Consider the following 144,179-nt stretch of genomic DNA (forward strand, 5'->3'; position numbering starts at 1 on the left):
AGTATGAATACAATTTTGGTTTCTGAAAAACTTAATGCCGTTAGACAAAATACTGTAGCACAATTTGATAAGATTTAGTCCCCATGGCTGCGTTCTATGGCAGTCCCAAACCTTTCTTATTATTTAGCAATATAATGTTCTCTATGTGTGGTGGAGGAGTGCTCGGGTCCCTATCCTTATTCTTTGCTCTGCTGGATACTGTTTATTTGACTTCCATGCGTGAATCTGCATATGTAAAATGCATATTGTATATCCAAATGATGTTGTAATTCAATAAATTACTTTGAAACATAACTACAGACCCCTTAAACTAATACAGACCCCAGACCTCCTAAATACAGACCCCAGATGACCCCTTTAATACAGACCCCAGACCAAACCCGCTAAGCTACTTCAGACCCCATAAATACAGAACCCCTCAATACAGACCCCAGACCAGACCCCTAAACTAATACAGACCCCCTAAATACAGACCTCTTAAATGTATAAAGACCTCAGACCAGAGCCCTAAATACAGACCCCAGACCAGAGCCCCTAAATACAGACCCCAGACCACCTAAATGTAGACCCCTAAACACAGACCGCTTAAACAAATCCATGATCCCCTTATACTTACATAGCAGCTCATCCCACCTCGCGGTCTTCTCTCTTGCTGCTGTTGTAGGACCTGCGGTCATGTGACAAGCAGGTCTCTAATCAGTAACAAGAACTGCAGACATAAGGTCTGTGTCAAGGGCACAGGGTATGTGGACCCACTAGGCCGCTCCTCCGTAGCGGGGAGGCAGCTGACCAGGTCACAGTCTAAGCAGAAGTAAATGGTAGACAGTATGCTTGGGTACCTGAAATAGTCCGGGCGGTGGCTGTGGCTTCAGCACGGATGGAGGCAGGTGTGGCAAGTGGCGCCAGACGTGGCGGGCAGTATCCGATGACACTTGACGTGGCAGATGGCACTTGACGTGGCAGATGGCACTTGACGTGGCAGAAGACACTTGACGTGGCAGATGGCACTTGACGTGGCAGATGGCACTTGACGTGGCAGAAGACACTTGAACGCGGGTAGGCACAGGAACAATACGGAATACAGGAACGGTAACAGGGCACGGGTAACAGCTGGAACGGGAGACACTAAGGAACCATTTGCGAGACAGATTGGGAAAGACTAACAACGCTCAGACAAGGATTAGAAGGCCAGGGGCCTTCTTATAGACCAGGAAATCGTGGCAGTTGATGGTGATGACGATTTCCTAATTGCGCGCGCTGGCCCTTTAAGGCCGGGCGCGAGCGTGCGCGCGCACCCTATGGGATCCAGCCAAACGGAGCGGAAGTGAGCGCTGGCATCTCCTAGGAGGGAGACGGAGGCCAGCGCTCACAGATCCATGGCTGCGGGCGTCGGGAGGTGAGTAAACCCGACGGCCCGCGGCCATGGGCGCTACGGTCTGCCTCGGGAGCATCGGGCGGCCACCCAAAACGCCATTGAGGATAGGTCATCAGTACATGATCTGTGGGGGTTCGACACCCGGATCCCGCACTGCTCAGCTGGTCCGGTGCCTCCATGCAGTTGACTCTGGCGACAGAATAGCGGCCAAGCTGCAGTACTGCAGCAATGCTCCTATTCAAGTGAATAAGAGCAGACCTGCAGTTCTGAAGCACAGCCACTATGCTATGTGCGGAGCCAACGGCTTGTGTCTGTTTTTAACCCTTTCATGACCAATGGTCATTGATGCCCCTGTGTCCAGGTCAAAGTTTCCATTTCTGATGTGCACTTCTTTAAACGATAATATCTATGCAACCGCTTTGAATATCACAACTATTGTTACATTTTCAATATTAGTTTAATTAATTCCATGTTTTAAATGTTTATTATGAGCAGACAAATCACGAAAGTTTTTTAAAAAACTCACTTTAATTTTTATATATATATTTATCTGTTATTTATCTATGTGTGCATAGATAGATAGATATACACTATTTAAGATTAAAATAATTAAACCTGTTTAGCCTTGAAAAAAGACGACTAAGGGACTGAGGGGGGACACGATTAACTTATATAATTATATTAATGGCACATACAAAAAATATGGTCAAATCCTTTTCCATGTAAAAGCTCCTCAAAAAATAAGGGGGCACTCCCTCTGTCTGGAGAAAAAAAGGTTCAATCTGCAGAGGCGACAAGCCTTCTTTACTGTGAGAACTGTGACTCTATGGAATAGCCTACCGCAGGAGCCGTCACAGCAGGGACAGTAGATGGCTTTAAAAAGGCTTAGATAATTTCCTAGAACAAAAAAATATTAGCGCCTATGTGTAGAAATTTCTACCTTCCCTTTTCCCATCCCTTGGTTGAACTTGATGGACGTGTCTGTTTTCAACCGTACTAAGTATGTAATTGTTGCAGCTCTGTAACAATTAAGGTATGTTCACACAACCTATTTTCAGCTGTTTTTCGGGCCATAAACGCCCCGAAAAACGCCTGGAAATACGGGGGTTGAATGCCTCCAAACATCTGGCCATTGATTTTAAAAACGGCACATAAAAGAACTGCCCCGTAAAAAAGAAGTGTAATTCACTTTTCATTGGGTCAATAGAAAAACAGCTCCAAAAATGGCCATAACCAACGCATCAAAAAACGCTTGATGCTTTAAAAACGTCTGAAAATCAGAGGCTGTTTTCCCTTGAAAACAGCTCCGTATTTTACAGTTGTTTTTTGTTAAGCGTGTGAACATACTCTTTAGGCTACATTCACACGATAGTGAAAAACGGCCATGCAACAGACGATTTTGTAACGGCCGTCACACGGCCGTTTTCAGATCAATAGTGTTCTATGGGTGTATTCACACGGCCGTTTTTTTAACATATTGTTGGCCCCACGGCTCCCATGTTAGTCAATGGATCAGTTTATACCGGCCGTTTTTTAGGAATCAATCCTTGTAACGGCTGGTAAAAACTGATCCTGGCCGAGGATTCCCAGCACACAGTGCTACTTTGAGCACGGAGCCCAGGGAAGCCCTTGACATTACTGTGGACATATATGGACAGTGATGTCGGGCTTTCAACTGTGAAGACTCCTGTCTCCCTCTGACCCCCCTGTAGATAGTACCCCCTGTAGATAGCACCCCCCCCCTGTAGGTGGCACTCCCCCCAGATAGCGGAGCTGTAGCTCCTTTAAGGAGCGGAATCCCCGGCCGATTCTCTGACCAGGTGATTCCGCTACTGCAGAAGCCCCTAGCATATATGGACAGTGACGTCAGTGGCTACCTTTGGAATCTCCTGCCAGAGCGGCCAGGGGATATTGCTACTGGAGAAGCCCCTGGCGTCACTGTCCATATATGGACAGTGACGTCAGTGGCTACCTCTGGAATCCCCTGCCAGAGCAGAATCCCTGGCCGACGCTCTGGCCAGGGGATTCCGCTACTGGAGAAGCCGCTGGTGTCACTGTCCATATGTGGACAGAGATATCAGGGGCTCCCTCTAAGAGTGAAACCCCCGGCCAGAGGGATTCCGTTTCTACAGGGAGCTACAGTGGCGCTATCTACAGGGGGAGGTGCCATTTATGGGGGGTACTATCTACAGGGGCGCCACTATCTACAGGGGTTGCTATCTACATGTGGGGGTGCTATCTCCACGGGGGTGATATCTACAGGGGGAGGTGTCATTTACGGGGGGTGGCGCTAGCTACAGTGTGGGGTGGCGCTATCTACAGTGGGGGTGGTGCTATCTACAGGGGGGTTGGTGCTATCTACAGGGGTGTGGCGCTATCTACATGGGCACTATAGCACTATATTGGGGTGTGACACGATCTACAGGGGACACTGTTGTGCTATCTACATGGGCACTGTGGCACTATGGGGGCACTCGCACTTTATATGTGGGCACTATGGCACTGTCACTTTATATGTGGGCACTGTGGCACTATCTGCAGTGGGCACTCTGGCACTATCTACAGTGGGCACTGTGGCACTATCTACAGGGTCATTGCAGCACTATCTACATGGGCACTGTGGTGTTTTCAGGGGGGTTGGACAATAAAAACAACAAATTAAATCCATCAGTTTTTCACGGCCATGAAAAACTGATGAATTTAATTTGTCAGGCTTTTTTTGTCCCAACCCCCTGAAAACACCCATAGGAAGGTCTTTGTCATGATTGTTTCACAGACCCCCTGTATATGATGCCACACAGATGCCTTGTATATGCTGCCACACAGACACCCTGTATATGATGGCACACAGACACCCTGTAGTTGATGACACAGAGCCCCCCTGTAGATGATGGCACACAGCCCCCCGGTAGATGATGCCACACACACCGCTCCGGAGAAAGCACCACACCAAAATTCGCTACAGTTGACAACAATGCCCCCTGTACTAGCGCCACACTACCCTTGTAGTGAGTGCAACAATACCCGACATTTAATTCAGCCTGAATGCACTACACACTTACCGATGCAGCACCGTCTACTTCACGTGTGGTCTCTAGTTCCCTTGCCTCTTGAAACCCCATGTCCCAGATCCGTTTTTAACGGTTGTTACATGTATTGACAGCCATTAGAAAGGGATCCAATGACTTCTATGGGGGCCGTCTGGCCGTGAAAAGGGCCAAAAATAGGACGTCCTATTTTTTGACGGACAATATTCAGGGGCCGTCGTGTTCACGGTTGTGTCAATGTAGCCTAAGTATTTTCTCTCCTGGATCCCCTGTGAGGGGAGAGTGAAGAAGGTTAAAGGAGTTTTCCCATGGGGACATTTATGACATATCCATAGGATATTAAGCCAAAGTAGATAATTTGAAGCAGCACAAGAGCAAGAGCAAGAGCAAATCCACTCTGGCATAATGCGAATTCCAAGAAAAGTAGTAGGACAACAGCACACGTCTCCAAGTCTTCAAAAAAGTTTTATTGTCAAAACATCTTACGGCAAACAGGCAACGTTTCGACCCATAGTGAGTGAAGGGTCTTTTTCAAGGCTTGTAGGAGGAGAAGAGAGCGAGCGGCAGAAAGCACGGCCGTCACTCGGATCACATCCAAGTGGCAGCCGTGCTTTACTCCACCCCATAGACGTCTATGGATGCTGTGCGGCCGGCAGATCGTCCCAAAATAGGGAATGCTCTATTTTTTGACGGCCCAGTTTACCGGGGCGTCAAAAAAATCGGCCCTGTGAATAGCCCTATTTGGGGTCTATTGTTCCTACTGCGGCCGTGCGACGGTCGTTCAAAGAACTGCCGAGAATCCCTGTCATGTGAATAGGGCCTATGAGTTCAGAGCGGCTTGAAAAGTTTGTTAAGCAAACAAACTTTTCTATGATCATTATGACTAGTCATGGTGATCATCAGCTCCTTATCTGCCCAGATAACGAGCACACTGGCTCCGTTATCTATGGGCAGAAGCCGTGGATGGAGGGAGAAGGTGGGGGGATGTGCCGACACATGGGGAGAGATAGAAAATTGCAGACTGCTTCATTTTGAGCAGCGCTGCACTTGTAAGCATAGTTTCATTAAAAAAACACGTTTGTTTTATGAAACTAAGTCAAAGAGGTGTCGGCACTTGTAGAGAGAGACAATACATAGATTAGTGCAAAACTGCGCACTCTGAAGCAGCTCTGCACTCATTAAACCCCGATGCACGCTGCAAACGTCTATGTACGTGACAACTGCACGGGGCTTCGGCAGTTGGAACATATATAGCCGTATGACAGTCGTGAAGGGGTTAAGGGCGCAGATAATTTTTTCAAATCTGACATGTGTCACTTTATGTGGTATTAACTTTGGAATACTTTTATGTAACCAAGCGATTCTGAGATTGTTTTCTCGTGACACATTGTACTTTATGCTAGTGGTAAAATTTGGTCGATACATTCAGTGTTTATTAGTGAAAAACACTAAAATTCATAGAAGATTTGCAAAAATTAGCATTTTTCTAAACGTATTTGCTTGTAAGACAGATAGTAATACCACACAAAATAGTTACTAGTTAACATTTCCCAAATGTCTACTTAATGTTGGCATCGTTTTTTAAAAGTCCTTTTATTTTTCTAAGACGTTTTAATGAAAATTTCAAGAGGGTATTTTTTTCAGGGACCAGTTCAGTTCTGAAGTGGCTTTGAGGCCCTTATATATTAGAACATCCCCATAAAACACACCATTTTAAAAACTGCACCCTCAAAGTATTCAAAACAGCATTCAGAAAGTTTCTTAACCCCATAGGCGTTTCACAGGAATTGAAGAAAATTAGAGGTGAAATTAAAAATTTACATTTTTTTTGCCAAAATTCATTTGTAATAAAAACATTTCTGTAACACAGAAGGTTTTACCAGAGAAACGCATCTCAATGTTTATTGTCCAGATTCTGCAGTTTTTAGAAATATCCCACATGTGGCCCCAGTGTTCTAATGGACTGAAACACAGGCCTTAGAATCAAAGAAGCACCCAGTGGATTTTGGGGCCTTCTTTTTTTCTTTTAGACTATATTTTAGGCACCATGTCAGGTTTGAAGAGGTCTTGTGGTGCCAAAACAGTGGAAACCCCCCCAAAAGTGCCCCCATTTTGGAAATTACACCCCTCAAGAAATTTATCTAGGGGTATAGTTAGCATTTTGACCCCACAGGTTTTTTGCTAAACTTATTGAAATGATGATGTAAAAATGAAAATGTACCCTTTTTCTGAAAAAAAATAGACATATTTCATATTTACAAGGAATAAAGGAGAAAAAGCACCCCAAAATTTGTAAAGCAATTTCTTCTGATTACGGCAATACCCCATATGTGGTAATAAACTGCTATTTGGACCCACGGCAGGGCTCAGAAGGGAAGGAGCGCCACAAAGATCTGATTCATTGTAAAATGCAATGGGAATGATATCTGCCCATCAAAAGCCCCTGTTTTTGCCGATATGGCAATCACAAACTGGCAACGGTGTAATCAAGCAGATTGATCATTTTCCTTTTTATGAAATGGTGGTTGTTGCTATGAAGCAATGATTATGCAAGAGGTTTTCATGTATGAAAATATTTTTTTGCCGCAGAGTGCTAGTTATCAGCTACATCATCGGTGTCAGCAGATGAGATTACTACCCCATCATATTATGAGATTAATAGTTGTGTACAAGTGCTGAATCTGTTCTTAATAATGTAAGCTATGGACTATGACCCATTTTTTTTTTTAAAACAAATGTATAAATTCACAATAGAACATTACGGAATTGCATAAAAATCAATTCCCCAATCTACATCCATTATTGGAGTCTTTCCCTTCTGCCCAAATAGACAGGACCTAGACTTTATTGTCCCCTCAATTCTCCTATTTGTGAAAGAAGAAATTCCAGTACGCAAATTATACTGGAGGAAATGCAATTAGAGATAAGCAAATTTCTAAAAATTCCTTTCGAGTAAGATTTGGTCAAATCATCTGTCCGAGAAAACTAAATCAAATAAATATTTGGTGTGACCACCCTTTGCCTTTAAAACAGCATCAATTCTTTTATGCACACTTGCACAAAGAATTGATGCAGTTTTAACCCTTTCCGGACCGAGCTCATTTTGGCCTTCAGGTCCAGCCCCATTTTTTTCAAATTTGATATGTGTCATTTTATGTGGTAATAACTCTGGAATACTTTTGCCTATCCAAGCGATTCTGAGACTGTTTTCTCGTGACATATTGTACTTTATGTTAATGGAAAATTTTGGTCAATAAATTCATTGATTATTTGTGAAAAACACCAAAATTGAAAGAACATTTGCAAAAATTTTTCTAATTTTAAATGTATCTGCTTGTAAAACCGATAGTAAAACCACACAAAATAGTTCACGCATTTCATATGTCTACTTTATATTTGAATGTTTTTTTTTTATATTTTATTTTTCTAGGATGTTACAAGGCAGAACTTTCACAGCACTTTCTCACTGTCATGCCCATGGCCGCGGGCTGTCAGGCTCACTCACCTCCTGACGCCCGCAGCCATGGAACTGTGAGCGCTGGTACCCATCTCCTCCTCATTAGACACCAGCGCTCACTTCCGCTTTCCCCAGCCGGGTCCCGTAGTACAGAATTAGCCCATGAGCCCTGGACTATAAGAGGGGTCCAGCCCCTTCCTCCTTTGCCTGTGCCTTGTATGTCTCCTTAGTGTTTTCCAGTTCCCAGTGTTTCCCGTTCCTGCTACCTGTAAACTGTATCCCGTGCTATCCTGGTCAAGTACCGTGTTGAGCTGAAGTCGTGTTGTGCTGTATACCATGCCTGTCCTGCTACACCACGCCTGTCTGAGCTACCACAGGTACACTATACGAACTATAGACTGTGACCTGTTGGCCAGCTACAATACCGTCAAGGCGGTACGGTCCAATGGGTCCACGTACCCAACGTGACAGTAGGCTCAGGCCATGGACTCCGCTGGTCAATCCAAGACCATGATGGCGTCACAAGAGATGCGGGCAGATATGCTAGACCTCCGGTCTCAACAGGACCAACTCCTCCGGACCTTGAACATTATTGCACGTCGGCTGGAGGTGCAAGCTGCTGAACCTCCTACTACACCTCCTGGCAGTACTGATCCTCCGAATACGCCTCCTGGCAGTGCTGATCCCCGATTTTCTTTGCCACTTCCTGACGGCTATGATGGAGACTAATTGACCTACCATGGATTTTTAAACCAGTGCCAGATCCACTTTAGCCTGTATGCAAGGGCATTTTCGTCTGATGGCGCAAGGGTCGCTTTCATCGTCTGACTCCTCACTGGCAAGGCCCCATGGACGAACCCTATCTGGGAGAGACAAGGACCAGAGACCCGTGTCTTCCAGGGGTTCCTACGGACATTTCGCATGGTGTTTGAGGAGATTGGACGAGTCTTGTCTGCAGCCGCCTCCTTGCTGAACCTACGCCAGGGAGACACCTCCGTGGGCGAGTACGCCATCCACTTCCGCAACCTGGCGGGAGAACTGTTGTGGAATAATGAGGCCCTGGTGGCTACATTCTGGCAGGGACTGTCTCCTAAGATTAAGGATGAGCTTGCCGCTCTGGATCTACCGTCTACGCTGGATGACCTCATCCTTCTGGCAGCCCGGATTGATATAAGGATCCGAGAACGGTTCCAAGACGCTCGTCGGGAGGGAGGACTAGCTAGTCTGGTTCCTATTTTGCAGTAACCCCTGCTGTCCTCTCATGCTAATCCTCCTAAGGAGTCTGTGAGGACAGACCAGTTTAATTTGTCTACCCAGGAGAGACAACGCAGATGCACCTCGGGACCATCTTGTGCGCCTGTGTCCACAAAAGCCCCAGAGCTTAGGGTTGGTGGGAGAGACAACCTTAGGTAAAGAACGACTTTCGTCTAAATTATCCATTCCCGTGACCATAGTGTCTCTGCATATCTGGACTCTGGATCCGCTGCTAATTTCATTCGTAGAGACCTGGTGGATCTTCTCCAATTGCCCACTACCCCTCTGGAGAGGCCGTTGATGGTTGCATCTGTGAATGGACTACCTCTGCCAGACCCATATGTAGCTGTGACCAATCCGCTGAGGCTCAAAGTGGGAGCACTCCAATCCAAGCTCCTCTCGTTCTTTGTCCTGGCTAAAGCCGTCAATCCTGTGCTGCTGGGGCTGCCCTGGCTCCAACTACATGCTCCGGTCCTGGACTGGAATTCTGGAGAGGTTCTGAGGTGAGGCCCCGAGTGTCACAACCGTTGCCTGGTACAGATTCGTTTGGCTCAGTCTCCTCTGCCTCGGTCCTTGGCCGGATTACTGGGTCATTATTCTGCATTTTCGGATGTCTTCAGCAAAAAAGAGGAGACGCTGCCTCCACACCGGGCGTATGACTGTCCTATAGACCTAGTTCCTGGTGCATCCCTTCCCCGTGGTAGGGTATATCCTCTCTCCTTGCCAGAGACTCTGTCTATGTCCGCCTATGTTAAGGAGAACTTGGAGAGGGGCTTCATACGGAAGTCTTCCTTCCCGGCAGGAGCCGGGTCCTTCTTCGTCAAGAAAAAGGATGGTTCTCTGCGTCCTTGCATCGACTACTGGGGTCTCAACCAGATCACGGTAAAAAATATGTATCCGTTGCCATTGACCTCTGAACTGTTTGATCGGATACGTGGTGCCAAGATTTTTTCAAAGCTAGACCTGCATGGGGCTTACAACCTAATCCAAATTCGCCGGGGTGACGAATGGAAGACGGTATTTAACACCCGTGATGGACACTATGAATATCTAGTAATGCCCTTCAGCCTGTGTAATGCTCCCGCGGTCTTCCAAGAGTTTGTTAATGACATCTTCCGTGACCGCCTCTATGTTTGTGTTGCGGTCTATCTTGATGACAACTTGATTTTTTCTCCAGATTCAATGACTCATCGGAGACATGTCCGTCAAGTTTTGCTGCGGTTAAGGGAGAATCACCTGTACGCCAAGTTGGAGAAGTGCGTGTTTGAGAAAGATGCTCTACCCTTTCTGGGCTACATCATCTCGAATCAAGGCCTCAAGATGGATCCTGAAAAGGTAAAGTCCATCCTGGAATGGCCAGAACGCAACTACTCGATTGGGGATCGGGAGTTACTATTCATCAAATTGTCTCTGGAGGAGTAGAGATATCTATTAGAGGGCGCAGTTCAGCCCATCTTGATATTTACAGACGACAAGAACCTCACTTATTTCCAGACGGCCCAATGACTGAATCCCAGTTAGGCCAGGTTGTCGCTGTTCTTTGCCCATTTCCAGTTTGAGCTCCACTACCGTCCGGCAAGAATGTGAGGGCCGTTGCCTTGTCCAGGTCATTCGAGACAGAGGACACTATGGAGTCTCCACAGAGTATCATTAACCCATCCTGGATCATCCCTGTCAACCCTCTGCAAGTTAGAGACATTCCCCTGGGGAGGAATTTTGTGTGTCTGGCTGACAGAAGAAGAATCCTCACAGTTCCATATTGGCTTATCACGTGGGTGTCCGTAAGTCCCGAGATCTGATTGCTCATCAGTTCTGGTGGCCCACGCTGCCAAAAGACATCTTGGACTTGGTCTCCTCCTGTACTCTGTACGCAGCAAATAAAGTTGCCCACTCCAAACCGGCGGACCTGCTCCAGCCGCTGCCTGAGCCCGATGCCCACTGGCAACATATTGCTATGGACTTTGTCACGGACCTGCCTCTCTCTGCTGGCTGCAGTGCGGTCTGGGTGGTGGTGGACCGATTCTCCAAGATGGCTCATTTCGTTTCACTAACCGGCCTACCGTCCGCTTCCCGACTGGCCAATCTATTCGTCCAAACACATCTCTGCACGGCTTGCCTCTACATATTGTGTCGGATCGGAGGGTTCAATTCACATCAAAGTTCTGGAGAGCCCTCTTCGTACTCCTCGGTGTGAAGTTGGACTTTTCCCCTGCCTACCATCCCTAGTCCAATGGTCAAGTCGAGAGAATAAACCAGATTATGGAGAACTATCTACGACACTTTATCTCCAGGCAGCATGATGACTGGGTGCAGCTGCTTCCTTGGACTGAGTTCTCCTACAACAACCACACTAATGAGTCCACCGCTAAGAGTCCATTCTTCATTGTCTGTGGCCAACACCCTTGAATACCTCTTCCACTACGTCCCAGGTGCCTGCAGCTGACTCTGCATTCAGAGACTTTCTACAGATCTGGCAGCAGACTCGATCTTCTATTCTGCTGGCGGTCGACCACATGAAGAGAAAGGCAGACACAAGAAGACGAGAGCCTCCCCAGTTCCTTCCAGGCACTAAGGTCTGGCTGTCCTCTAGGAATATCCGGCTGAGGGTGCCATCGTACAAGTTTGCTCCCAGGTTCCTTGGACCCTTCGAGATTTTGCAAAAAGTCAACCGTTTCCTACAAGCTTCAGCTGCCTCCTACCCTCAAGATCCCCAACTCCTTCCATCTCTCCCTGCTGAAGACGGTGATCTTGAACTGCTACTCCAAGACTTCCACTCCTGCAGTGGCTCCCAGCAGTTCATCAGATACTTTTGAGGGTAAGGAGATCCTGGACACCAAGAGAGTGGGTGGAAGAACCTTTTATTTGGTGGATTGGAAGGGGTTTGGTCCTGAAGAGAGGTCCTGGGAGCCAGAAGAGAACCTCAATGCCCCTACCCTCCTGAAGAAGTTTCTCGCTGGTTCTGGCCTCAAGAGGAGGGGGCGTAAGAGGGGGGGATACAGTCATGCCCATGGCCGCAGGCCGTCAGGCTCACTCACCTCCTGACGCTCGCAGCCATGGAACTGTAAGCGCTCACTTCCGCTTCTCCCGGCCGGAATTAGCGCATGAAAATTAAAATCCTCTTTTTTACTGAAAAACATAGAAATATTACATTGTTACAATGAATAAAGGAGAAAGAGAACCCCAAAATTTGTAACGCAATTTCTCCTGATTACGGCAATATGCCATTTGTGGTAATAAACTGCTGTTTGGACCCACGGCAGGGAAGGAGCAATATTTGGCATTTGGAGCTCAAATTTAGCTGGAATAGTTTTTGAGTGTCATGTCGCATTTGCAAACCCCCTTAGAGACCAAAACAGTGGAAACCCCTCAAGAGTGACCCCATTTGGGAAACTACACCACTTAAGGAATCTAACTAGGGGTATAGTGAGCATTAAGACCCCACAGGTCTTTTGCAGAATGTATTGGAATTAGGCCATGAAAATTAATATCACATTTTTTTTCCACAAAAATGTAGAATTTTTTTCATTTTCACAGAGGATAAAGGAGAAAAAGCACCCCAAAGCAATTTCTCCCAAGTATGGCAATACCCCACGGCGTCATAAATGTTTTTTCCTTCGAAATTAACCCTGCTTTTTAATTAGAGTTTTTCCCTTCCCACTTTCCAAGAGCCATAACCTTTTTATTTTTCCGTCAGTAGAGTGGTGTGGGGGCTTATTTATTGCGGGGGGAGTTGTAGTTTCTAGTGACACCACTTAAAGTACCATTTAATGTACTGGGACTCTGAAAATAAAGTTCTTTGTAGGCTGAAATTGGAAAAAGCTGCGATTCCTCCATTGTTTTTTTGGATTTCGTTTCTATGGCTTTCACCGTGTGGTAAAAACAACAACTTTTTTCTGAGACTTAATACGATTAAGAATTTAAGTACAAGGACTTACCAGGTTCAATAGAAAGTTAGGCGCCATTAACAAGTGTCCAAGCGCCCCATTGTATATGAGTAACATAGCAAACTTCATTACTTTTGGCGTAATTACTTCTTTTTCTCTAAGTCTTCTATTAATACGATTAAGGTGATACCCAATTTATACAGTTTTTTTAAAATACTTTACTACTTTTACAAAGTAAAAACTATTTGTTATAAAAAAAAACAACCATTTTGTTTCACCACATTCCGAGAGCCATAACTTTATTTATTTGTTTGGTCGATGGGGTGATGGGAGGGCTAATTTTTTGCAGGACGAGCTGTAGTTTTTATTGGTACCATTTACCATGTTCTGTGCAGACGAGCTGTCATTTTACGCGTCGCTGTCAAAAGATGGCGCGTAAAATTACGGCCGCGTCAAAGAAGTGCAGGACACTTGTTGGGACGTAATTGGAGCTGTTTTTCATTGACTCCAATGAAAACCAGCATCAATTACATCCGTAAAAGACGCCGCGAAAAACGCGTGCACTTGTAAAAACGTCTGAAATTCTCCTGAAAACAGCTCTGTAATTTCAGACGCATTTGCCGTTATCGTGTGCACATACCCTAATAGTTCACACTTTTATGGATGCAGCGATACCAATTTTGTTTATTTTTTAAAATACTTTAGAGGAAAAATGGGAAAGGGTTTTTTTTTTTTGGACTTTAAATATATTATATATTTTTTTCACTAATAATAACTTTATTTTTTTTACACATTTTAATAGTCCCCCTAGAAGACTTTAACCAGCGACCCTTAGATCGCTGGTACAATACACTATGTCATTTTCACAGGCTCCTGTAACAGCGCACTCGCTGTTCCTGTCCGTTAGGACAAATTCACACAAGGGCTGCACATTTCGGATGTGAAAAACTGTAGTTTTTCACGTCCGATGTGCATCCGTGCTCAGCGCAGCGGGACGTGATGTCACACATCCCCCGGATGGTGCAAAGTGAAAATTAAATTTTTTCACTGATATGCCATTTTAATTTACAATATGTTCTGCCCAGCTTGTGCCACTGAAGACAAATAACTCATACAATGTTGAGCAGATTTCTCCAGGGTATAAAATGTCATATATGTGGATGTAAGCTGGTGTTTGCTCTAGGGCTCAGAAGAAAGGGAGTGCCATTTGGCTTTTGGAGCGCAGATTTTGCTTGGTAGTAGTTCTGTGTGAGGTTTTACTGGTATTTCAGTTTATAATGTGGGGGCATACGTAAGCTGGGCAGAGTACATCAGGGCATAATAAGAGGGTATAACAATGCGGTAAATAAATAATAATTCATAGATATGTGGCCAGTGTCGCACTGATAAATGGTGCGCAATCTTATCTGCTATTGGAACGCTCTGCACAATTTGTGTCACTATATTCTGAGAACCAGAACCTTTTTATTTTTTCTCCACCGGAGCGGTGTGAGGGCTTATTTGTTGCGTTCTAATCTGTAGTTTTCATTGGTACCATTTTGGGGTATATGCGATTTCTTGATCGCTTTTTATTCTATTTTTTTTTTTGCAAGCAAGGTGACAAAAAGACAAAATTCTGAGTTTTTTTTTTTTTTTTTTTTTTTTTAACAGTGTTCACCGTGCGCTAGAAATGACATTTTATTTTATTCTGCGTGTCGATCCAATTATGGCAATACCATATGTATATCGTTTGTTTTATGTTTTTCTATGAAATCATTTATTTTTTGTGTCACCATTTTCTGAGAGCCATAACTTTTTTATTTTTCAGTCAAAAAAGCTGTGTAAGGGCTTATTTTTTGCGAAACGGGTTGTAGTTTTTATTGGTACTATTTTGGGGTACATGCGACTTTTTGAGCACCTTTTTATTCTATATTTTGGGGTGGTGACCAAAAAATAGTGATTCTGGTGAAAAATAATATTATATTTTTATAGTTTGGGTTGTTACGAACACTGTGATACCAAATATGTGTACTTTTTTTTTTAACATTTTCATTTTTTTCCTATAATAAGAATACTTACAGGAAAAAAAAGCATTTTTTTTTTGGAACTTATGACTTATTTTTACACTTTTCTAAAACATTTTTATTACCTTTTTTTTTTTTAACTTGAAGACCTGCAGCACTAATATCTGCTATAATACATTACACTACCTAGGTAGTGTAAGGCATTATAAACGGTCAGTGTGACGCTGAGAAGTCATCATAGGCTTCCGTGCATAGCAGACCCGGAGGCCATCGTATGCCCTTCGGTTTTGCCGTGACAACCAATGGCAGCTGTTAGGAAAGTTTTATTTTAAATTTATGTATCGGAAACTAAGGTATAGAAGCTATACAAGTTTCTCTGCAAAGGTTTTTGGCTGACAAAGTGTTAAATATGCTACCAAGTGTGAGGGGGGGGGGAGTGGGCATCTGATTCATGTAAGTTTCAAGGTCAAATAAAGAGATAACAAAGCGGTTTAAGAACTGGTTTGATCTAGGTCCATCCCATGTATAAAAGCCATTTTACTCAAGGTAGCCGCAGACAAAAGCTGAAAGATGACTTAATCTGCTGTTGTTTTGTGTCCTCGTTAACGAGAATAAAAGGCCGTAATATTTCAATTTATTCGGGTGACTCCTTGAATCTCTTTGATAAATACATAAATTCTTCTATCACAGCACCCGCAATCGGTCCCCAGGAAAGTTTGTTGTAGCAACTAACTTTCCAGTTTGTTATAGCAACAAACTTTCCAGTTTCCAGTTTGTTGCTACAACAAACTTTCCCTGCAATCACATGATCGGGACCTGAACTAATCAGGTCTTGAACATGTCTCCTGGACCAGAGGCAGGGGTTAACAGCGCGATCCGAGTGTCAGCCCTACTCTGAGACACCCGATCTCGCTTTTAAACACCCACCGTGAATTCACATTGGCGCTGCACAGAGCCCAGCAAGCGCCGATGTGAATTTACTGTGGGCGGTCGGGAAGCGGTTAAATTCAAAGGGTGGTCACACCAAATATTGATTTTGGATTTCTCTTCTGTTCATTCATTTTGCTTTTTTTAATTGATAAAAAAACTATTTGCAATACTATTTTTGAAAGCATTCTTAGGGCCTGTTCACATCAGCATCGGGGGTTCCGTTGTCGGGTTCCGCTAGACCTTTCCGTCGGTGGAGCCCATCAAAGGAAAGGCAATGGTAATGCTTCCATTGCAAATGGTTTCCGTTTGTTTCAGTTCCATAAGGTTACCATTTTTTTTGCGGAAACAATAGCGCAGTCGACAAGTGTGGGTGAGATTTCAACAAATCTCGTCCCCACACTGCGGAAAAATGCAGTAAAAAAAAAAACGTACAGAAATTGACTTGCGGTGCGGTTTCTTAAACCGCAGCATTCAATTAATGCTGCGTATTCGCAGCTCTTCCATTTCGGGTTCTCCCATTGAATTTAATGGGGTGCTTAAGCCCGCAACAAAGCAGTGTGTGTTACGTTATTTGGGGCAGAATCACAGCGCCGCAAAAATCGCAAGTAAGAATTTATTTTTTTTATTATACTTACCCAGAGTTCCCTGCTTCTTCTCCAATCCCGTCTCCCTGGATGAGGTTGCAGGCCATGTGACCGCTGCAGCCAATCACAGGAGGCCGTCATCCAAGGAGGCTGGACTATGCTCCGAGAAGAGGAAGGGGGTAAGTATGAAAGTGGGGTGCGATTTTCCAGACGGCAATCTCTGCGGTGTTCAGGGCAGATACGCTGCGCAGCATGATGCAGTGTATCCGCCCTGAATAAGCTGTGTGTGTTCCTACCCTAAAGGCAAGATATTGTGAGAAATATGCATTAACAGGATTTTTTTAAAAATTTGATATAACTAGGTTATTTTGTACAGGCACTGCATAAGCATTAGCAGCAATAAACCAGTATATTTTCTTATTGTTAATGCTATAAACTTGCATACAAGCATGGAATTTCAATCATTTATTAAAAATGTATTTTACAATATAACAGTAATAAACATTGCTTAAAGAAAACACCACAGCAAGCACCAAACAGTTGCAAGAATAACAAATTATTCATCATAAAAACATAGTTTGCGCTAGCAAATCATAAAAAATTGGTAAACTCAACTTTGGGCACGTAAAAAAAATTCTGAATCTGAAAATTACATCCTAACACTTACCAGAAGCGCAAGTAAAATATTTTATTTATATTTATAAAAATTCACATTATAATATGCTTTTCTAAAGTCCAAATAGGTTATTGCAGATAAAATTAAGATCTTAAGACCACGGTTCTTAAAAAGATTTTACAATCTTATACTTCTGTACAATTATTTTAACAGAAGTTTTTTTTTGTTTTTTGGTTTTTTCAAAATCATTCACATCCCTGATAGCAGCAGACAGCATTTAACAAATATTTATGCTCGTACATACATTCAAAAGTGTAAAAGCAGAAAAATAAGCCACTTAATACAAATCTATAAGCACATTATATTTAGCTGGCTACAATAAAAAACAAGAAGTTTTAAGATAGTATCTAAATGGTCTGTGACCTGAACATAAACCTACCAATCATAGAAAGGCATTTCATAAAAAAATGTTTTAAAGCCAAATAAGTACTTCAGTAAATTTCAGTTATTTATTGAAGATCTCCTGCAGTATAGGGCTGGTATTGGATGGACCTCATGAAATTATCACAGGTTCCTTCAGTCTTGTAAACAATCAACTGAGAAAATTGTTATTAACATGCCTATCTTGCAATAGATAGATTCAAAATCAACGTATCCTAATGGCCGGCATTTATTCATTGATTAAAATTGATTGTACATAAAAATGATCGCTATTTTTAGTGGTATTGGTAAATGTCCAACACTTACAATACATATGTTATGATCAAACATGTGTTAAAAAATGTCGGCATAAGTACATAATGATACGTGTAAATGGGCCTTCACATTTAAAGGGGTTTGCCCATCAGGGACATTTATGGCATATCCACAGGCCATGCCATAAATGTCAGATTGATGCAGGTCCCACACCTATCTCTAGAACGCTGCCCTCTAAACCGTGTTCTACCTTTCTCAGTTCCCGCTGCCTCCCAGGACACTTCCAGATTACATGGTCAGAAATTACGAAGACAGCGTAGCTCTCTGTTTCCGTAACTCCCAATGAAGTTCATGGCAGTTACGGAAGCAGCGTAGCTGTTTGTAATTTCCGACCATGTAATCTGGAAGTGGCCCGGGAGACAGCGGGAACCGAGAAATGTAGAATGGGATTTAGGGTACCCCGTTTTTATAGAGATAGGTGCGGGTCCCAGAGGTGGGACCCGCATCTAACATTTATGACATATCCTGTGGATATGGCCTAAATGTCTCCGATTTAGTCATTTAAACTTTTTTATCTGCAGATTGATTAAATTCAATAGTACATGCAGTCCAAGACTAAAGTATTATAGGCTAATTCTTTCTGTTTTGCCCAGCTGCCAAAAGTAAACGGTTACCCAACCCTCTCTGATGCTGTACCTTGAGCATCATCGATAAAATCAATAAGACAACTTGTTTTAGTAAACATAAAGATACTAGTAATGGGTTTATAGTAGTATCAAAGTTTTTACCAACTAAAAATATTTATTACAGGTGATAAAATGATTTCCAAGATCTGGAAGACAGGAGGCAGGAAAAAACCTTCTACTCTTTGTAAAAGAATATGCAAATACATACATCTGGACTCGACATCAGTTTACGTTGTACAAACCGCAAATTTTAATGGATATAAGAAACATTTACCATATTACTGATATGATATTCTTCTCATTAAAACATTTCTAGATTTTTTAATGTGGTTTCCGCCTAAGTAAGGCCCTGTTCACATCTGCGTCGGGGCATTCCGTTGTTCTGCTCCATCAGAAGAGAAGAACAAGGGAGTGACGGACACAGCGTTTCCGTTGCAACATGGACACCACTGGCGGCTGACAGAACCTATTGACTTTAATGGGCTCCTTTAGTCTTTAATGGCTTCCTTTCCGTTGGGGTGTCTGTGGTTTTACCGGAAACAATAATGCAGCATGCTGTGCTATTGCTTACGGCAATCTCTGCCGGATCTGCGACAGAGGCCCCAATGTAGATGTGAACAGGCCCTATGTCCAATAATTAGCATATATTACATTAAATACATCCAAACTAGAAACAATATCTAATGCTCACCATCCTCCCACTATAAAAGTTGTGATCTAAAAAGAACGAACTATGCTCTGAATGCAGAGCATAATAGATAGACTAGGCAAATGCATGTATAGGTAATGGAGACTATCCTGGTTGATTTTGAACACATTAGGCCAATATGGCCTATGCTATGACTATTATAATATAATCTATTTAAAGGTGGATGGAAAAATCTATTTGGCCAGTGACACACAAACAAAACCAGTCCCTAAGCATTTGGCTTAATTGCTGAATAACCAGACATGGGGCAGATTCGACCAACTTGAGTAAATCTAACTAGCAATAACGCTGAATAACAATTGGATTAGAAGATCCATATATCCATTGTAGGCCACCTAACATTTATGCAATTACTGTATGTTGCATTGACCTTACTTCTAGTACTACCAACAGTACAAATTCCTATGTATCTGCTGAATCTAGGAGAGTGACTGCATCACTTAAACTCACTATTTGAAACAAGACACACAATTAATAACTGAACGTTTCCATTCAATACCTCATTTACTTCTATATACAGATGTCAATTGCTAATCATCAGGAGTTAGAAAAGCCCGGCCTCCGTCAATCAGTTGAAGGCCGGCTGGTTTCTGTTTAAAATGGGGCCGTCACCATGAGACTATTTCTTTAAGTTTATGCTAGGGTTCTATTTTCTATGCAACTTATCAGGACAACGAAGCAGTAATAATGTGAGTTAATGCATTTTTTTTTCTGTATTTACATATTCATGGATTTAAGTGCAATTCCACTTTTTGAACTTTATGGCTGCAGTACCCATAGGGGTGGCCACTCCTCTCTCCCCACACAGTCGTATATAAGCAAGGGCAGATTCACCCAGGCTAGAAGTCAAATTCAAGAATAACAAAAGCCTTTTTTTTTTTCTAGTACTATATTTATACAGGGATCATGAGTGTATTACACTTACAAATTGTTACTAAAGCTGTCCCCTTGAGATGCAGAGGGAACGGTCAATGGGTCTAGATGGTATTTCAAGCCAATTAATATTTGATCACTATTTATACATTAAATACAAATCTATTGTACATTAGCCTAATAAAGTTACTGCTTACCAATGAAGGCATAAATAGGCTGAAAGACCAAACCAGGGTTGATCAGTTCATATACTACCAATGCTAGAGGGACATATTGTTATTAACTCAAATTATTTAAATGAGGTACAATCAATTGTTCCCTTGTTCATTTTGAGTGGCAAGTTTTTCACTTAAATGGTCACTAACTTTTCAACAAACTTTGCATAAATCAATAGTACAAGCAAATATTTTAAAAAAACTTTATAATATATCTTATTCGAGAAAAATGCATTTCTCCACTTATCAAGCTCCTTCCCCTCAACTGTTCACTCACTCTGAAATAACTTTTTCTTTAGTGTCCTCAAGACTAGACAGACTGACTATCAGCTTACTGATGGATCAGGTTACAGCTTCCCATAGAAGCCTATGGAGAGGGTAGGGGAGGAGGGAGCTGGGGCAGAGTGAGAGGCAGAGGGAGACCCAGTGATTTTATCTCACCCCAGTGCTGGATTCTCAGCTATACTGCTGCAGCTTTTATATAATATATATATATATATATATATATATATATATATATATATATATATATATACATACATACACGCACACACACACACACACACACACACACACAGTATATGTGATAGAGATAGGAGAACAGGATTTTCCTCTTCTCTGTGTGTGCAGCGTATAGAAGATATGATAGCTGTTAGGCTCTGCCCATTACCTCAAGGACAACTAAGAATTAGAGATAGAGCCTGCAGTCATATAATGGCCAGAAATAGTCTTATTCCTGGCGTACACACATATGGCTGATTTTTACTAAAAAGTGAACTGAAAGTTTAGGTACGCTTTAAATTAATATGCATTATCATTTCACTTTTGATGTGTTTATTGCATATCAATTATGTCTCATATGAAAAGTAGTGCAGACAAATAGTGTAGAAGTTTCATTTCTAGGTCCTACATTCTGAACGCTTAAATTTTTTAATATATTTTTAGATACAGAGCATGAAATCACGAGCATAAACAAAAGTCGAATGGTTAATGGTGGCTGCCACCAACTAGAATATTAAGGGAGCTTAGTGCATACTGTTTTACTGAATTCAATGTATAAATCGTATGCAGTTATCTTCTAAGTTCCCCCAGCCCCCTGCACACGGGGTGGAAAAGATGCGGAATTACAGTAGCAGCAAAGTAGAAGAGATTTGATTAAATCTCATCCACACGTTGGGGAAAAAAATCCTCAAAGTTTACCTGCAGTGCGGTTTCTCATTCTGCAGCATGCCGATTTATTTTGCGTTGACAGAAATTCCAGATGGAAATTACACAACCTTTCTGTCCTGTGTGCAGGAGATCTAAGACTGGATTTCCGTAATGTTTCTGCAGCAATATCCACACTGGTTAATTGTGGATTTTGCTGTGGATTTCACCACTTCTTCATTGAAAAGGGTAAAATCCATAATAAAAAACCAGAAGAGAATAAGCACGTTGCAGTTTTGAAAAGCTGCAGCATGCTCCGATTTCGGTGCGGAAGATGTTCAGCAGCCTGTGCATGAAATTTGGTCAAATTTCATCCACATGACTAGTACTGTAATCTGCAGCAGATTTTCTGCACAGAAAATCTTCAGCATGTCCGCCCTGTGTGAATCCAGCCTTAGAGGTGACTGCAGGCAGCCAGAATTTATCATCATCATTTAACTCTATGTCTATGCGAGGAATCTTGATCAGAAGAAGGGAGCTTTATATAGATCTATTAAGAAGTGAATCAGCACAGAATTTTGAAATTATTTGGATTAAAAAAAAATAAAAAAAAATAAAGTTTCAAGCGTGGACATTCACGTTAATCATTTTACACTGTGCAGTAAAAGGAAAAAAAATTTTTTTTCCGTGGAAAATTATAGGATGATCCTCCTTTCCTTGGATGGGACCTTATATTTATCCATCCCCTTATCTTATTATTTTATAACACGACAAAATAAAGGCAATGTATAGATATCTACTAGGTACTACAATAGGTAACATGATGAATTTTTATAGTGCCAGCACTATCATACTTGATTTCTGAACATGGAATATGCAAGTGACATTGAACTGAATTCTACAATTTATATTCATCAGTTACCTAGTCAAAATGTAGATGGAATCTCATTCACACTCCAACAAAAAAGATACAAAATATAGAAATCACCGGGTTCCAGTGATGGGGAATTGCCTTCATGTAGGTCTTGCTTAATATAAATTTCATTCTGTGTGTAAAAAAGTTTTCAGCCTGGTATAATAATGTACATAAAGTGTCATTTTGAGCTGGTGTGTTTAAAAAAACTTGCACTTGTGTGTTTGTCTGGGTCAGAATACAGCAGTTAAACTGGATTCACATCGGACAGAAATGCTGCGGAAAAATCAGCAGCAGATTTCAGTCCCAACCACGTGGATGGGATTTTAATAAAACAAACCCCACAGAATGCTTATTCTATTCTGGATGTTCACTGTACATTTCATCATTTTCAATGTAGAATGGGTGAAACCCACAGCAAAATCCGTACAGAACACATTTAGTCTCGTGTGAATCCAGCCCTAGGGCTCTATATGATTAAATATTTTCTGTTTTAAGATGTAAAAAAAAAACCAAAAAAACATTTATTTTTTTTAAAACATAAAGCAATTGTACATCCATAAATGTTTGTGAACTGGAACATAATACGAAATATGATGCAGTGGTCAGCTTCACCAATGACCAGTGCACAAGTCTAGAAGTCCTGCTACAGTATACACAAAACACCTCTCGCATAAAAAAATCCTTTATTAATCCAGCAGTAAATCTAATATGACAAAAAGTCAAAGTCCACTGTGCCTGCCAACAGGAACACAATCTCAAAAACCTTTGGCAAACTCAAATATAACAAAATATCTAATCAGAGAAAAGCAAAGCAGCATATTCCCCAAAAATAGAAGCAAACAATGATGCAATGATGCCATGTTTAAGATAGAGCCAATACAATGCTCCTTGTACACGACCCTATAGTTATGCCCCTGGTGGTTACAACTATACGCAGGTTTACTAGAAAAGGTTCCATTACAGACGCATTAATATATCCAGTCCAAGGATACAGACATTTTACCACATGGGCAATTTTGTTGAAGTAATGAGGCACAGAACAGCATAGAATAAAGCATAAATACTCACTGTAATTTCTTACACAATGGCACAAAATCAGTAGTAGATTTGTTGAAAGTGGCAAGAGCACCGTCATTATTAGGCACTTAGTCCATCTGCAGTACATGAAATTTTGGGTAATTCCCTATGTTCACTCCTGTTAATTCCACATAATGATTTGATGACCGGGCTATGGTGACTGTATTGTATGGTAATATAATATTGTCACATTCAGAAAACAAACACACAAGTGATGCACAAGTTCATAAACTTGTAGATAAGTATATAATTCCCTATTTGTCCCAGTTACCTTTATGTGAATATTTTAGGAACAGTAACATCTGTTACAGAACACCAGAAACAACTAGTTTCATACGACACATTTTAGCATTGATATTATGGCTGCGACACTCGGACCCCCTGCAGTTCTACTTCCCCAAACTTTGATCGGCATAGGGTTCCATGCTGATGTACGTCTGGCTAAGTAGAACCATGGGGAGGTCCATACTTTAAAGTCCTGACACGAACACTAAAATGTGCCCATATTATGTTTGTGTGAAACATGCCTAAGGTTTCATAGAGCGACATGTCAGATGCAGAAACAGTGTCAGATTACATTCACTACAACTTTGTCCTAGCTGCATTATCTGTTGTGTGAAGTATATATGGCCCTAAGATACTTTATCCTGTACCCAATATTTCTAAAGAAAACAGCTCAAGAGAAAACTACAAGTAAAGCACCATGCAGATCAGGGTCCTATTGCAGTATAAGGAAAAGGAGAACCAAGCCACGTAGAATCCACGTGAAGACTATACATGTGTTCTATATGAATGAAATGTGTCTAGTTATATCCTCAACCAAAGTAAATGTCACCGCTAAGATGACCTCCCTCCCCATTCATAAACCAGTTCAGAAAGACCTGCAAAGGTAGGAAAAGCAATTTCTGTAGCATGGAGGCATAACGTACAGAATTTATGAAACTGGGTGGGGATGTAAGCCATGCAATCTAGAACTCTCACTACAGAAGAACTCAAGATTTGGAAAAGGGTCAATACAGAACAAAGAAAGTAAAAAATAAAAGGGTTAAGGAAAGTACAACCACCCCCCAAAAAATACAGCCCTATTATAGATTGATTTTTTTTTTGATGGTCTATATATTTTGACTGGCCCTAAAGAGGACCTGCAGATCTCCTGGATTCTGAACTTCATAGTACTTTATTTGCCCAGAAAGCGTTTTTTCCCCCACCAAACACATGGACAGGATAGGGCTCCACTGGTGAGTCCCTCACGGTCACTAGAACATTCTTTCTCACAAGCACAACTGTGATGCGGAGGAGTTTGAATAGAGCAGTGGTCAAACATGTGCACTACCGCTCCATACAGTCTTGGTGGGAGTAAAAGTAGAGGTATACTATAATGTATCACAATTAAAGTAAAACATGTCAATAGAAATATTTTTTTAAAATCATGCTAACAGCATTTAAAGTGGATCACCCGCCTCCTGCCCCCATTTGGCACGTATATCCACTAGTCCTCAATGATGTTACATCCATAGTAGCATTACGTCACTGAGGCTTAGTGTATACGTAGGCGCAACAGACTGTGGGAGAATTTTTAACATTACTTTTTTTTTTAATCTTATAGGTTATAAATTAAGGGTGACAATTATAATGAGTAGCAGACTTTGCAGCTTCCCTCCCATCATTATTACCCCTTTTATAGTTGGCAGTGTTAATAGTAGTCTATTAACAAACTCTAGTACGCCAAGCGATGTTCTTCTCCTGAGTCCTAGAGGGTGTCACATAATCCTCACTTTTTTCTGGATACAGAGCAGCTGTATCGTGCGCCGAGACCTGAATCCGTCAGTTCCGCGGGACTGACTCGTTCCGTGTGAGCGGGTCCTGCGTGTCTCTGACACACAGAACTCTCCCTGTAATCGATCACATATAAGTTATGAACTTAGATATGATCGATAGCAGCTCGATCCTGCGTGTCTAACCCGCTGTCACTGAAACCGTCAGTCCCGCTGACCTGGCGGATACAGGATTCAGCACAACATACAGCTGCTCTGTATACAGGATACAAAGCAGCTGTATCTCAAAAAGTAAATCTAGTTTTTAATAAAAAGTAAATCGGAAAGTGGCACCAAACACACTGATACACTTTTTTTTTTAAATAAAAAAATAAATAAAAATAGCTTTCAACGGTTTACATAGCCTTGAAGTAGTATCGTTGACGGGAGGTGTAAGATATGCTCATTCACGCTTAAATTCAGTCCCATGTTTGGTACTTTGTAGTTGGATTAAGTGAGTACATTTACACCTCTAATGGATGGGACTGTGGATCCTTGAGCACACTAGCGACCCCAACTTCCATCTATACATGGATCCACTGGTTGGCCAGTCCAGCTCGTCACTGGTAAGTTTCGATGTACCGTAATGCCATAATTTAGAGATGTGCTAGTAACATGACAGACTACAGTGGTTAAGGTTTTTTTCCCCTAAATGTGTGTCAGATCCAAACTTTTACACAGTTAATGCTATGATCTGAAATTATTAGTCGTACATTAGTAAATATCCTGCCGTAAAAGCACTGGAATAGAAAGCATAATAAATCGTTGTATATGTGTGCTAAGTCAAAATAATGATTTGGTGGGTACTTTTATGCATTACTGTGACAGTGCCTACTTGTTTGATCCATTGATAAAACAGCAATGCCAATATTAAAGTCTCATGTATCTCAGTAATGGTAGGAGTGAATATAGTAAGGCAGTAAACGGCATTTAGTGATGCGACGACCCCAAATTATTGAATGCTAAGACAGAATGTGGGGATGTAAGAATCTTGAGAAAACAAAATAATAATACCAATAACGGAGTTTGTTTTTTAAGGAAAAGCATAAGGGAGTAACAAGAGGGATATCAATACATGGAGACAGAATGATCAAATTTGGGATTGAAGGCTTTACCATTCACTTAAATAATATGCTACGCTAAGAGAAGATCTAAAGGTAAGATACAGATGTACATTCATATATATATTTGGAATTCATATGCAAGAAAATGTTTTAGTTATGTAAATTCTCACCTAAATGTAAAAACAAAAAAAAGATCAGTTTCATTTTCACCTACAAAAATGCAGCAATTTTGTGTTCTTAACCAATACAGATTATAACCAATATTTATAAAGCACCTGTTGCTAGAGAAATGATCAACTATATCTCTAGGAAATATCTATGGAAGTAGCTTCTTGAATGATCAGTAGGTACAAGAAAAATCTAAGATGAGATCCGGCACAAACAATTAACCCGATGCACTACAATTACCAAAATCAATGAATATTGACAAAGGGGAATCAAAAGTCGTGTTTCTATATTAAACCAAAATATTCCTTTTTAATAATCTATTGGTAAAAAAAAACCATCAATGCAAATAAGTGAAGAAAAAAAATAATTAAATAACATTACAAATCTGATCTACACTGTTTGGTAGTCCAATGCTATAAGCTTTTAAACATGTATTTTCTCGAGTGAAATACTAAACATACAGCACCTAATCTGAGCTGTAGAAAAAAGTACAAAATTGCTAAAAAATACCTTACAAAAATAAATTGCGTCCTTGAATGTAGTGAAGCATCTTACAAATAAATGTTTCGATTGTTCTCTTAAGTGCTCCTAAAAGGTAAATGAACTATGGTACATATTGATAGCAGCATTGTTTCCTATCCTTACTATTTTGAGTACTCGCAGGATTACCTACATTGAGGCACCTGCAAGAGCTATTCTAAAAGACTTCCCTTACACGGCACAAGTAGCACAAACATATTACAACAGCCCCCCATGACGTTTCAATGTACTGGTCAACTGAGAAACTAACATTGCGGTTAGTTCGAACACATTTTTGCCGCTAGTGCGGTGTTGTAATAGGCTCTTGTACTGTTGTCTTTCCTACTGGAAATTTGCTATTCTAATAAATCAACTCTTCAAAACTTTACATTTATTTACAAAACTCAAATTTGCGTCGATGCAAGAAATGATTGTACTAATCCATTTTAAAGATATAGTAAAACGGGGCAAAAAAGTTTCAAACAAAAAAGGATCAGAAATGTAAATTTGACAATCATGTAGCTGAACGCACATAAGTCCACTTGCAGCAGTCCCTACACATACCACTCCCTTCTGGAAATGACAGAACCATCCACATGGGAAACCAAGTCATCTTCGTTGTCGAAGTTCTGATTGTACCGTGAAACTACCGGCGTGTTTTTGTCAGTAAAGTTGTTTACTGGTATATCAAAGTGCTCTTGATATCGGTTATAGCTAACAATATTGTTCCAATCTGAATTATCATTATGGAGATATTCGTTATAAATATGATCGTTACTTTTAATGTCAACCTCCTTTTTCAGGTTGTCGGGAAATGGATCAAGATCTTCAGGCTGCAGAACATCAATTTGGGACTCTTTCTGCATATCCGAAGGAGGAATGTAGCTCTTGGTAAAATAATCACCGCGGAACGTCTGTTTTCTTCTGTGATATATAACGCCAATGAGCACAATTAAAAGAATCAAAAACAGACAACCTCCAACTACGCTGCCAATAATGGTGCCAAAATTTCCATCCTGTAAAGTTGCCATGGTTGAAGCGGGAATATGAAATTTTCTGGAGGTCGTTGTTACGTCTGCATCAAAAGCTGAATGGGTCTGTGGAACTGTAGGAGGTGCAGTAGTTACAGGAGGATCTAATGGAAGTAGACATGGAGAAAAGGGAAAACAATGTCAATACATGCTAGTAACTAAGGTCGATAATGACAAAGAACATGGCTTTTGCTGTCAAAAGAACTATTCAACTGCAAATAGAGGAGGTCATATACAAAACCTAGTGCAAATAAGAACACTAGTATTGTCCATTGCCACTAGTCTGAATTAATTTATAGACATGCAGCTGGTTGCTTGCAATGGACAACACCACTGTTTATATTGAGCAATAGCTTGCAGATATAAAACCTTCAATGTGTTTTAAGCACAGATATTTTATACATGTACACACACGCATACATGTACAGCAGCCGTTTCCCTAACTAGAGTGCAGTGTGGTATTTCGGGGAACAGGAAAATGAAGGGGAAAAAACGAGAGCTGTGATATCTTGACTCTTTGACAAGGAAGTTCATTATTAAAGCTCGGGATAAGACGCTTACAAATCACATGTTTCCATAAAGGACCCTCCGAAACGGTGCACGTCGGGACTTTTTGTTGTGGTAACTTGGTGCTCGTGACCTTGTGTCACACAGGGGAATTGCGAGTAGCCCTAACCTTACAAAGAGGAAATTGTGTGCATAGTCGTGACAAAGAAGTAGATCTTGTTCCCCAATTGTTGCTGCTGATTTGCTGGGATTTAAAATCACCTTTAGGCTATGTTCACACGGAGTATTTTGGGGGAGGAATATCTGCCTCAAAATTCCGTTTGGAACTTTGAGGCAGATATTCCTCTCCCTGCACGCCGATTTTCGCGGCAATTATCGCGCCGTTTTTCGCCCGCGGCCATTGAGCGCCGTGGGCATAAAACAGCGAGAAATACGCTTTCTCCTGCCTCCCATTGAAGTCAATGGGAGGTCAGAGGCGGAAGCGCCCGAAGATAGGGCATGTCGCTTCTTTTTCCCGCGAGGCAGTTTTACTGCTCGCGGGAAAAAGACGCCGACGCCTCCCATTGAAATCAATGGGAGGCGTTCTCGGGCTGTTTTTGCTGAGTTTTGCGACGCGGTTTCCGCGTCAAAAAACTCGGCAAAATACCCCGTGTGAACATAGCCTTAATGGGGTTTTCCCATCAGGGACATTTATGACCTAGCCATAGGATAGGTCATAAATGTCAGATAGATGCGGGTCCCACCTCTGGAACCCGCACCTATCTCTAGAACGGGCCCCCTAAACCCCATTCTACCGCTGTGTTCCCGCTGACACTTGTGTTTTTCGACCATGTAAGTAGAAAACAGCAAAGCTCGCTGAGCTATGCTGTTTCTGTAACTCCCATAGAAGTGAATAGCAGTTACGGAAGCAGTATAGCTCGCATGTTTTTTACTTTCATGGTCGGAAATCACAAGTGGCAGCGGGAACACAGAGAGGTAGAACGGGGTTTAGGGAGCCCCGTTCTAGAGATAGGTGCGGGTCCCAGAGGTCCTTTGGATATGCCATAAATGTCACTGATGGGAAAACCCCTTTAAGGGATTGTATGTGATTACAAAAAGTGTCTGCTGAAACAGTGCCTCTCATGTCCATAAATGTCTAATATTGCAATTTCATCCCATTTACTTAAATAAAGCCTCAAGCGTGCATTTGCATCCACAATTTGTCCACATTTTTGTGAATAAATTGTGGACCAATTCATCTCTAGGACGCCATGCACACAACTGTGGTTTTCCCAGATCCTTGCTGGGGCCGAGAAACCAGACTGCAAAAACTCATGACAAGTCTTTTTACAGTCCGGATTTGCAGCTTCACTAAACTGGTGAAAACATTTTTTTGGGTGGATCCGTGAATCCTGATAACACACAGACGCACAACACAGGTTTTTTGCGGTCAAATGGACTACGGTCATGTGCTGACCCCAAAGGCTAGCCTACTCAAAGCTTTTTAACAAGTGTATTTACCTTTGCCATGTAGTGATATAACTGAGGGCTTTTTGGCACGGTTTTTGACACGGAAACTGAATAAAAAAACTACCGAAATCGCCTCCCATTGATTTTCTCGCGGGAAAAAAAAGCGACATGCTCTTTCTTCAGGCACTTCCGTCTCTGACCTCCCATTGACATCAATGGGAGGCAGAGAAAGCGGTTTTCGGTGCGTTTTCTGCCCGTGACAATCAACGGCCGCAGCCAAAAAACGCCACTAAAAAGTGCAGGCAGGTCAAAATCTGCCTGAATATTCCTGAAGGTTATGTTCACACGTAGCGGAATTGGTGTGGAATTCCGCTGCGGACCGTCCGCAGTGGAATTCTCCAGCGGCCGTTTTTTACAGTTGTTTCAATACATTTTTAGGCAAGTTAGTTCAGAAATTGCGGAAAACTCTGCTGCGGACCATAAGCTGCGGTGCAGAATTTTCCCTCCGCAGAATGCACTGTCTGTTGCGGAGAAGAAGCGGAAACCTGTGGCAAGTCCGCTGTGTTTTCTGCAACGTCTGAATTACCTGTCAAATATGCAAATGTTGGTGCAGATTCGTTGCGTAATTGCCCCAAATCTGCACCAACATTTGCAGCGGAAAAACTCTGCTACGTGTGTACATGCCCTAACAATACCTGTGTAAAAATTGCAGGATATGCCTATACACACACACATACAAGTACAGGCAGAGCAGTATCACGGAACTGGAAGCCACCGTATATTTTAAGGACATCCAACACTGAAGTATGTATTTTGTCACCTGAACATTCTGCTCGCTCATGTTGCTATATTTAGCAGGCTCCTCTGCAGGTGCTGAACTGACCCTCCCTACATCGTCTTGCAAATTATGTCTGGAGCCTACAGATCATTTTCATAATCTATTTCTACAAGCAGGCGTAATTCAATATAACAGGAGTGGAATGGTGTGAATCATACAAATCAAATTGTCTTTTTCTATGAAGGAGTAAAAGCATGCTAAAAGTGAAATAAAGTGTGATGAAATAATCACCTTTTCTGAACGGATATGCATTTCAGAGTTGGCTTCTATCAGGGTTTTCATACATTTTCTGCAGTTATTACAGAATCTGTTTTCTCCTATCCGATATAGCATAAAAACATTAAAAATAAGCACGCAAATATAAGTGGGCAAAAGTTCCATATTTACAGCTCACTAACCTGTAACAATATCGTAAATGCGGCCATTAGACAACCAGACAACCACTAAAGGGTATCACACTGCTGCCATTTTGTTTCCATTCTTAAGAATATAATTATAGCAAAAAACATACAGAACCCCATCTATCTTTTATTTTCTCTTATATTTGATTTCTAAATCCAATTAATAAAAACATCTAATGGGAATCTTCTACTTTTGCTTCCTTCTAAAGTTTTTTTTTTTGAATGGAAAGAATTTTTTTTCATCTTTTTTTACGGTGTGGATTTGAGGGGGGGGAGGAATCACTGGCATTTCTCAGCCCATTAATCTTTTTAATGTAAATGTATCTATTATACCTTTATAAAAGTGCTGTTGGCTCTGTGCGTTAAAACCATTTAGAAGGCATCTTTTTGGTTAATATTTTTCAGCCATCATCATTATCAAACATTTTAGTCAGAAGCCGATTAGTATGGTTAAAAAGTACAAAATGTATAAAAGATTATGAAAAGTAAGTAACATTAGTAACAGATGTGACTGTTAACCCAAGTCATTGAAATAGCCAAACTGATAAGGTTTTATTGAATTCATTCGTACAGCAGAAAATCTGCAAGATACAGATATGGTTCTTTTACACCGGTCAATTTTAAATCGTAACAACGAACGTCTTTCACAAGGAGCTATGATCAGTAACGTAATGTTGCTCGTTCATCGGCTGATCGTTGCCCTGTTTACACAGGTCAATGTTCAGGATGAGCGTTCATATGCCGCTTGTTTTCCCAATCATTGGCCTGTGTAAAAGGGCCTTAGGAGTCACTTTTGTACATTTTATCAGACAAGCTGCCCTGGTATCTTTGTTGCCACTGAAAAAAAATGGTATGACCAAGTTAACTATAGGTTTAGTCATTCTATTACTTACACAAGGTACATTTTGATTATTTTCTGCACTGTTCCATTTGACCGCATTCCTTTTAGAGCATAGTCCAATACATCCTCTTTCATGGCAGTAAACAGAAAACGGAATGACTCTCAGCAATAAATATATGGCTGAAATAGTGCATAAAAATATGCTAAGGGATACACACCATCGTTTCAAAGTTAATATACCTATAATTTTAGTTATGTATGTCTTTGTATAGAGCATTCGGGCACGCTCTATGCATTTACGAATATGCAAATAAATACATATATCCATGTATATGAGAATATGAGTGCATACAGGCTTCTTTACAGTACTAGAGGATAATGTAAGACCATCACACCTGGAGCCTAAATATACCAGTAAATCCACCAAGCAATGGCTAAAATAAATAGATAAAATAATAAAAATTATTGTGGGGTTCCTGAAGGGACAAGTTAAAGCCTTCATCTAAATACCATCGATTGATACAAAGGTTGTGTATATGCAAGAAACCTCTAAACATCGCAAAGCAGCAAAAATTCTCCAAGGAGGAGAGGGAAGAATGTATCAACGTCGATGTCATAGACTGGTAGACAATTATAAGAAACATCTGCTGGAAAGCGGTATATACCAGGTATAAGAGCCACGAAGGTATTTGCGTATCTGAATTTTTTTTTCATTTAAATTATTACAAACTTAATTTGTTAAGTGTTTCTAGGTAAATTTAATTCCCGTTCTCTTAATATACGGTTTGCCTGAAATATTGATATGTCCATATATCTTAAAAATATAAAAACTTTACATGGTGTCCTTCATTTTTCAGGTGACCGTATATGGATGTGTGTGGGTCTATATTCATCTGTGTCTGCATATGCGAGCATATATATATATATATATATATATATATATATATATGTGTGTCTATATCCACACACACACCAATAAGCCATAACATTAACTCCCTAACCCATCATGACAACATTTACATGATGATGGGAGAGGGGGGGGGGGCAGAAGAATGGCTCAAGGGTTGTATTACAGCTGACACCTTGATGTAATGAGTGGCCTTTTAACCACTTAGATTCCACAGTAAATAGTAACCGTGCCATTCATGCAGTCATCAGTGACCCTCAGTCACCCCATCGCCTTTCGCTGCCAGGGGTTTTTGGACCATTTGTACCTCTGGTAGCCAGGATTATTTTCACATTCCCTTATGCTAATACATTATACGGCGTCACTATGACACATACTGCTGATATGGCAGGTATACATTGTGTGCCCTTACAGCAGGTATACTGAACAGACAGCCCTGGGATTCTTTCATGGTCCGCAGGGCTGACTGCAGAGGGTTTCCAGTGACGCAAATCAAAGAGGAGTCCCGTTTGATCATGACCCGGCAATCAAAGGTTTAAAAAACAGGATTAGCAGTTTACTCCGATCCCAGCTGTATTCAGCAGGCTTCTCTAAAAAAAAAAAGGAGATGTTAGTAAGGAAGAGTGAGTGTAATTTGGACCCAAAAGCCTTTTTTACAGCAACACCAAAAAACATTGACGTAGACTTTGGACCTGCACCACTCGCCGTGAAATGACTGAGCGGTCGGGAAAGTGTTAAGGGGGTTCTCTGGGGATTTTATATTTATATTGATGGCTGATCTTTAGGTGTCAGTTCTTGTAACTGATGTATGGGAAGCAGGGAGAATGGTCAAGCGTAATGATCTGAGCGACTACGACAAGGGCCAAAATTATGATGGCTAGATAACTGGGTCACAGCTTCTCCAAAATGGAAGGTCTTGTAGGGTGTTCCCGGTATGCATTCATGTGGGTGTTACTTTGACATGTACTACCTATCTATACATTATTGCAGACCAAGTACATAACATTATGACGATATTCCCTAATGGCAGTGGCATCTTTCAGCAGGATAATGCGCCCTGCCACACTGCAAAAATTGTTTGAGAAACATGACAAAGAGTTCAAGGGGTGGACATGACCTCCAAATTCCCCAAATCTTAATTTGGTCAAGTGGGATGTGCTAGGAAAAATTAGTACAATTTATGGAGGCCCCATCTCACATCATCCAGGACTTAAAGGCTATGTACACTTTTTTTTTAAAATTATTATTAAAATGTCTGTGTTTTGTGCAACTTTCTAAATACATTTTATTAAAAATAGTTTTTAATTTTTGAGATTCAGCTTCTTTTATCCTGTATACAGAGCAGCTGCATCTAGCGCTGAGACCTGAATCTGTCATGTCAGCGGCACTGACGGGTTCAGTGATAGTGGGTCCTGCGTAATCAAGCTGTTATCGATCACATAATTCATAATTTCACTTTTTTTATTAGTCCCCCTAGGGGATTTGATTCAGGCTTAATAGGAGCACAAAGATGGCAGACCTGTGGGTCTTCAGTAAGTCCCAGGCTGCCATGAAAACCCTCTTTTTAACGGCTAAGATGCCGCAATCAAAATTGCCCGCAGAATCCAAAAGGTTAAACGTGCGGAATCAAAGTGGTCTTTGATTCTGCCCGTTGCAATAAGGTGTCGGCAATAATATACAGCCGACACCCGCTTAGTATGAAGCGCCCTGTCACGTATATGTAAGTGACATGTTGCTAAGGGGTTAAAGGATCTGCTTTTAACATCTTGGTGCCAGATACCTCAGGACACTTTCAGGCTGGGTTCACACGAGCACATTAACGTCCGTAATGGACGGACGTATTTCGGCTGGAAGTCCCAGACCGAACTCAATGCAGGGAGCCGGGCTCCTAGCATCATAGTTATGTACGACGCTAGGAGTCCCGTACTGTAATCATGTTTTCAGTACGGGACAGTAGTTCCACGGAGAGGCAGGGACTCCTAGCATCGTACATAACTATGATGCTAGGAGCCCGGCTCCCTGCACGGAGTTCGGTCCGGGACTTCCGGCCGAAATACGTCCGTCCATTACGGACGTTAATGTGCTCGTGTGAACCCAGCCTCAGAGGTCTTCTGGAGTCCATGCTTCGACAGGTCAGGACTGTTTAGGTGGCAAAAGTGGGACTTACACAATATTAGGCACAGGTTATATCTGAATGGTGTATATATATATATATATATATATATATATAGGCAATTAAAGAGGCCCTGTCACCAGATTTTGCAACCCCCAACTCCTATTGCAGCAGATCGGCGCTGCAATGTAGATAAGAGTAACGTTTTGTTTTTTAAAACAAGCATTTTTGACCAAGTTATGACCATTTTTATATTTATGCAAATGAGGCTTTCTAAAGTACAACTGGGCGTGTTTAAAGTTAAAGTACAACTGGGCGTGTATTGTGTGTTACATCGGGGCGTTTTTACTTCTTTTACTAGCTGGGCATTGTGAATAGAAGTGTATGATGCTGACGAATCGGCATCATCCACTTCTCTTCACAACGCCCAGCTTCTGGCAGTGCACAAACACACAGTGTGTTCTCGAGAGATCACGCTGTGACGTCACTTCCTGCCCCAGGTCCTGCATTGTGTCGGACGAGCGAGGACACATCGGCACCAGAGGCTACAGTTGATTCAGCAGCAGCATCAGCGTTTGCAGGTAAGTAGCTACATCGACTTACCTGCAAACGCCGACGCTGCTGCAGAATCAAATGTAGCCTCTGGTGCCGATGTGTCCTTGCTCGTCCGACACGATGCAGGACCTGGGGGAGTGACGTCACAGTGTGATCTCTCGAGAACATGCTGTGTGTCTGTGCACTGCCAGAAGCTGGGCGTTGTGAAGAGAAGTGGATGATGCTGATTCGTCAGCATCATACACTTCTAGTCACAACGCCCAGCTAGTAAAAGAAGTAAAAACGCCCAGATGTACATACACAATACACGCCCACTTGGACATAACTTTAAACACGCCCAGTTGTACTTTAGAAAGCCTCATTTGCATAAATATAAAAATGGTCATAACTTGGCCAAAAATGCTTGTTTAAAAAAAACAAAACACGTTACTCTTATCTACATTGCAGCGCCTATCTGCTGCAATAGGAGATAGGGGTTGCAAAATCTGGTGACAGAACCTCTTTAAGGCATTATATTAAATGTAGGGCAGCCAGAAATTGTGTGTCTAACCTGAGTTTTTAGAGTATATTTTTCATCCCTCAGTATGGCCACTTTCACACAGCAGTATTGTGATCCGCATACTGACCAAAATACTGCGGTGTGAAAGTAGCCTATGGTGTATGCCTGTATGGCATAATTTATGCACTGTATGGCAGCATTATTTACGTACTGTATGGGGGTTTTATTCACGGTATAGGGTATTATAAATGCACTGTATGGCAAAATTATGTACTATGTGGCAATATTATGTACTGACTGGCGGTAATATTTAAGCAGTTCATGGTGGCATTTAGTCTTTGAATGGTATCATTATTTTATTTTTATTTCAGTTGTTTGCAAAGAAAAGAAAGACGATCAAGAGTATTAGGTATGCATAAAGGTGATAAAGAGTATTGATGTACACAATTATACTAAGATATGATACCCCTTGCTCCATCCTAGTTACTAAAAAGATGTAAAACAATAATATAAGGACAAAAAAAACAAAAACTAATCAACTTATTTGTATTTTCCTTTGCATATATTTTGTTCTTCAGAATGCAAAACTGAATCAGAACAACAAGCCATAGGGAAAATATTTAGACTTCTTTCATTAATAGAATAATAAATGAACAACAATTCAATTTAGGCCTTATTCCCACGAACGTGTCCGTCTTGCGTGCGTAAAAAAACGTGTGACATCAGTGTATGGTGCTTGTCAGCGTTTTTTACGCGCGTATGTCATCCGTATCTCATGCGTTTTTTACGTCAGCAAAATAAACTGAAAGAGGTGGTTTTCTTTTTCTCATCATTTCTTTAGCAACTGTTGCGTGAATCACGCACACGGATGTGCGTCCGTGTGCTGTCCGTGATTTTCACGCACCCATTGACTTCGATGGGTGCGTGATGTGCAAAAAACGCACAAGTATAGGACATGCAGAGTTTCACGCAGCGGACACACGGGAATGTCCGAATGGCCCCATTGACTTGCATAGGAACGTGTAACGTGCGTTATTTTCACTCGCGTAACCGACGTGAAATACGCTTGTGTGAATTAGGCCTTCGCCTGTACATACTGAAACCTGTTATTCCAGTATGGTGCAAAAGTGTACTGATAGATGACATATAAATATAATTTTTCCATACATCCATCTAAGACCTCTGAATTTCACATATGTACGAGATATTTCTAAATAACCATTATACATGAAAATATAAGAAGCAGAAATTGTTTGTAATGATTTACAGCATCAAAAGGACTGCTAGATGTTCATATTACACTAGTTCACGGCTAATGCTATTAAAGATGCACACTAAGGACATGAGGGATTACCTTACAAGACTGCTATGAATATCTTGTTAAATAATGTAGACTTTTAGGAGACAGTGACACATTCACTAATATCCATGTGTCAGTGAGCCGCTAATTTAATCTAAAAATGAAACACTTTTAACTAGATCTTGCAAGGAATTACAATAGATTAAAGTTATTTTCATCTAGTACAATTTTCCTATTAGGAACACTTCCAAACACTTCTGCTGCATCTCTTTTACAGATGCTGGGGAGTGATAGGGAGGTGATAGTTTTCTTATAATAATGTCCATTTAGAACGATATCGGTGGTTTATACACTATAGAAAATGATGTAATCTGTTTACTTAACATAAATGGACAAGGTTTTATGTAAATAAAGCTTAAAGAGGCTCTGTCACCACATTATAAGTGGCCTATCTTGTACATGTGATCGGCGCTGTAATATAGATTACAGCAGTGTTTTTTATTTAGAAAAACAATCATTTTGGACTGAGTTATGAACGATTTTAGCTTTATGCTAATGAGTTTCTTAATGGACAACTGGGCGTGTTTTACTTTTTGACCAAGTGGGCGTTGTACTGAGTGTATGACGCTGACCAATCAGCGTCATACACTTCTCCCCATTCATTTATACAGCAGAGTGATCTTATTACATCATTATGTGCAGCCACATAAACACACTATAACATTACTCAAGTGTCCTGACCGTGAATATACATTACCTCCAGGCAGGACGTGATGTCTATTCAGAATCCTGACACTTCTGTAGCGGTTCTGTGAGATTTACAGCAAGGCAAGCGTAATCTCACGAGTTTACGATGTAACCTGTAATTTAAAACGAGATTACGCTTGCCTTGCTGTAAATATCACACAGACACTACAGAAGTGTCAGGATTCTGAATAGACATCACGTCCTGCCTGGAGGTAATGTATATTCACGGTCAGGACACTTGAGTAATGTTATAGTGTGTTTATGTGGCTGCACATAGTGATGTAATAAGAACGCTATCTGCTGTGTAAACGAACGGAGAGAAGTGTATGACGCTGATTGGTCACTGATTGGTCAGCGTCATACACTTCTCTCCACAACGCCCACTTGGTCAAAATGTAAAACACGCCCAGTTATCCATTAAGAAACTCATTAGCATAAAGCTAAAATAAATCCGAACTCCGTCCAAAATGATTGTTTTTCTAAAAAAAAAACCACACTGCTGTAATCTACATTACAGCGCCGATCATATTATGTACCAGATAGGCCACTTATAATGTGGTGACAGAGCCTCTTTAAATCCTGGAGGGAATTTGTAATAACCCCATAAAAGAGGGGAGGCAGATGAAGAACAGAATCAAGCTTAACACCATGCAATGTTGGTGAAGGAAGGACTAGCTCTGCTTAACTCTACATTATATTTAATTATACTTTTATGCGAAACTCTTGCAATATTTCTATGCATTCTCATTCAATAAATAATCTGTTAAATACAGATAGATTACATTTAACAATGTATTTGAATAATTATATTTTGGAATACTGAGAAATTCAGATTTAGAAATTGGGGCATTTTTCACAAGGTGTGGTTCAGATCAAGAATAATGCAAGGGATTGAGAGGTAAAACTTAAATAACTCCAATTTGGTGAAATACACTTGTGAATAATGTAAAAAAAACTACCTAAAAATATATTGGGAGAAAACAGGGATCAATAGAATAGTATATGTGGTTAACCAAAGTCACTTATGATTTTGAATCAATTTCCAAATTAAAAGAAGAGCAATGACTTTTCTATTGTCAGCTCTTACATAAATATACATGGAAAGAACAGACACATTTTGAGATACAGAATAGATATTATCGGATACATTCAGATTATCTTTAAACGTAAATATCACATTGGACCCAATTTTTTTGTTTTCTGTGTGACCGTTCTAAACTATCAGTGAGCTAGGAAACAAAAAATAGAGCCTTAAGAGCTTTATTTATAGAATAAAAAATGTAATTGGATTTCCTTCAGTGACTAGAAAAGAGCCATAAACATAAACATAATATATAAAAAAAATATGGAGACCACGGTCCGCTTTGGTCAAACGTATTTTTTAACCCCTAAATGACCAGCCTATTTTAAACCTTAAAGGAACAGTGTCATCACAAATAATTTTATTATATGTTAAAGATGTTAGTGCCTTAATATAAACGTTTATTTTCATTTGTGTGTTTGTGTTTTACTGTTTCTTATTTTCAGACTTTTTCTTCCCTATGGGGGCTGCCATTTTTTGTTCCATTTCTGTGTGTGTCGATTAACGACACACACAGACATGGAATACGGCAGCCACAGTCCCATAGGGACTGCGAACGGCTCCCGTCCCATTGACTGCCGTGTACGGCGTCTGTGTGGGAACTGCGCATGCGCCGCTCCCACACAGTCCTATTCGAAATTGGCGCCGTCCGGCGCCATTTTCCTGTGGACCGGAAGTCGCGGCTGGACAGTAATATTACTACTTCCGGTCGCGGCTTCCGGACAAGTGCACATGGAACAGCGGCAGCAAAGGGAGCGGACGGGCCGGAGGGAGCCGCGGCGGCAGGAGCAGGTAAGCGATTTCAATGTATGTTAGTGTTTGTGTGTGTTTACTACTGCATGTAAACCTACTACACTGTGGGTTACCTCAAAAAATGGCGACACACAGTGTAGGAGGTTAAACCTTTCAAACCCCTCGTTTATCCCGGCACTAGCCAGGATAAAGGAGGGGGGGATGCTGAGAGCTCACTAGAGCGAGAGCTTTTAACCCAATGTTGCAATGCTGCAATTTTGGGAACTAGCTCCAAACAGCTCCATCTAGTGACCAAAAATGGGTAGTATTATAAATTTGAAAAAATTTATAATATTTCCTGACTCGCGAAAAAAATAAAAAAAATTTGAACAATGTTTAATCACCCACACACTAAATGTTTAAATTTTAAAAAAAAAACATGTTTTTGGGGCGACACCATGCCTTTAATGACCAAGCTATTTTTTCTGTTTTTCCATCGTCGCATTCAAAGAGCTATAACTTTTTTATTTTTGCGTCAACATAGATGTATAAGGACTTGTTTTTTGCGGGACAAGTTGTGTTTTTTAATAGCACCATTTTGGGGTACATATAATTTATTGATTAACTTTTATTAACTTTATTTTGGGGGGGTAATAGAAAAAAAACAGCGATTTCGCCACACTTTTTTGGGTCCTAAATTCACGCCGTTTACTTTGTGGTATAAATGACACAATAACTTTATTTAGCGGGTTGTTACGATTGCAACGATACCAAATTTATATACATTTTGTTAGGGATCTGCCAGGTACTACGTCTAGGTATACTCCTGGGATTAATCAATCCACACCTGAGGCCAGACCTGTTAGACTGACACCGTCTCCCACCAACCAGGGTGGCAGGCTCAGGAGTGGGAGAGCCTATCGCGGCCTGGTCAGTCGGAGTTAGCTCCGCCCCCTGTCCTTTATTACCTGCCGTGTTCTCTTCCTCAGTGCTTGTAATTCTTCTGGATTCCTGGCCCCACTGCTGCTTGCTCCAGCCTGCTTCTGCCGTGCTTCTGCCTTGCTGCAGTTCCGCTTAACCTGCTTCGCTTTGCCCCTGGCTTGCTTCCTTCTCCATGCTCACGTTGGTATACTCCACTTCATCCTGGTACTGACTATTCATTCACCGCTCCGTTTCCTCGCGGCGTTCCGTGGGCTACTGCCCCTTCCCTTGCGTGTTCCCTGTTTGTTCTCCCGTGCACTTAGACAGCGTAGGGACCGCCGCCCAGTTGTACCCCGTCGCCTAGGGCGGGTCGTTGCAAGTAGGCAGGGACAGGGCGGTGGGTAGATTAGGGCTCACTTTCCCTTCACCTCCTTCATGCCATTACATAATTACAAGCCCATACCTAGTCTACCATTCTCCTACGCTGACGCTATCATGGACCCCCTTGAGACCCTGACCCAGCAGATGCAGGGCCTCTCCCTACAGGTCCAGGCCCTGGCCCAGAGGGTCAACCAGGGTGACGCTGCCTTAGTAGTACCCCTCACCTCACCTCTAGAACCCGACCTCAAGTTACCTGACCGGTTCTCAGGGGACCGTAAGACGTTTCTCTCCTTCCGGGAGACTTGCAGACTGTATTTCCGCCTAAAACCCCACTCCTCAGGTTCCGAGAACCAGCGGGTGGGTATCATCATATCCCGACTCAGGAAGGGCCCCAAGAGTGGGCCTTCTCCTTGGCTCCTGACGCCCCTGAACTTTCCTCTGTTGATCGTTTTTTCTCTGCCCTCGGACTCATTTACGACGAGACTGACAGGACTGCTTTAGCCGAGAGTCAGCTGGTGACCTTACGTCAGGGTAGGAGACCGGTTGAGGAATACTGTTCTGATTTTAGAAAGTGGTGCGTAGCTTCTCGGTGGAACGATCCGGCCCTAAGGTGCCAGTTTAGGTTAGGATTATCTGACGCCCTGAAGGATCTGCTGGTTAGCTACCCCTCTTCTGACTCCCTTGACCAGGTTATGGCCCTAGCAGTACGACTTGACCGACGTCTCAGGGAACGTCAGCTTGAACGTTTCAATGTGCTCCCCTCTGACTTTTCTGCGATCTCCCCCGAGGTCCCGTCCACTCGGCCCTCCACGGAGGACTCGGAGGTACCTATGCAACTCGGGGTATCCATGTCCCCTCGACAACGTAGGGAGTTTCGCAGAATGAATGGTCTCTGCTTCTACTGTGGGGACGACAAGCATCTACTGAACACCTGTCCCAGGCGCAAGAATAAAAAGCCGGAAAACTTCCGCGCCTAAGTGATCATCGGGGAGGTCACTTGGGCGCACAGGTATTTCCCGTTAATGTGAAACGCAATAAAATTTTGCTTCCCTTTCAGGTCTCGTTTGCTGGCCGGTCTGCCACGGGCAGTGCTTTCGTGGATTCTGGCTCATCTGCTAATATCATGTCTGTGGAATTTGCTATGTTTCTAAAGATGCCTTTTATTGATTTACCTTATCCTATCCCTGTAGTAGGTATCGACTCAACCCCCCTTGCTAATGGTTATTTTACTCAGCATACTCCTGTTTTTGAACTCCTGGTTGGCTCCATGCATTTGGAGCAGTGCTCTGTACTGGTGATGCAGGGATTATCGTCTGATCTGGTATTAGGTCTTCCCTGGTTGCAGTTGCATAATCCCACGTTTGATGGGAATACTGGGGAGCTTACCAAATGGGGTAATGAATGTCTTATGTCATGTCTTTCTGTTAACTCTATTTCTTCCCGGGAGGAGGTAAACACGCTTCCTGAGTTTGTTCAGGACTTCGCCGATGTGTTTTCTAAGGAGGCCTCCGAGGTTTTGCCCCCCCATAGAGATTACGATTGCGCCATCGATTTGGTGCCTGGTGCCAAGCTTCCTAAGAGTAGGATATTTAATCTTTCATGTCCTGAACGTGAAGCTATGAGGGTGTATATCCAAGAATGCCTGGCCAAGGGTTTCATTCGCCCCTCGACTTCTCCTGTAGGTGCTGGCTTCTTCTTCGTGGGGAAGAAGGATGGTGGTCTTAGGCCGTGCATTGATTATCGTAACCTGAATAAGGTCACCGTAAGCAACCAGTACCCACTTCCTTTGATTCCGGATCTTTTTAATCAGGTTCAGGGAGCCCAATGGTTTTCTAAGTTCGATCTACGGGGGGCATATAACCTTATCCGCATCAAAGAGGGGGATGAGTGGAAAACTGCGTTCAACACACCCGAGGGTCATTTCGAATACCTGGTCATGCCCTTTGGGTTGTGTAATGCCCCTGCTGTCTTCCAGAATTTTATTAATGAAATCCTGAGAGATTACCTGGGTAATTTTCTTGTTGTGTACCTTGATGACATACTGGTGTTTTCCAAGGACTGGTCCTCCCACGTGGAGCATGTCAGGAAGGTGCTCCAGGTCCTTCGGGAGAATAATCTGTTTGCGAAGACTGAAAAATGTGTCTTTGGGGTACAGGAGATACCATTTTTAGGGCAAATCCTCACTCCTCATGAATTCCGCATGGACCCTGCCAAGGTTCAGGCTGTGGCGGAATGGGTCCAACCTGCCTCCCTTAAGGCGTTACAGTGTTTTTTAGGGTTCCCCAACTATTACAGGAGATTTATTGCCAACTTCTCGGTCGTCGCTAAGCCTCTTACGGACCTTACTCGCAAGGGTGCTGATGTCCTCCATTGGCCCCCTGAGGCCGTCCAGGCCTTTGAGACCCTCAAGAAGTGCTTTATCTCGGCCCCCGTGCTGATTCAGCCCAACCAAGAGGAGCCATTTATTGTGGAGGTTGACGCATCCGAGGTGGGAGTGGGGGCCGTCTTGTCCCAGGGTACCAGCTCCCTCACCCATCTCCGCCCCTGTGCTTACTTCTCTAGGAAGTTTTCGCCCACGGAGAGTAACTATGATATTGGCAACCGCGAACTTCTAGCCATTAAATGGGCTTTTGAAGAGTGGCGGCACTTCCTGGAGGGGGCCAGACACCAGGTAACGGTCCTTACGGATCACAAGAATCTGGTTTTCCTAGAATCGGCCCGGAGGCTTAATCCTAGACAAGCTCGGTGGGCACTATTCTTTACCAGATTTAATTTCTTGGTTACCTATAGGGCTGGGTCCAAGAATATTAAGGCTGATGCTCTGTCACGTAGTTTCATGGCCAATCCTCTTTCCGAGAAGGATCCTGCTTGTATTTTACCCCCTGGTATAATCGTTTCTGCCACGGATTCTGATTTAGCTTCTGATATTGCGGCTGATCAGGGTTCAGCTCCCGGGAACGTCCCTGGGGACAAACGCTTTGTTCCCCTGCAATACCGGCTAAGGGTACTCAGGGAAAACCATGACTCCGCTCTATCTGGTCATCCTGGCATCTTGGGCACCAAACACCTCATTACCAGAAACTATTGGTGGCCTGGGTTGCCTAAAGACGTTAGGGCTTACGTCGCCGCTTGTGAGGTTTGCGCTAGGTCCAAAACCCCTAGGTCCCGACCTGCGGGCCTACTATGTTCCTTGCCCATTCCCCAGAGACCTTGGACCCATATCTCCATGGATTTTATCACCGATTTGCCCCCATCTCAGGGCAAGTCGGTGGTGTGGGTGGTAGTAGACCGCTTCAGCAAGATGTGCCACTTTGTGCCCCTTAAGAAGCTACCTAACGCCAAGACGTTAGCTTCTTTGTTTGTGAAACACATCCTGCATCTCCATGGGGCCCCAGTCAATATCGTTTCTGACAGAGGGGTACAATTTGTTTCCTTATTTTGGAGAGCTTTTTGTAAAAAGTTGGAGATTGATCTGTCCTTCTCCTCCGCCTTCCATCCCGAAACTAATGGCCAAACGGAAAGGACTAACCAATCCCTGGAACAATATTTAAGGTGTTTCATCTCTGACTGTCAATTCGATTGGGTCTCATTCCTTCCCCTTGCTGAATTTTCCCTGAATAACCGGGTCAGTAACTAGTCAGGGGTCTCCCCGTTTTTCTGTAATTTCGGGTTTAACCCAAGGTTCTCCTCCGTTTCCCCTGGTTGTTCCAATAATCCTGAGGTAGAGGATGTTCATCGGGAACTGTGCACAGTCTGGGCCCAGGTTCAGAAGAACCTAGAGGCGTCCCAGAGCGCACAAAAGATTCAGGCTGATAGTAGACGTTCTGCTAACCCCCGGTTTGTCGTCGGGGATTTGGTCTGGTTGTCGTCCAGGAACTTGCGCCTTAAGGTCCCGTCCAGGAAGTTTGCTCCCCGATTTATTGGACCTTATAAGATCATTGAAGTCCTCAACCCTGTATCCTTCCGTCTGGAGCTGCCCTCATCCTTTCGCATACATGACGTCTTCCATGCCTCCCTCCTCAAACGCTGCTCCCAGTCCTGGTCCCCCTCGAGGAAACCTCCTGTTCCCGTTCTCACCCCTGAGGGGGTGGAATTCGAGGTGGCCAAGATTATGGACAGTAGGATGGTCCAGGGCTCCCTCCAGTACCTGGTCCATTGGAGAGGATACGGGCCGGAGGAGAGGACTTGGGTACCTGCCCGTGATGTTCACGCTGGGGTATTGATCAGGAGGTTCCACCTTCTCTTCCCTACTAAACCTGGTCCTCTTAGTAAGGGTCCGGTGGCCCCTCATAAATGGGGAGTACTGTTAGGGATCTGCCAGGTACTACGTCTAGGTATACTCCTGGGATTAATCAATCCACACCTGAGGCCAGACCTGTTAGACTGACACCGTCTCCCACCAACCAGGGTGGCAGGCTCAGGAGTGGGAGAGCCTATCGTGGCCTGGTCAGTCGGAGTTAGCTCCGCCCCCTGTCCTTTATTACCTGCCGTGTTCTCTTCCTCAGTGCTTGTAACTCTTCTGGATTCCTGGCCCCACTGCTGCTTGCTCCAGCCTGCTTCTGCCGTGCTTCTGCCTTGCTGCAGTTCCGCTTAACCTGCTTCGCTTTGCCCCTGGCTTGCTTCCTTCTCCATGCTCACGTTGGTATACTCCACTTCATCCTGGTCCTGACTATTCATTCACCGCTCCGTTTCCTCGCGGCGTTCCGTGGGCTACTGCCCCTTCCCTTGCGTGTTCCCTGTTTCTTCTCCCGTGCACTTAGACAGCATAGGGACCGCCGCCCAGTTGTACCCCGTCGCCTAGTGCGGGTCGTTGCAAGTAGGCAGGGACAGGGCGGTGGGTAGATTAGGGCTCACTTTCCCTTCACCTCCTTCCTGCCATTACACATTTTGTATGTTTTACTAATTTTAGACCATAAAATCAATTTTTTTTTAAATGATTTGTTTTTGTCTCCATATTTGGAGAGAGATAATTTATTTTTCTCGCTGATGCGGTTGTATGAGTTGTATGCTTTTTTTTGTGGGACGACATGTTTTTATTGGTACCATTTTGGAGTACATGCGACTTTTTCATCACTTTTTATAGAAATTTTTTTAAGGCAGGATTAAATAATGTAATAACTTTATAGTTGGGGTCGTTACGGACGCGGCGATACCAAAATATGTATAACTTTTTTAGTTTTTTAATAATAAAGCAGTTTGTAACGGGAAAAAGTGGGTTTTTCATTTTCTTTTCACTTGTTTATTTATTAACTTTATTTTTCACCAGCCCCACTAGGGGACTTCACTATGCGATTGTCCGATCGCTATTATATAATACACTGCAATACTTCCGTATTGCAGTGTATTACTGCCTGTCCATGTAAAACGGGATGTTTTGTCGACACTGACACAAACTGTATGGGGACGAACCATCTCCTTCGTCCCCATACAGAACAATGATTGTTCCACGTAAATGGAGATAAACGAGCACTGTTAGATCGATGTTCTATTTAGTCACTCGTTTACCGGTAGAATTCTGCCGGTGTAAAACCACATTAAAAATGACTCTTTGTTTAACCCCTTAATGACCAGGCCATTTTGCTCGGACCAAGGATTATTTTTTGTTTTTTCACGGTCGAATTACAAGAGTCGTAACTTTTTTTTAGTTCGTCGACATAGCTGTATAAGGGCTTGTTTTTTGCGGGACGAGTTGTATTTTGCAACTGCACCATTTTTAGATGCTTATAATATATTGATTAACTTTTATTAACTTTATTTTAGGAGAGAATTGAAAATAAGCAACTATTCTAGCATTGATTTTCACGTTATAAATTTACGCCGTTTACTATGCAGCGTAAATAACATGTTAACTTTATTCTATGGGTCGGCACGATTAAGGGGATACCAAATATGTAAAGGTTTTATATGTTTTCCTACGTTTGCACAATAAAAACCCTTTTAGAAAATAATTACTTGTTTCCAAGAGCCGTAACTTTTTTATTTTTCCGTTAATGTGGCCGTATGTGGGATTGATTTTTGCGGGCCAAAGTGTAGTTTTCATTAGTACTATTTTCGGGTACATAGGACTTATAGATTTACTTTTATTTAATTTTTTATGGGGGGAATGGGAGAAAAGAGAATTTAGCTTTTTTTTAGGACGCCGTTCATCCGGCGGTTTAATTAATGTGTTCATTTTATTGTTCAAGTCGTTACGATCGCGGGGATACCATATATGTGTATGTGTTATTTGTTTTGACACTTTTACGAAATAAAACCACTTTTTGGGCAAAAAAGTTTTATTTGTTTTTGACTGTAATTACTATATTTTTTTTTCCACAAACTTTATTTAACTGCTTTACATTTTTTTTTTTTTTAGTCCCACCAGCGGACTTCACTATGCGATCTGCTGATCGCATATATAAGGCTTTGGTATACTTAGTATACCAAAGCATTATTGCCTGCCAGTGTAATGCCTGGCCTAACAGGCATTTGATGAAGGCAGACCTGGGGGCCTTTGTTAGGCCACCGTCTGCCATGGAAACCCGACGGTGACCCGCGATTTCTTTGCGGGGGCGCCTATGGGGTGACAGAGGGAGCTCCCTCTGTCAAACACATTAGATGTCGCTGTCGCTATTGACAGTGGCATTTAATAGGTTAAACTGCCGGAATCGGAGCGTGCTTCGATTCCGGCAGTTGCGGCAGGAGCCACCCTGTGTATAACAGCCATGCTCCTGCAGCTGATCGCGTGGGTACTGCCAGTGTACCCACGTGATATATCCGTCCTTTTGCGGAAATTAACTCCTGCACAGGACGGATATATCCATCCTTCGTCTTAAAGGGGTTAAAGCTCTTCCAATTCTTGACACTGTAGGAATCCTTTACAGTTCACATAATGAGAAAGAGATCACTTTCTAAAGATAGGTACTAGACCGATGCTATGGGCGTCAGTATTTTGTATATAACAGTATTCTAGACCCCAGCTTGCGTATTTTTTCATGATTTGATTAGATTTGGACCACAAAAATTTGAATAACTTCAGATGTGTAATTTTAAAAAATATTGAAGCATATAGACATGCATTAACGTATCCGTTAAGCAATGAATCATCCAAAAAGTGTCATGGCTTTAGTTGACTCGTGTGTATAGAAGTATCCTTACACAAACAATACTCTTTCAGTCCAGTAACTACCAATGACTCAAATAGTTGAATTATGTGGTTGTATATTCAACATGGTGAGCAGCACACTTAAAGCGTAGAGATAGCAGAGTACCCAGAACGGTCCACAAGATGGTGATCCAATACTAAAAATTAACTAGATCAAGGCAGATAGAATGGCCCTGATTCCCCACGGCCAGTACTTGATGGCTTTTGAGTACACGGATTTCTTCTTTATTTTGCACTGTACATGAGCAGTCAACTGAGCAAATTAATTAGTATGTATTAATTCCACAACACAAATGGGTTTCAGCTTTGTTCACTTCTCCATCAGGGTTTTCCGTTCTGTTCATTCACAGGAGCAGAAAAGCGAAAAAAAGAGAGCCTCTGGATCCCTTGTATGCCGAGTGTTTAGTTTCTCTGCAGCACCACCACAGGGGAAAATAAGAATTACAACAGAGGACCCCCCCCCCCCCATTAACTTAGAAATTCCTAATATGGTATATAAAAATGTTTTAACTAATTAAAATCAGATGGTGAAACCTATTCTATTTTCTAATCCGTTTTCATTTTCAGATTGTAGATATTTTTTAATTCTATTTTTTGCACATGATTATGAGGGTGGCCACCTTTCCTGTGCTGATGGCCTGTTAACAGCATTCAGACATATGCTTTACAGCAGCCACATGGACCATAGGAACCTATAGACAGGACAAGATTGATTGACTTCTATGAGAGAGTCTCCTAGGCATTTTCTGTGACCTGTGCAGAGGTCACTGTGCAGGGAGGGGGGAGGAGGGTAGCTGTGTCCATCAACTATTGTCGAATTGTGTGATCCTGTGTTATGTCCCACCAGCTTTATAATAGAGGTGTTACCACTTTCAATGTAATCCTGCAAGTGATAATAATAAATTGACTGCTGAGTAGTGATCTCTACAGAACAGGAAGTGTCAGTCTATTAAAAGGCTCAGTGGCAAGAGAGAGATATGCAGGATTTTAGTTTTTTCTTTATTCATATAGTTATTGACATGGAAAAAAAAATCAAATAAAAAAACAAAAAAACCCCAGAAAATTCTTAAAAAATATGTTTGAAGGGGTTTTCCACTTTCTGAAAACTGATTACCTATCCACCGGATAGGTCATCAGTATATGATCGGTACGTGTCCAACACCCGAACCGATCCGGCACTCCGGGAAGCAGATGGCTCCGATCAAAGAATAGCGGCCGAGCTGCAGTATTGCAGCTCTGCTCCTATTCAAGTGAATCGGAGCAGAGTTGCAGTTCCGCCGAATGGCCGCCATGCAGTGGACGGAGCCATCTGCTTCCGGCTCCAACTACTGCATTCCGTTCCAAACATCCGGTGCACGGAGGCAGCCAGAGTTGCGGATCAGTGCTGGGTCTAGATGTTGGACACGCACCGATCATATATGGATGACCTATCCGGTTGATAGGTCATCAGTTTTCATAAAGTGGACAACTCCTTTAACATAAATACTTGATTTAAACAATAATAATAGTAATTTTCTGATGACACATTCCCTTAAAAGGAACCAGTCACTAGGTTTGGAGCCACTAAACCACCAGCTTTGTTATGGCTGTTGTTTTGCAGCTGGGGTTAAATGTTTCAAACTTGCCCAGGTTGAAGCTGGCCGTTTAGGCAATAGTTAGCAAAATAAGTTACTGAAAGGAGTCTGGCTTCCCTCAATAACTTATTTTACTAACTATTGTCTGAACCGCATGTTTCGAACTTGGCCGGTTTGGAACACTAAACAGGTTCTGTTTAAGGGTAAGGTCACAAATTGCAAATACGCTGCCGAATTGAAGACCATATTTTCCTGCAGATTGTAATTCTATACAGAATGTCAATTTCAGCATGTCTTTTCTGTGGGGTTTTTTTCCGCAGAAAGTGGATAATATTTGTTAAAATCTTTTCCACCTTATTGCTAATGTAAATGCTCCGAATGTTCTGCACATAAATTCCGCAGCATATATGCATCCTATGGCCTCACCCTTAAAGGCTATGAACTCCTTTGTATTCATTTTATTTATTTTTAAATAAAAATGTCTATCAGGTGTGTTTTGTGCAACTTTCTAAATACATTTTATGAAAAAGTATTTTAATTTTTTGAGATACAGCTGCTTTGTATTCTGTATACAGAGCAGCTGTATCGTGCAGAGACCTGAATCCGTCAGGTCAGCGGCACTGACTGATTTCAGTGACAGCGGGTCCTGCGTGTCTCTGGCACGCAGGATCCACCTGTTATCAATCAGATCTAAGTTATGAACATAGATGTGATCGGTAACAACTCGATCTGACACGCAGGACACACCGACATTGTACAAGTCAGTGCCGCTGACCTGACTGACTCAGATTTCAGCGCTAGATAAAGCTGCTCTGTATACAGTATACAGAGCAGATGTATCTCAAAAAGTAAAAATAATTTTACAAAGTATTTAGAAAGTTGAACAAAACACACTGATAGACAGTTTTATTTTTAAAAAAAGTTTTCAAAAGTGTACATAGCCTTTAAGCTGGCCATACAGATGAGATGGCTGTTGGCCGATCAAGCCTCTGGCACAGACTTATCTTCAACACAAACAAAGGATAAAGATGGGGTATGCGGAGTTCAGAAATGCATGAATCGTTCGTTCCTCCGAAATATGCCCTTGGGGAACAGACAGTAGCTGCATATATAATTGGATAGAAAAGTATCAGAGGACTGCAATATGGACCGACTTGTGCAGAAACTGAAGCTACCATACTTGCTTTTTAAAACTTGTTTTACCAAAGAAAATTGTATGAAGGTCACATGAGCAAACTAAAATTGGGTTAATAAAGTGCATTTGTGCCCCTTTAAAATAACATGCATCATAACCAAGAAGTAAAGATACCACATATATATGCAATCCAAAACAACTCACCTAAAATAGTGATGATCTTTTGGTCACTTTTGTAACCAAGAGCATTGGCCACTCTGCACATATATATCCCAGAAACATTGTGCGTTAGAGGGTAGTTGAAAAGTAGTGTATTATTGACAGATAGTAAACCGTCAGGCCAAATTCCATCTAACCTGTATTAATAGAATTTACAAATAGGTTGAATTAAGGTGCTAGGCAGAAAATGTCTACTTTTAGTATACGTTAAAAAGGTTATTTGTTTACTTATTGTTCCTGTTAATGCATTAAAAATGAATGGTAATGTGAAGATCATTGAAAGCTAAAAGAAAAAGGATTGTAAAATGGACCTCATTATGATATAAACAAAATGGAGTAAAAGCTAAACCTAAACAGGATAACTACCATCCAAAGGCTGCTTTAGCCGGTGGTTATGACCCCAATTCCTCTGAAAATGATCATCCGAATGTAAATCCTATGGAGGGAAAGTGACTGTTAGACACATCTGGTGCCACTCATCTTAGTGGATACAATCAAGCAGGTTTGGCTCCTAGGAGTGGACATCACATGGTCTCTAGTGGTCTTTTATATACTGTATGTTAGAGCATTGGATTGTAATCAAATTTATATGGGTGACATATTAGCATAAGATAACATGATGGTCCGGATTACTAGTATTTGGTTCCATGACATCAATGGCTTTGCTTGAAGGGCCAAAAAGCAGACATTTTACATTTACAGTCTCTTAAAGGCTATGGACACATTTGACAAAAAAAATAAATATATATATATTCTTACAAATGTTAGTGGTTACCTAGAGTTAAAAAAAAGCTGCACTACGTTTCAGACTGCAATGTTCATTTATCATTCATTCTCAAACTGCCTGATATGCAGCCTACAACCTGCTCCTAGTTTAAAACTCCATGTTTCTCCCAGTAATACATGCTGGATGTTAGGCCTGTGCATCCAGGATGCTGCTGCCCTCACTAGCTCTCATGTACTAGCACAGCTTCATCTCTGGACTGCTCCCCCCCCCCGTGCTTTAATACCCGTCTACACTGATTCCGTAAAGCTTATATGATCTGCACCACCTTGAAGACTTCAATGCTTACTTATCTTTCCACACTCATCTGCCTCCACCATCTCCCTGCTTCTATCTCTAACATTTAGAGAAAGGAAGAGCAGAAAGAGCCTACACAGACAGGAGCAGTGTTCTTATAGGTCAATGTTAGAAACAGCAGCGAAGACTATTTAGAAAGTTGTTTAATTCTCTATTTAGTTAGAAAATAAAAAAAATGTAAGTGCAAAAGTGTCTACAGCCTTTATTAACTATTGTATCTTAGATGCCTGGGTATTCGTTACTGTGATATTAGGGTTAGAGCTCCTTTCAATATAAGAATATATATGGGAAAGAAAATTCAGTTTTGATTAGATCAAAGGATTAATTGTCAAACATATAACAAAAATTGTGTCCCAGCTCCTTATAATCAATAAAAAGGAAACCGGTCACCTTCCATTTTTTTTTCTCTCAACTGCTCTATGACCTATCAGAAGATAATTTTGACTGGATTCCCTGTGTGTCTTCCAATAAGTACAAAAATCTGCTCAGGCCAACATCTCAGTATAGATACAGATCAAAATGTAATTTGAAAAACAGGGTAGAAAAAAAAATGTATGGAAATATATAAAATGATGACACTGTCAAAAATGAGAATATTGTTATGGTAAATGCAGCTTTTCTTTAATGAATAGTAATTTTCAAGAAAGTGATATCAACTATTACTACAACTGAAATCCCCCCTTATTGCAGCATAGAGAGACACAGCCAGACTTCACAGAAGCATGGAGATTCAGTGGTATTACCAGCGCACTGTTATGTCACATTCATGCCAGCTTTGGATACACCATGGATGAAATAACTTCTTCAGGATGAGTCTGAAGTGCTCCCTAATAAATTATTAAATATACGCATTTCTCTATGTTAAGTAGAAGACTTATTTTATTGCCACTATTAGCTTTTTTGCACAGGCTATAGAGAGTAAACTGGTGATAAATTTGGGACACAAATCACATTGCTAAGGCCCTATTTTTTACGGATGCTTTCTACGGCCCGGACACCTTCCCGTAAATACACGGGAAGGTGTCCATAGGCCATATAAATTAATGGATCAGTATTTTGATCCGCAATTACGGTTCGTAATAGCGGATCAAAATTACGGTCATGTGCATGGGGCCTAATACTGGCTTGATCATGTTAAAGATACTATTTTAAACGGTGTCTACAGAATTGTCATTATTAAATTGCTCTGTATACAAGTAGCAGTGTATCATGACATGTAACAAACAAATCATTGTAACTGAACAGAAATGAGTTTACCTGCTCCATTTTATGTCAAAGGGAGGTGGATTCGCATCAGCATGACACTTCAGTTGGACGTTTTTCCTGCCAACAAACCAATTGCCATCATAGCCAGTTATTGAAACTTCAGGCGCATCTAAAATAGAGAAAGAAAAGCTTTACTTCAAGCTAATGCCCAGAACTCTGTATGTTATTTCAATAAGTGGAAAATAAGCCACTAACAGACACCTCTAGCGGTGATTTATCTCCTGCAGGAACAAAGAATCGGGCATGTTGATATTGGAGGGTTTGACGACTTTTCTTTCATGTGTATGGCCAGCTTTTGTTATTACACAGGTTTTCAATGTAACAAACCGAACAATACCCCAATTGGTACTAGTGGTCCTAGTGACTAATTTTAACAAAACCAGAAAAAAGAACAAGTCACGACCAGGTAATTGAAAAGATACAAACAATCTTTATTAAAGTCAATTAGACACACAGAAAAAAAAATATAACAGTTATACATAATAAAATACCATAGACCCTCAAACAGAAACGGAATCCGAACATAAAAGCAGAGTGGCCCCCCAGATGTGCAAATGGTCCAATACCTCCTATACATGGCTAAAGTGCATACATATAGATTACTGAGCAGGTGCTAGGCGTGGTACGCCCTGCACAGATGGACACATAAGTGCAATATAAAAAAGTATATATAAAGTGCAGTCCTAAGTATACATAACATGCAAGGCAATATAGTATACCTACACCTACGTAGCAGGAGATGAAAATAGGAGACCAGGACCGGGAGAGGGGACCTCTGCTTAACCCGACGCGCGTTTCGCTGGTGCTTCGTCAGGGGAACTGCACTTTATATATACTTTCGGATTCCGTTTCTGTTTGAGGGTCTATGGTATTTTATTATGTATAACTGTTATATGTTTTTTTCTGTGTGTCTAATTGACTTTAATAAAGATTGTTTGTATTTTTTCAATTACCTGGTCGTGACTTGTTCTTTTTTCTGGACAGGTTTTCAATGTGTTTTATATTTAAGCCAAATCTAGGATTGATTGCAAAAACTGCATCAAATCTAAGTAGTGTGTACACAGTCTAGTAATGAACGATCTGCACCTATTTTTTTTTTTGGGTGAAAGTAATAATTTTTGTAATAGATTATGCATGTAGGGATTTCCTAATCAAAGTCAATAAATCATTACCTACTTTATGGAGTGTAGAAAATGCAGCATCTACAGAACACAGGAGCCTATTTCCAACCACGGGCTGGTTCAAACATCTGCTGCTATAAGAGCACAGCTAGAATTAGGGCAATACACATGGAAAGATGAGCAGTGCAGCAACGCACTTAGGAATGTATAAATATAGCATCTGTGTACAAGCTTTTTCCATTTATATACTTTGTCTGACTCCAGAAAAGCCTGAAGGAATGCTCACGTCTTTAATCTCCTTTAAAGTTTCCCCTAATAAGGAAGTCGGGTACCAGCTTTCTTCTATAGGTAGTCATTTATCAGACAACACCTGATTACAAAAAGTCTACGGCAAATGTTTACATGTCACTATCAGGATATTTCAGTATCACAGCCTCAATCTGCAGCCCATCTTAATACAGCGACAGAAAATAAACAGTGACGCAAGGCCAGTGCCTTTCCGCTTATTTCTCTATTATGCTCCACATTCTAATGGTAACATGTAAAATAGATGCAAGAGCTATTTCCACCATGTGAAGAATTTTTCCAGAATACAGAGGTTTGCTGCAAATTGTAATTTCTGGTAAATTATTCCGCTGTGAAGATCCTAAAGTACCGTAAGTCTGCCCAGAAGTCAGACAAAAGAGGATGTATTTATTCAGCCAACTAAAAAGGTGACAAACTGAATGTGTAGCTTTTCAGATAATAAGAAGTTACCAATTTCAAGACTGTCCCAATGCTGAACAGTGAACATCTCTGGAGCAGTTGAAGAGCAGACCTATGCTTTATATAAGTTTTTCTGGCTTCTGTAATGACAGGATATACTGCCAGTTTGCAATATAGTTCCAATATCAACCCCTTCTCGACATCCGCCGTATATATACAGTGTACATCCGGTGGGTGAGTATGGACCGGGCTCACGGGCTAAGCCCTCTCCATAGAACGAGCGTGTCGGCTGTATCTTACAACTGACCCTTGAGTGTAGTGAGCGGGAGCTCGCTCGTTTAACTCTATTGACTGCGGCATCGAAGCCGTTAAAATAAGGGGGCTGCCCCCTCCGACGTGCCGTCGCGATCGCCAATGGTCATTATGGCCTAATGAAGTCCCCCAGGTCCGCCATCTTTGTACTCCTATGATGCTCTGCCTTCAGCAGGGCTTCATAGGAGACTGTCAGTATCACGATATATTGCAATACATTAGTATTGCAGTAGATCATGCAAGCAATTCAACGATCGCTCGTTCAAGTTCCCTAGGGAGACTAGTAAAAAAAAAGTTAAATACACATCTGCGCCAGGGCTTCATTCAGGCATGAACAGAACCCTGACAAACAAACGGAAACTATAGTGTCCATTGATTTCAATGATGAAGTACCCGATGCAAACGGTTTCTGTTTGTCAACGTTGTTTAAGGGTATGTTCACACGAGGGCGTCCGTTACGGCTGAAATTACGGGGATGTTTCAGCCTGAAAACATCCCCGTAATTTCAGCCGTACCGGCATGTGCAGGCGCTTGAACGCCGCGTCAATTACGGGCGTAATTAGCGCTGCTATTCATTGGAGTCAATGAATAACGGCTCTAATTACGGCCAAAGAAGTGACAGGTCACTTCTTTGACGCGGGCGTCTATTTACGCGCCGTCTTTTGACAGCGGCGCGTAAATATACGCCTCGTGTGAACAGACAAACGTCTGCCCATTGCTTTCAATGGGCAGATGTTTGTCAGCGCTATTGAGGCGCTATTTTCAGACGTAATTCGGGGCAAAAACGCCCGAATTACGTCCGTAAATAGGCCGTGTGAACATACCCTAAGGGTTCTGTCGTTTTGATGGAATCAATACTGTACTCGACTGCGCTATTTATTCCTTCAAAACGACGGAACCCTTCAACAACGGTGACAAACGGAAACCATTTGCATCTTTGGTTTCCGTTTGTTTCAGTCAGGGTTCCGTTCGTGGGTTCCCCTGAAGGAAAGCTCTGACAGAACCCATTATTGGAGCCCTTACGCAGATGTGAACTAAAGCCTAACAATTCTGGAGCACCTTTTTCTTCGATTTCTACGTCCTGCCGTTCCTCTGTTATTCCTCCTAGAAATTTATGAATAAATTGACAACTGGGTGTTACCAGTTGGGGGTGTGTCCCTACACAGTCTGGCATTGTCCAATCAGTGCTCACAGAGTGAGACTAAGTAGGAAGACACCCTATTGACACGGGGGTGTTTACCCCCAGCTTTCAATTCATTCATACATTTGTAGCAGAAATATGCAATTCTAAGAAAATACGTTCCAGAATTGTTGCTTCATGGGGAATACAAGTATTTAAAGGGGTTTTCCAGTCCATAAAAATGTATGGCCTATCCACAGGATCCCCGCCGATCAGCTGTCTAGAAGGGGTGCAGCTCTTGTACGAGCGCTGCTTCCCCTTCATTTCTACTTGCTCACTGTGAATCATCAGCACACTTGTAGCGGCAATTCACAGGTATTGCAGCTTTGTTCTCCCATTCACGTCAATGGGAAAAGAAGGCTGCAATACTTGTAAATCTCCGCTACATCCGTGTCGACTATTCACAGTGAGCAAGTAGAAATGAAGGGAGAAGCAGTGCTCGTACTAGCACTGCACCCCCTCCAAAAAAGCTGATCGTGAGGGGCCCGGGTGTCAGACTCCGACCCATTAGCTACTGATGGCCTATCTTGAGGATAGGCCATCAATTTTTAGGGACTGGAAAACCTCTTCAAATTACTCTAGTAAAGTGTCCACGAAAGAAATGTAAAAACAATTGGAATGAACCTTTGCAATATCACATTTCCCATTTAATTAGGCAGCTAAACAAATGCATAAAAGAAGTGATGTGACTATACTCACATTGTATATCCAATGTAAATGGATACCTAATATCACTTTCCAATGCAGGATGCTTTACGATGCAGGTTATATTTCTCCTCCTTGCAAATCTAGTTGGGACCAGCTTGTATTGGCTTAGGACTGTCACAGTTTTATTTGCAAATGTTGTGGAAGTGGTTTCTGCTTTCCCAAGTGCCTCTTCCCAATATATTTCTGCAGCAGGTTTTCCTGTAGCAGCTGTGCAGGTGGCTGCTACAGTTTCATTTGCACCATCCGTTAACGGGTAAGGTCCTTTTGTTATACTCACTGTAGGTTCAACTAAAAGAAAAAAAATGTAAACAATTCTGTAATAAAAACACAAGACCTCTAATATCATTGTTTCTGCAGTAAGCACATGGATTTCCAAGTTCTACAAAGATGAATGGAACTGATTTTCAGTCACAGAAATTTCTGCAACAAAATCTGCTGCGTGTAAATCTGGCCATTAAAGTGGTTTTCCAACAATTAACATTTATCACCTATCCATATAATAGGTAATAAAAGTATGATCGGTGGGGGCTCCACCACTGGCACCCCAACAAATCTCTAGCATGGGGGTCCTGACCGCCGTTTCTCGTCACTGCAAGATTGCGGTAAGAAGGGTTTTGAATTGGGCGGCAAACGCACATGTTGTCTGCAGCTCCATTCAAAGTCTATGGGATTGACAAACCAAACAGCCGAGCGCCTTACTGGGCTGTCTTTGTTGGCCCCATGGACATTGTATGGTACGGCAGCGCACATGCACAACTGCAGCTCCGTTCAAAATTCTACTCACTGCGATTGGGCAGTGAGGAGGCACCCCCATTATAAAGATTGGTGGATGTCCCACTCTCTAGGGATCATACATTCGTCACCTATCCTGTGAATAGATGATAAATGTTGATTCTGGGAGCACCCCTTTAATTTCATTGCCCCAGCCATAAAGCATACACAACCTGCTGCACTGTCTATACAGGCAATACAAGAAGGATGTGTGTGTCTCCAATATGGTAGACCACAAAGAAGTTTTTAAAAATAAATAGGTACAAGAGTAAAAAAATAAAAAACACTAATAATACTAATAGAGTGTTTCTTCTACATACTTACATTTAATAAATGAACCTTAAATTGAATATATTTCCTTTAAAATACAAGAGTAGAAGGCTGTTCATCTGGAGACGTTCTTATGTCTGTGATGCAGACACCAAAGTGAGGACTTATTCTTTAGATAGGTCTACAGAATGCGACTTGTAATGATCTTACAGTGGAAGCCTTGTACGGTTGTTGATACATCTTAAGCTGATATGAATATTGAGGAACTAGGCCTTTGCGAACCATTAAATGGTACCTCCAGTTATACAAGAAAAAAAAAATATATGTGAAGGACTTTACCAAATAATTGCTGTCTCCTACTGCAAAAAAAAAATGTGCAGGCTCTCTCTTGTAAAATCTTTGTGCTTTGCTTAATCGGCTTTCAGTTTTTGACATATGAAGCAGAAGTCCACCATATTCTTACGCATAAAGATAATATATTGGTCTCCCGGTCACAGGAAGCCTACAAGTAATGTGTTTGTACATGAGGCTCCTACTCCCTTTTTCTGCTTGACAGCAGTGCCAGGAAACAGAAATAGGAAAACAGGTGTCTTTATACATCTATATCTGTGGTCTGCAAACTGTTGTGACTCTTTAGCTGTTGTGAAACATTTATGGCATGCTGAGAGTTGTGTTTTTAGGCCAGTGATATACAAGGTTAACTTATAAACAATTAAACATTTACAAAGCAAATAAATTCTTCAGTACACTGACAGCACACATTGAACAATGCATAGACAAAAAGTGATAGCTCAATAGATAATAAAAGATTATTTTTAACTTTATTGTAGATCCTATGACACACACAGATCACTAGAAATGAGATTTAATTAATAAGCATTTTCTTGAAGAGAATCAATGGGGGAATTTTTTTTAAAGACTAGCGATTCATAGGTCAGTCTTAATAGAAAGAAAGATTGGCGTAAACTTCTACACAATTATGAAGAGGCGAAAGCCTCTTCATAATGTGTTGCATGTTTCGGCCGGGCCATGCACCACGTTTGTGGCACAACGACCATGGCCACGTGCCATCCATTTCCCCCCCTTCACCTATAAAAAAAATCCCCAAAAAACACATACTCACCTCACCACTCCTTTTCTCTCCGCAGGCTCCCTCTTTATTCTAGCGCCGCTCATGCAAGGTCCTAACGCCAGGCATCACGAGGGACTTATATGCTACGCAGCACTTCAACATAATCGGTACTGCGTTGCATACAATATGTTGACGCTATCCGCGTCATTACATTGTATGAGTAGCGCTGGAGTGATGAGGGAGCTGGAGGAGAGAAGAGGAGCAGATAAGTGAGTATAATTTTTATATTATTACAACTGTTCAATGTGGGCATGGGTAGTCAGATCAGGGGAAGCCCCATAGAATGAAATCTATGCCAGCTAGGAACTTGCATAGATTGCCACTATAATTTACGCCGGTTTTCTGCTGTATATTATAATAAATTTGTTGGGCCTCGATGGCCTTTTCTCCCCCTGAAAGTTGGTGTAGAAATGTCAATAAATTAGCGCCAATGTATTTATTGTAACGTGTATAGGAAAATACTAGATTTTCATAGTGTAGAATAACAGGTTTTATTTACAAAAAGGAAAAAAAGGAAGTCATCAGCTAAATTTCTACCCGACTATACTGCAATCGGATTTCCCTCTAGACCAGTGTTCTCCACGAGTCGCTCCCTAGCTGCTGAGCACAAGTGGCACCCAGGAGGTAATAGCGTTACCAGAATTTGGTTCTAGGGTCAAAACCATATCACTTTCAATATTCAGTGGGGCTCAACAACACATGTATTCTTTGAAAGTGGCTCGCAACCTACAAAACACAGGGGCCTCTGCTGTAGATCGACAATGTGTATTTAAAATAAATGACCTTCAGCTTTTAGTCAATGCTCTTGCCAAAAATTGGCCAAAAACTGTAAAGGATTTTTTCCATTATTTAAAAGAGGCTGTCTCACTATAGACATTGATGGCACATTGGTAGAATATGTTAATATCTAATCAAGGGCATCTGGCTGATGTTATCCCCACCGAACAAAGTGTTGGCTCCGTACAGCTTATTTTGATGGACTAACTATGCAGCCTTCATAAAAAGCTGAGAAGAGCCAACAGAAGCCTGCAGACAGGGAAAGGACAACTACAGTCTGCTGGGAAATGGAAAAAAAATAATTTATTGTACAACTGGATGCTCGCTTTAAGTCAGTGTTTAGTAAAGGTTCTTTTTGTAATAACAACCTAGAGTCTGCGTGGATATTTTGCACAGCTTTGTACATTTTTCCATCCTTCTTTGCAAAACTGTTCAAGCTTCGTCAAGTTTTATGGGGACAATCTTGAGTGAAGATTTATTTTTAAATTCAGTCACAAATTCCGAATTGGATTGGAGATCTGGATAAGTTTTATGTTTGTAAACACGGTAAAAACTTCTGGCAAGTTGCAGGTCTCTTGCAGACTGCAGGAGGGTTTTGCTGCATTTGACCCTCAACTTTCATAAGCCTTCAGGGCCTGAGGCAAAGAAGCATCCTCACAGCAAGCTGTTACCGCCATCAAGCTTTTTGGTGGGGATGGTATATTTTTGTTGGTGTGTGGTGATTTCTATTGCCAACTGTAGCTGAGATGATGACTTTCTGTTTGCCATGTGACTGGTCAAGAAACTAGGTAATAGCCCTTTTTGGCGCAATCTTTTGCAACTCACTCAGAATTGTCAAAGGTTTTACGGTGGCCTCCTTTGCCATCAATTTTCCCTGACTTTACTTATATCCCAACGGATATCGAGTGACTTATAAACTTCTTGCATCATACAATGGACTGGTGCGTTACATTAACTCCTTAACGCCGAAGGACGGATATATCCGTCCTCAGCAGCTGCTAGTTCGCGCAGGAGGACGGATATATCCGTCCTGTGATGGCGCGGGTACTGACACTGTACCCACGCGATCAGCGGCAGGAGCACGGCTGTTATACACAGCCTGGCTCCTGCTGCAACTGCCGGAATCGAAGCGCGCTCCGATTCCGGCAGTTTAACCCATTAAATGCCGCTGTCAATAGTGACAGCGGCATTTAATGTGTTTGACAGAGGGAGGGAGCTCCCTCTGTCACCCGATCGGCGCCCCCGCAAACAAATCGCGGGTCGCCGTCGGGTTTCTAACAAAGACCCCCAGGTCTGCCTTCAGCATCTGCCGGTTAGGCATGACCTATTAGATTGCCTGTCAGTTTTACACTGACAGGCAATAATGCTTTGTATACGAATATGCGATCGACACATTATTGCTACCATTAAACAAACAACATATACCCCAAAAGATACTAATCAGTGATATCTAGATTTTTACTAGGGAAAACAAACTTGACAATTTATTCGGTGAACTAGGCACATCGCATAGTGAAGTCCCCTGGTGGGACTTTAAAAAAAAATGTCAATCAGTTAAATAAAGTTTGTGAAAAAAAATAAAAATAAATTACAGTCAAAATCAAATAAAACTTGCCCAAAAAGTGGTTTTATTTAGTAAAAGTGTCAAAACAAATCTCACATACACATATATGGTATCCCCGTGATCGTTACAACTTGACCAATAAAATGAACACATTAATTAAACCGCCGGATGAACTGCGTCCAAAGAAAACGCAAAAAACAGCAGCAAAATTCTCTCTTTTCTCCCATTCCCCCCATAAAAAATAAAATAAAAGTTAGGCCTCATGCACACGACCGTAGCCGTGTGCACGGCCGTGATTTTCGGGTCGGCCGGCTGCGGACTGTCAGCCGCGGGCCGCCCGCAAATCGTAGGACATGCACATGGCCGCCGTCATTGTTTTCAATGAGCCCGGACCGCAGAAGACGGCCGTAATAGGACATGCCCGTTCTTTCTGCGGTGCGGGTTCCCGGGCCGTGCAAAGACCGCAAAAACTACGGTCGTGTGCATGGCCCCATAGAAATGAATGGGGCCGCAATTCTCCCGTGGATTTTCGGGGGAATTGCGGCCGCAAAAACACGTTGGTGTGAATGTGGCCTTAATCTATAAATCCTATGTACCCCAAAATAGTACTAATGAAAACTACACATTGTCCCGCAAAAATCAAGCCCCCATACAGCCACATCGACGGAAAAATAAAAAAATTACGTCTCTTGGAATGCGGCTATGCAAAACAAGTAATTTTTTTCTAAAAGGCTTTTTATTGTGCAAACGTAGAAAAAACATATAAAACCTTTACATATTTGGTATCCCCGTAATCATGCCGACCCATAGAATAAAGTTAACATGTTATTTACGCTGCATAGTAAACGGCGTAAATTTATAACGTGAAAATCAATGCTGGAATAGCTGCTTATTTTCAATTCTCTCCTAAAATAAAGTTAATAAAAGTTAATCAATATGTTATAAGCATCTAAAAATGGTACAATTACAAAATACAACTCGTCCCGCAAAAAACAAGCCCTTATACGGCTATGTCGACGGAATAAAAAAAAAAGTTACGACTCTTGGAATGCGACAGTGAAAAAACAAAAAATAATCCTTGGTCATTAACGTGCAAAATGGCCCGGTCATTAAGGGGTTAATGACCTTGTGACAGTTTTTTTTTGTGTTGTTGTCGTAAAGGCCTCATTCATCCCCCCCCCCCCCAATTCAGTAGAACAAAGGTCCGTGACTATTTTTCCAGACACAACGGCCTATCTGAACACGCGGCTGTGCTCGATACTCTAGCTCAGCCCTATTCATTTTGTAAAGGACGCAGCACTTAATAGCACCTTCTATCAATAATTGGTGTAGTTTTGCCATGCTTTTATTGGTGTTCAACATGAGTTACCTGAAAAAAACAGTGCATCAAAAAGCACACAATGCAAAACTGCACTAACTCGCGGTAAAACTAAATAAAGTCAGTTTTTGACTGCAGCGATGCCGTACCTTGGCTGTTACATGTGGCCTCAACCTGACAATGTGTGTTAGAATAGTCATGCATTCAATTATATTTTGTTTCATAATATTAGTAAATGTAGATTTGTTTTCGGTTTGACATTAATGTGACTTTCAGTCTTTCATCCGGAGTTGTTTTTTTTGATTCAGACACTTGTTTATTTTTTTCATATAATAAAAGATACAGGAGAATAGAAGATAGGTGTGATCGTTACATGTGGTAACACAAGTAATCCTGTACATCATACATACTTACCAAGTACTGTCACAGTAGTTGATGATTGCACATTTCCAAGTGGGAAAGTAACTGCTTTGCATATGTATTCCCCAGCATCAGCAAAGTCTACATTATTTAAAACAATTGTTGCGTCATGGAGTGATGTATTTTTGAAAGACGTTCTATTCTGATATGCTTCTTGAAAAGATGTTCCATAAATTGGATGCTGAACAGCTATGGTCTGAGCACTTTTGCCTATGACTTTCTCCCACGAGATTTGGGTTATTGTTTCATTGACCTCAACTAAACACTTCAAAGTAATGTTCTTTCCCCACACTGCAGTCCCATGTGGATCCACGTGTATCGGACCAGCAAATGAACCTGAAACAATAATAGAAAGAATGCGGTTAAAACATACCTAACCTTTCAGATGACTTTTCAGAATAAGGTGTCACATGTGGAATAGCACTATTTCTGACCATTATATGACTTTTACATGTGGCATTTTTAGCAGTTTTCCCCTCTGCAGACGCTCTCCAATTCCCAATTATTCTTGTACTAGAAGGCTAACTGCTATAATTTCTACACACAAAGAAGAGAACATCCTGCTACCCTATCTATTTATAGCATGAACTTAGAAGCAGTAGAAGCATGGAGGACATCATACAGAAGTAATAAGAAGTGTTGCTGTGAATCCAGCAGGGGAGCTAAATAGAACACTTACTAGGAAGCTGCAACAGCGTCTCTGTAGGCCCCCCTACCTCTTTCTCACTCTGCTCCTGCTCCCTCTTCCCCCTCCCCTCTCTGTAGACTTCTATGGGGAGCTGAACCCTGATCCTTCAGTGAGGTATCGTCCATCTCGCCTTGAGATGGATTTAGCAGTAAATTTAGAGTGGAGGGAGTTAGAGTGGAGAAGGAAAGGAGTCTGATAAGTGGAGAAAGAGGCACCTTCTCTAATCAGATATATTACAAAGTTTCTTATAGTTGCTTGTACTATTGATTCATGCAAAAATTGTTAAAAAGTTAGTGACCATTTAAAGGTTTGTTTGTGTGTTGTTTGTTTTTTTATAACATACCCTAAGGCCGGGTTCCCACGTAGTGTAAACGCTGCGGAATTTCCGCAACAGAATTGTGTGCAGAAATTCGGCAGAATTTACAGTAGCAGCAAAGTGGATGAGATTTAGAAAATCTTGTGCACATGCTGCGGAAAAAAACCGCAGCGCATGTTAATAAATTGACATGCGGTGCGGAATTTAAATCCGCAGCATGTCAATTTATGCTGCGTTTTTCTTGATTTTCCATTGCGGGTTTTCCCCATTGAATTCAATGGGGATGCAAAACCTGCAACAGAAAGCCATGTTGTAATGATGGGGGTAAGGAAACAGACAAGTGAGCCCTAATCTACCCACCACTCAGTCCCTGCCTACTTGCAACGACCCGCCCTAGGCGACGGGGTACAACTGGGCGACAGTCCCTACGCTCAATAAGTGCACGACAGACAAACAGACAAGGGTACACGGAAGCAAGGGAAAAGGGGCAGTTGCCCACGGCAACACCGTGAGCAACAAGAGTGGTGAACGAGCCGAGTCAAACCAGGAGTGTACGAAGTACCAAACGCAGAGCAGGAGAGTAGTGAACAAGCCGAGTCAAACCAGGAGTGTATGAGGTACCAAACGCAGAGCAGGAGAGTAGTCAGTAAGCCAGGGTCAGTATGAAGTAGGGTCAAATAGATTAAGAAGCTGCAGCAGGGCCAGGAAACCAAACGAGAAGAATCACAAGCAAGGAGGAAAAGGAAAGGCAGGTATAAATAGACAGAGGGCGGGAGCTAGCTCCGTCTGGCCAGGCTGTGATAGGCTCTCCCACTCCTAAGCCTGCCATCCTGAGTGGTGAAAGATGGAGTCAGTCTCACAGACATAGAAGCAGGTGCAGACTGATTACCTATGGGCGTAGATACAGAAGCTGTGCCTGGCAGATCCTTAACACATGTGTTGCACTTTTGCGGCTTAATCGCAGCGATTACACTGCAAAAATCACAACTACGTAAAATAAAATAAAAACATACTTATCCAGAACGCCCTCCTCCTTCCTGCAGTCCGGCCACCTGGGATGACGTTACATCCCATGTGACCACCGCTGCAGCCAATCACAGGGGCCGCAGCGTCATCCAGGGAGGCCGGACACGTCGCCATAACAACGGCCTACGTAAGTATGAGCGGTTTTTACCACTGCTTCCCGCAGTGGACATTCCAGCCGAAAAAACACACCACAACATGGTGCGGTCTTCGGACAGAATGTACTGCGGTTTCCAGGTCGGATACGCTGCGTGGTGTTTAAAGAGGCTCTGTCACCACATTATAAGTGCCCTGTTTCCTACATACGGAGATCGGCGCTATAATGTAGGTGACAGCATTTTTATTTTAAAAAACGATCTATTTTCACCACTTTATTAGCAATTTTAGATTTACGCTAATGAGTTTCTTAAAGCCCAAGTGGGCGTGTTTTACTTTAGACCAAGTGGGCGTTGTACAGGGGAGTGTATAACGCTGACCAATCAGCGTCATGCACTTCTCTCCATTCATTTCTTCAGCTCATAGGGATCCTTTTAGATCAGTATGTGCTGTCTTATACGAACACATTAACAATACTGAAGTGTTTAGACAGTGAATAGACATTCCACGGAATGTCTATTCACAATCTGTGCACTTCGTTACTCGTACCTCACTATTTTTAATTCTAGCTGTTTTCATTTTGTTGTCCTTTCATTGAAATTACCTGCAGGACTTTGTTGGCCTTTATTAGGATACCAAAGTGGAACCAATATTATTATGTTTGTCTGCAATACAAGGGAGGGGGAATTTCTTTCATTTGGCGCAATAATGTATTTGGTATAAATAATGGAATTTACCACGGAAAATATCTCTCTCAGTCATGTGTCTAATGAATCCAAATATGCACACGTTAGGCTCTATTCTTCCTGTGCTTGGATACATACATTGGGAGTATTTCTCTTGGATACATACATTGGGAGTATTTCTCTTGGATACATACATTGGGAGTATTTCTCTTGGATACATACATTGGGAGTATTTCTCTTGGATACATATATTGGGAGTATTTACCCAACATACTCCTTTAGTCGCCCATTGGATCCATTTTTAAAGACATCCAGTTTTTGGATGCCTATATATGGAATAGGGTAGTTGACTACGCTATTCCATACAGTTAAAAAAAAAATAAAGAAAAAAATAGTATGCCGACATATACCTCTTTGATGTGTGCCAAAACTACATCGAGCGAACAGGGCCCTATGGATATGCTTGGCGTATGTGCAGGGAGCTGCAGTGTGAATAGATTCTTATTTGGTCCCTATAAAGGTTTTAAGCATGTATCCCTCACTTGACACATATGTGGCATCTGTACATGTTACATAGTAAGTGTATGAGCAGATAGGGATAGTATATATATATTGAAAACGATTGTTTTCTGTGGGTTTGGGAAACCTCGATTCCGCATGATGTGGGCAGACTATGGTAAGGGAATTATAGACAGGGCATACATTTTTATCAAGGATGCATGATAAATGTGGAAAATGTGTTGATTTTTTTACGTTAGAATTTTTCTTTATAAAGCAAGGAGAATTATTTAGGAACATGACACTTACATTCCGGTCCATTTTTGCCATTTTAGTGACAAAGACACAATTAGCTCAGTTCTATTTCACATCAGTAGAATCAAGTTGTTACATGCCAGCCTGATCCAGGGAATAGCAGTGTGTTATTAAAAGAAATCTGCATATGCAGATTGTGGACTAGAAAGGGTTCGTCGCTCCAATAGTGCATTGGGCTGTCATGTAGACGTTTTCAGGGCCAATGTTAACTTTTTAGTGCTGTTCATAGCCAGACCAAAACTACAAAGTTAAAGAGGACCTGTCAACTCTCCTGACGTGACTATTTTAAAAAGTACAGATGTGTCCCATCCTATGTTTCTATTGAATTGTTATCGTGACAAATTGTGTAACTTAAAGGGAATGTGTTGCCAGCAAAACATGTTGTTTTTTTTTAGTTAAACAGTTAGTGTGTAGGTGATTAAACATTGTTCTAAATTTTTATTTTTTTTACGAGTCAGGAAATATTATAAATTGGATTCAATTTATAATATTTCCCAGCACTGGTCACTAGATGGAGCCATTCCCAAAATTGCAGCATTGCATGTGGTAAAGCAACCACATTGCTTTATGCTGCAAAATTGGGTAAAAATCCCTCGCTCTAGTGAGCTCTCAAAATCCCCCCCTCCTTTATCCTGGCTAGTGCCGGGAGAAACGAGGGGTTTGAACGGTCTAACCTCCTACACTGTGTGTCGCCATTTTTTGAGCTAACACACAGTGTAGTAGGTTTACATACAGTAGTAAACACACACTGAAACACGAACATACATAGAAATAACTTACCTGCTCCAGTCGCCGCCGCTCCCTCCGGTCCATCCGCTCCGTCTGCTGCCGCTGCTCCATGTGCACAAGTCCGGAAGCCGCGACCGGAAGTAGTAATCTTACTGTCCGGCCGCGACTTCCGGTCCACAGGAAAATGGCGCCGGACGGCGCGCATTTCAAATTAAACTGTGTGGGAGCGGCGCATGCGCCGTTCCCACACAGCGGCGTACACGATAGTGGATGGAACGGGCCCCGTTCGCAGTCCCTATGGGACTGGAGCTGCCGTATTCCATGTCTGTATGTGTCGTTAATCGACACATACAGAAATGGAAAAAAAAATGGCAGCCCCCATAGGGAAGAAAAAGTGTAAAAATAAAAAAAAGTAACACACAAACTAATCCAAACGTTTTTAATAAAGCACTAACATCTTTAACATATTCCAAAAAAAATTTGGGTGACACTGTTCCTTTAAAGAGGCTCTGTCACCAGATTATAAGTGCCCTATCTCCTTCATAATCTGATCGGCGCTATAATGTAGATAACAGCAGTGGTTTTTATTTTGAAAAACGATCATTTTTGAGCAAGTTATGAGCAATTTTAGATTTATGCTAATTAGTTTCTTAAACACCAACTGGGCGTGTTTTTACTTTTGACCAAGTGGGTGTTGTAAAGAAGTGTATGAGGCTGACCAATCAGTGACCAATCAGCCTCATACACTTCTCATTGTTCCAGCCCAGCATGATCCACAACCTTCGGCTGGTCCTGATAGGCTTCCGGTCAGAGTGACAGGAAGTCACTGTGTCGTTCCCGATGCACACGGTCGGCGACAAGGTGTGCATCGGTAACTTGGATATCAGCTGTCCCCGATAGCCGACACTTCAGTGTTGCTGATCAGCGGCTCATCGCAGCTGATTTCGGCAATTGACCCATTACATGCGGGTCTCGATTGCGATCTCCGCATGTAGGGGGTTTGTAGCACATCAGCAGCCCCCATGCAATTGTGGGGGCTGCTAATGCTTGTGATGGCATCCGGAGGCGAGGCAACGGCCTCCTGGTCTGCCATGTATGGAAGCCTATGAGGATCAGCCGCTGATCCTCGTAGACTAACTGTCAGAGTGACTGTGACGTCACACTGACAGTTGGAATACGTTACACTACCTAGGTAGTGTAATGTATTCTAGCAGCGATCAAAGCTGCAGGTCAGAAAAAGAAAGTGTAAAAAGTAAAAGAAAAGTTAATAAACAAAAAAATAAAGTGTAAAAAGAAAAAAATAAGTTAATAAAAATGTTTTATAAAAGTGTAAAAAGAAAAGTTTTTTTTTCCTATAAGAAGTCATTTATTATAGGGAAAAAATGAAAACGTTAAAAAAAAGTACACATCTTTGGTATCACCGTGTTCGTAGCGACCCAAACTATGAAACTATAATATTAATTTTTCTGCACGGTGAACGCCGCAAACAAAATAAACGGAAAACTATGTCAGCATCGCTATTTTTTGGTCACCACACCTCCCAAGATATAGAATAAAAAGTGATCAAAAAGTCGCATTTACCCCAAAATAGTACCAATAAAAACTACAACCCGTCCCGCAAAAAACAAGACCTCCCACAGCTTTTTTGAAGAAAAAAATAAAAAAGTTACGGCTCAGAATAGCGTGTCTCAGAAAATAAATTATTTTATAGAAACGTCATTTTATTGTGCAAACGCTGCAAAACTTAAAAAAAAAAAATATACACATATGGTATCGGCATAATCGTACCGACCCGCAAAATAAAGTAAAACATAATTTATTGCGCACGGTGAATGCTGTAAGAAATAAAGAATTTAAAGCGGCAAAATGTTTTTTGGCCACCTTCGCTCTAGAAAAGATCCTGTGGGGTCAAAATGCTCACTATACCCCTGGAAAAATTCCTTGAGGGGTGTAGTTTCCAAAATAGGGTCACATTTGGGGGGTTTCCACTGTTTTGGTCCCTCCGGGGCGTTGCAAACCCGACATGGCACTGAAAACTAATCCAGCAAAATCTGCGCTCCAAAATCAAAAAGGCGCTCCCTCCCTTCTGAGCCCTGCTGTGGGTCCAAACATCAGTTTACGACCACATATGGGGTATTGCCGTAATCGGGAGAAATTGCTTTACAAATGTTGGGGTGCTTTTTCTCCTTTATTCCTTGTAAAAATGAAAAAATACTGTTTCCACAGAAAAATAGGTGATTTTCATCTTCACAGACTAATCCCTCTAAATTCTGCAAAAAAAACCTGTAGGGTCAAAATGCTAACTATACCCCTAGAAAAATGCCTTGAGGCGTGTAGTTTCCAAAATGGGGTCAATTTTGGGGGGTTTCGACTGTTTAGGTACCACAAGACCTCCTCAAACCTGACATGGTGCCTAAAATATATTCCTAAAAAAAGGACTGGGTGCTCCTTTGCTTCTGAGGCCTGTGCTTCAGTCCATTAGGACACTAGGGCCACATGTGGGATATTTCTAAAATCCGCAGAGTCTGGGCAATAAATATTGAGTTGCATTTCTCTGGTAAAACCTTCTGTATTACAGATTTTTTTTTATTACAAATGAATTTCGGCAAAAAAATAATTAATTTGTAAATTTCACCTCTACTTTGCCTTAATTCCTGTGAAACGCCTAAAAGGTTAAAATACTTTCTGAATGTGGTTTTGAATACCTTGAGCGGTGCAGTTTTCAAAATGGGGTGATTTATGGGGACTTTCTAATATATAAGGCCCTCAAAGCCACTTCAGAACTGAACTGGTCCCTGAAAAAATGGCCTATTGAAATTTTCTTGAAAATATGTGAAATTGCTGCTAAAGTTCTAAGCCTTGTAACGTCCTAGAAAAATAAAAGTACGTGAAAAAAAATGATTCAAACATAAAGTAGACATATGGGGGATGTGAACTAGTAACTATTTTGTGTGGTATTACTATCTGTTTTACAAGCAAATACATTGAAATTTAGAAAAATGGTAATTCGTGCAAATTTTTGCTAAAATTTGAAGTTTTTCACAAATAAATATTGAATTTATCGACCAAATTTTTTCACTAACATAAAGTACAATATGTCACGAGAAAACAATCTCAGAATCGCTTGGATAGGTAAAAGCGTTCCGGAGTTATTACCACATAAATTGACACGTCAGATTTGAAAAATCATCTGTGTCCATAAGGCCAAAACAGGCTGTGTCCTAAAGGGGTTAAAACCGCATTGAAAACCATGTTCGTAGTAATCGATAGTGATTTAACCCTTCAGTGACCAGCCTATTTTAAACCTTAATGACCAAGCTACATTACACATTTTTCCATCGTCGCATTCAAAGAGCTATAACTTTTGTATTTTTGCGTCGACATAGCTGTATAAGGACTTGTTTTTTGCGGGACAAGTTGTGTTTTTTTAATAGCGCCATTTTGGCGTACATAGAATTTATTGATTAACTTTTATTAACTTTTTTGGGGGTAATAGAAAAAAAAAAAAGCAATTTCGCCAAACTTTTTTGCGTCCTAAATTTACTGTGTGGTATAAATAAATTTACTGTGTGGTATACTGTGTGGTATAAATAACGCAATCGTAGCAACCCACTAAATAAAGTTATTGTAACGATACCAAATGTATATAGATTTTGTATGTTTTACTACTTTTACACTGTAAAAAACTCTTTTTTTTTTCAAAATTATTTGCTTTTTTATTTCCATTTTTACAGTGTTCGCCGAGTGGTTTAAATAATGCAATAACTTTATAGTTGTGGTTGTTACGGACACGGCGCTACTGAATGTGTAACTTTTTTTATTTTTTAAATAGTAAAGCAGTTTGTAGGGGGAAAAAAGTGGGTTATTCTTTTTCTTTTCATTTTTTTTTTAACTTTTTTTACCAGTCCCACTAGGGGACTTCACTATGCGATCGTCGGTATTGCAGTGTATTACTGCCTGTCTGTGCAAAACGGACAGGCATCTGCTAGGCCATGCCTCTGGCATGCCCTAGCAGGCATTAACTGGGGCAGACCTGGGGGCCTTTAAGCCCCTGGCTGCCTTAGAAGAGGCAGGGTGCGGGTGGGGTGAGAGAGGGAGCTCCCTCCCTCTCTCCAGAACCACTCAGATGCAGCACGCGCTATTGAGTGCTGCATCTGAAGGGTAGCGGAGAGCAGGAAGATTTAACGGCTCCTTGCTCTATTCATTTATTTCCGATGCAGCGCCGTAAAAAGGCTACTGCATCAGAATAAAGCCCAGTAGTGGCCGCCGTAAAAACACTGTGGGGCTTTTATACTCTAACAGGTTAAAGAGTTTTTCCCATCAGGGTATTTTATGACATATCCACAGGATATGTCCTAAATGTCAGATAGATGTGGGTCCCACCTATGGGACTGAGTGGCAGTTACGCAAACAGCGTAGCATGCGAGCTATGCTGTTTTCATCTAACTTGGTCGGAAATCATACGCTTCAACGGGAACACAGAGCGGTAGAACGGGGTTATAGAGGGCCCCATTCTAAAGATTGGTGCGGTCCCAGAGATGGACCCGCATCTATCTGACATTTATGACATAACCTGTGGATATGTCATAAATGTCCCTGATAGTAAAACCGCTTTAAGAAACAGCTCTAGGAAATGTTCCTCGCACTCCTTCAATGGAAATCCGCAGTTGATTTTTTTTTTACATGCGGTTTCCCATAATAAAGAAAAAACATATAAGAACCCCAACAAATACAGATTTTACCAATCTCATTGATATTTAAACACATCTTGAAATCTGCAGCATAATGCAAATTTTGAGGTTGTGGATAAACATGGTTTCGGAGCCTCAAAAAAGAATTCAAGTTACAGCAATCTAAGCAATATGTCATGCTTAAATGCACCAATGGATTTTTTTAACATTTGCCAGGGTGTGCCAATGGGTGCAAAAACATTTGCTTCACATTATCTACAGTATATGGGATGCCAACAACCTGCAAGTCGTACATATATTTATATATATATAAAACCCATTTCTCATGTTCTATTATGACCATTTATCTGTATCACAAAGTAAATGCAAGTGTGCTGGATATGCTTTTATTCAGCTTTATAGCTTATAGTTCCTTTCTTTTATGTTGTAAAAAGTACATTTTGTACCATTATCAAGGTTCCCGGCTGGCCAGGGGTTTATAAAAAAAATTTTTTTTGTTTCATTTTCGTAACAAAAATTAAGGACATGGCAGATAATTTATATAATTAAATTGTCTGAAAGAAATGGCAAAAAGCCTTGGCATTTCATACTGTGACAGACCAATTTAAGTAAATTGAAGTACCTCAATTTTGAGGCAATAATAGGAAAGAAATCTGCCAAGGAACAACTTGCAAAAAAGTGTTCCCGAGCTATTAACTGGCTTTGTCAGGATACCCAACAGGGAGCAGAGCAGCTAGAAGTCTGATCCCATCAATGTGCCAAAAACCTTCTGGCATCCTCACATACACGGTGAAACAACTCAGGTACACAAGCTTTTCAAATTAGGGCAATCTGAGGTAACAGTCTACTGCCAGACTTGCTGGAGGAATTACATCTCCTTTGATCTTCAGAAATAATGAAAAAACGGCAAATAAGTAAATGAGGCTTTCGCTGCAGAAATAGTTTTATAAAACAAAATAGTCCTAGCAAAATATTCCTAGAAGTGTGTCTATGGAAACCCATGTTACAGTACCGCATGTAAAAACCACAGTCACATTGTTTGAAGTCAACGGGTCAAACCACGTCAAAGCCATAACAAATAGTCCTTGCTTCCTCCCAGCAAGGTGCGTCATTGTTGCCTAGCGACAGGTCTTGTGAGCAGTATTTACAGTATTTTTAATATGGCATAATTGATACAGATCAACAATAAATATGTTTTATAGTTTACGGTTAGGGTATGTTCACACAGAGTCTTTTGACGCAAAACTCGACAAAAACTGGCCAAAAATGCCTTCCATTGATTTCAATGGGAGGCGGAGGCGGTTTTCTCCCGCGAGCGGTAAAACTGTCTCGCGGGAGATAGAAGGGACATGCCCTATCTTCGGGCGTTTACGCCTCTGACCTCCCATTGACATCAATAGGAGGCAGAGAAAACGTATTTTGCGGCGCTTTATGCCCGCGGCGCGCAATGGTCGCGGGCGAAAAACGTCGCGAAAATCGGTGTGCAGGCAGAGGAAAATCTGCCTCAAACTTCCGAACGATATTTTGAGGCAGATTTTTCGCCTGCAAAAACTCTGTGTGAACCCAGCCTTAATCTTTCCCTGCATTCACACTAGGCAAATATCATCATGATTGCTTGGTGTCAAATAACCCAAAGACACTAACAAACAAAATATTCAAACATGACAAAGCAAATATTAGCCTAATAGTGGCGTAAGTTTTTATTCATTGTTTTCCTCTCCGAATTAGGAGAGCCTTTTTATTTGTTTCAATAGATTTGATAAATGTCACAGTCACTATTGATCACAATAAACAACAGGTTAAATCCGAGGTTCCTCTGATCCCACCCATTACACAGTTGCGCACCCGCCCCAGGGCTGCACAGGACATCTAATCAGGACTTATTCTACAGCAGGGTAACAAGGTCGCACTGTAGAACAAGGCCCCTAAACGACTACCATAAAAAGGCATATCGTTGGTCATTAAGGGGTTAATCCCGCCTTACTATTCCCATCACAGAGAGTGATAGCATATCGCTAGACTATGCCATCACTTTATCAGTGGGGGAGGGCTACAGGAACCTCCACCAATCCTGAGATTGATACGCCATAGCACTGCGGCCCCTTCAATGCTTTTTCCTATATAGCGCCGCAACCAACCAACTACTGTGCAGCGAACTACAGCACAACACCGTTAACTTGGAGTGGTGCTGCAGTTCGCTGCACAGGGAGTGGCCGATAGTGCCGCTGTCCATTCACTTAAATGGTGGCTGTGTTGCCCAAGTGCAGGGAAAACCGTCAAAGGGGATGCAAGGCTGTGGTCCATTCAAACTCAGGATACGTGGTGGTCCTAAATATAAAAAGAGATATGTTTTTAGACAAAAATTTGATTTAAATAAATATGTCATTTTCTAGATCATTCCCTTTAAATATTCAAGCCCTTTTATTCCTAGTGAATAAATCATTGTAGATTTTATAGAAACGCATCAAGATTTCACACAACACCATAAACCCTGTTTGTACCAGCAGCATTTATTTATCTGCCAGATATATTTTTTTTTTATGCAAGACATCGGACATACAAATGTAAATTGTGTAAGAATACGGGAATATTCAATAAAAGTTTAATCTTTCTATTATGTTAAAATATAAATTGACATCTAATTATTAACTGCAAATACAGGAACAGATTTATCCTAAAAAAACAACAACCTTCTCATTCATGTAAAATAACTTGTAACTCACCAGATTTAAACTGGTGAGGTTGAAAAGGGGCAACAACAGTGCATGGCACACTGAAGACCTTTTCACATGGCTTCTCCTATCGTACTCCAACTATTTCTTCCAGCCCATTCTCTATCACATACATATTCCATGCGGTCTATGGCATAGCGTGACAGACAAAAACACAATACAACTAGTCATAGGCAATATCCCATTATTCCCTATGGGTGAAGAAAGTAAAAACAAGCGCGGTCACCGAGACAGTGTTGCACGCCATTTGTATGCTTCGATTTTGTAGTTGCTATAAATAAAATGTGGATCTGATCTACAATAATAAAGTGGCTCAGTCATAAACCTATTTGATCTTATTGTGCATGATTTTCCAGTTCTCAATGCAGTGAGAGGTTGCCACATGTACAATTTTCCATACACAAGCTTGCCCATCAAATGCTCCCACAATTCATGGTCAAGTTCATTAGACCATATGGTGTCCCAACAGATTTTGCCCTGCCTGCACTTTCTTTGCCACATTTTTCAGCCACGGTCATTAAGCGCCGCGGCCAAAAACGCTTTCTCTGCCTCCCATTGATTTCAATGGAAGGTCAGAGACAGAACCGTGGGAAGAAAGAGATAGTCGCTTTCTTTTCCCGCGAGCGTTTTTTTCCGCACGCGGGAAAAAACGTCTCCGCCTCCCATTGAAATCAATGGGAGGCGGTTTTGGTGCGGTTTCCAACGCGGTTTCCTCGTCAAAAACAGCGCCAAAAAGCTCTGTGTGAACTAGCCCTTAGGGTTTCCATTTACTTTGTTTAAAGCAGAAGTCAGACAGAAAACTTTAAAAAAATATAACAAGACATTTTCATTTATTGCATGGTGGAGAGGATCTGGAAAGCTGCTACAATAGTGCATTCGCTGTAGCTGTGCAACGCACAACGAAGCAACACAGTAAGATTTTTATTTGACGGTTATTACGTTATTTTGAATTATATAAAGGCTCAGCAGATAAACTACTCATACTGTCCACAAGATGGCAACATTCCTCTTTTAGCATATTATACCATTTCTGAGCGCAGCAGTAAGCAAATACATAATAGACATGCAGCGTTTAATGTGCACATAAATAGAAGGAAACGTGGTGACATTTTACTGTGTAAGTATAGGTGGAAACGCCAGGAAAAACCAGCGTAACCTTCCTATGCTTTAAATAATGAAGATCAATGATGTGACTTAACGAGTAGTGTCACCTACAAGAATAAGAAATCCTAACCTGTTTAAACAACTAATAAGATTTACTGAATTCAGACAACTTATTTATATTTAATTTCCACATTGATGATGCCATTACCTTATTACATGTCAATTTTTCCTCCCATGAATTTCCTACAGTATGCGTAAGAATAGGATGAATAGTTATTGATAGATTTCACAATTTAGTTCTTCCAATATATAGAGCATTAAGGCATTATAGCTGTGCACACTTCTGTCCATATGTAATTGGATATTTAATCTTAACAGGTACAGGGTTGGGTTCACACCAGCATTTGCCATTCCGTTGTTCTGCTCCATCAGAGGAGCAGGAGAAAAATCGGAAGCGCCGATTCCATTGCACCAAAAACACCACCGGCCGCCGACGGAACCCATTAACATGCTGTGCTATTGTTTCCTGTATTCTCGGGCAGATCTGGATGGAGGCCCCTAATGGGGCGCACATGTGAATGAGGCAGAAGTCAAACACGGCTATATGCACATTAACAGAAGCCATTACGTTGTGACAAATTTGGCCTCTCCGCTGATGTTGCCATGAATGGCACGTGACCGATGAGGCCAGCAATTGGCTGCAGCGATACACGTGACCGCTGAAGGAGAATGCATGCACAAGAATGTGGTCCACATGATAGATCCAGCCTTCTGGCTTTATCTGTACAGCCATCACTTACCCAAGATGCCCTCGGTCCAGCGCATAAAAATCATAATTCCCTTTAGATACGGAGTAGATGGTTCTAAGGTCTTGAAAGAAATGATAATCAGTGCCATACATACATATAGATTTCCACAAATGCTTTACTGCCACGTTTTCCTTACACATTGGATATTGTAAATGATTGAAATATTTGCTAGGAATACGGACCTGAAAGTCTTTTGCACCGTTCAAGTTCCATAACAATCCGTACAGTAGGGTCAGGCGATATGAGAAATGTAATCAAATGCCATTTACAATTCTCTGTTCCTCGTTTTTCCAAACCCAAATGTTATCTATCTATCTATCTATCTATCTATCAGCTTGAAGTTGCTTACTATTGATATGCATGCATTGTAGTGAAGTTCATGAACAAAATTGTAATAATATTCTGCTAGGTAGATTATTGCCCACCCATTTCTTATTTTTGTGGTACAGTCCACTGCAAGAAGCATGAGGTTTTTAAATTTTGCTAAAAAAAAAATATATAAGTTGATGTTTTTTGCATAATGTTTGACTATGAATATTTTGTTGGATTAAATGACTTTTTTTTTAATATTTAAAGAGACATTTTTCACTTGTTTTGCAGGTGCATGCCCATCCCATCTTTTGGAACAAACATTCATCTGGTCATAGTCAGCGTGACTGTGCATAGACAGAAGTTTGTGAGACACTGTACCCAGACTGGGGGGGTTATGGTTAAGTAATATGATGTGACTTTTTTTTTCTGATGTGTTTTTTCCAACTATAGGAATGAATCAGTGAGGCATGGAAACACCATGACGCTCAGATGACATTGCTGTATTACACGACTGTGAAGAGCAATGCAAACACAGGCCTGTATTGTCTAGGTACTGTTTGAATGAGCCGGTTGTTATTTTGCTAGTACCAGTAACGAATCTCACCGTTACCAATTGCTCCACTGATTATAAAGGAGTACATACTTGACATTTTTTTTTTTTCGATAAGAACATGCGCGGGGCCATTTTCTGAGAGAGGTCTTCACGACTCTAGAAAGGAGTGGGTCCTCTCCCCCCCAGGCAGAGGAGAACAGCACATTGTAAGGAACGGACGTTAATCTTGCCCAACAGGGGACTCTGCCTGTAAGTGTTGAATACATAGGTTTTTATTTTTACAGTTTGGTATACTCTATACTTAATTTCTTTTTTTTCTACAGGCAACTATCAGGAAACTGAAAGCATGGCGGAATCCACTGGTAAACATGATTGGTATCAGCTGAGGGAGAGTGAGCCTACCCCTTCCATCGGCAAAGTCAATCCAGCAAGCGAAGGGGGGCCAAGAACACGCCACACATCCTGCCCCCTCCTACCTGCACACCTTCAACCCTCAGGTGGCGCTAAAGGACCCTCAGGGTAACGGAAAGGCAATTGGAGGTGGAGAATGAGGCCATGTCCCTTATCCAGAGGGTATACAGCAATGATCGTTTTGAGTTACGGATATGCTAGATGCCAACTGATTTCCAAGATAACTTTATGTCATATGGTCAAGCTGCAACGGTAGTCTTTGGCTCCGCCAACCCCCTCCTGGACCTTGGGGTTCTCATCTAGACCCTCTGATGGGCTACTAGCCTGAGGGAGCTGCCTCGTCCTTCCCTTCCTAGCGCCGCAATGGAGTACACCCCTACCAAGACAGACCGTAATAAGTTTTCCGACGCTCCCCCCCCCCCTCCCACTGCTGGCACCTAATTTTAACATGGGTTCCAGGGTAACCGCTTACTGGCTCCACCCTCATTGACTTTTCCAAACCCCATTTCACCAGATTTTAATTTTTACATATGAAATGTAATGCTGAAAGGTGCAGTGTACCTAGGCTGCAGTAATCGTATGGCTGGGTACAGCTTAAAGCGTAATTAACTTTTTCTAAGGCTTCTCAGAATAAGCTGTCATATGTGTGTACATGAGGAATAACACTATTTCTGGCCATTATAGAACTTTTTTTTTGAAGTTTTCCCCTCTGCAGGCTCGCTCTATGTTTTCTCTTGAATGGATACTAACTTTTCAAAACAACTTCTGCCAATCTATTAGTATACCTGCTATATATCATATTTGTAATTTACTTACTACTAAAATTTTATTCCTGCAAATTCTGTGTGAAGTTACTGCCACTAGGTGTCTCTCTTCCTGTAATCTGCATTGAATACCCCCTGTTGTCAAGCAAAATCCATCTCTAGTCACAGAGCAGAGGAGACGGACTGCAGGTAGTGGGGGTGTGTCTTATCACTGCCTGTCAATACAAGTCTATGGAAAAGGGAGGGGAGCAGGAGAAGAGTGAGACACACACACACACACAAACAGGTTCCTGGTAAGTATGATTCTCTAGTCCCAGTGCTGGATTCTCAGCTACACTATTCAATACTGCTGTATAATCTATAATAAGCTTCTATTTATGTGATAGAGATAGGAGAGCTGGATTCTCATACATGGACAGTAACGCCAGAGGCTTCTCTAGTCCCGAAGCTCTCTGCCAGAGCGCTACAGATGCTCTGGCTGGGGACTTCGTAGTTAAAAGCCCTTGATACCACTGTCCATATATGGACAGTAACATCAGGGGCTTCTCCAGTCCCAGAGTTCCCAGCCAGATCGCTACCGATGCTCTGGTTGAGGACTCACTAGTTGAAAGCCCCTGACATCACTGTCCACACATGGACAGTTACGTCAGGGGCTTCCCCAAGGCCGGAATCCCTCGGCCGAGCACTACCTGATGCTCTTCCTGGGGATGATGCCATACAGTGGCATCTGTCAAACATAGGCTCCCATGTAAAAATAAATTGTATACCGCACGATATACGTTCTTTTTGCGGGATACCTCAGGATGGAATAGCATAGTATACTATTTCATATCAGTTAATGTTTCATATCAGTTAAGCCCCATGTACACGAATGTGCTTTTGCGGTCGCAATTCCCCCGAAAATCCATGGGAAAATTGCAGGCCCATTCATCTATATGGGCCCATGCACACGACAGTGGTTTCCATGGTCCGTGCATGGCCCAGGAGCCTGGATCGCAGAAAGAACGGACATGTCTTATTACGGCCATGTTCTGCGGTGCAGGCACATAGGAAATAATGGACGCGGCCATGTGCACGGCCCACGATTTGCGGGCGGCTCGCGGGTGACACTCTGCCTTCGGCTGACCCGAAAATCATGGCCGTGCACATGGCTGCAGTCGTGTGCATGAGGCCTTAGTATTGGAAATGAACACAGACACATAATTTTCATTGAAAAAAAAAAAATACATATAGATTTTTTTTTTTTAATAGAAGACATTCTGCACCAACGTCATGCGTGTGGGTGAGTAACTCAATATCAAAAAAAGCGAAAAGTCATCAAGGCCTAAAAAGTCCATAAGGCCAATACAACAGAAGACCATTTGTCCATAATAGTGAGCGCTCCAGTACCCCTTTTAAGGATGAAAAATCAATCTTCCTGCACAGCTGCATATAAGTATTGTTCATAAGACCAAAAGTCTCTAAGGCAAGGTGTAATCACCGATCAAGTGTATATTCCATTACAGATGAGGAGTAAGGCCGGGAAACAGGAAAGATACGCCAGAAGGACAGAGTGGAACTAGCAGGTGCAGTGTGGAGGTGCGCAGAAACATGAGGAGATCCATCAGTCCCGGTTTGGCTGCTCATCACAGAGGCTGACAAATTGCACAGCACCTTCTCGACTGGGAACAGCACCTTCTCGACTGGGAACAGCACCTTCTCGACTGGGAACAGCACCTTCTCGACTGGGAACAGCACCTTCTCGACTGGGAACAGCACCTTCTCGACTGGGAACAGCACCTTCTCGACTGGGAACAGCACCTTCTCGACTGGGAACAGCACCTTCTCGACTGGGAACAGCACCTTCTCGACTGGGAACAGCACCTTCTCGACTCATGTAGTAGTCCACACAGGCATCACTCTACTGCACAGTTAGATGGCCTGCTAGAGTTGACTAAAAAGAGTCACCAAAAGCTACCTGTGTCTCCACTTCCATGCTGGGGCTATCATAGTCCCGCATATAGCTGTGGAGAACACAGGCAGCTATGATGACAGTGCCAACTATGGCCTCATCTAACTGAATTGCTCTGTTGAAGACTCTCCACTCACTACTTATGATCTCGAAGGTGCACTCTCCACACAGGTGTGCCCGGCTCAGACGGATGTTGAAAACTCTCTTCCCTGCATTGAGTCCCCTTCGCGGGTATGGGTGCAGCAGGAGACTGGATGCGTGGTACCCAGGAGAGGTCTTGTTGGAGCAATAGTTAACTGGTCTTACACTACTTGCTGTCCAAATTGCAATGTCAGTCCCCAGTACTATTAATGGCGCCGACTTCCATAGCAACATACTTGTACACGCCATCAGCAACAGCCATCAGGACCGCTGAAATGTATGTACTTCTTGTAATTGGAACAAAACACAAAGGGAAAAATTCATGAGCAGTCTGTCAGTCGGACTAATGGACATTCTCCTATTTGTGTCATCCCTGCGAAGGTGTTCGCCTTCATGGGCATCCGCACAAAGTTCTGCCATTTTTCCAGATAGCTGTAAAGATATACATGAAATCATTAATTACTCATAATCATCATTGCCCTACACGACATTGAGTTAAAATTAGAAAAAAATTACTGACCTTCGCAGCTCATTGTATATTTGACCCAAATAGCCTACGTGAAGAGAGGGACTGTCAATGGATTGTAACCGGTGCGGTCTCTTTAATCCTCTGCTTTGGAGAGGGCACCAGATCTCCCTTCAGCATAAAAAAACGTGTGCCATAAGAAAGCACGTCAAAACGCGTGTACATAGAATAAGCGCATCAGAAAAACACGTTAACCCATCTCATAGGCCTTATAGTAGAACCTGAAGCAGATGTCAGCCTTGTGATGATCTGACATGCTGGTATATACCTATGCAAAGGAGAAAAAATAGCCAGAAAACTCCCCCCCCCCCCGAGTCAGAGTATGTATGCAGAAACACAGAAAGCACCTCTTAAAGTGGGTGCGTTGCCAGGAGATGTGGGTGACCGTGAACTGGCACTTTTAAGTAATAAAATGAACTGTAAACTCTTTTATAAAACCCACCATTTTTCTTTTGTAGATCAAGGTCAAATAAATCACTGCAAATAAACATTCTGATAAGCTTACAAGTACCAGCCATTGTTTTCTTTATTACAAAGTCCTTTCAAAGCTTCCATTCAAAGTGCTATCTAAATAGCAAGCTAAAACTTAAAGGGACACTAAACCACAAAATCATTAATAAAAAAAACACTAAAATAAACTATATATAAAAATGTCCCCTTGAATTGAAATCTTGCAGACACAGGGGGAGCTCTTTCCTTCCAGCCTTCTCCCTCTTGGGCTGGGGCCTGCCTGGTATCCGCAGTAGGTACCTGCGTAGCGTCACTGCTGGAACCGGAAGTTCTGGGATAGGGCGTGGGCTTAGTCCTCCATTGACTAGAATAGACCCACTTTGTAATGGTGAAGGAGCTGAAGCATGGAGTGCAGCTTCAGGGCTAGAATTACACCTGGAATAGGTGAGGTGTTATAGGTTTCTTCTTTTCATTAGTTTATGTAATAGGGCAACTGTGGTTATTGACTTTTTTTTCAGCGTTTTTGTGGAAAAATATTTTCTTGCCATTTTTACAGCAAAAATCTGCAGAGAAAATGGTCAGTAAATTTTACTTATGAACATACCTGTACATTATGCAAGTTACCCAGCTTTCCAAGGATCCTGAGAGGCAAATCGGCCTAGTTATAGCACGATTTTGGAGGGAGAATTCTTTAGATAGATTTAGTATTTATCAGTCCCTATTACAGCTCCTCATAGTTTGTTGCCCTGCTTTCCTGGGACCCTAAAAGGCAAATCTGCCTAGCTCTGCTACAGTATGGAGGATTTATCACGGCATAGCTAAGCAGATCGGTTTATTACAGTTTTAGGCCTTTTTTTGCAGGCATAAAAAAATCTGCCTCAGAATCCCATCAAGAATCGTGAGGCAGATTTTCACCTGCCTGTCCATTTTGTTCTGCGTTTTGGAAACTAGCACCGCAGTTTTTTTTCTGCTTCCCATTGATATAAATGGGGAGGGGGGGGGGGGTGAGAGACGGAACTTGCAGCAAGTAAAGACATGCTGCTTTTTTCTCCATAAGCAGCTATTAGCCTGCCCGGGAAAAAAATGCCCCTGCCTCCCATTGAAATCAATGGGGGGAGGGAGATTTCAGATGTTTTTTTGGCACGGATTCCAACGCGGTTTGCGCATCAAAAAAACTCTGTGTGGACAGGGCTTAACGGATTCTTACCCAGCTTTTCCAGGCTCCAGAATATCAAATCTGCCTTGCTGTAGCGTGATTTGGGAGTCAGGAGGGGGATTTATTTAGGTAGATTTTGTATTCAGCAGTCCCTATTACAGCTCAATATGGTTTGTTACCCCAACTTTCCCGGGACCCTGAAAAGCAAAGCTGCCTAGCCAGGACACAATATGGGAGCGAAAAGGGGAAATTTATTTAGATAGATTTAGTATTCAGTAGTCTCTGCTCTACTTGTTTTGTTACCCAGCTTTCCTGGGACCCTGAATGACAAAATCTGTCTAGCAAAGGTGGAGGATTTATCACTGCATAACTAGGTAGACCTGTCCATTACAGCTTCACAGGGATTCTTACCCAGCTTTTTCAGGCTCCTGAGTATAAAATCTGATTAGTTCTCCTACGATATGAGAGTTGGGGATTCATCACTGCTTATCCAGGCAGTCTGGGAAAGCTAGGTTGTAACCTCTGTGGGGCTGTGATAGATGACACATCGCTTATATAAAATACACACAATGCTGCTCTGATACACTATTACTTTGTATCTATTATATGGTATCAGGACAACATAGTCTGCAGCTTCACACGATTGTCACCCAGATTACCCAGTATCTGGAACGGCAAGTTGGTCTAACTATATGGGGGGGATTTATCACCAAATAACTAGGGAAATTTGGAATTCAGCAGTCTGTGAAAGCTGTGTAACAATCTATGTGAAAATGTAATACAGACAATGCTTGGTACGTACATTCTGTACATAATATATATGCAAGAACCCCCTACTAAAAAAAAACCAAATACAGCAAAGTACCTCCAAGGCTATGATAATACACAATATTCCCCTGAAATTTTTAGTATATATTCATACATATATATATCAGGACAACTGTGAATATATAATACTTCCACATTGGTTGTTACCCAGCTTTACAAAGTTCCTGAAAGGCAAAACTGCCCAATTATACAATAATATAGGAAAGGGGGAATTATTACTGCATAAAAAGGCAGATTCAGCAGTCTAAGGCCATATTCACACCAACGTGTCAGTTTTGCGCGCGTAAAAAATGCAACGTTTTTCCTGCGTTGCATTTTCGTGACATCCGTGCACGGTGTGCTTCTGCGTTTGTAACGCATGTATGCCACCCATATCGTACGCATTTTTTACATCAGCAAAAAACAACTGAAGGAGGTGTTTTTCTTTTTCTCATCATTTCTTTAGGAACAGTTGCATGAATCACGGACAGCACGACTGTGTGCTGTAAGTGATTTTCACGCACCCATTGACTTCAATGGCTGCGTGATGCGCAAAAAAACGCACAAGAATAGGACATGCAGCGAGTTTCATGCAGCGGAAAAACACTGAATGTCTGAATGGCCCCATTAAATTGCATAGGTCCGTGTGACGTCCGTTAACGTGGACGTGAAATACGCTCGTCTGAATAAGGCATAAGAAAGTTGGGTAACCTGCCCTCTAGAGCTGCAATGGAAGCCCCCGACTGGCTGGAGCAAGAACCATGAGGATATTATGTGAGGTTGTGTTTATTGTCCCTTTTTTTTTTTTTTTTTGGGGATTCTAGGTTTAGTGCTTCTGACCGGCCTATTTTAGGCCCTAATGACCAAGCCATTTTTTACGTTAATGACCAAGCCATTTTTTACGTTTTTCCATCGTCTCATTCAAAGAGCTATAATTTTTAGGTTTTTTTTGCGTCGACATAGCTGTATAAGGTCTGTTTTTTGCGGGACACATTGTACTTTTTAATAGCACCATTATGGAGTATATAGAATTTAATGATTAACTTTTAATAACTTTTTTTTTTTTTTAATAGAGAAAACCCCAGCAATTTTGCCACCCTTTTTTGTACCCTAAATTCATGCCGTTTACCGTGTGGTATAAATAACACAATAACTTTATTCAGCGGGTTGTTACGATTGCAATGATACCAAATGTATATAGATTTTGTATGTTTTACTACTTTTATACAGTAAAAACTTTTTTTTCAAAATGATTTGTTTTTGTGTCTCCATATTTCAAGAGCCATAACTTTTTTATTTTTTCGCTGATGCAGCTGTATGGGGGCTTTTTTTTGCGGGACGACAGTTTTTATTGGTACCATTTTGATGTAGATGCGACGTTTTGATAACTTTTTATAAAAATTTTTTTAAGGCAGGATGCACAGAAAATGGCAATTTTTGCATCGTTTTTTTATTTTTATGGCGTTCACTGTGCGAGTTTATGTAATAATTTTACAGTTGGGGTTCTTATGGACGTGGCGATACCAAATGTGTGTAACTTTTTTTGTAATAATAAAAGCAGTTTGCAAGGGGAAAAAGTGGGTTTTAAAAATGTTTCACTTATTTTTTTTATTAACTTTATTAAACTTTTGTTTTTAAACTTATTTACTAGTCCCACTAGGAGACTTCACTATGTGATCGTCCAATACTTTTGTATTGCAGTGTATTAGTGCCAGTCCATGTAAAATGGACAGGCTTCTGCTAGGCCATGCCTCTTACGCAGGGTGGCAGAGGGGGTGAGAGAGGGAGCTCCCTCTTTCTCTCCAAAGCCACTCAGATGTGGCGCTCGCTATTGAGCACTGCATCTGAGGGGTTCAACGAGCGAGATCAATACCGATAACAATCTCGCCTGTTCGAGCAGGGCTGCTCCCTGTTCTCTGCTACCTCTGGTAGCTGAGAACAGGGAGATTTAACGGCTCTCTGCTCTATTTATTTATTCCGATGCAGCGCCGTAAAAAAGGATATTGCATCAGAATAAAGCCCGTTAATGGCCGCCGTAAAAACACTAATGGGCGGTCACTAACGGGTTAAGCGGACTATGTTCTAGAGATTTAGATAGACCGAAAAGGATGATTAACATTTTTGACTGACCATCGTTGCCTTTTAGTGACATGAACAAGCGTAACAAGATGCCACTCCAAGAGAGATAGTTGTTAGGTGCGGTCCTTGTAACGTCAAACAACAGATCTGCATCAAAATGAATAGAAGCCCAGAGCAAGGCACAGGACGAGGCAGGTATCGATCAGCGATTTATCATTTTTACTTATGGAATTGTTGTCCAGAACGACAACCGACACAGACCAACCATGAACGACAAGTTGTTCAGAAAACAGTGACCTGAAGTCCGTAATGCACGGCCAGCTATAGTCACTGTGGCTAAATCTCAGCACCGCGGCCTTGGATTGTAAAACAAACAACACATTGGCAGGGTGTAAAGGTTCTCAATAAGGAAGTAAAGTGGAGCGGCCACAGAAGTTTGACGGCTGTATTGACCTCAGAGTCCGTGTTGTTTGAGAAGTCACAATACCTGTTAATGGAGCTGACTGGAAGGAATTCTCATGTCTAAGCACTTGAGACTGCAGGGCTGGGTGATGAGATGGAGATACCACTGCAGTCTTTACTGCTGAGGCAGCTGCTCACACACGACCTTCATTATTCCAGGCTCCATATGCTACTCTAATGACACAAAGTTCTTCATCATTTCCTATAGGGAAAGTTCTACTGAATCGCTACAATGGTCATTATATAACAGTCATATTATACTATGTATCACACACAATTTATATTTATACGTCTCTGTTCACATTGGCATGATGGTTTTCATTTTTTATAGTTATGATCAGTGTTTATTTTACTCCCATTCACTTAAAGGGGTTATCCGGGGGGGGAGACGACGACCAAAAATTGCATTGCATTAAAATTTTTATGTAAAAAGAAGTTACTTACTAATATACAAGACTGAGGGCTTGTTTCCTGTGCTGTTCGTGTCATCAATGGCATGACCGCAAGGGGCTTTGCTCGGGACCCCAGCACTGCTCCTGACATTAGGAAACCCCTGAAGTCACTGACCAAATGTCGGCAGCAGTGCTGGAGTCCTGAGCAAAGTGCTAGCTGATGCTCTGCTCGGATCCTCCAGCAATAAGCAATGTGATTGCTGCTTGCGGTCATGCCACCATTGATAACACACCGACACGAACAGCACAGGAAGCAATCCCTCAGTCACGTGGGGCCGCGTCGGTGCGTCATCATTATTAGAAAAGCTCCAGCACTTCCGGGAACAGTTCACAGGGTTTAAACTGCACCATTTAGTACCGAATTTTTAAATTAAAAGTACATTAGTAAGTGACTTCTATTTACATAAAAATATGAATGCAAAGCAATTTTTGGTGCCCGGATAACACCTTTTAAAAGGCTCAGTTCACACGTAGCAGATTTAGAAATAGCAGTGTCTAAAAAAACTAAAAACACTACACTCCCCTATCCTGGCACTCCCGTGGCAACGTTTCCATGGTTCCCCCATCACTCTCTGTAGACCCAACCTCCAGCAATGACGTGTCGTCACGTGACGGCTGCAGCCGGCGATTGAGAGCTAGAGGCTGGGTGTACAGAGACTGATGGGGGGCCAGGGAAGTGCCGCCACAAGAGGTGAGTATAGTGGGGTTTTTAATTTATTATTATTATTTTAAACTGGACTCGCAGATTTTGCGGATCCGAAGCAAAATTGACAACAGGATTTGCTTGTGAATTTCTTCTTCCCCATTGAATTCAATGGGTAAAATTTGCAACAAATCCATGCATTGTCTGTAGCAGAAATTGACATGCTGCGGATTTCAAAATCTGTTAATACATCAATTTCTAAGCCTTTTTTTACGGAATAGAATAGCGCAGAATGCCACGCTATTCTGAATAATGTAATTGTTATGTTTGAGTTATGAACCAGTGAGAATTACTATTAATGTTTAACAGTCTGAGAGAAACTGCCTGCCAAAAGAAAGATAATGACTGGATGTTTCCCAAAAATAAGCATGTGAGACAGAGAGATATGTGTGTGGTATATTATGTATATCTATCTACACACAGTATTCTTCACATTAGACCCTGAAGAGGACACACAACGTATCACTTGGGGACGATGCAATGCCAGCTGTACATCAGAGGCGCTGTAATTAAATTACGGTAATGATTTGCTGCGTGCATCAAAATGTCACCGTGAGAGCAATGCACCAACTGATCCGGTCATCTAAAGCGGTGAGCTTAACCTTGAAAACCGGTACCATTCTGCAAATAAGGGAGTTCTCTGCAGGCTACTCGGAGTTACAGTTTTCCCAGATTTCTAAAAAGTGCCCAAGACTACAATAGATTTGTCATGACTTTTTTTTTAATTATCTATGCTGGAAAAAAACAACAAAAAAAGAATCAAAATCTACAGAAACAAGTTGTAAACTATTTTTTACCTTCCCACATGCCACGATGGTTGTTCAAGCAATAAAGGAGAATCCTTCAGTTTGCCATCTGCATATGAGAACATAAATGATGTAGGAGTCTGCAGAAGACACTCCATTTTCAGTTCTAGGGAGCTGCATTTATTCCTAGCACACTAGAACTCATAATTGCTGAATTAAATCTTCATTTAGTACATCATTAGTACTTCCAACTTGTTACACAAGAAAAGCGGGTCTTCACTTTTGCACTAACTAGGAAACCGTCTCTTTAATTAAGAGTACAAGATTGGAGCATCTAAACTGGAGTCCATTATTCCAGAATTAGTTCATGCTGATCAAGCAGCATTCATTAAAAGGAGTTCACATAACATTGGCAAATTCTGCAATGTAATGCACGGCTCTAAAAATATTACAACCCCAAACTTATGAAGCAGGAAAGAAAAGGTCATTATATCGCCTAAAGATTTTATTTTTAATCTGGGTGTGTCATTGTAATGATGGGGGTAAGGAAACAGACAAGTGAGCCCTAATCTACCCGCCACTCAGTCCCTGCCTACTTGCAACGACCCGCCCTAGGCGACGGGGTACAACTGGGCGACGGTCCCTACGCTCCATAAGTGCACGACAGACAAACAGACAAGGGTACACAGAAGCAAGGGAAAAGGGGCAGTTGCCCACGGCAACACCGTGAGCAACAAGAGTGGTGAACGAGCCGAGTCAAACCAGGAGTGTACGAAGTACCAAACGCAGAGCAGGAGAGTAGTGAACAAGCCGAGTCAAACCAGGAGTGTACGAGGTACCAAACGCAGAGCAGAAGAGTAGTCAGTAAGCCAGGGTCATATGAAGTAGGGTCAAATAGTACAGAAGCTGCAGCAGGGCCAGGAAACCAAACGAGAAGAATCACAAGCAAGGAGGAACAGGAAAGGCAGGTATAAATAGACAGAGGGCGGGAGCTAGCTCCGTCTGGCTAGGCTGTGATAGGCTCTCCCACTCCTAAGCCTGCCAGCCTGAGTGGTGGAAGATGGAGTCAGTCTCACAGACATAGAAGCAGGTGCAGACTGATTACCTATGGGCGTAGATACAGAAGCTGTGCCTGGCAGATCCTTAACAGTCATAGTGATAAATAAAAAAAAGAGGCCTAGGAAAAGTCCACCCTGTAAAATTAGAGGACAGACTAATAACAAATAGTATAAAATGTACTTTGTAAAGACCAGTAAATATGTCATCTATACACAATATTGTGAGGTATATACATGGGAATATTATTATTTTCTTCCTAATGGTTCCCCAACTAAATGGATTTTTACAACAATAGGGTTAATACAACAAAGATAGAGAAAGGTGATAGATATCGCCCATGTTTAACCACCTTTAATGAGCGTCAATCGGCAATACAGATTGTCAATCGGCGTTCATTTTCTCAATTCACAAGGAGCAACGATGGTAAAATATGGGAATGAACGAGCATTACTACGATTGTTCGTCCCCATGCATTTGCATCTGGTCTGCAGTACAGGAAAACGTGCTGCTGACTAGTGACCATTTTTTGGCCGTACAACAGAAGAAATCAGCTGATGGGCCTTCAAGGGGTTATCCGGGAAGTGAATCTTTTTGTTAGGGGCTGCAAATTAAATAAATTAAACAAAAAAAGCAATCCTTAGTTATCCTTGCCCCCCGGCGATGCAGCACTGTGGCTCCAGGCGCAGTCCCGGTGCTTGTTTACATGCACGTAGCACGTGACCGCTGCAGCCAATCAGAGGGCTCAGCGGCCATACATTGTATTTCTGGCATTATGCCATAAATATGATTCGTGGCCCGAGAGCCCCGCTGAGTCCTCTGATTGGCTGCAGTGGTTACATGCTACAAGCATGTAAACAAACACCAGGACTGCCGCCTGAGTGACAGCGCTGGATTTCCGGGGGGCAAGGATAGCGAAGTATTGCTTTTTTGTTTTATTTGCAGCCTCTAAAAAAAAATTTCCCAGATAACCCCTTGAAGTCTCAGGCTGCAATCTTCATTCCTTCAGTCATTTTGAGACCCACTGATATACAGGATAATCTTCATTAACCCCTTAATGACTGGGCCTGTTTATCACTTAATGACTAAGCCAGACTTTGACCTGGTATGAATGACTTTTTCAGAGGATATAGGTATGTTCGCACGGCCCACTTTTAAACGCCCTGAAAAACTGCTAAAAATGCAGGGGCTGACTGCCTCCAAACATCTGACCATTGATTTCAATGGTAAAAAGGACTTCCTGTTCCCACGGGCCGTTTTTTTACGTGGCCATTTTTAAAAAAACAGGCACATAAAAAAAAAACACCTCGTAAAAAGAAGTGCATGTCACTTCTTGAGCCGATTTTGGAGTCGTTTTTTATTGACTCAATAGAACAACAGCTCCAAAAACATTTTTCATATATTAAGTATACTATTTCCCAAATATATGTCTATACTGTACTAATGTGTTTTGAAATTTAGAAAGGCTCCGCACTAGATAGGACATGTCCTATTTTTTGCTTTTTAGGGAACATGCTTCCATACTTTATATGGGAGCAGGGTCCGCAAATGTGGGCGGATGTCTGTGTCTGGCCGTGCCCATAATCACGGACCTAGATTACGGGTACAGTCGTGTGCATGGGGCCTTAGGACGTAATTCATTGCCTGGCAACATAGTGGTGCCCAAAATTAAAAGGAGCCACTCTATGGTTTTCAGGACATAATTTTAGCATGATTTATATGTCCCACTCCTCACCTACAGGGGATTTGAGATGGCAGAACCATGTAACAACCTCAGTAATGACCCATTTTGAAAGCTACATTCCCTAAGGTATTCATCTAGGGATGTAGTGAGAACTTTTTTTTTTGTGTGGGGGGTCTTTCCCCAATTTTTTTTTAACATTTTGGAGATTTTCTTTTTTGTATTCCAATTTATATGTGGGCTATAGCGTAAGCAGGTGTCACATTGGTAACTACTTACCCGCCATATTCCGTTCCTAGAACACACGCGTCATCTCTTTTGGGGTCAGCTTTTTTTGGCAGTAGGGGCACTTCAGATGGGAACTGTTATTCTGGGACAATTCTGCTGGCTTGACTCGATGACTAGCGGCAAGTCCTCATTACAAAGTCATCTGATTTGCCCAGCTTTTAATTTTTGGTTGACTGGGGATCTAGGCAGGCTTTTTTGATTGCGGTTAATTGAGGCCCTGAAATTTTAAAATGTCTGCCACATCTACTGGGAGCCACAAGCTTATTTTGGCGTAATCATACGCGGGGTGACTGGCGATAAATTACGCAGCATATAAATTGGTCTGCTCAACCATCAGGAGTAATAAATCCTCTGAGTAGATTTTTAAAAAGTCCTCCTCCCTAAACCCCTCGATGCCGATTTGGATGCCATTCACAGCTATGAAATTCTGGAACACACGGGGTGTATGACTCCGTGGGCACCTAATTGGGGGTCAATGTCACTAATGCTAGGCGGACAATCATGCCTTCCGTGCCTTGGCTGTGGCTCCTCATCACTAGTGCTTGTGGATGATTACATAATTAAAAATTGCTCATCAATCTCACTTACACTTTCTGTATCCGAGCAGATCACGGTATAGGCCTCTTCTGCCGCATACAGAGGCTGAGCCATTTTCTTACTAATCTACCACACGAGCCCTATAAACCTAACGCTGATAAATGTTCCCTAACACTAGCCCTAACTAACTATTTCTAACTAATTGTCCCCCTAACGCCCTACGCTATGTAATGGTAATGGACTGAACGTTAATATATATACACACACACACAATCTAATAAAGATGAACACCGTACTCCAAAACTGAAAATCAGGCCATGTGCACGTTACCAGAGGATGAATCAATTCCCCAACTCGAATATAGAAGATACCATAAGACAGGTAACAGTACCAGGACTTCAAGGTTTGATGAAAAACGGTTGGTTAAATCACCACCAAGTAAGCAAAGTTTCGGTTCACATCTGAACCTTTTTCAAGCCTTGAGAAAGGTTCAGATATGAACCGAAACGTCGCTTACGCGGTGGGGATTAAACCAACTGTTTTTCATCAAATCTTGAAGTCCTGGTGCTGTTACCTGTCCTATGGTTTATATATACACATATATAGGGTGTGCACGCTCACTATCGGCCTTAAATGGCCAGAGCGCACCTGTGTTTAGTTCTCCAGCCAACTAACTGAGTTATATCAAGTCCAGAGTCAACACAGCCGTCTACCAGGAAATTTTAGAGCACTTCATGCTTCCCTCTGCTGACAAGCTTTATGGAGATGCTGATTTCATTTTCCAGCAGGACTTGGCACCTGCCCACACTGCCAAAAGTACCAATACCTGGTTTAATTACCACAGTATCTCTGTGCTCGATTGACCAGTAAACTCGCCTGACCTAAACCCCATAGAGAATCTATTGTCAAGAGGAAGATGAATATATATATATATATATATATATATATATATATATATATATATATATATATATATAGGAGTTTCAGTTTTTTAATTGAATTACTGAAATAAATAACATTTTTGATGATATTCTAATTCATTGAGGACTAAATATATATATATATATATATATATATATATATATATATATATATAATATCTCCACAAATACCCTTATTGACAAATATCAGACACACAGCTACACATATTCATATGTACACAAATACAAAATAATAGGTATACCAAGGCCCTGTTCTCATCTGCGCCAGGGCATTCCGTTATTCCGCTCCGTCAATCTCATCTACACGTTGCAATTTTTTTCTGCATGTAAATTGACCTGCCATGCGTATTTTAAAACCCTGCAGCATTACAATTTATCTTACGTTGTAGTTTACGAATTCTGACTAGTTTTTTAAAAAATTAACCAAAATCTGCAGCATAGAAACGCACCTATTTCCTCATCAAAATGTAAAAACCACATCTAAAAACACACTATTAGGCTACATGCACACGTTGAGCATTTTGATGCAGAAAATATGCACCAAAACCGCAGCAATACGTAAGAAACTCTCAGGTAAAATCGCACCGCATCGTGCATTTTTCGGTGTGGTTTTTACGTTTTGCTGCGTAAATAGTTGCGTTTTCATGCTGTGGGTTTTGCTGCGTATTTCTTCAGGATTTGTAAATCGTAATCGCAAGATAAATTGACATGCTGCAGTTCTGAAAATACGCACCGCGGGTCAATTTACGTCCAGAAAGAAAACAAGCGTGGACAAGTTTTCTGGAAATCTTACTGACTTTGCTGGTACTGTATTACGCTGCGGTTTTGCAATACCACATGTAATACGCGACGTGTGCATTCGGCCTCAGGAACTACCTACGGGTTTGAAGAAGATTTTCTACACCAAACTCCACAATGTGTGCATTTAGCCTAATGGTATGTTCCCACAGGCAGGGTACGATGTCGATTTTCTGCAACAGAAAATCTGTAGCGGAATCTTAAAAAAATAATAATAATAAAAATTTAAAAAATGGGGTACATCATAAATAAATGCATTGCTCTTTATTGCAGTGTTCAGTTTCTATTTTTGTCATGGCATGTTTTGCTCATGATAAGGCAAAAACAAATATTACTTATGGTACAGCAGCTTGCACCTCCATCTGTACCAACAAGTTCTTGGACTGACTGTAACAATACAAATTGTATTTATAGAGTAGATTCTTTACATGTCCTGTTTGCTTAAAATGTATTATATTTCTCATTGCCTCTCCTTTTTCCCAAAACACACATTTTCTAAATGCAATTTATTAGTTCCACCTTGTTGATGTTATATAAAGGATATACTTTTGCCATAAAACTGCTCCAATATTATATATACACAGTTAGGTCCAGAATTATTTGGACAGTGACACAAGTTTTGCCATTTTAGCTGTTTAAGCCTGTATTGATTATATAACTGTATATTCAATATGTTTTGGTAAAGTGCAGACCCTCAGCTTTAATTTGAGGGTATTCACATCCTAATTTGAGAAAGGGTTTATGAATTACAGCTCTTTAATATGTAGCTGCCTCTTTTTCAAGGGACCAAAAGGTAATTGGACAATTATCTCAAAAGCTATTTAATGGGCTGCATGGGCTATTCCCTCGTTAATCCATCATCAATTAAGCAGGTAAAAGGTATGGAGTTGATTCCGGGTGTGGCATTTGCAAGCTGTTGCTGTTAACCCACAACATGAGGTCAAAAGGAGCTCTCAATGCAAGTTAAACAGATCATCATTAGGCTGAAAAAATTTAAGAAATCCATCAGAGAGATAGCACAAAGTTTAGGAGTGGCCAAGTCAACAGTTTGGTACATTCTTGAAAAAAAATAAAAAAATAAAAAAAAGGGGAGTGCACTGGTGATCTCGTAAGCTCCAAAAGGCCTGGACGTCCACAGAAGACAACAGTGGTGGTAGATGATCGCAGAATCCTTTCCATGGTGAAGAAAAACCCCTTCACAACATTTACCTAAGTGAAGAACACTGTCCTGGAAGTAGGTGCATCAGTGTCTAAGTCTACCATAAAGAGAAGACTTCATGAGAGAAAATACAGAGGGTTCACCACAAGGTGCAAACCATTAATCAGCCTCAAAAACAGAAAGGCCAGATTAGACATTGCCAAACAACATCTAAAGAAGCCAGCCCATTTCTGGAAAAGCATTTTTTGGACAGATGAACCTGTACCAGTATGATGGGAGGGAGAAAGTATGGAGAAGGTTTGGAATGGCTCATGATTCAAAGCACACCATATCCTCTGTAAAACATGGTGGAGGCAGCGTGATGGCATGGGCATGCATGGCTGCCAAAGGCACTGGGTCACTAGTGTTTATTGATGATGTGACTGAAGACAGAAGCAGCCGGATGAATTCTGAAGTGTTCAGGGATATACTTTCTGCTCAGATTCAACCAAATACAACAAGGTTGATTGGACGTCGCTTCACTGTACAGATGGACGATGCACAAAACATACTGCGAAAGCAACCCAGGAGTTTTTTAAGGCAAAGAAGTGGAATATTCTGCAATGGCCAAGTCAATCACCAGATCTCAACCCGATCGAGCTGCATTTCACTTGCTTAAGACAAAACTTAAAGGAACAGTGTCACCAAAATTTTTTTTTTCATGTCAGTTTTATGTTAGTGTTTTATTAAAAACGTTTTTATTTATTTGTGTGTTTGTGTGTTACTTTTTTCTATTTTTACACTTTTTCTTCCCTATGGGGGCTGCCATTTTTTTTCCATTTCTGTATGTGCCGATTAACGACACATACAGACATGGAATACAGCAGCCACAGTCCCATAGGGACTGCGAACGGGCCCCGTCCCATCCACTTCCGTGTACGCCGTCTGTGTGGGAACGGCGCATGCGCCGCTCCCACACAGTCCAATTTGAAATGTGCGCCGTCCGGCGCCATTTTCTTGTGGACCGGAAGTCGCGCCCGGACATTAAGATTACTACTTCCGGTCGCGGCTTCCGGACTTGTGCACATGAAGCAGCGGCAGCAGACGGAGCGGACGGGCCGGAGGGAGCCGCGGCGGCAGGAGCAGGTAAGAGATTTCTATGTATGTTCGTGTTTGTGTGTGTTTACTACTGTATGTAAACCTACTACACTGTGTGTTAGCTCAAAAAATGGCGACACACAGTGTAGGAGGTTAGACAGTTCAATACCCTCGTTTCTCCCGGCACTAGCCAGGATAAAGGAGGGGGGGGGAATTCTCAGAGCTCACTAGAGCGAGTGATTTTATCCCAATTTTGCAGCAAAAAGCAATGTGGTTGCTTTACCACATGCAATGCTGCAATTTTGGGAATAGCTCCATCTAGTGACCAGCGCTGGGAAATATTATAAATTAGAATCTAATTTATAATATTTCCTGACTCGTGAAAAAATAAAAAAAATTTGAACAATGTTTAATCACCTATACACTAAATGTTTAACTAAAAAAAACAAAACATGTTTTGCTGGCAACACATTCCCTTTAAGGCAGAAAGACCCTCAAACAAGCAACAACTGAAGACCGCTGCAATAAAGGCCTGGCAAAGCATCACAAAGGGGGAAACCCAGCGTTTGATGGTGTCCATGGGTTCCAGACTTCAGGCAGTCATTGCCTGCAAAGGATTCTCTACAAAGTATTAAAAAAAAAACATTTTATTTATGGTAATGTTAATTTGTCCAATTACTTTTGAGCCCCTGAAATGAGGAGGCTGTGTATAAAAATGGTTGCAATTCCTTAAGTTTCACAGGATATATTTGTTCAACCCCTTGAATTAAACCTGAAAGTCTACACTTCATATGTATCTCAGTTGTTTCATTTCAAATCCAATGTGGTGGCAACAGAGCCCAAATCATGAAGATTGTGTCACTGTTAAATAATTCTGGGCGTGTGTGTGTGTGTGTGTGTGTGTGTGTGTGTGTGTGTGTGTGTGTGTGTACGTACATACATACATACATACATATATATATATATATATACTTCAAAAAATAGGCAGCACTCCGTAGTATAGTGAAAAAAAGTGGGTACTTTATTGCCCCATGTGCAAAAAAGGTTGGTAAAGGTTATTAATCTGCTGTACTGTGCAACTCAGTGAACAAAAGCTGCTCCACCACTCAGCACTTTTCCCTAAACAACAAAGCAGTACTGATTGGTCTGTAGATGCACAGACCCCTTAACTGAAGATCAGGCCTGTGCACATGAAAGGGGACTAGCCAAGCAAAGCGCTGACTAAATCTGTACACTGCAGGCTGTGAGCTGCGACCTCACATTTTGTATATGGTGTATACTGTATTATACAATAGGTGCTGAGGTAGGGTGTAATGAAGTTTATGAGCCCGACACTAGGGGTGCAGAAATCTCTTTTGCATCTTTATTTGCTTCTCTGTGTCCCCCTTGGTGCAGCTGCTAATCTGTGCTGCTGGAGGACGCGCTCTGAACAGAATCAGTCACCTATGGCAGCTCACTATATAGTCCTCTCCTACTTTACCTGAAGATAGGTAACATGAGTAATGAAGGCATACTCTGTAACATCCTCAGTATGTACTTCCTAAGAAACCAATGAAAAAAACAATAAAGACTGAGTGGGCATGTGCAAGGTTCTTATCTGCTGTCAGGATGCAGAGGTTAAGAATAGAGTCTCCACAGCTATACTGCCACGGTACTGCAAAGGCTCCGGTCCCTTCTTGACAAGCAGGGGAAAAAAGCGATTTTCTATTAGCTGCTCTGCAGGGAACAGAAAATCACTATGTAGAGAACTGGCGTGCGCATTTGCGTCCACTAGCACCAAGCCCAGTAGGTGACCAGCACATTTCTATACACTTTGAACACGAGGTGGCACCATCCTATGTAAGTAAATGTCATAAGTCTTGACTGGATTTTTTTTTTCTTTTAACAGCATTTAAATGGGAAAGATTGTTCATTTTTTTTATGATCTTTACAATTAATTAACATGATATTCAATTGTGGGACAACCCATTTAAATTATTCCATATATGTAAGATCCATACAGGAAGAATATCCTCTGTGAGCTAACTACAAAAGGTGCATAAATCTCTCACCTGTCCATATAGTTTGGGCTAAAACTTATGAAAGGTGAAATGTATCAGCCTACAGAACAGGCTTTGATACGTCATAGATGAATGCCTTTTAGACTGGATACAATGATATCAAGCACGCAGATATGAGAAGGCTGAGGTCTGTCCTGGCGTTCAGCCACTGTATGTAAACAAGAATATTCACCAACTTGAAATGGTGAGGAGCTGAAAAATATTATATGAGGAAGTTGCAGAACTTATCATTATGCAGCCATTAAAGGTGTCGATTTAAACTTTAACATAAAACTTCTTTAAAGTGGGGTATTCCGGCCACAAACTTGACTGGCACTCAATTCAAACTCCTCCCTATCACAGTTGTGTGGTTGGGGGTACCGTGGTTCCGTTTTTCTAGCAATCGATGGGGGTCCCAATGGTTGGACAATGGATATGTGATAAATGTATGTGGCTGGCATACTCCTTTTGGTGCTTATCGATTATTTCAAACTTTTGTCTGGGAGCCTCTTCCATATTACAGAACAGAATAACTGCCCAAACAACTGTAATCCCAGTGTTATTTATAAGATAGATAGAGCTATAATGTGCATTCTAACAATGGTACCACAGAGCAGATTTTATATGTAATCTGTCACTACAGGCCACACCGTATCTAAGAAGGTAGATGTACCACAAATATGTTGTCAACTCTTCCTGTTTGTGAACTTCTTAAAAAAAACAAAACAGCATGTATCTCATAACATCTCAGTGATGTCGTCATGACCAACAAATGTTTTACATTAAACCTTTATATGGCCATCTGTTGAAATTTTAGAACTATTTAGAAAATGTACTGCCACACGTCAGGTCATGACTTTCAGTAAAACGATTACACACCAGAGAGTGTGTTATTACTGTGCAAGCTTACAGCTAGCATCTAAGAGCAACTGTTTCAACAAAGACCAAAAGCTACAGTTCCAACTACAAAAAAAAAGGCAGAACAGGTGTATTGGCCCTTGCTTCTACATGGAGATAGAATATTTGGAGATGATTGGTACATTTCCAAAACTTTAGGAGCCAAATTATATTTTTGGTCGCATTTTGGACTATTTTAGTTGCCATCCGGAGTACTGTAATTTCAATAGCTGGATACTGTGCTGCGATGTGTGCCAAAAAGCAGAAATATGCCCAAAGGTCTTATGAATCTGGTACAGATACTTATGTTGATAGAATCACCAACATTAAACCACTGTCAGGAAATTTTTTCTTTCCGTTTTAAAAAGAAGCCGGTGTGGCGATCAGCTGATCAACGCGAGTTCAGCTTCTCTAAGCACTGGCGATCAGCTGTAATCGCCAGGTGGAGCGACATCTAGCCTTAGGGTATGTGCACACACTAATTACGTCCGTAATTGACGGACGTATTTCGGCCGCAAGTAGTGGACCGAACATAGTGCAGGGAGCCGGGCTCCTAGCATCATACTTATGTACGACGCTAGGAGTCCCTGCCTCTCCGTGGAACTACTGTCCCGTACTGAAAACATGATTACAGTACGGGACAGTTGTCCTGCAGAGAGGCAGGGACTCCTAGCATCGTATATAACTATGATGCTAGGAGCCCGGCTCCCTGCACTGTGTTCGGTCCGGGACTTGCGGCCGAAATACGTCCGTCAATTACGGACGTAATTAGTGTGTGTGCACATACCCTTACACTTCCCTTGACGCGGCCTCTGCTGGGAAGAAAATGTAGCATTAAATTAAGCCCATTCATATGAATGTAATGCATTGACACACTAGGTCTGTTCTCACTCAGGACTCCTCTCCATGAAGCCCAAGTGCCCCAGTATGTCATATAGACAGGGTTCTTGTCGTGAGATAACCCCCCTTAAAGGAACAGTGTCGCCACAAAACATTTTTTTATATCAGTTTGATGTTAGTGTTTTATTAAAAACGTTTGTATTTATTTGCGTGTTTGTGTGTTACTTTTTTTTATTTTTACACTTTTTCTTCCCTATGGGGGCTGACATTTTTTTTTCCATTTCTGTGTGTGTCGATTAACGACACATACAGACATGGAATACGGCGGCTCCAGTCCCATAGGGACTGCGAACGGGGCCCGTTCCATCCACTATGGTGTAGGCCGCTGTGTGGGAACGGTGCATGTGCCGCTCCCACACAGTCCAATTTGAAATGCGCACCGTTCGGCGCCATTTTCCTGTGGACCGGAAGTCGCGGCTGGACAGTAAGATTACTACTTCCGGTCGCGGCTTCCGGACTTGTGCACATGGAGCAGCGGCAGCAGACGGACCGGAGGGAGCGGCGGCGACTGGAGCAGGTAAGGGATTTCTATGTATGTTTGTGTTCAGTGTGTGTTTACTAGTGTATGTAAACCTACTACACTGTGTTAGCTCAAAAAATGGCGACACACAGTGTAGGAGGTTAGACCGTTCAATCCCCTCGTTTCTCCCGGCACTAGCCAGGATAAAGGAGGGGGGGATTCTGAGAGCTCATTAGAGCGAGGGATTTTTTCCCAATTTTGCAGCATAAAGCAATGTGGTTGCTTTACCACATGCAATGCTGCAATTTTGGGAATTGCTCCATCTAGTGACCAGCAATGGGAAATATTATAAATTGAATCCAATTTATAATATTTCCTGACTCGTGAAAAAAATAAAAAACATTAGAACAATGTTTAATCACCTATACACTAATTATTTAACTAAAAAAAAAAAAACAACAACACATTCCCTTTAAAATTACTCACTAGAATGGTTTGCTCAGATGTTTCGTTTTACAGCCACTGGAGAGATACAAGTTTCTTGCTAGTGGTTTACATACTTCAACTGCCCCACTCCGATGGTGGAATTTATTATCGGCTTTATACCACTATTCCTGCGTGCAACAGTCGCAAAATTTAGTACATACTATATTTGAACTAAAATTTGTAACTTTTCTCTTATAGTACGGATCAGTGAAAGGAATGAAAAGGAAGCAATGCTCGCATGAGTGCCAAGAATCGGACCCCCTCCAATCAGATATTGATGGATAGGCCTGATCTTTCCGGATAACTTCTGTAATGTCACCTAAAAACACCCATTACTTTTTTGTCTAAGGCTTCGTTCACATCTGCGTCAGGGCTCCGGTCCGACGTTTTAATGGAGCTTTCCGTCAGAACGTAGCCCTGACTGACTACGCTATTGATTCCATCAAAGCGTCGGAACCCTTGCACAACGGAGACAAACGGAAACCATTGGCACCGGATCCGTCACCATTGAAATCAATGCTGATGGAAACGGAAACCTATGGTTTCCGTTTGTGTCAGTCAGGGCTCCGTTTTGACGGAAAGCTCAGACGGAACGTCAGAATGGAGCCCTAACGCAGATGTGAACGAAGCCTAAAAAAGAAAGCATGCATGCAGCAATACATTATCAATAACTAATGGGAAACATTATTTAATGACGCTCAGGATATTGAAGCCAAAGCCTTGACGATTACACTGTTCATTGAATGTTTTTTTACTAAATAGAAAAAGTTACATCATCACATTACTTAAAGTTGGCCATACACTTAAAGAGTACGCGTACTTTCAGAAACTTTTGATATGTCATAGAGACACGTCAGTAGTTCTGATCGGTGGGGGTCCAGGTACTGAGACTCCCACCATCGCTTAAACAAAAGGGCAGAAGTACTCAGCTGAGCGCTCTGCACCTTTGGCTGTGATCGGCCTTTCCCATCAGCCTAATGTCGGGCTTCACATAGAACGTCTATGAGCCCATATTCAGACTGATGAGAAGAACTGATCACAGCCGAAGATGCAAAGCGCTCACAGATGGTGGAGGTCACAGCACCAGGACCCCCACCGAATAAAGCTTCTGATATGTCGCTATAACATATCAAAAGGTTTTATGAATGTAAAGTTGCTCTTGAAGATTATTATTGATGTGGCTGATCAATGGTATGTCGGATTGTTTCTATGAACAATCGTACATTCAACATGCCAGACTAAAGGAACAGATCAGAGAAAAAGTGTAAAACAATAGAATGCGCTTCCACAATGTGGCCGAATGATCAGCCGTAATTGACCAGTCTGCCATACAATCCTAGTTTCAACCGACGATACCAGAAAAGAATCCAGCACCACAGAACACTTTTTGGCAGACCACTGCTGCTGGTAATCACAAATGATTGCTTGCGTATAATTTTTAAACAATGGTCATGCGAAATGGTCAAAATAGTCTATTTCGGCCAACTTTTATCTTATGTGCATTGTCTACTTAAAGGGGTTATGTGGGGAGTGAAAACTATTAGCAGTGTACTCACTGCAGTATACTCAGTGCATCTATGTACTGTTTGTACATAAATTACAGCGGGGCCAGTCACATGATGAACAGTTGTGTCGTCATGAAGGAAGACTGAGCAACTAGACTTCCGGTCCCCCGCCAGCACTATAAAAATCTATTAAAATCCCAATCAGTGCGACGGGGTACCGGAATGTATATTATTGAGTGTACTCGTGCTGCAATGAGTACACTGCTAATAGATAAAAGTTATTGGCGCCACATCTAAACTGTACATCACAGTGGGTTCCGGTAAACACTGCCCATACTAGCCTGTTCACATAAACAAAGTTTATGATAGGTTATATCATAGACAGCTCAGTATTAGAGATAAGCTAATTGGTTCTACATGAATCAAATTAGTTACCAATTTCCCAAAAGTTTGGGATTTTCACAAATTCTAAACTTTTGGGATTCGTCCTGCACAAATCACTCAAAACGGCAGCCGACATTTTACAGAGCAGAGGTAGACAAGTAGATAGTGAAGAATTACATAACCTCAGGCGGCAGAAAAGTGGGCCTCCCCATAATGCCTTGCAGGAAGCCCTCCCTCTAGGACAGCCAATCATGAGGGGTATAGGTGTGCGCCACAATTAAAAGCCCAACCTGGAAATGCTGCTGCAGATAGCGGAGTAGTATCAGTGAGTGTGTAGCATAATGAGAAGAGAATATTTACATTTACAATAATTGGATTTGAATGATTTTAGAGAGAGATAGAAGTCAGTCAGTGTGGTAGTTAGGCAGGCACAGGCAGGCATTGCTGTCAGTGCTGCTGCAGCTATACAATTCTTACATTACTTCGTGACTCACCAATCACCACATCATTCACAAATCTTAAATAATATTTATCCTGCTGCTGATACAGACGTCACGGACGTGACGTCACCTATTGTTTTTCATATATCAAATTGATAACAATAGTGCCACCAAAAATGTACATATTATTTTGCAATATTTATTTATTTTCTTTCTTTAAAACACCACCAAACCTGTTGCTATTTCCCAAAAAGGGATAATTTTTGGACTGCTTGTCAAAAAGTCATTACTTCTGATACCGCTAAGTACCGGCAGGCATCTGCCACCAAAAAGGAATAATATATATGTTGCTGTCAGGCCTCATGCACACGACCGTATTTTTTCCCACCCGTAAATACTGGCGTAAATACGGGTCCGGTGTCACACGTATTCCACCCGTTTTGCACCAGTATTTACGAACCCGTGCTCGTAAATATGGGTCCGGTGTCACACGTATTCCACCCGTATTTACGAGCACGTTTTTGGCAGCAAAATAGCACTGCACTAATCGGCAGCCCCTTCTCTCTATCAGTGCAGGATAGAGAGAAGGGACAGCCTTTTCTGTAATAAAAGTTAAAGAAATTCATACTTACCCGGCCGTTGTCTTGGTGACGCGTCCCTCTCTTCACATCCAGCCCGACATCCCTGGATGACGCGGCAGTCCATGTGACCGCTGCAGCCTGTGATTGACCTGTGATTGGCTGCAGCGGTCACATGGCCTGAAACGTCATCCAGGACGTCGGGCCGGATGTCGAGAGGGACGCGTCACCAAGGCAACGGGCGGGAGACCGGACTGGAGGAAGCAGGAAGTTGTCGGTAAGTATGAACGTCTTTTATTTTTATTTTTTACAGGATAGGGGATACATGTCTTGTTTATGGCAGAGCGGGGAGATACCTCCCCGCTCTGCCATAGTTTTCATTGTAGTCCCGGCGGTAGTTACGCCACTGGGCTGTGGCCTGCAGACCGGGTAGTTCCCTGACCTCGCCTCACCTCGCAACGCTCCCGTAATCACGGGTGAACACACGCAGCCACCCATGATTACGGGAGCCCCATAGACTTCTATGGGATGCCCGTGCCGTTATTACGGCATGAAATAGGGCATGTTCTATCTTTTTTAACGGCACGGGTACCTTCCCGTGAGCAAACGGGAAGGTACCCGTGGCTAACAGAAGCCTATGAGCCCGTTATTGCGGGTCGTAATAACGACCCGCAATAACGGGTGTTTTTACGGTCGTGTGCATGAGGCCTCACCTTGACATTACTAAAGCTGTCTTGACGTTAAAGAGGGTTAGGTGCAGTCCTCAGAGTGTTATATATGACTTTTCAGGGCAAACGGGGCATTTTCAATTTGTGACAAATTTATTTCAATCGAATCTGATGGCCGGTTTGACCAAACTTCCTGAAATTCACTTAAAGAGGCTCTGTCACCAGATATTGCAGCCCTTATCTGCTATTGCAGCAGATAGGCGCTGCAATGTAGATTACAGTAACGTTTTTATTTTAAAAAAACGAGCATTTTTGGCCAAGTTATGACCATTTTCGTATTTATGCAAATGAGGCTTGCAAAAGTACAACTGGGCGTGTTGAAAAGTAAAAGTACAACTGGGCGTGTATTATGTGCGTACATCGGGGCGTGTTTACTACTTTTACTAGCTGGGCGTTGTGTATAGAAGTATCATCCACTTGTCTTCACAACGCCCAGCTTCTGGCAGTGCAGACACAGCGTGTTCTCCAGAGATCACGCTGTGTCGTCACTCACAGGTCCTGCATCGTGTCAGACGAGCGAGGACACATCGGCACCAGAGGCTACAGATGATTCTGCAGCAGCATCAGCGTTTGCAGGTAAATCGATGTAGCTACTTACCTGCAAACGCTGATGCTGCTGCAGAATCAACTGTAGCCTCTGGTGCCGACACGATGCAGGACCTGTGAGTGACGTCACAGATCTGCACTGCCAGAAGCTGGGCGTTCTGAAGAGAAGTGGATGATACTTCTCATCAGAGCGCCCAGTTAGTAAAAGTAGTAAACACGCCCCGATGTCCGCACATAATACACGCCCAGTTGTACTTTTACTTTTCAACACGCCCAGTTGTACTTTTGCAAGCCTCATTTGCATAAATACGAAAATGGTAATAACTTGGCCAAAAATGCTCGTTTTTTAAAAATAAAAACGTTACTGTAATCTACATTGCAGCGCCGATCTGCTGCAATAGCAGATAGGGGCTGCAAAATCTGGTGACAGAGCCTCTTTAACTCTACTCAGTGTGACAAAAAGAAAGTTGTTTGGTTGAGGGCTAGAAAATCCTACATACACTGGCTGCATGTTGAATTTCACACATACCCGAGTATGCATTTCTGGCGTAAAAGTGAGGCTTCTGTTATCAAACAGCAGGACACAGCTCTATTCAATCTTCAAACACAAAGCAATACATGGCATAACATATACTTCTTGCTCTAAGGCCTCATGCACATTACCAGAATACAGATCTGGATTTGTACAAACCTGTAAACCGGTACCAAAACACCGCTACGGAACCACACTATAACTCTGTGTGCCCTCAATTTTATACACATGGAGATTTTTTTTTTTCATAGATTCATACATCATAAAGGGTCTTTGCTGTATACAAAGAGCCTTAGGGCTCATTCAGACTAGAGTAAGGCTGGGTTCACACGAGCACATTAACGTCCGTAATGGACGGAACGTATTTCGGCCGGAAGTCCCGGACCGAACTCAGTGCAGGGAGCCGGGCTCCTAGCATCATAGTTATGTACGATGCTAGGAGTCCCTGCCTCTGCGTGGAACTACTGTCCCGTACTGTAATCATGATTACAGTACGGGACAGTTGTTCTGCAGAGAGGCAGGGACTCCTAGCATCGTACATAACTATGATACTAGGAGCCCGGCTCCCTGCACTGAGTTCGGTCCGGGACTTCCGGCCGAAATACGTCCGTCCATTACGGACGTTAATGTGCTCGTGTGAACCCAGCCTAAAACTCATCCGTGCCTTGTGCGTGAAAATCGCGCACAGAACACTGACCTATTGATTTCAATGGGGCCATTCACACATGCAAGAGTTTTCACGAAGCGTGTGTCCGTTGTGTAAAACTCCCTGCGTGTCGTATATTGGTGCGTTTTTCACGCACCTCACACGGATGCACATCCATGTGCGGTGCGTGATTTACGCATCAATTCAAAATAATAAAAAAAATGTGCTTTTCGAGTGCGTGAATAAGGCATGCCCCTCGCAAAGCACAGTGATGCATAACGGACCAGATTCACACGCGTTTTTCCCGTGCGTTTATCTGATACGCTCGTGTAAATGTAGCCTTAAAGGCCCCTGCATATGCTGAAGCTTTTGTAGCAGAAATTTCTGCGGCTGAAAATCAGTTCCATTCATCTGAATGGGGTTGTTTCTTACAGCAAGCACAAAAATCTGCAGCGTATGGAGGGTGCCTTAGTGTAAGTTCACACGTACCATAAATACTGCCTAACGGATTTCATGGCGGGAAATCCGCAGCATAATACAGCAGTAGCAAAGTGGATGAGATATGAACAAATCCACACTTTGCGTAAATGATGAGCTGAAAAAAACACTCAGAAATTGACCTGCAGTGCGGTTTTTTAATCCACAGCATGTCAATTGTATCGCTACATTTGTGTTGCAGGTTTTCCCCCATCGAATTCAATGAGGAGGTAAAACCCGTAACAAATAGAAGAGGTCACGTTTTTTTGCTGCGGAAAAACACAACTCAGAAAAAAAAAATTATGTGCTTCTTTGTCCAGGCGGGCCTCCTGGGATGAGGTTTCATCCCATGTGACCGCTGGAGCCAATCACTGTCTGGAGAGGGTCACATTAGATAAAAAGTCATCCCAGCAGGCCGGTCTGCAGGACGTCAGTGGGTAAGTATGTGTTTGTTTTTTTTTGGTTTTTTTAAACGTGCTGTTTTCCGCAGCGGACATTCCGGCCAAAAACTGCACCACAATTTGATGCGGTTTTTCAGACGGAATTCCACTCCGCCCTGTGTGAACGTAGCCTTAAGGTGTATTGACACGTAATTTTTTTTGCTGAAGAGAATCTGCATGGATAACATTCACATTTTGATGCAGATTTGCGGCAGAATTCCCCATTTTCAATGCAAAGGTTGAAACCTGCAGCAATTCCGTGGATCTGTGCTGTGTGTTAAAAAAAACGGACAGCACACGGACCTATGCAATTCAATGGGGCTATTCACACGTCCGTGGTTTTTCACGCAGCGTGTCCGTTGATGGACGACATCTGTGTGCTGCCCGTGTTTTTCACGCACCAGTTGCTAAATAAATACTGAGAAAAGAAAATTCAAATACAGGAACACTAATGCCACACGGAAAACACACGAAACACATTTGCGGAAGCAAAACGGACAGGTTCGTCTGAATCAGGCCTGAGGGGGCAGTCACACTGTCCGGACAGCACAGAGCTGGCTAAAAACTCTAGGTAATAACAGAGAGGAGGACGTTCGGACTAGACAGTCATAATGCGCGCTCCAGAGAGGAGGAGTTTCGGACCAGACAGTCCATTTAGAAAACTACTGGCCAACTTCCCTGCCTCCTGCCTATCCCCCTCCCTGAGCAAACTGCATGTAGTAGTGCAACACACCACCTATTAGATTATGAGCGGTTTCCGATTTTTGTTGTAATGAAAGGTACTCTTTAACTAAAGAAATAGGGCCTAGCCCAAACCCTGACATCTCCAGCTCCATCACCTTGTCCTTGAGATCAGTGCCCAAGGACAGAATTTGAACATGTGTGGGTACCTCTGGTCCTTTGTTGTTTTATTCTATATATATTTCTGGCACACCCTCGTACATGTAGTGGCACAATGGCCTGGTATAGCACAACTTGACGAAGCAAGAACTCGCAGAATAAACAAACGTTAATAACGGCAGCTACATTGCGAGTTGTACAAAGACCAGTGTCTCCGCGCTGCAGCCAAACATTAGATTTACTACCGTAGGTAATCACATTTCACATACATGAGTTCATTTATGATTAACCAAGACTGAACGCTGCGCGGCTACTGAACACGCAAACAACAGGGCTGAAAAATGACGGCTTCAGCAGCGAATAGTAACATATTATCTGGATTTAAAAAACAAAAATAGAGTTAAAACACAATATTATTGCATTATTATGTTAGAATACATTATTGCAAAAAAACAATATTCACACATTAGGCTAAATGCAGAATTTGGTGCAGAAAATTTGCAGGTAAAATCGCAAGTGGAAACGCAAACATATAACTTGCAGTAAATGTGGTTTTTTTTCATGGTAGACATAAGCGACTGTATAGTTCAGCGGGGCCTTTTCAAACACTAAACACGGTGTGAATTCAGGATGAACGGTCGGTCAGCTGACAGCTATTTCACCGCACCTCCCCATAAACATGCACATTTAGCTGGGCTGAGCGTGCATGTTTATTTCAATAGGGAGAAGGAGAGCAGCTACAGCGAGACATTACTGAGAGCAGCTTATCTCCTGGAACAAAAACGTACAGTGGTCCCTCAAGTTACAATATTAATTGGTTTCGGGGCGAAGATTGAAAAAATATTGTAACTTGAGACCAGAACTATGAAAAATGAGGAATTGGTTCCAAATACTGTGGCTGCTGGAAGCTGTAAATCACTTTTTACGGTGAGGACAGGAGCCCGTACTGTACAGCGTACCAGAAATATAACATGGAGCCGCCATCACCTGGTGTCCAAAGGATCAACTCATACTGGCGCAGGTAAAGAGCAGTACTGTAGAGAGGCGCTACTAGCCAGCCAATCAGGACGTGCACCGCATTACAACAGGTGTTTTACCAGTAAAATGCCCATGCTGATTGGCTGGATCTTCCTGCCAATCACACGAGATCCAGAGCTTTTGTGGCATTGTATGTGGTTTCAAGTTATAATGGCCAAGTCAAGACCATTGTATGTTGAAAATATTGTAACCTGAGGCCATTGTAACTTGAGGGACCACTGTATTGGGCATTTTAAAATTCAAAATGTCCGACTGCAGTTTCCCCCCTCGAATCTGGCGTCAGGAGACAATTAGGAAGACCTCATAAACTAAACGATATCGACGTTAATGGAATGCGTGTGACAGCTTTACATCAAACGGTTGTGTGCACAGGCCCTTAGAGTGAGAAGTTAAGAGTACCTAAAAGGAAACTACGCAAACATGTGGTGAATATAAAAACTCCATGCCCAACCTGTGGCAAAACTACAACTCCCAGGATTCCCTAACAGTCTGTGTCTGTCAGGGCATGATGGAAGCTGTAGTTTAACACAGATGTAGAGGCACCGAATGCTATTTCAGTGCACTAATATGTATATTATAGTAAATGAGGAGGATATTACCTCAGCAGAGCAACCTGTGCTGCTATTACATTAGGATATATATATATATATATATATATATATGCTACATACTATATTATAGAAGTAGAACCTGAGGTACTAGCAACACAGGTTGTTGTGCTGAGGTAAATTTTGCCCTGACTAGTACCAAGAAGTGCGGGTGAAGATGAGAGCAGGGCAGGTCTGACAGGATACACAATCATGTCATGTACAGAACAGAATATATATCAAGCCCATATAAAGTATCTCTTGTGGAGGTTCACATCGCAGCCATAATAATCCTCCCCATACATTTCTTCCCCGCAGAGACTAGAATAACATAGAAAGCCTTGACAATGCCTATGCACGCACAGGTGGTAACCAAAGCGAAGGCGAAGGTTAATCCCCATTGTCACACAACATCACAATCCAATGTGACTGCGCTCAAGTACGAGCCGCCTCCTTCCAAGTGACATCAGCACAAGCCATGGTCTCCCAGGTCACACAGTGAGGTGGCCGGTCCCTGGCACAGAATAGCAGCCCACACAATACCGAGCACAGGCCCGTATCGCATATATTGCGAGGGGAGGCTCAGCCCATGTCAGACAATTGCCTGCATCGGGGGAGGGGAACGTTCTCCACAAGAACCTCTCCAAAGTTTAAAAGGCAGAATAGACTGAAACATGGACGGGGCGGGCAGAGATGCTGCTCCGGGGAGAGGACCGCGCTCCGACTTTGTGAAGGAATGTGGGGTCTTTAATTAGACAAGGACTTCCTGCCCATATACACAAGTAGGAGCAAGTAACGGTTCTCACACCAGTGACAATAGCTGCCGGGCACAACTAATAATCCTACGTCCGAGGATCCCCGGGGACATGCCACAGGGTGGGGTGAGCTGTGGGCAGCATGACTGTGCAGTAAAAAGTTGTGCGAGATCAGTGACACAAGCCGGGCACCATACTACACAGCAGTGATCCCCTCAAGCCAACAACCCCGCCCCCTCCCCGAAACTCTACTCACCGTACACCCTGCAGAGGAGCAGCCAGGCGAGGGCACAGGCAGGGCGCACGAGTCCGGCACCGGAGCCTCTTCTCCACGCCATGATTGTGCGGGGAATGCCGCCTGCCCTCCTCTCCCCAAATCGCAGCTGCTGTAATGTAACACAACGCGGTTCCCAGTCCCAGCCTCACAATGCTTGGAGCATGGAGGGGGGTGGTGGCTGGGATGCGCCGCAGAACCCGAGCCGACTGGGAGGGGCCAGGCCAGACAGATCTCAGAGGTCACCCGAGAGCTGGTGGGGACCCCTGGAACGACCATGTGTGACCCCTGCAGCCACGAAGAGCTGGGGAGATCCGCCCTGGATACCGGGAAGAAGCTTCCCCTCCAGACCGTGTGTTGTACGGCAGTGAGGAGGCGGCGGCGTGTACAGATCACAGTCCAAAGTGTGAGTGCTCGCCGAGGTATTTCTGGTTACGTATGCTCCACACGTCCCTGATCTGTGACCACCACAGCCCGACTCGTCTCATCAAGCCAAATATTTGTGGTTGTGTGAATGGAACATGTCGCCCCCCAGTAAATCCCTGGACTACTCACAGTTGTCGGAAGGAGACCACTCTCTGTCACCAATAGGCTCTCCAGTCCACTGCTCACATTCTGTGGCCACAGGGAAGGAAATAACATATACATAGGGATTAGGGATTATTTATAGACACAGAGTATATATATATATATATATATATAGTGTGTTCAATAGCAGCATTCATATGAGTTTTACAAGAACAAAAAAAAAAAAAACCAATTGCCAATACTGATAACAGGTGACTTGAAATTTAAGGATACCTGAAAGGGCTACTCCATGTTAATGATGATGCAAATCTTATAAACTTTTTATTTTATATTTACTAAAAATTCCCAACCTGAGGGGAATTTTGTGTGGTTGGGTCCACCATCTTGGACCAGTGTTTCTTGTGGGTGCCAGCGGTGACTACTCGGTTGGCCTGTCGTGTATGGTGTGTTGTGCATTTACATTGCAGCTCCCGGCCTGACTGTAGCCATAGTACATTATGGAGCGTGGGCTTCTCATTTACATACATTCCCAGCATCAACATTCCTAGAACTTTAAGTTGTGCTGCCGGCCACGCATTGTCATGCAAAAGCAGCGCACCATTAAACAGCAATACCGGCTTCCTGCGATGGACCGCTTTCTTCATTCTCCTGATCTGCATTGACAGTTGCCTTACAAGAATTGAAATCCATCACGCTTCATGAACATGATCATCTGACATGTCCACTTTGTTTATCCACCCCCCTACCCAGTCCTCACTAAATTCACGATACCGTTCACAATTTGATTTTGCTGGCCACAGTCTGGTCTACAAAAAAAGATACATTGAATCTGTCCTTCGTATTGTCCCCATCGTTAAACCGGCTGTATTTATAACGTGGCATGGGCAGGAATATGAAGATCTCCCGATATATGGCATCACAGTTGTATACAATCAGTTAAAAACACCACAGGTACATCACACCTAAACATGCTGCACCCTGGAGCCAATTTTGCCACATACAGGAAAATAAATTCCAATTTGATAACTTCCCTTTAAAGTTATTCTTCATCTTTGTTAGTTATCATACGTAGGTTTATGCCATTTTACATTGAACGATATATTATGGAGGTAAGCAAGGTTTTTAGGGCAGAATATCTCCAAAATACAGCACCGCACGGGTGACAATATGGCACAACGCTACTAAGATTGGCGTTTCATCCGCCAATGGTAGACTGAAACATGCTGGAGAAAAGCGATACATTTATTAAGAGTAACACACCTTGGGCTGTTCGTGCGCCACAAAGTGAGATCAATGGCAGCTGCAAGACCATTTCTGTCATGAATTATAGTACATTTATCGAGGCCCCACACCCTTTTGCTAAGCACCGCCCACTATTAAAAGTGATCAGAGCGGCGGTTTGTGCAGGACGGTTGTGCGGCAATATTTGCACCTTTTTTCTGCAACTAAAGTGGTGGAAATCTATTGATAAGTTCCCCCCGGAGTGCCTAAAACTTATTTTCAAGTTGAACAATCCCAATTTTTCCAACCTCCCATTATGAGACCGCTCATCCTGTTAATTATTCCAGTTGCTTTTACATCCTCTCCTGCTCTCCGATATACTTTTACTGTGTGCAACTGTACCCCATATGTGACCTTTAAAGGGATCTATAGAGGCAGTATCATATTTGAGTGACAGGTTTTTATCTCCCTGTAGATGAACCTTAAGGGTATGTGCACACACACTAATTACGTCCGTAATGGACGGAACGTATTTCGTCCGCAAGTACCGGACCGAACACACTGCAGGGAGCCGGGCTCCTAGCATCATAGTTATGTACGATGCTAGGAGTCCCTGCCTCGCTGCAGGACAACTGTCCCGTACTGTAATCATGTTTTCAGTACGGGACAGTAGTTCCACGGAGAGGCAGGGACTCCTAGCGTCGTACATCACTATGATACTAGGAGCCCGGCTCCCTGCAGTGTGTTCAGTCTGGGACTTCCGGCCGAAATACGCCCGTCCATTACGGACGTTAATGTGCTCGTGTGAACCCGGCCTAAAATTTGATTTGCTTTTCTTGATGCTGCTGCTGAGCGTTCTGAAATCTACAGTTGTATTCCATTTAAATGAACAATAACTTTTTAAACAACGTATGCTAATCTCATAGTGTACCTAATATCCATCAACTTTGCCATTTACTTACTGTTAAAATTTCGTTTTTTTAGGGCCTGTGACATCACCGTTCGGGTTCCATTCATCGGTTCCATTCAATCTTTCCATCAGAGATGGACGGAAACCATAGCTTCCGTTTGCATTACCATTGATTTCAATGGTAATGTTTCCGTTTCAGTTTGTTTCCGTTCCGTAAAGTTTTGTTTTTTTCATGGAAACAGTAGTGTAGTCGACGATGATGTGAACAGGCTCTTATCCATGCCAATTCTGTATAACGTTAATGCCACTAGGTGTCTCCCTTCCTGTAATCTGCTGTCCACCCCCTGTTGTCAAGCAAAATCCATCTCTAGTTACAGAGCAGAGGAGACGGACTGCAGGTGACTTCAGAATAAGTGGTCGTATATGTGTGTACATGAGGAATACCACTATTTCTGACCATTGTATGACCTGTATCCTTCCGGTTTCCCCCGTGCAGGCTCTTTCTCTAATTCTAAGAGCTAGCGGGTGAAGCATAACTGCTATCATGTCTTCTATACACCGCACACAGAGAAGAGGAGAATCCTGCTCTTCTATCTTTTACATATATATAGAAGCTGCAGCAGCATGGAGGAGATTATACAGCAGTAATGAGAAGTAAAGCTGAGAATTCAGCACTGGGCTAACATAGAAATGTTACCAGCACCTGCAGCACATCTATCTGTGTGTGTCTCTCTCTCACTCTGCTCCCCCTCCCCTCTGCATAGACTTGTATGAACAGTGTCTGTGTCTCCTCTGTTCCTGTTCTAACAATAAGTAAATTACAAAGTTGATATATAGCAGGTATACTATTAGATTAGATTAAGTTGTCTGAAATTTTTGTGTCTATTTAAGAGAAAAGTGAGAAATAGAGAAGAGAGCCTGCAGAGGGGAAAACTGCTAAAAAAAAAAATACAGCATACAAGTCATATAATGGGCAGAAATAGTGTTATTCCCCTTGTCCACACATATGACAGCTTATTCTGAAAAGTCACCTGAAAAGTTAGGTAAGCTTTAAAGGGGTTTTCCCACGAGGGACATTTATGACATATCCACAGGATGTGTCATAAATGTCAGATAGATGCGGGTTCCACTTCTGGGAACCGCGCCTATTTCTAGAACGGGGCCCCTAAACCCTGTTCTAGCTTTTTTATGCTCATGCTGACTCCCGGCCACTTACTGGTTACATGGTCGGGAGTTATGGAAACAGCGTAACTCGCTGAGCTACGCTGTTTCCATAACTCCCATAGCACTGAATAGCAGTTATGGAAGCAGCGTAGTATGCGAGCATAATGCCATAAATACAAACAAATATATAAATTAGAATAACGAGAATATTTCAATACAGTTAAAGTCATCAACATAGCAAATAATGTCTACAAATAAAACCTCATGCACACGACCATAATGGATTTGCACATCCGTAGGCATCCGCAGATGAAAACGACGGTTGTGTCCATGAGGCCTCAACATCTTCTATACAAACATCAAAATAATAATAAGAATGTTTTAATTTGATCATTAGTTCCGAAGACTATGGGATTGTTGTTTCCATACAATTCAATTTACTTGTCTCTTATATACCACTTTCTCCATGTAAATATCTGGCACTTCAAAGTTAGGAGATTCAGTGCAAGGAAGTGTTGACATTTCTCATTGTTTTTCCGGAACGCCAAAATGTTTATCACCTCGATGATGTAGATGTCAACACATGTCCTCACTAGATCACTGACCCACATTATTCTCAAGGAACCAATAAAAAGCTTTCTGCAGCTTTTGTCATTGTACAAAGACTAAGTAAGTGATCCACAACCAGTGAACCCAAGATTGATGACATTGTAATGCCACATTTCTCCAATCAAAGGTTTATCCTGGAATCAAAGGTGTTTTTTTTAGAAACCCTTGTACCTTTGGAATACATTTAAATTCCTTGATGAACTTAAAATGTGTTTTTCTTCCTATTCTTTGCTCTTTTCTTCCTCCGTTCTCCTGCTGATGTGCAGGAGTCCCTCTATGCATTCCTATGAGATGATCAATGTGAGTCTCATAGAAATGCATAGAGAGACTCCTGCACATTCGGATAGTCAGAGTGCGGGTCGTCTGACATACCGGCGGTTGGGACGGAAATGATCATTCATCAATAAAGCGCCCATTAAGAAAATTAGCAGCACTATCTTTAAGCTGATGTACTTTACAAATGGATGCAAATAGAAAATATTTTCCCGGAATGCTGCTTTAAGAATAAATTATAACTAGCCGCGGAATCCAAAATTCATCCCATGCCCCCTATTCTTCATAATGAAGAATAAATAATGAATGATTAGTAATGTCTTATATTCCCATTATGGATAGTGCAGTGCTATGTATTACTATTTATTTTCTCTAAGTTTGTTGCATTCACTACAATAAAAAGGAACTAAATGTGTTTATTGTTTTCCCTTTTATGAGATGCGGAACCCGCTAAAATTCAAATTCGTTTTCTAACATAATTGGAGTTGTAATATGGTTCTGTGAAGCGGAAGAGGAGGTTCATTATTTGTGCATACACCTCCTGTCAGGACCTCTGCACCTGACCACATTGTAAAGAACATGCTAAAACCATTTATTAACCCCTTAACGACATGCCACGTACATGTTAAGGAGTGGGCTGTTAATGGAGTGGGCTCATGGGCTAAGCTCGCTCTATACTTAGCCGGTTAATCGCTGTGTAATACAGCCAACAGCTCAGTGCAACGGGCAGAATCAAAGATCGCTGATTCCGCCTATTTGACCACGGCATTTAAAGCGTTAGGATCAGGGGGGACTAATAAAAACAAATTAAAAAAAAAGTGAACGTTTTTTTATTGTTCCAAAAAAAACGTATTAATAGTTTAAAAAAAAACTCTTTTCCCATTTTTTTCCCTAAAGCAATGTTAAAATAAGTAAAAGTTAACATAACTGCTATTTCCGCATCCACAAATGTCCAAACGATTACAATATTACACAATTGCAATTCGCATTATTTAACCAACATCCAAATTGATGTTTTTTGGTCACTTTAGCTCTCCAAAAAAATGGTACCAATAAAAAATACAGCTCGCACCGCAAAAAATAAGCCCCCCTCAATCTACAGAAAAATAAAAAAGTTATAGCTCTCAGAATATGGCGACAAAACCAATTAATTTTTTTGTAGCAAATATTTTTTATATATATATATATATATATCTATATATATAAATTTACTATCGATGTAATCGTATTAACCTATAGAATAAGATGAACATGTGGTTTTTACCACCTGATGGACTCCGTAAAATCAACCCTTCCCAAAAAATGGTGTAATCGCTGTTTTTTGCCCATTTCACCATACAAAATTTGTTTATTTTTTCAGTTTCTCAGTACATTATGCAGTTCAATACATGGTGCCATCGAAAACTACAACTTGTCCCGCAAAAAACAAGCCCTCATGCGGCCATATCGACGAAAAAATTAAAAAAGTTATGGCTTTTGGAAGGCGGGGAGAAGAAAAACTAAAATGTAAAAACGAAGATTAGCCGTGTCCTTAAGGAGTTAAAGAACATGCCACAGTTTTCCACATTTAAGTCAACAAAAACTGCAACAGATTTAACCCGTTAGTGACTGCCCCATTGTGTTTTTACGTCTGTCACGAACGGGCCTTATTCCGATGCCATAGACTTTTTATGTCGCTGCATCGGAATAAGTAAACAGAGCAGGGAGCTGTCAAATCTCCCTGCTCTCAGCTACCTGTTATTTTTTGGTATAAATAAAATTTCTACAAGTTTCTAATATACTTTATTTATTAATTCCTTAAGGTTTTCAAGATCTCTGCTTGTTGTTGTTCAGTAGGAATATTCATTGTTTCCTTACAGTGGGGGGGGGGGGATACAATTCTGTCCATGGTCATGTGATGGACACACAGGTGGCATGTCTTGTTACAGTATGTGTATCAGAGCTGTGTCTTCTAATGATTCCAGCACCTGTGTGCCCATCACATGACCATTGACAGAATGTTACCCACTGGAAGTAAACAATGAATGTTCCTACTGAATAACAGCAAGCGGAGATCTTGAAAACTGAGGACTGATTACAGGAAGTATATTGGATAATTGTATAAATTTTAATTATACAAAAAATAACATTTGTTTACTAGAATCGGACAACCCCTTTAATGTCTAATAGATGCAAGTCCCAGCTGTGTGACCCGCATCTTTCTACAAAACGGGGGTTACCCAACCGCCTGGTGAAGTGGTTGCCACATCCAAACAGAATAAATGTGTACATCTCGGAGCTATGGAAACAGCGGAGCAAGCAGGCAGGAAGGGGATCATTTGACCCCCATTCTGGAGATGCCACATTTGGCCATTACGACAGTTGCAAAATCTCAAAATAGGAAATAATTATTAACGGACCTGTAAAATAATGGACACTAGCCTGTACAACTAATGTATCCTCTTGTACAGCGTTCAAATCAGTGATGGCTACCAGAATACAAGATAAAACAAGCTACATAGGCAAAATATTTAAATCCTGAAAACTTAAAAGATTCAACATCAAAAGCCAGTATATTAAGATACTAACCGAATAGACTTTGAGTGTCTCCCGACGGTTACCCACCAGCTGAGCAGAAGGAGATCACTTTTCACATTTTTGTGCCTGGTTTCATAAACATAGCCTTAAACAAAGATATTGTTTCAGCAGACAGCCTGCCACCTGTCTCACATATAGAAATGACATTGTGCGTCAGGATTGTCTGATTCCCAATCCAAGTGACTGCAGAATACAGACCTAAGCTTTATTTACACTGGCATTTGGGAGAGCCACTCTTCTGACTGGCATTATTCACCAAAGCCAGGAATGAATCCCAGCACCAGGGAGAAGGAAAACATTCCTCCACCAAGTACTGGGAATCCCAAATGGTTTTGGTGATAATGACTGGATCATTATGACTGGATCTGTTTTTCTTTGCAAGTATATGTCAAAACACAAAAAAATAAATACTAATGTAGTTTAACAGGTTCCCGACCGCTGGCCGTATTTATACGGCCAGCGGTCAGGGTCTCTGAAGTCCGCCGTATAGACTATTTACGGCGGCACTTCAGAGACTGTGCACGCGCGATCGCGTGCACACAGCTCTATGCCCTGGCTGTTGCTAACAGCCATGGGCACTGGGCAGAATGTCAGGGGTCAATCTTTTGGCCCCTGAACATGTGATCGCTGTGACAACCAATCACAGCAATCACATGCATTTCTGCATAGAAAACAGTGTGCACGCGATCGCGTGCACACAGCCCTATGCCCTCGCTGTTACCAACAGCTCTGGGCACTGGGCAGAGTATCAGGGACCAATCTGATGGTCCCTGAACATGTGGTCGCTGTGAAAACCTATCACAGCGACCACATTTGTTTTATTTTGACTTTTCTGGCAGCAAATCTCCTGCCTCATTTCTTCTCCTCAAACATTGTTTCAGTTTGAGGAGAAGAAGAGACTCGAGAGAATTGCTGCCAGAAGAATACTGTGAAAAAAAAGTGTTACACTGTAAAACATTCTCTGTATAGATAGATTTCTATCTATCTATACAATCTATCTATCTTTTTTTCTATATATCTACCTTTCTTTCTTTTATTCTATTAGAATAGGCAGGTAGGGAGTATATAATTATATATATATCCACATATATATAATATATATAGCAATAGCGGTTTATTTTTTTGTTAGCGGTAGTGTAGATATATATACCAGTTAGTTTGTGTGTTTTATTAAAAAAAAAAAAAAAATTGTTTACTTAGTGTTAGTGTTAGTTACGTTATGGCGAGGAAGTTGTTTAGCGCCGAGGAGGCATACGCCATGCTGTGGTCTGAGTCGGAGACCGCATCAGAGATGGCGTCCAAGTTGGAACCTGTTTTAGGTAGTGACGATGACAGCGTCACTTCAGGTTCATCTTCAGGGGACGTTGTCCCTGATGCAGTTGAAACTGCAGAACATGAAAGCGCAGGGCCAAGTAGCGCTGTATCACGGGACAGCCTGGTCCCTTCAGTCCAGGCTCTTGTATGGGCACCTGCCCCATCTTTTGGGCCTAGAATCCACGGATTTACTGCCACTCCTGGCATAACCGTGGACAATACAAATTTTGTCCAAATGTATTACTTCCATTTATTTATAACGGACGACATCCTAAATCAGATTGTCCACGAAACTAATTTATATGCCACGCAATATATAAGGCAGAAACCTTCATCCACCCATGCCAGAGATGGACGCCCACCAATTTGCAGGAATAAAAAATTTTTTTGGGGCTCACCCTAAATATGGGTATTGTCAAAAAGCCCTCCATTAGGTCTTACTGGTCAACAAGACCCGCCCAAGCCACCCCAGTATATTCTGCAGTAATGCCCAGGTCTCGTTATAAGACAATAATGAGGTTCCTCCACTTCAATGACAACGCACAGGCCCCCCCAAGTACCGATGCAAACCGGGATCGGTTGTTCAAAATAAGACCGCTAATAAATTCCCTGAATAATTGTGGACGAATCCCTCCTCAACTTTCATGGCAGACTTAGCTTTCGCCAATATCTACCTTCCAAAAGGGCAAGATATGGCGTTAAGCTCTACAAATTGTGTGAAAGCGGGTCAGGATATACCACCGCCTTCAGGATTTATGAAGGGCAGGACCGCACAATAAATGTTCCTGGATGCCCCCCTGATCTTTCCACCAGCAGTAAGATCGTGTGGGAGATAATGCAGCCTCTGCTTCACAAGGGGTACCACCTGTACTGTGATAATTTTTATTCGAGTGTGCCCCTGTTTAGGCATTTGCATGCTGCAAGGACTGGGGCATGTGGTACCATGCGCAAAAACAGAATTGGTTTTCCACAGCAATTAGTGGGGAAGCGCATGGTAAAGGGGGACTCCTGTGCTTATGCATCTGAAGAATTGCTGGCGGTCAAGTTCAGGGATCGCAAAGATGTGTATGTTCTAAGCACGATTCATACCGCAGGAACAGTGGCAGTGAGGGAAAGAGGGGCAACATCGGACAAGCACAAACCAGTGAGCGTGTCCGAATATAACAAGTACATGGGGGGGGGGTGGATTTAAGCGACCAGGTTTTACAGCCCTATTTAGTAAAACGCAAAACTAAAACCTGGTACAAAAAAGTGGCCATTTATTTGTTACAGGTGGCCATCCACAACTCCTTTGTGCTCTATAGAAAAAACAGAGGCAGAGACACATACCTGGATTTCCAGGAAAAAATTATTGAAGGCCTCATTTTTGATGTTCAGGACACCCGAGAATGCCCCCAATCTGAGGATGTCACGCGACTGACTGAAAGAGACTTCATCAGTCGGATTCCCCCAACAGCAACCAGAAGCAACCCCCAGAAAAAGTGCCGCGTCTGCAGAAAAGACGGGCACCGCAAAGATTCCTGATATTTCTGTCCCTCATGTCCCTCACAACCAGGCCTGTGCATTGAGCCATGTTTTAAAAAATACCACACTGTTCTGAATTATTAGATTTAAGTTAATTCGTTGAAAATATATTTGCCCTACATTACGTTTTTATTTTTCCCCTGATTTTACTCCAAGGGTGAGGGAGGGAATGGGTGGGTGGGGGGTGGGTGGATGTCATGTTTGCATATTCTCTAAAGTTCATCTGCTGGAGAGCTCCATTTGCATAAACCTGCAATTTCTTATTTTAGAAAACCCAAAAAAATAAATTCCCATTATACCCCTAGATGAATATTTTGGGATTTCTGCTTCAAGAGCAGATATTTTGGAGGTGTTATAGAAACTCTGTTGAGTTTTGTAAAACCAGCTTTGAAAATAAGCGATTTGTGAAATAAGCTTCTATTGTCCGCCCTCCTACTTCTCTATGTGATAAATAAGGCAGGGGCGTAGCTAGGGGGGGGGGGCAAGCGGGGCATGTGCCCCGGGCGCAGTTCAGAGGGGGGTGCCAGCGCCCCCTCCTCCTGCACTATAATTGTACCTGTGTCGCAAGGACACAGGTACAATTAGAAGCAATGAATGACCGGGCACGTTCCGTGCCCGGCCATTCAGCGCCTCTCCACGAATGAAGCGACTGGTACCTTTTGTACCAGTGACGCTTCCGTCGATGAAAGGAGCTGACTGACTGGCAGGGAAAGTCATCCTGCCCAGCCAATCAGCGCCTTTCATAGACTCCGCGTTCAACCCCCTGGAGACCTGCGCAGAAGAGAGCAGGTCTCCATGGCTGCCGGACGGCGTGGGAGCGGGAATAAGGTGAGTTTGAAATGTTTTTTTGTTTTTTTAAATTGTAATAGAAGTGTGGCTGTATCTGCGGGGGGGGGGGGGGGGGGGAGAGACTTTGTCTACTCGTGGGGGGCTTTACGGGGGGTGTCTATCTACAGGGGGACTATATCTACAAGGCTGGGCTATATACAGGGGGACTATATCTACAGGGCTGGGCTATATACACGGGGACTATATCTACAGGGCTGGGCTATATACAGGGGGACTATATCTGCTGGGCTATATACAGGGGGACTATATCTACAGGGGGACTATGTACAGGGGGACTATATCTACAGGGGGGCTGTATACAGGGGGACTATCTACAGGGCTGGGCTATATACAGGGGGACTATATCTACACGGCTGGGCTATATACAGGGGGACTATATCTACAGGGGGGCTATATACAGGGGGACTATATCTGCTGGGCTATATACAGGGGGACTATATCTACAGGGGGACTATATACAGGGGGACTATATCTACAGGGGGGCTATATACAGGGGGACTATATCTACACGGCTGGGCTATATACAGGGGGACTATATCTACAGGGGGCTATATACAGGGGGACTATATCTGCTGGGCTATATACAGGGGGACTATATCTACAGGGGGACTATATACAGGGGGACTATATCTACAGGGGGGCTATATACAGGGGGACTATATCTACAGGGCTGGGCTATATACAGGGGGACTATATCTACACGGCTGGGCTATATACAGGGGGACTATATCTACAGGGGGGCTATATACAGGGGGACTATATCTGCTGGGCTATATACAGGGGGACTATATCTACAGGGGGACTATATCTACAGGGGGACTATATCTACACGGCTGGGCTATATACAGGGGGACTATATCTACAGGGGGACTATATCTGTTGGGCTATATACAGGGGGACTATATCTACAGGGGGACTATATACAGGGGGGCTATATCTACAGGGGGGCTATATACAGGGCTGGGCTATATACAGGGGGACTATAGCTACACGGCTGGGCTATATACAGGGGGACTATATCTACAGGGGGACTATATCTGCTGGGCTATATACAGGGGGACTATATCTACAGGGGGACTATATCTACAGGGGGGCTATATACAGGGGGACTATATCTACACGGCTGGGCTATATACAGGGGGACTATATCTACAGGGGGGCTATATACAGGGGGACTATATCTGCTGGGCTATATACAGGGGGACTATATCTACAGGGGGACTATATCTACAGGGGGGCTATATACAGGGGGACTATATCTACAGGGCTGGGCTATATACAGGGGGACTATATCTACACGGCTGGGCTATATACAGGGGGACTATATCTACAGGGGGCTATATACAGGGGGACTATATCTACAGGGGGGCTATATACAGGGGGACTATATCTACAGGGGAGCTATATACTGGAGTGGGCTGTCTATAGAGCACCATATACAGGAGTGGGCTATATAGTATATAGCCCCCTGTAGATATAGCCCACCCCTGTATATGGTGCTCCATAGATAGCCCACCCCAGTATATAGCCCCCCTGTAGATATAGTCGCCCTGTATATAGCCCAGCCCTGTAGATATAGCCCAGCCCTGTAGATATATTCCCCCTGTATATAGCCCACCCCTGTATATAGCCCCCCTATGTATAGCCCACCCCTGTAGATATAGCCCCCTGTGTATAGCCCACCCCTGTATATAGCCCCCCTCTGTAGATATAGCCCCCCTGTGTATAGCCCACCCCTGTATATAGCCCCCCTCTGTAGATATAGCCCCCCTGTGTATAGCCCACCCCTGTAGATATAGCCCCCCTGTGTATATCCCAGCCCTGTGTATAGCCCACCCCTGTAGATATGGTCCCCCTGTAGATATGGTCCCCCTGTAGATATAGCCCACCCCTGTATATAGTCCCCCTGTAGATATAGCCCACCCCTGTATATAGTATCCCACAAATAGCTCCCCCTATAGTGCTCCACAGAAAGCCCACCCCTGTATATAGCCCCCTTGTACATATAGTCCACCCCTGTATATAGTGCTCCACAGATAGCCCACCCTTGTATATAGTATATACAGGGGTGGGCTATCTGTGGAGTACTATATACAGGGGTGGACTATCTAGTGGAGCACTATATACAGGGGTGGACTATATGTACAAGGGGGGGCTATATACAGGGGTGGGCTATCTGTGAAACACTATATACAGGGATGGACTATATGTGGAGCACTATATACAGGGGTGGGCTATATCTACAGGGGGGCTACATACATGGTTGGGCTATCTGTAGAGCTCTATCTACAGGGGGCTATATACAGGGCTGGGCTATCTGTAGAGCACTATAGGGGGAGTTATTTGTGGGACACTATATACAGGGGTGGTCTATATGGGGGCACTATCTACAGGGGCTCGATGGCAGGCACTATCTACAGGGGGCACAGTGTGTGTGTGGGACACGGTGTATGGTGCTATTATAATTAGAGTGCAGTGTTTGGCGCTATTATATTTGGTATAATGCTAACTTTATATTTATAGGTGCAGAAATGTTGGAAAAGTGACAAGCTGAAGACATCTGAGCGGCAAACTGCAGAAATGGACCGGGAGAAGTCATCATAGAGGTCTGGACCAAATGGAGAAAAAGAACTAGACTCCGAGACGTCATCGGTGAGTCACTTAATGTAAATGTTTATTCTGCCTCTAATCAGCACTGTAGTCACTGTATGATCTGCAGCGAGATGATGAGTGGTATGATTATGATAGGATTTATTTTTTGTGAAACGGCATCTCCCAGCATATCCTTACCATTGTTCGGGCTATGCTGGGAGCTGTAGTTTTACGCCGTACAAACCTATACGGCAGGCTTTGCACAGCTGTATTTGTTCTGGGGTTGTATATATGTACTGAGCTTGGTTCTGGTGTTGTGTATAGGACCATATTGCTTGTGAAATGTACAAATAATTTTATGCTCGCGTTACATAAAAAGAAATGAAACGTCGATTGGTAGAGAAAACAAACACGGCGAGGGGGAAGGAGATGTCGGGAAAGAGGTTGGGGGGGGGCGCCAAACTGAATCTTTGCCCCGGGTGCTGGAGAACCTAGTTACGCCTCTGAATAAGGCACACATATTTGTTATCCCCATGCACGGGAGAAGTGGAAGAATGTGAAAGGAGATTAATTTTGGCCGTGGTCTATGCTGTGTGTGAAAAATGCTGGTATAAACTGACGCATTTGCTAAAAAATTGCTAATTTTATTTTGATCCATCTTATTCAAGAAACTTTCAGAAGAAAACTGGACTGCCTAAAAATATGATAAACCCCTTGAAGAAAACCTTGTGGGGTTTACTTGTGTGAATGAAGTCATTTATGGGGTGTTTCTAATGTTTCAGCAGCATTAGGCCCCCCAGAAAACAGTATGCGGCTATAAAATCAAATGCTAAATTCCTGTACCGAAAAGGCCAAAAAGCCTCCTTTTATGCCAAGCCCTGGCACATGCCCGCACAGTGAATAAGGCACACATATTTGGTATCCCCATGCACGGGAGAAGTGGAAGAATGTGAAAGGAGATGAATTTTGTCCGTGGTCTATACCGTGTGTGAAAAATGCTAGCCTAAACTGACGCATTTGCTAAAAAAGCGCTGATTTTATTTTGTTTCATCTTATTCAAGAAACTTTCAGAAGAAAACTGGACTGTCTAAAAATATGATAAACCCCTTGAAGGAAACCTTGTAGGGGTCTACTTGTGTGGATGAAGTCATTTATGGGGTGATTCTAATGTTTCAGCAGCATTAGGCCCCCCAGAAAACAGTATGCTGCTATAAAATCAAATGCAAAATTCCTGGACCGAAAAGGCCAAAAAGCCTCCTTTTATGCCAAGCCCTGGCACATGCCCGCACAGTGAATAAGGCACACATATTTGGTATCCCCATGCACGGGAGAAGTGGAAGAATGTGAAAGGAGATGAATTTTGTCCGTGGTCTATACCGTGTGTGAAAAATACTAGCCTAAACTGACGCATTTGCTAAAAAAGCGCTGATTTTATTTTGTTCCATCTTATTCAAGAAACTTTCAGAAGATAACTGGACTGTCTAAAAATATGATAAACCCCTTGAAGGAAACCTTGTGGGGTCTACTTGTGTGAATGAAGTCATTTATGGGGTGTTTCTAATGTTTCAGCAGCATTACACCCCCAAGAAAACAGTACGCTGCTATAAAATCAAATGCAGAATTCCTGGACCGAAAAGGCCAAAAAGCCTCCTTTTATGCCAAGCCCTGGCACATGCCCGCACAGTGAATAAGGCACACATATTTGGTATCCCCATGCATGGGAGAAGTGGAAGAATGTGAAAGGAGATTAATTTTGTCCGTGGTCCATACCGTGTGTGAAAAATGCTAGCATAAACTGACGCAATTGCTAAATTCTTGCATTTTTTTCCAATTTTGCCCACTTTAGAGAAAAAAATAAAAATGATATATACTGACAAATGCCACTAAAACAAATCCCTATCTGTCCTTTAAAAAGAGTGTAAAATTCAAAGATGAACTTTATTCACCTGCAGAGTTATAGTCATCTAAAGAAGCGCATAGCAAAATTGTGAAATTTGCTCTGGTCATTTAGCTGTAAAACAGCATAGTCCTTAACCGGTTAAGAAATGCTCATGTGTTCCTGGCCCATACTAAGGCCCCATGCACACGAACGCAAAAAAACGCCCGTAATTACGGGCCCATAGACTTCTATTGGCCACGGGTACCTCCCCGTATGCTTACGGGAAGGTGCCCGTGTCATTGAAAAATAAAGAACATGTCCTATTTTAGGCCGTAATTACAGCACGGGCAGGCCCATAGAAGTCTATGGGGCTCCCGTAATTACGGGTGACTACGTGTGTGCACCCGTAATTACGGGAGCGTTGCTAGGCGACGTCAGTGTATAGTCACTGTCCAGGGTGCTGAAAGAGTTAAACGATCGGCAGTAACTCTTTCAGCACACTGGACAGTGGCTACCGATCCAAATATAGATATAGCTGTAAAAAAAAAAAAGATGTTCATACTTACCCAGAACTCCCTGCTCCTTCCTCCAGTTCGGCCTCCTGGGAGGTGTACACTCCCCTACACAAAGCTTTTTTGCTTTAGGAATGTCAGTAGGGGTTCCCTGGGAGTGAAAACATTTTACAGGGGTTCCCTAACAGAAAAAAAGTTTGGGAATCACTAACGCACAAAGACAAGCAGGTGCTCAGTGTGTATTGCGTGCATCATCACAGTTACAGTTCAGCATTCTGGACTTGGATGGGGAAGCAAATCAGCAACACCGTCCCCATTTTATTGGGACTTGCCCATGGAGCAGATTCTTGTTAGAGCTAGCATCTGAACCTGTTGGTACATTTTGACCCCTTAGGAGGTTATTATAGGTAGTAAAGTACATAAGTCTTTGTATGGATGCAACAGGGTTTCTGAGGTATAGTTTCCTGCATATGGGTGTTATTCTTTACGGTAAGCTCTAGGGCAGGTGTCTCAAACTCGGCCAGGTAAGTGGACACATATAGAAAAAATGGAAGTTGACGGGCCGCATTACTTTCAAATTTGATACAATACAAAATTATTGTTAATCAATTAGTTATTTGAACTACTATAACACAATAATAATAATACTACATTACTATAATAATACCGCTAGGTTTAAACTTTGAGATATTTCTCCATGTGCTTATTTCAACAATCCAGTTTTCCAGTTTAAGTGTCGCTAAATGCAGTCCGGCGGCTCAGTTAACAGCGTTTGGCAGACACACATGTCAAGATTGGGCAGCCCCTTTTCAGATAGTGCCACAGTGCCCTCGGTGGATGCTACCGCAGTGCCCTCGGTGGATGCTGCCGCAGTGCCCTCGGTGAATTCTGCCGCAGAGCCCTCTGTGGATTCTGCCGCAGTGCCCTCTGTGGATTCTGCCGCTGTGCCCTCTGTGGATGCTGCCAAAGTGCCCTCTGTGGATGCTGCCGCAGTGCCCTCTGTGGATTCTGCCGCAGTGCCCTCTGTGGATTCTGCCGCAGTGCCCTCTGTGGATTCTGCCGCAGTGCCCTCTGTGGATTCTGCCGCAGTGCCCTCTGTGGATTCTGCCGCAGTGCCCTCTGTAGATGCTGCCGCAGTGCCCTCTGTGGATGCTGCCGCAGTGCCCTCTGTGGATGCTGCCGCAGTGCCCTCTGTGGATGCTGCCGCAGTGCCCTGGAGTACCGGGCAGAGCGCTAGTAGGCTATTCCTGGGACTCCAGCTGTTCTCCTGACATCACTGGGACTCCTGCTCTGGGGAAGCCCCTGACATCATTGTCGATGTATGGACAGCGATGTCAGGGGCTTCCCCAGAGCAGAGCCTATACTAGCGCTCTGCCCGGGACTCTGGCTCTAGGGAAGCCCCAGACATCGTGTGTCCAAACATGGATACCGATGTCAGGGAATTCTTTACGGTAAGCTCTAGGGCAGGTGTCTCAAACTCGGCCAGGTAAGTGGACACATATAGAAAAAATGGAAGTTGACGGGCCGCATTACTTTCAAATTTGATACAATACAAAATTATTGTTAATCAATTAGTTATTTGAACTACTATAACACAATAATAATAATACTACATTACTATAATAATACCGCTAGGTTTAAACTTTGAGATATTTCTCCATGTGCTTATTTCAACAATCCAGTTTTCCAGTTTAAGTGTCGCTAAATGCAGTCCGGCGGCTCAGTTAACAGCGTTTGGCAGACACACATGTCAAGATTGGGCAGCCCCTTTTCAGATAGTGCCACAGTGCCCTCGGTGGATGCTACCGCAGTGCCCTCGGTGGATGCTGCCGCAGTGCCCTCGGTGGATGCTGCCGCAGTGCCCTCGGTGAATTCTGCCGCAGAGCCCTCTGTGGATTCTGCCGCTGTGCCCTCTGTGGATGCTGCCAAAGTGCCCTCTGTGGATGCTGCCGCAGTGCCCTCTGTGGATTCTGCCGCAGTGCCCTCTGTGGATTCTGCCGCAGTGCCCTCTGTGGATGCTGCCGCAGTGCCCTGGAGTACCGGGCAGAGCGCTAGTAGGCTATTCCTGGGACTCCAGCTGTTCTCCTGACATCACTGGGACTCCTGCTCTGGGGAAGCCCCTGACATCATTGTCGATGTATGGACAGCGATGTCAGGGGCTTCCCCAGAGCAGAGCCTATACTAGCGCTCTGCCCGGGACTCTGGCTCTAGGGAAGCCCCAGACATCGTGTGTCCAAACATGGATACCGATGTCAGGGAATTCCACAGAGTCCCGGAGCAGAGCCGATACTAGCGCTCTACCCGGGTCTCCGCTCTGGGGAAGACCCTGACACACTGTCCATATATGGGCAGCGATGTCAGGGAATTCCACAGAGTCCCGGAGCAGAGCCGATACTAGCGCTCTGCACGACACTCCAGGTCTGGGGAAGCCCCAAACATAGCTGTTCATATGTGGACAGCGATGTCAGGGAATTCCAGAGTCTCGGAGCAGAGCCTATGTGTCCCGTGGGCCGCATATGACAGCCCCAGTGGCCGCATGCGGGCCGCGTGCTTGAGATCCCTGCTCTAGGGTGTGGTTATTTTGGCCTTTTACATGGACCGATGATTGGGGAAATGAAATGACCCAGTGATCTGCCAACGAACAAGTGTTTATTGGCTAATAGCATCTTTTATTTGGAACTAAAATTTTGTGTTGTCGGCAGCACATCTCCCCGTGTAAACTCACCGTTTTTTTACGCTGCTGCTGAATCGCTGCTCTTCTGTTGCATGTTTTACCCATTGAATTCAATTGATCTGAATGGGGTGGTAAAACCCGCAACAAAGTGCTATGTGTTGCGAAATCGCAAATATTAAATAATTATTATTTTTCATTTGAAATTAATAAATAAAGCTCATACTTACCCCCTGCAGTAGTCCTAGCGACGCAATCCTCTCTTCTAAACGCATCCCGGCCTCCTGGGATGAAGTTTCACATGGAAACTTCAAGCTGTCACATGGACTACAGCGTCATCACAGGAGACCGGGCTGCGCTCAGAAGAGAGAGAGACGTGTCACCATGACTAGGGGGGTGTAAGTTTGAACTTTTTTTTTTTTATTGCTGCAGGATTTCCGCAGTGGACATGCCGCCCAAAAAAAACGCACCACAATTTTGAGCGTTTTTTCGGATGGAATTCCCTGCACAGCGTATTCGTCCTGATTCCGCCTAGTGTGTTCCTACCTTAACCCGTTAGTGACCGGCCCATCATGTTTCTACGTCGGTCACTAACGGGCCTTATTCCGATGCCATAGACTTTTTACGTCGCGGCATCGGAATAAGTTAACAGAGCAGGGAGCTGTCAAATCTCCCTGCTCTCAGCTGCCAGAGGCAGCTGAGGGCTGGGAGCGTCCCTGCTCTGCCGGGTGAGATCGATATTAGTATCGATCTCACCCGTTTAACCCCTCAGATGCGGTGCTCAATAGCAAGCACCGCATCTGAGTGGTTTTGGAGAGAGGGAGGGAGCTCCCTCTCATCCCACTGACACCCGGCGATAAGATCGCCGAGTGTCTGTGTCTCCAATGGCAGCCGGGGGTCTAATAAAGGCCCCCAGGTCTGCCTGGAGTGAATGCCTGCTAGATCATGCCGCAGGCATGACCTAGCAGATGCCTGTCCGTGTTAAACGGACAGGCAGTAATACACTGCAATACAAAAGTATTGCAGTGTATTATAAATGCGAACGCAGAATCGCATATTATAGTCCCCTAGTGGGACTAGTAAAAAAGTGAAAAAAATGTAATAAAGTTAATTTGAAAAAAAATTTGAAAAAAAATGAAAAACCCAGCTTTTCCCCTTACAAAATGCTTTACTATTAAAAAAACAAAATAAAGTTAAAAAGTTACACATATTTGGTATCGCCGCGTCCGTAACGACCCCGACTATAAATCTATTACATTATTTAACCCGCACGGTGAACGCCGTAAAAAATGTAATAAAAAACGATGGAAAAATTGCTGTTTTCTGTGAATACTGACTTTAAAAAAATGTGATAAAAAGTGATCAAAAAGTCGTATCTACTCCAAAATGGTACCAATAAAAACTACAAGTCTTCCCGCAAAAAAAAGCCCTCATACAACCGCATCGGCGAAAAAATAAAAACGTTACGGCTCTTCAAATATGGAGACACAAAAACAAATAATTTTGAAAAAAACGATACAAATTTGGTATCGTTGCAATCGTAACAACCCGCTGAATAAAGTTATTGTGTTATTTATATCACACGGTAAACGGCGTAGATTTAAGACGCGAAAAAGAGTGGCGAAATTTCAGGTTTTTTTCTATTTCCCCCCAAATAAAAGTTAATAAAAGTTAATCAATAAATAATATGTCCCCCAAAATGGTGCTATTAAAAAATACAACTTGTCCCGCAAAAAACAAGACCTTATACAGCTATGTCGGCGCAAAAATAAAAACTTTATAGCTCTTGGAATGCGACGATGGAAAAACTTAAAAAATGGCCTGGTCATTAAGGTCTAAAATAGGCTGGTCATTAAGGGGTTAAAGAAGGGCTGTCGCCTCTGGAAATTGAACCTTTTTTTTCTCCAGACGGACGGACGGACGGAGTTTCCCCTTGTATTTTGAGGGGGTTTTACATGGAACAGGATTTCACCATATTTTTTGTATGTGCCATTAATATATTTATATAAATTAATCATGTTCCCCTCATACACTCCTCTGTACAACGCCCACTTGGTCAAAAAGTAAAACACGCCCAGTTGTCCATTAAGAAACTCATTAGCATAAAGCTAAAATAGGTCATAACTGATAGTTTTTCTAAATAAAAAACACTGCTGTAATCTACATTACAGCGCCGATCACATTATGTACAAGATAGGGCTCTTATAATGTGGTGACAGAGCCTCTTTAATCTGCGCTGCCTTATCCATGTGTGTCACAGGAGGATTATCTAGAGAAGAGTTAGGGTATGTTCACACGTGCACGTCCGTTACGGCTGAAATTACGGAGCTGTTTTCAGGCGAAAACAGCTCCTGAATTTCAGACGTAATGGCACGTTCAGGCGTTTTTCGCAGCGTCCATTACGGACGTAATTGGAGCTGTTTTTCTATGGAGTCAATGGAAAACGGCTCCAATTACGTCCCAAGAAGTGACATGCACTTCTTTGATGCGGGCATCTTTTTTACACGCCGTCTTTTGACAGCGGCGCATAAAAAAATGACCGTCTGCACAGTACATCGTAAAACCCATTCAAATGAATGAGCAAATGTTTGCCGGCGCTTTCAAGCAGTATTTTCGGCCGTAATTCCAGGCGTAAAACGCCTTTATTACGTCCGTAAATAGTGCGTGTGAACATACCCTAAAGATTAGAAAAATTGGGGTATTTGGTGAAGTCGCTAAATTTAGGTTTACCAACATTTGATATATGAATATGCAGATGGTAATACCCCTTTAAGAAGTTAAAACTTAAAGAGGCTCTGTCACCAGATTTTGCAACCCCTATCTGCTATTGCAGCAGATCGGCGCTGCAATGTAGATTACAGTAACGTTTTTATTTTTAAAAAACGAGCATTTTTGGCCAAGTTATGACCATTTTTGTATTTATGCAAATGAGGCTTGCAAAAGTCCAAGTGGGCGTGTTTAAAGTAAAAGTACAACTGGGCGTGTATTATGTGCGTACATCGGGGCGTTTTTACTTCTTTTACTAGCTGGGCGTTAGGAATGGGAGTGTATGATGCTGACGAATCAGCATCATCCACTTCTGTTCGTTAACACCCAGCTTCTGGCAGTGCAGACACACACGCTGTTCTCGAGAGATTACGCTGTGACGTCACTCACTTCCTGCCCCAGGTCCTGCATCGTGTCAGCCACATCGGCACCAGAGGCTACAGTTGATTCTGCAGCAGCATCAGCGTTTGCAGGTAAGTAGCTACATCGACTTACCTGCAAACGCCGATGCTGCTGCAGAATCAACTGTAGCCTCTGGTGCCGATGTGTCCTCGCTCGTCCGACACGATGCAGGACCTGGGGCAGGAAGTGAGTGACGACACAGCATGATCTCTCGAGAACACGCTGTGTCTGTGCACTGCCAGAAGCTGGGCGTTCTGAAGAGAAGTGTATGATACTTCTCGTCAGAACGCCCAGCTAGTAAAAGAAGTAAACACGCCCCGATGTAACACACATAATACACGCCCAGTTGGACTTTTACATTAAACACGCCCAGTTGGACTTTTGCAAGCCTCATTTGCATAAATACAAAAATGGTCATAACTTGGCCAAAAATGCTCGTTTTTTAAAAATAAAAACGTTACTCTTATCTACATTGCAGCGCCGATCTGCTGCAATAGCAGATAGGGGTTGCAAAATCTGGTGACAGAGCCTCTTTAACTTTATTCTATTGGTCATTACGTTTGTGGCAAACCCCAAATGTGTTTATTTTTTTTTTCTATTTAAAAAAAATAAAAAATAATGAAAACATTTTGTTTTGGGTATGGGGTTAGGAAACTTAAAGGAGTTTTCCCACTAACAACATTTATCACCACCGCGGGAAAACCCCACCAATGACTAGAATGGGGGTCCCGAGCCCCTTTTCAGTGTGCCCTTCATAGTAATTAGGAGCTTGATTGGAGTGATGGTCAGCATGTGACTTGCCGCAGCAATCATTTGATCGCTTCCATAATGCTTTCAAATACACAGTATTTCAAAGCATTATTGCCTGTCAGTGCTACATCGTCAGTAATTGATGAGGCAACTTCTGTAAATCCCTTAGGGTATGTGCACACACACTAATTACGTCCGTAATTGACTGACGTATTTCGGCCGCAAGTACCGGACCGAACACACTGCAGGGAGCCGGGCTCCTAGCATCATAGTTATATACGACGCTAGGAGTCCCTGCCTCGCTGCAGGACAACTGTCCCGTACTGTAATCATGTTTTCAGTACGGGACAGTAGTTCCACGGAGATGCAGGGACTCCTAGCATCGTACATAAGTATGATGCTAGGAGCCCGGCTCCCTGCACTGTGTTCGGTCCACTACTTGCGGCCGAAATACGTCCGTCAAATACGGACGTAATTAGTGTGTGTGCACATACCCTTACTTTCTAATGATAATGAGATGACTCTTCTCATTTTGTCCCAGTCTGTACAAGCTGATAATTGAGCAGCCGAAAACAAAAAATGTCAGCCTATTGTATGTGCTCTACTGGCCAGTTTAAAAACTCAAATATTTCAGGATTTTATTTTGTATGCACAGTCACCTAAGAAAAAAAAACCTGAGAAAAAAGTTTAAAAATAAAGTTTAGAGTGAAAACGTGATTGAAATTATAGAGTTCTGCCGGAAGGATCCACTATAAATGACATTGTATATGCATTACAAAGTAAAATGTCAATATTTGCAGACGATACTAAGCTCTATAGAGTAATTAACGCTGAAGAGGATACTATTGTATTACACAGGGATTTTGAGTTAGAGGTTTGGATGGAGAACTGGTAAATGCAATTTAACCTTTTCATGACCTTCAGTCTTTTGCACTTTCATGACCAGAATAAATCTGCACATTTTGAAATGTCGCAGTCTATATCAGGTGAATATTTATTTTTAATTTCCAAAAGGTCCTGTTCACACGCGTTAAACCCCTACGTTTGGTGTATACACCAGGAAAAGCTCTCGGCATACACGCCATATATATCTATAAAGCTCCATTCATCCGACCAAGGCCAAAAGAGTGTGCTTAACAACGCTTTTCTATGCTGAGGCAACACGCAAAAAAACGTATACCGCACAGTATACTTTTTTTTAACATAGGAGCCTATGGACAATGTATTCCACTGTATGCTTATACAGTGACATACGTCAGAGCCTTCTGCCAGAGGCAGTGGCGTAACTATAGGGGTCACAATTGCGACCGGGCCCCGAAGCCAGGGGGGCCCGCGGCCCCCCGCACCACCTCAATGAAAAGTTACTATAGTAACTGGGGCCTATGTAATAAACGACACGAACCCCCGTTACTATAGTAACTGACAGTATTTACATTCCTTCTGGAGCGCAGCGGCGGTCCTGACGTCATAGTGCTGTGCGCAGCACATGACGTCACAACGCTATGTGCTGCGCACAACATCCTGACCCTGGATGGAGTCAGGACCCCCGCTCCGGCCGAAGAAGAGAGTAATTTTAATATCACTTTCTGCTGGAGCTGATCAGTCTGGGTCCGACTTCCGGGACCCCCGCCAATCAGCTGTTTTGAAGGGGGTGCAGCTCTCGTACGAGCACTATTTCCCCCTTCATTCCGGTCACATTTTTTCACACTGAATCGCCGACACGGACGTGTCAACAATTCACGGTGTGAGCAAGTGAGGGAAATGAAGGGGAAGCAGCGCTTGTACAAGCGCTGAACCCCCTTCAAAACAGCTGATTGGCAGGGGTCCAGGGAGTCGGACCCCGACCCATCAGCTATTGATGTCCTATCCTCAGGATAAGCCATCAATGTTCAGGGACTGAACAACCCCTTTTAAGCCTACCGTGTGTTAGGCTTAGATACAGGGCCCCAGCAGACAGTAATCTTAGCGTTGCCCTTCCGTTGAGGCGTTCCGTCTGAGGTTTCTGTCAGGTAACCCCTCAACGGAAAGGCAAACTGAAACCTCCGCTTCCGTTTCCCTTACCCTCACCATTGATCTCCATGGTGACGGAAACGTTGCTAAAGGTTTCCGTTTGCCACCGTTGTGACGGGGTTCCGTTATTCTTGATGCAACCAATAGCGCAGTCAAGAGTAGTGGTGATGTGAACAAGGGGTTACTAATGTTTTTTTTAAAGGTTTGGTCGTTGGACTACGTCGGATTCGAGGACTACTTCAATGACGTCTTTTTTTATTATCAATAAAATGGTTAATGAGGGTTGTGGGTTTTTTATTTCAATAAACCTATTTTTTCTATGTCTGCATTTTTTTTCAAACTTTATTACTACCGCCTTAGTAATGGCCGCTGGCTGATTGACAGTGTCCATTACTAAGGAGGTGCTTAGTGTTAGCCAGTGCAGAGGCTAACACTAACCCCCATTATTCCCCCGGTACCCACCGCCACCAGGGGTACCGGTAAGAGCCGGGTACGATCTAGTACCTGACCATCTGCAGTGATGGTCAGGTACTGTGGGTCATCTCACCCTGGTAATGCTAGCCTGCTGTTGCTTTGTTGTGTCTGGCTGGTTATGAAAAATTGTGGGGAACCCACGTCATTTTTTAAAAATAAAATGATTAGAAAGAACGATGTGGGGTTCCCCCATTTTTATAACCCGCCAAATACAACACAGCAGCAGCAGCCTAGCATTACCAGCGTGGGAAGGGCCACTGATTTTGGCCTTTCCCAGCCTACTAATACCAGCCTACGGCCGCGCCAGTGCCAGACCATCGCTACAGATGGTCGGGTACTGGATCGTACCCGGTTTTTCCCGGTACCCCTGGTGGCGGTGGGTATCGGGGTAATAATATAGGGTTTGTGTATGCCTCTGCACCAGCTAACACTAAGCCCCGCCATAGCTATTTTAGTGAAATAAAAATCCCACACAACCCTCATTAACCATTTTATTGAAAATAAAAAATGCTGTTATCGAAGTAGTCCTCGAATCCGAAGTAGTCCAATGACGGAACTTGTAAAAAAAACACAAGCACACAAAAATAATTAGTAACACACAAAAAATCAAAACAATTCTTATACTTACCTTTCCTGGGTCCAGTGCTGGAGCCGCAATGTCAGCAAGCAGGGCCCTATATCTTATCCTATCATGTGTGATACGATCTGCTGGGCCCTATATCTAATCCTATCACGTGTGATACTGTCTGCTGAGCCACTGTATCTAATCCCATCACGTGTGATACTGTCTGCTGGGCCTTATATCTAGTCCTATCATGTGTGATACGGTCTGCTGACCCACTGTATCTAATCCTATCCATAGCTATAGGGTTGTAGTGCTATAGATATGCTGTCTCATATATGCACACACATATACGTACACACACATTTTTTTGTGGGGGTATATGTGTTGGGGCTATTTCCCCTGAGGTTTCAAGACCTTAGTGACGTCCCTGGCTGCTAGTGCTGCATCGTTGGGTCACTTTGGAGACCGAGTGATGCAGCTGAAAGCTGCGTGCCATCGGCCATGAGAAGTTTGGGGGGGCCCAAGAAGAACCTTTGCATCGGGCCCATGAGCCTTTAGCTGGTCAGAGGTATACGTTGGGCAATACATACATGCATGTTTAACGGAAGGCTCAAACAAGATGTGAACAGAGCCTTGGTCTACCTCAACATTTTGTTTCCTTTTTGGGGGGTAGGGGAGGGGCTTTGATAAGTACCAGTTTGGAGCTAATAATGTTTTATTTTCTGCACAGACAAAATACAGAGTCACAACATGTATTTCACATAGTAGGCCACTTTTAAATGGTGCAGATTTTAGTTAGTATTTTTCATCTGTATTTTGAAGCCACAGCCGGGAGTTTGTCAGCACTGATTGAATAGAGTGAGTAGGGATGTCCTTTGCCGTCCAGTCCGGCCTCCCGGGATGACGCTGCAACCCATGTGACTGCTGTAGCCTGTGATTGGCTGCAGCGTTCACGTGGGATGGAACGTCATCCCAGGAGGCCGGACTGGATGACGAAGCAGGGAGTGTTGTGTAAGTATAGAAAAAAATTCGGAGTTGTAATTTTTGCGTCAAAAGTCGCAGCATTTGGCAATTTGTTGCGGGTTTTGTATCCCCATTGAAATCAATGGGGAGAACCCGCAACAGAAAAACAACGAAAACGTAGCATAAATTGACATGTGTGTATTTACATGCGCCAGATTTTGCTACAGAATTTTTTGCGACTGAAAATGAGTTCTATTCATCTGAATAGGGTCGTTTTTGCAGCAGGTGCATGGTTTTCTGCAAGTTCCATTCAAATGAATGGAACCGATCTTCACTTGCAGAAATTTCTGCAACAAATCTGCTGCGTGTGAACTTACCCTTTAGGTGAATGGGACAGTTGCAGAAATTGCTGCAGAGGATTTCAAGTAATGGTCAGTACCATTTATCTGAATGTGGTTGTTTCTTCAGCAAGCACATGGATTTCTGCAAGTTCCCTTCAGACGAATGGAACGGATCTTTAGTCACAGAAATTTCTGCAACAAAATCTGCCATATGTGAATCCACCCTTAGTTTTTTTTCACACGGCAGTATTTTGGTCACTACTAGGGACTACTAGCGTCGTACATAACTATGATGCTAGGAGCCAGGCTCGCTGCAGTGTGGTCAGTCCGGGACTTGCGGCCCAAATATGTTCCGTCCATTACGGACGTAACATGCTTGTGTGAACCGAGCCTTAAATGTAGTAGATTGCTTGAGATGGGTTGTTCAACCCGGGATTTAGTCTGATTGCTAAATTGGAAGAATTTTTTTCAACATAATATAGGGCAATTGGACGCTATCTAAGGGCTTATTTACGCGAGCGTGTTAAACGTCCGTGGGATGGCCGTTGAAACAGCGACCTATGTAATTCAATGTGGCCGTTCACACAGCCGTTGTTTCAACGGACCGTGTGTGTGAAGGGTCAGTGCGAAAATAGGACATGTCCGTTCTTTTGGCGCATCACGCATCCCTCCATAGACTCTCAACTATGGGGGATGCGTGACATCGCGTCCTGCAGTGCTGAGCACGGATGCACCTCGGACGTGAAAAACTACAGTTTTTCATGTCCGAGATGCGCAGCGCTCGTGCAAATAAGCCCTAAGGGTAAGGCCACACGGTGCGGCCACGTTGCGTTTATGTTGCATTTTTAAACTGCAGCAAGTCATTTTTCAATAGAAGTCAATGGTGAAATGTTTGTTATGGACAGACTGCTGCCATTATATTACAATATGCTTTTTGTGCAGTTGGCTGCATCTTCATAATGTCCGACCACATGCATTTAATGACCGCGCTGCCACAGTTGTTGCTGAACTGCTTGCATTTTTGCTAACAGTTCTGCAATGCCTTGTAATGAACAATCTACAGGAAGCACCTAACAAACTTCAACACGCGTGAAAACTATGTCCATCAATTATTTCCTATAAAAACGCAACAGAACTGCAGCATTACAGAGACAAAAAACGCATGCAGTTGACAGCATGCGGTTTTCAAACGCAACAAAACCGCGTCAACGACGCACCGTGTGGCCTTACCCTAAGGTTCTTGCCTTCTCTGGATCAACACTATAGGATAATGATGGACTTGTGCTATGTTCGATTTTAAGCTACGTAGTTAACAAACAAAAGGTTATGATTGATCCAAATCAAACCACACTTCTTTTTCCCTAAAAATATCTCAGATATGTGCACACTTAATCATAAAAAAAAAACAGTTAAGGAAAAGCATCTATGGCTTTATGGAGCAAATGTACAAATATGACACTTTAAGGCCTTATTCACACGAACGTGTTCGTTTTGCGTGCGTAAAAAATGCAGCGTTTTTCCTGTGTTGCAGTTCTGTGTGACATCCATGTACAGCACGCTTCTGTGTTTTTTACGTGCGTATGTCACTCGTATCTCACACTGAACAACTGAAGGAGGTGTATTTATTTTTCTCATAATTTCTTTAGCAACTGTCGCGTGAATCACTGACCGCACACGGATGTGAGGGGGGCGACGACTGGGAAGTCAACATGGCGAATCATCTTTTCCTTAGATTATCAGCATATCCTAGCAAAAACTATGGTATCTACTAAAAAAAAGTAATGTCTAAAGTAGGCTGGCCAATTAATCAGAAAAAAACTAAACCGATATTTAGCGCAGATAACCAACGTCATTTTGCGCAGATACAGGTGAATCCTATGGTAGAGCAGGGAGTCGTCTGTTCCTGCTCTACTATTCACTGTGTAATGTCAGCCGCTCACGGCTCAGCACAGAAAGGCGCGATGACGCCACTGCCTCGTGCCCGTCTGTACCGAGCCACATGTGTACCAGCATTTCAGGCATCTTATATGTTCACGGTGTCCTCAAAGCCCCCGATTTCTTTTTTTGTTTTTGCCTCAATGCCCTCCCTAAATACAGGGTTGATGGGGTAATATACAGGGATGATGGGGTCCCTGTATATTACCCCATCATCCCTGTATATATCAACCACCATTCCTGAATATGACCCCATCATTCCTGTATATAACTCCCATTATCCCTGTATACAGGAATGATGAAGGTTATTTACAGGGATGATGGCTGTCTAGTATATACAGGGATGATGGGGGTTACATACAGGGATGATGGCTATCTAGTATATACAGGGATGATGGCTGGTATTTATACAGGGATGATTGGGGTTATATACAGGGTTGATAGGGTTATATACAGGGAATGTATATACCAGCCTGCCATCATCCCTGTATATAATCCCCATCAACCCTGTAGATAACCCCATCATGTATATAACATTGGGACGGGCACTGTCCGCTCTTGGTGGCACATTGGCATTGATGCTAAACAAGAAGTAAATGGGGTAGGCATTGAGGTAACTGTGGACCAATAAGATACCTAAAATGCCGGCATATGGTAAAAGTCCAGCGGAATCTGAAAATATATGCCGAACCACACAGACTGGAGGAGCAGAGGGATCTCCTCCAGTTGTCGTTGGAACGGGGTTAGATGAGTATGTATTTTATTATTTTTATTAGGCACTATTGGGGCTGTATGGGGGCATTATACAGTGTGGGGCAGCTGTGGGGCATTATAGTGCATAGAGGACATCTATAGGGACATTATACTGTGTGGGGGCAGCTATGGGGGCATTATATTGGGTGAAGGGCAGAGTCAGGGGGTATATCGTATACAGCAGGCTCAGGGGATCTATATTTCTTCAATGGCGTGGCATGCAAATTGGCAGGCGTGGCATGTAAATAGGGGTTTGGCCTTAATTTTTTATTAATTGTAATTGAGGTTACATGTTCAATTAATCGTGTTTTTTATTTAGGTCATAATCCCCCAGCACTAGTCTAAGGCAGCTAAACTGGCGCACACCTTCAGTTACATTTTTGTACTTTTCACCTTCATTGTTCTGCATAATGTAGTGCTAACTGTTGCTTAGTAACTTAGAAAATCTATGTTTGAACAGTAGTTTATTTGTGAATTATGCAAAGCTTTTGCACTTAAGATTTGTTAGTCACAATTATTTCTTATGATCAGTTTCAATTATTTTATCATTATTTTGAGTTGTACAGGTGGTACTGAAAGCAGGGCAACACCCAACTGAGATAAAGAGCTTCGAAGTAAATTGGTGGTGCAGATTATGATATCATAACAAATACAGCAGAGTCTGTCTACATACCCTTGTTAAAATGGCAGGTTTTTGTCATGTCAAATAATCAGTACAAGATAAATAATTTCAGAACTTTTTCTACCTTAATGTGACCCATAATCTGTACAATTCCATTGAAAACCAAACTGAAATAATTTAGAGGGGAATAATAAAAATAACAAAACTGCAATAATGAGGTTGCATAAGTGTGAACACCCTCGTATAATTGGGAATGTGGTTGTGTTTAGAATTAGCCAATCACTTTTAAACTCATGTTAAATAGTAGTCAGTACACAGCTGCCATAATTGAAAGTAATTTTTAGTAACCCCATATAAAGTTCAGCTGTTCTGTTAGGATTTTCCTCACATTTTCTTTGTTGCATGTGACAGCAAAAGACATGGTCCGTAAAAAGCTTACAACACAACAAAGGGATCTGATTGGTGAAAGGCATCAGTCAGGAGAAGGGTACCAAAGAATTTCCAAGGCATTAGATATACCATGGAACACAGTGAAGATGGTCATCAAGAAGGGGATTACATTTGGCACAACAGTGACATTACCAAGAACTGGACGTCCCTCAAATATTGATGAAAAGACAAGACGAACATTTTGTCCGGGAGGCTGCCAAGAGGCCTACGGAAACATTAAAGGAGCTGCAGGACTTTCTGGCAGGTACTGGTTGTGTAGTGCATGAGACAACAATCTCCCGTATTCCTCATGAGACCAAGGTTGAACTTTTTGGCCATAATTCCAAAAGGTATGTTTGGCGCAAAGCCAACACTGCACATCACCAAAAGAACACCATACCCACAGTGAAGCATGGTGGAGGCAGCATTATGCTTTGGGGCTGTTTTTCTGCCGCTGTAACTGGGGCTTTAGTCAAGGTGGAGGGAATTATGAACAGTTCCAAAGATCAGTCAATATTGACAAAAAAAAACCTGCAGGCCTCTACTAAAAAGCTGAAGAGGTATTTCACATTTCAGCACGACAACGACCCAAAGCATACCTCCAAATCAACAAAAGAATGGCTTCACATGAAGAAGATCAACGTTTTGGAATGGCCCAGCCAGAGCCCAGACCTGAATCCCATTGAAAATCTGTGGGGTGACCTGAAGAGGGCTGTACACAGGAGATGCCCTCGCAGTCTGACAGATTTTGATCGCTTTTGCAAGTAAGATTGGGCAACAATTGCCAAGTCCAGATGTGCCATGCTGATAGACTTCTACCGGAAAAGACTGAATGCTGTAATAAAGTCAAAGGGTAATTCAACAAAGTATTAGTTTAAGGGTGTGTATATTTATGCAACAACATTATTTTTGTTCTTTCTTTTTCCACCCCAAAAGATTGATTTGTTTTTCAATACAATTGTACAGATTATAGGTGATAATAAAGGTTATTTTGTAATGTGACAAAAACCAGGCATTTTAACAGGGGTGTGTAGACTTTTTATATCCACTGTATATCTTGTTTTTAAAGCTGACCGTACAATTTTAATAGGTGTCGACCAAACGCTCGTTCGGCTGACAGCTATTCTTCCCAATCCCCCCCATACACATGCATGCTTGGCCAAGCATGCATTGGTTTTCAATAGGGAGGAGGGAGTAAGCCAGACCTCTGGCAGCAGCTTATCTCCTTACAAACAACAGGATCAAGCATGTTCAAATCCAACGTGCCCGATCCTTCTTCCCCCTGACTTCTGCTATCGGGAGACAGTCAGGATACCGCCACACACATTAGATGGTCGGCCGATCCCTCCGAAATTGGTGGGTTTGGCTAACATTCATCTAATGTGTATGGCCGCCTTAAGTTAAAGAGGCTCTGTCACCACATTATAAGTGCCCTATATCCTACATAATGTGATTGGCGCTGTCGTTTTTGACCAAGTTATGAACAGTTTTCGATTTATGCTAATTACTTTCTTAATGCCCGACCGGGCGTTTTTTAACTTTTGACCAAGTGGGCGTTGGGAAGAGAAGTGTATAACGCGGACCAATCAGCGTCATACACTTCTCTCCATTCATGTCCATTTGTACTCAGCACTTCGTGATCTTGCGAGATCATGCTGTGTTGTTACATACACCCACATTAACTTTACTGAAGGTGTCTTGAGAGTGAATAGACAATGAATACAAGGAGCAGGACCTCAATAGTTGGTGGGAGTCAAACAGTTAAATTCAAAAAGCGGTTGCCTACCGGCAAAAAGATGCCCTGTTTTCCAACTATTATGAAAAAAATAAAATAAAAAGTCTTTATTAGATTTGCAATGGACAGACTACATGAAGTTTAAAAGTTAATGTCCATTTCTGACAACTGTCAGCATAGTGCCAGACGCAGTAACTCTGTATTAGAAAGGGTAAAGTGCCACAACCACAGAGCACTCCATCCAGTGAATTGATAGTTAAATTCTAAAGTTGCAATAGGACAATTATTAAAATGAAGGTAGAAGCCCCCCCCCGACATGTTTCGCTACGATGTAGCGTCTTCAGGGGTATCGGGACCAATGACAGCGAGCGGCGGAGTCAGCCTAATTATATATTCACTGCAAGTCTCTTACACACGTGTCTCCAATCAGTCTATGACCTATCATGAGAGGAGTAGAGGACCAAGCCTCCTCCTCTGTTGACAGACAGG

At 42.5% G+C, this 144,179-nt stretch overlaps 1 protein-coding gene and 1 long non-coding RNA gene across 2 annotated transcripts; one reads left to right on the forward strand and one right to left on the reverse strand.

Moving 5' to 3' along the window:
* Window positions 1-16,986: 16,986 nt before the first annotated feature.
* On the reverse strand, window positions 16,987-111,555 carry NECTIN3 (nectin cell adhesion molecule 3). The gene is made up of 6 exons (XM_075853474.1): window positions 111,305-111,555; window positions 64,028-64,369; window positions 57,773-58,069; window positions 53,747-53,864; window positions 51,394-51,545; window positions 16,987-28,168 (listed from the first exon to the last, which is right to left on the reverse strand). The coding sequence occupies exons 1-6, from the start codon at window positions 111,384-111,386 to the stop codon at window positions 27,588-27,590; spliced, it is 1,572 nt and encodes a 523-aa protein (XP_075709589.1). The 5' UTR covers window positions 111,387-111,555; the 3' UTR covers window positions 16,987-27,587.
* Window positions 78,493-79,225, forward strand: LOC142741202 (uncharacterized). Its single transcript, XR_012881031.1, has 3 exons — window positions 78,493-78,582; window positions 78,701-78,834; window positions 78,909-79,225. It is a non-coding gene; the product is annotated as an uncharacterized LOC142741202 (long non-coding RNA).
* Window positions 111,556-144,179: the final 32,624 nt, after the last annotated feature.

This window comes from Rhinoderma darwinii, chromosome 2 (assembly GCF_050947455.1).
Source record: "Rhinoderma darwinii isolate aRhiDar2 chromosome 2, aRhiDar2.hap1, whole genome shotgun sequence".
Lineage (NCBI taxonomy): Eukaryota > Metazoa > Chordata > Amphibia > Anura > Rhinodermatidae > Rhinoderma > Rhinoderma darwinii.

What these genes read in the sequence shown, in the direction of transcription:
- NECTIN3 (XM_075853474.1), bottom strand. Translation starts at nt 111,386, where the DNA reads ATGGCGTGGAGAAGAGGCTCCGGTGCCGGACTCGTGCGCCCTGCCTGT. An exon ending in ATTTACATTGGATATACAAT is followed by an intron (nt 53,865 to 57,772) that starts GTGAGTATAGTC and finishes TCTCTATTTTAG; the next exon opens with ATGCGCCTGAAGTTTCAATA. An exon ending in TTTGACATAAAATGGAGCAG is followed by an intron (nt 51,546 to 53,746) that starts GTAAACTCATTT and finishes CTATTAATACAG; the next exon opens with GTTAGATGGAATTTGGCCTG.